This window comes from Emydura macquarii, unplaced genomic scaffold, assembly GCF_026122565.2.
Source record: "Emydura macquarii macquarii isolate MOO-44397 ecotype Brisbane River unplaced genomic scaffold, CSIRO-AGI_Emac_v2 contig_2636, whole genome shotgun sequence".
Taxonomy (NCBI): Eukaryota; Metazoa; Chordata; order Testudines; family Chelidae; genus Emydura; species Emydura macquarii.
The window spans coordinates 46,594,756-46,738,588 of NW_027132773.1; the positions used below are offsets into that span (position 1 = coordinate 46,594,756).

Consider the following 143,833-nt stretch of genomic DNA (forward strand, 5'->3'; position numbering starts at 1 on the left):
CAGATAAGCCTAACTCCAGTACCATGCAAATTGGTTGAAACTATAGTAAGAACAGAATTACTAGACACATAGATGAACACGTTTGGAAAGTGTTAACATAGCTTTTGTAAAAGGAAATCATGCCTCATCAATCTATTTGAATTATTTGAGGGAGTCATGAAACGTGGACAAGTATGAACCAGTCCATATAGTTGTGACCCTTCCATGCCTCGGATAGCCACCTGAAAATGCCAAGGTCAGGGCAGGCTGTAAAAGGAGAGCAGATTCTCCTAGCACTGGTGGGTGGCACTGAAGCCAGACTTCCCAACCAGCCACAAACTGTGCCTTTGATTCCCCACACTGATTATCAAGAAGCTAGTATACAAATACATACAGCCCCCTTTACTGCATTCCAGTCTCCGGCTCCCAATCAGCCACTAGGTCCAGTAAAGAGACCAGTTATTTAAACTCTATGCTCTTTACTAAAAAGGTTCCCCCTGACCCCAAAGGGTCAGCCACAGAACCAGATCAATATAAGTTTGGATCTTACCCAAAATACCACGCTGCCAGCCAATCCTTTAGTAACTAAAACTAAAGATTTATTATAAAAAGAAACAAACAAACCATAAGAGAAATGTTAAAGGATTAAAGCAATCAGATACATACAAGTGATTTGAAAGTTCATATACATCAGGTATCTAGAAGAATTGTGGAGTTTGCAGGCTTGTATAGTCCCTCTGGTATACATCCAGTACCTGGATGGGCCTCAGTCCTTTGTTTCACAGCTTCAGTTGCAGATGACTTGATCCAGAGGTAGGTTGGTAGCTGAAGCTGAATCTTGACTGAAGAACAAAATGGATTCCCAGGCCTCTGCCTTATATACCCTCTGGCCTTCCCATGCTGTTTGTGAAATTTTACAGGAACAAAATGGAGTTTAGAGTCACATGAGCAAGTCCTGGTGACCCATCAGATATACCTCTGGCTTTTCCCCCTGGGCCCCTTGCATCTGTGGATGTCTCAATGGGCCATTAAGCAAGTATTGTTCTGCCACCACCCTGTCTACGGTGTGTTTTATACAGCACGATTTGAAATACAGCTATATCAAATATATTCATAACTGCCATTACACATATAACACATGAAAAGAAGTATTATCATCTTACTTAGCATATTATAACCTTTTTAATAGTACTAGACATGGCATATCTTACGTGAATTATTATGATTTTGACATACTGATGTCAAACAATATACTAAATGCCTCCCCCCCCCAATCCAGCCAGCGTGACACCCCCAACGCGAGACTAGTGTAGAAGGGAGTAATTAGAGCTCCTGAATACACCTCAAGGGCCCCCCTGATCCAGCCAGCGTGACAATAGTGTACTTGGACTTTCAGAAAGCCTTTGACAAGGTCCTTCACCAAAGACTCTTAAGCAAAGTAAACTGTCATGGGATAAGAGGGAAGGTCCTCTTATGGATCAATAACTGGTTAAAAAGACAGAAAACAAAGGGTAGCAATAAACAGTTTTCACAGTGAATAAACAGTTTTCACAGTGAAGAGAGGTAAATAGCAGGTCCTCCAAGGATCTGTACTGGGTCCAGTTCTGGTCAACATATTCATAAATGATCTGGAAAAAGGGGTAGAACAATGAGATGGCAAAGCCTGCAGATGATACAAAATTACTCAGGATAGCTAAGACTAAAGCTGACAGCGAAGAGTTACAAAGGCAACTCATAAAACTGGGTGACTGGGCAACAAAATGGCAGATGAAATTCAATCCTGATAACTGCAATGTAATGTACAATGGAAAACATAATCCCAATCATACACACAAATTGATAGGGTCTAAATTAGCTGTTCTGTTACCACTCAAAAGAGATCTTGGGGTCACTGTGGATAGTTCACTGGAAATACCTGCTCAATGTGCACTGGCAGTCAAAAAAGCTAAGAGCGTTAGGAACTGTAAAGACAGGGATAGATAATAATGCAGAAAATATCATGTCACTATATAAATTCATGGTATGCCCACACCTTGAAAAGTGTGTGCAGTTCTGGGCACCTCATCTGAAAATATATATATTAGAACTGGAAAAAGTACATAGAAGAGCCACAAAAATGATTAGGGGTATAGAACAGCTTCTATATGAGGGGAGATTAAAAAGAATGGGACTGTTCAACTGGGAAAAGAGAAACTGAAGGAGGATATGACTGAGATCCATAAAATCATGAATGTTTTGGAGAAAGTGATTAGGGAAATATTATTTACCCCTTCACGTAACAGATGAACTACGGGTCACACAATGAAATTAATAGGCAGCAGGTTTAAAATTAACATAAGGAAGTACTTCTACACACAACGCAGAGTCAACCTGTAGAACTCATTGCTAGGTGATGCTGTAAAGACCAAAAGTATAAATAGTTCACAAAAGAACTAGGTAAGTTCATGGAGGATAGGTCCATCAATGGCTATTCACCAAGATAGTCAGGGATGCAACCCCATGCCCTGGGTGTCCCTAAACGCCTGGATGATGGGATGGATTACTTGACAAATTGCCCTGTTCTGTTCATTCCCTCTGAAGCATCTGGCACCAGCCACTGTCAGAAGACAGCATATTGAGCTAGATGGATCATTGGTCTGACCCAGTATGACCATTTTTATGTTCTTAACTGTATTGTAATCAGAATTGGTCAATGGAATAATTTACTTCTCTCTCCCACCTTGTATTATTCCCCTCTCATGTTATGTTCTCATTCAACTGCTTAAAGCATAGCTACAGTAGTGCCAGCCTCTCAAAATTCAACAGAATAAAATCAATGGAAGCCAACAATATATTTTCCCATGCTACTCTTCAGCTCTATTTAGGGATTTCTGCCCAACACCATTTCTTTTTTTCCAAAAGAGTTTACAGCAAATTAAAGACTCCATGGGCCCAATCCTAACCTCGTTTACACCAATGTAACTCCAGGAGGACTCCAGTGAAATCACTAGATACACTGATGCAAATGAGACCAGAATTTAGCCCTATGAATTTTATGAACACATCATTACAGAAAACAAAGGAAGAATACACTAAATAAGAACAATTTTTATATGTGTAACTATAAAATCATAAATCCCCACCTTCATTTATTAAGAGTCTTTAGTTTTCACAAACAAAAACAATACTGTTCATTTTATACAGAAAACAAAATAGAGAAGAGGAAAATACATATAATGCACTAAAAAGGGGGGAAAGCATACATTGAAATCCATTAGAGTTTACAATTCATATATAGACTTGCGTTCCCTATATGTACTCCAAATCCAATATTCTTAACTTTTCTGACAACAAGACGCTGTACTTTCAATGGGGAACTCTGCGTAAAAACTGATGGCATTATATGGTCCCAAAACAAGTTTTTACTCCTTTTTACTCTTGGTAGTACTGCAGAGCCAACACAATTCTAGGGTTAGAAGCCAGACTCTGTTCTGGCTCTCACAATACCAGCAGAGTTAAGTGGGCAATAATTATAGAATCTTTACTTTTTGGTGGCCAGAGATGTAATAAATAATAATGCTTATCTGTCATACAGATAGGGAAATTGAGGCACAGGGAACTTAAGTGATTTGACCACACTGAGTCTATGGCAGAGCAGGGAATAGAAGTCCAGGGTGAAATCCTGGATCAATTAAGTCAATAGAAAACACCCTTTAACTTCAGTGGGGCCAGAATTTCATTCCAAGATTCCTGAATCACAGTTCTGTGCTCTATCTAATGGATCACAGCTTTACCTATAACACAGCTCACTTGAGTTAGGTAATAATGATGGAACCTGAAAGAACCCAGCCTGATTGCCAGATCCCAGGTTAAGCTTTCAGCCCATTGGGTTTTGGCAGTCTTTTGCTTTGCAAACGGAGTACATTTGATCTGGAGCAAATTTGAGATGGACCTTACAATGTCATTTTGACAGAAATTTTTGCAGGTAGAATCCGGAGGATTATATCAAAAGAACTTAGAGAAGATAAGGTGCTACAGTAAATAGTACTGAAGATTTGAGTGTTATTTAATTTACATCACTTAATGTAACATGTGCCAGAGTTTAACAGCTTTCATTGCACAGCAACCAAATGAAGAAAGACAACTGCAAAAAATAAAATGGATTATACTAAAGACCACTGCAGTTAGAATTTTGAGGTCTAACCACTATCACCAACAAGTTGAGCAACACTGGACTCTATAGTTCCATTAATTTATGTGATCTTCAAAAGGATACAGCATTGTCAAAAATGTTATTTAATCCCCTGAAATTTTCAGGGTATGGAATAGACACTTCTGCTCCTGTACTTCTAATATCACACCAGAAACACAAATCTCTCTCTTCTATTCAAAGCTGTGGTGTTTAGGTCTAGAAAAATATTAATCCATTGACTCTTTAAAAAAATCTCCTTTCTCATAGCTGTTACCAGCATAATCCCATCTCTCTCTGTCACTAAAACCAACATTATAATTGATGTACTTACCAGAGAGATATTCCAGATTTACTATAGTTATTTCCTTAGAATGACCAATTAGATGGGTTATCCTGATCAGAGTAAGTGCCTCGATCATCCTAATTGCTTGTTAGGAATACAAAATATCTCGTCTGTTTGAACAACTAAACTCAGATCCATTCATTTTAAAGAGAAACTATGACTTGAAAGTTTGAGAAAAATGTTATGGTGGGCAGCATTCTTTTCCATTGAAATAACTCATTTTACATACTATTCTATTCTATGCAGTTTTTTATACTGCCGTCATCATGGTGACATCCAAGTGCCTTCCAGTAGTGCATTAAATATCGTTTAGATTATTTTCCTGTCTATGAGCATTACCTTACTCTTCCCCAAATTACATTTCACATGACACCTTGCTGCCCAATATTTCTTTCATCCCACAATGTGTTTAACTTCTCCCAATCCTCTTCAGCTTTTGCTATCAAATGTCCTGTATCATTGGCTAATTGTACCAATTCACTAAATACTTCCTCCTTTAAGTCATTAATACTTTAAAAAAAAAACCACACACACACAGAGCCCTGGGATACCTCACTATTTACTCCTCTTTGCTAAGAGAGAAAGACATTTATTACGATTGTTTCCCATCACTTAACCAGTTTTTAAAACCACACCATGGCTTTGGCCTCTACTCGATGGTCATTCGATTTCCTTTAACAAATACTAATCCTGGGTCTGACCAACTCCCCCATGACCTTGTGGATGTCGCTTAACCTTCGTGCTTCAGTTTTCCCATCTGCAAACTGATAATAACAACATTTACCTATGTCCTAAGGCTGTGGTTAGGATTAGATAGCTACTGTCAGTAAAGCACATTAAAGATGTAATGCACTAAATAATGATCAGCACTTCTAATTATGTAGACCTCATCAAAAACTATGTGGAAAAACCAGTGCCGATACAACATTATTACTCCTACCCCAAAAAGTACAGCTATATTTAAAAACAGGACAAATTAGTTTAAAAATCTTATTTAATTCCTTTCATTTTATAAACATCAAATAGATTAAACCAACATAGTTACAACAAACAAAATAAAAGAGGGTAGTTGAGATATAGCAAAATTAATAAACATAAACTTTCACTTTATGGACTTCTTTGTCTTCACATTCTCTTTGCTTGTTGTAATAATAGAAAGTATTGTCCCTTCTCTGAAGTTTCTTCACAAATCCTGTTTCTGGCCAACGATCCACCTACAAACAGAATGAGAAGAATATATATCATCTTCTGAACATGCTGCCACTGAGAGAAAAGATTAACGCAGTACACATCATAGGAGATGAGATATCTTTATATGGATTGTATTTTGGTGAATTATTTGGTTTGCAGCTGACTGGTGCTTTATTAGAGTTAAGGATTTAATCATAAAGGTTAAAAAACATAAAACATCAGAAACCAATTTCTAGCCAAAGTGCTGTATGGTATAAAAACATACTAACAAAAAAACAGCAACACTTTACTTTGTCAGAAGAGGCTAGTAAGAATGATCTAAAGGGGATGTGATGGAAGCCCTAGCACTTGAGACATCTAAAACTGGACTGGACAAAACTGTTAGAAAATAGGGTGTAGAGAACAAGAACAACCATTCTCTGTTGCAATGGAGTGTCTTAGATGCGATCTAACAGGTCTCTTCCATTTCTTAGGTCTGTAATTCCTCTTGATTAGACAATGGATGCCAGAGCCTTCCTTTCGTTGTACATATAAGTCAGTCATTTAAAAATCTGGATGGCTGAAAGATTCCACTTGTTATAAAAGCATTATGTGCACATAAAAGGTTCTTCAGCACCTTTCTAACCATGATTAATAGACACGTCATTAGTTTCATCAGCATTTTCAAAGAAACAAACGAGCCATATGTAAAATCAGGAAAGGTAGTGTCAAGTTTCTTGACAGTTGAAAGTTGCAGCAATCCTGCAAGGTGCTGAGCACCATCAGCCATGGCCTTCAGTTCAGTACGTCACAAGATATTAATTACATTGTAAAAAGTGCAGACATTCAATCCTTTTAATTAAAGAGCTTTTGAAAGCTTCCATGGTCTTTGGTAGGCATCTGCAGCATGAACAGCAGGAGTATTTCCTATTGCTTTGAACCCTAAATATTAATGTCTCACTCCTGATGAGCAGTTAGGGATGACATTAGGGGGCCAAATCAGATCACATTCGAATTATGTCTCATAAATGGTAGTTTTATTACTCAGCCTAGTACTTACATGTACAGCTGTGCTGGCTGTTTGGGTTATTTCTCTAGAGGAAGTACTGTATAATATTCATTGTATCTTCACTCTTGGATCTTGTAGTTTCCATCATATAGCAAAAGGGAGCCATATTTCAAAATGTGATCAGTTACAATATAACTGATACTAATTCCAAGGAAGTTTGATATAAACGAAGCTCCACATAGTTTTTAAATTGGAAATTATTTTGTTGGACGCGTCCCTCTGCCAGTGAGATCATAGTTTAATTGTTTTGTGGCTTGTACCCTGTAGCAGTCTTGACTTTGATCTTATACAATTTATGAACTAGAGGGATCCCATTATTCTCATTAAAAGATCTACTTAGACTTCTGTGTATGTATCTAGGCACTTATACTACACTCTTCACCACAGTATCTGAGCTCAATACAAAAGATGAACTGCATCTTCCTTTACACCTCTATTTTCAGTAGGTTATAACTCAGCCAGGCATTTTTTAAATATGTAGTCCAGTAGTAATTTTTCAAAGAATACTTTGCATGTTTACAGTAATTTTTGTAGGTAAACAAATCAGTAGCTCACCAATTTCAAAGGCTTGAGTGTGCATAGCATACTGATTTAAAACATGAAATTTGGTGAGACTGTACACCAATATAGATTAATCTGTTTTTGGTATTTTGAAAATACTTCAAACAATTGATTTTTAAATAATGGAAGGTGCTTACAAGATATGTATAGTATCAATAATTTTCTTTAATGCAAACTGTATATTTCAAAATAATTACATAGTAGATCCGAATAAATTTTTAAAAGGCATTTTGAGGAACTGCATGATTTGGGAGATTAATAATGAAATACAGTGTCTATCACCTGTAGGTTTGTTGTTTTGAATTCAGAGTAGATTAGTAGCTGTTTGACATCTGGTGACTAATCAGTAGTTTATGTCATATGCATCAAAGTTTTCAATGATACAGGATTGAGCCTTTTATGGTCCCAGTAGAGAGGTGTCTGCATTACAACCATCTCTACCACACTTGGCATTAACTTTTTCCACAGTTGACACTTTCAGCAGAGAGGCCAATTACTGCATGTACCAGGAGTCTGAGCCAACTCCCACACAATTCAACAGTAAACCTGACACTGATTTCAGGGATGCTGGATTGAGCCCATGAAGATTGAACAATGTTCTCATCCTTAAAAAAGGGGCGTACCACATCAGGGGCTGTACCCATCGGCAGAGTAGCGTGAAGAAGCTGCCATGAGCTGACCAGGCCATACCTTTCACCAGCACTAAATTTTTTTTTTAAATGAAAATCTCCATTATGAAATCAAAGCTCTGAAATGTTTAAGTATGTAACTGATGAAGGGGCAGCACTATTTGAAAACCGGTTATTCTGCACTTCTAAAGTTACGCAAAGAATTAAAATTGAATTTGATTAAAAACAAAAGCAAATATATTCTGTGCCTCCATTTTTACTTCAATATTTAATAGGAAATAAATAATTAAATATTAAAATACATAACCTCTGCACAGTTATAAATCTTACCATATCAACTTGCTTCACTTGTTTATATTCAATTTCATCCCTGTATCCAGCTTGCTGAAATCTGTATAGATTCTCTACCTCATCTGACCATTTTTTGGCACGACTTATAGATTTTGGTTTGATGTCAGCATTAGCCATCGCTCCAGGAACTTCACCAGATATTTTGTTGAAACTAGGTTTTAAAAATGATACACATAAAAACTAGAACAAGCCATATTGTTGAAGTTCTACATAAAAATAGGTAGAACAAAATTGGTAAATAGAGTAAACAATTTACAGTTAGTCCAAAAAAAAAAAAAAAAAAAAAAACCACCCCAGAACCGTGTAGCACGTTAAAATGTCCTGTGACAGGGCCAGCCCTGACGGCTATAGAAGGGTGCTTTTTTTTTTTTTTTTAATGTTTATTTAGGACTTTAATATCATGATACTTGGTTCAGTAATTAGGGAAATATCTAAATACCATTAAATAGATTTTAAAAAACACTAATAGACTCCAGACCAAACAAGATAAATGTTAAACCAAAAAGTTAGAAGGGACACTGCTTACATTAACACTTAAAAAAAATAATAATAATAGTTAGCCCCAGGCTTAGCAAATACCTGTTCCCTGGGTAACATAGCCAGGGTTACTCCAGGTTAATTGGGGCACCTGAAGCCAATTAGGGAGCTGGCCACAGCAGGTAAAAGCCTCTGTTTCAGGCAGGCAGGGGCAGCTGAGAAGGAGTTGAGTGGAGCAGAGCTGCTACAAGGTGTGGAGCTAGGGGAAGAGCAAAGGGAAGCAGAGCTGCTACAAGGCTTTGAGCTAGTGGGGGTGTGGTGACAGCACCCAGCCATGGGAGTTAAGGAGAAGCTCGGCCAGGCCAGGCCAGGCCAGGCCAGGGGACACCGGCCCCAAAAGCCTGAAGGAGGACCACAAAGCAGGGGGGCTGCAGACAAGGGACCTAGGGAAGGTAGTAGCCTATGGACTAAGCTGTTTGAGGCTACTCCTCACAGGGTCCCTGGGTTGGGGCCTGGGGTAGAGGGTAGGACTGGACCCCCCCCGCTTCCACCCAGCCACACCACCTATGCCGTAGGGAGCACAGACCCACAGGGCCAAACAGGCCCACCTCGCCACAGTCCAGAATCACAAAATACATGATGTTCTCTGGACTAAACCTATATCACCTGTATTTAAACTATTAGCATGCCATTTTCCAGAGTATGCTCAAATTACTGATGACAGTGCTCCCTGGAATTCACCTGGGCAAACTGATCCCAGAGCTAACTCAATTGAAGTCAACAGAGCTGCATAAGTGATGAATTTGACCATGTTTCCAAATCTAGACCCAGTTCAATATGTAATAGGAACCAGTTTTCTCTTCTAGTTCATCTCTGTTTCATTGTATTATTTTTAAGTATATCTTATTTAGCTAATAGAGAGCACTTTTCATTTACTAAGGAAGAAAAATACTTCAGATGCTACAACACTTGGTGGATTTCATCGGTCAATGGGCCAAATTCTTCTCACAGTAACTTGGTGTCACCAAACTGCAGCTCCATAGTTAGGAAGAGTTTGCTGTATTTCCCAGAATCTAAGTCTTCATTTAAAAAAAATGAATGTTTCTAGATTTGGTGCTGTCAACAAGCATGCGGACAAGTGTGATCCAGTGCACATAGTGTATTTAGATTTTCAGAAAGGCTTTGACAAGGTCCCTCACCAAAGGCTCTTACACAAAATCCCCCAAGGATCTGTACTGGGTCCAGTTCAGTTCAACATATTCATAAATGATCTAGAAAAAGGGGTAAACAGTGAGGTGGCCAAATTTCCAAATGATAACTTAACTCAAGATAGTTAAGTCCAAAGCAGACTGCGAAGAATTACAAAGGGACTCACAAAACTGGGTGACTGAATAACAAAACAGAAAATGAAATTCAATGTTGATAAATGCAAAATAATGCACACTGGAAAACAATCCCAACTGTACATATAAAATGATGGGTCTAAATTAGCTGTTACCACTCAAGAAAGAGATCTTGACAGTCAATGTGGAAAGTTCTCCAAAAACATCCACTCAATGTGCAGTGGCAGTCAAAAAAGCTAACAGAATGTTTGGAATAATTAAGAAAGGGATAGGTAATAAGACAGAAAATATCATATTGCCTCTTCATAAATCCATGGTACTCCCACATCTTGAATACTGCATGCAGATCTGATCACCTCATCTCAAAAAAGATATTAGAATTGGAAAGGGTACAGAAGAGGGCAACAATAATGATTAGGGGGTATGGAACAGTTTCTGTATGAGGAGAGATTAATAAGACTGGGATTTTTCAGCTTGGAAAAGAGACGACTAAGGTGGATATGATAGAGGTCTATACAATCATGAATGGTATGAAGAAAGTAAATGAGGAAGAGTTATTTACTTCTTCTCATACAAAGACAAAACAAAAAGAAGTACTTCACCCAACACACAGTCAACCTGTGGATCTCCTTGCCAGAGAATGTTGTGAAGGCCAAGACTATAAAAGGGTTCAAAAAAGAACTTGATAAATTCATGTAGGATAGGTTCACCAATGGCTGTTAGCCAGATGGGCAGGGATTGCTGTTCACCAGAAGCTGGGAATGGGCAATGGTATGGAGCACTTGACCACCTGTTCTGTTCATTCCCTCTGAAGCACCTGGCATGGGCCACTGTCAGAAGACAGGATACTGGGCTAGATGGACCGTTGATCTGACCCAGTATAGCCGCTTCTTGTGATACCTTGGCCCTTTCCTAAAGCTGCTGCCATATATGTGGTAATTCAGCACTCCACACCTTCTCTAATCAGAACTCCTCAATTATTAGCTCTTTTTAAATGTTAATTTTCAATTATTACAAATAATTTTCCCCCTCTCACTATGGGATGACACAATGCATATTAACCTGCTTAACACATATTGGTAGCTGAATCTTGGAGATATTTCTCCTGATTGCACTTTTTTACTACAAAGGGAAACATGACCCAGTGTGAACTAGTAATCACTTTGGAATCCTTCTGGAAGAAAGATGTATACATTCAATTATAAGCTATAGTAAAGAACTGTTAAACTGCTGACCAACTGAGCCTGCAGACAGACAGACAGACTGAAGCAATGCTTCCAAATGAAGTACAAGATTGGATCTTAATGAGTTATTAACACCAAAGATATATTATGACCACGTAAGTGTCACTAGGGTTAATCGCTTCTCTGCTGAATGATATACCGGGCTAATCTAGCAAGTGTGCTTGTCCAATGCAACTGGACATACATGGCGCATTCTGACTATCCATTAATTCAAACAGATTTTCCATAAAAGCTCCTGTGAAAACACAGGCAAAACATACATCAAAGGCCCAGATCCTCAAAGGCATTTAGGCTCCTAACTTCTATTGAAATCAATGGAAGGTAGGAGCCTAAATGAAGATCTGGGCCAAAGTGCCAATCAGTGCATGCACGTGAAAAACAAACATCACCATTTTCAAGCTGGTAAGTCAAACCTTTTATCTAAGCTTAATAGGTAAATCACTTATACTGATGTGCAGTTGAGACAGCCCAGAATGATCAGTTAAAAAGCTTAATTTGCTAGGGTTACCATTCTTATTACTCTTCTAATTTAAGGGAAATTTCATATCCCACTTTGTGGTATTGGGAAATACTGTCTTTTTAATGGCAAACTCTGTACATCAATGAATAAATTCTATAAGTGGTAGAATCCTCTATCTTCTTGGGTCGCATATAGTAGTGGCTTTCATATTTCATATGGCCTGATCCAAGCCCATAAAAGTGAATGGGAATCTGTGAGTCAGGCCCATGACGAACACAAATATTCAGGAACAGATGCACAATCTGAAGCAGATTACTACTTCTGATTTCCTGAGTTTTTAAAATGTTATGATGGTTTCACCAAGTCTGTTACGTAACCATACATCTCCTCCTATTCCCGCTTCCCCCGTCCCACATATTTCCTTAAAGTTCAGAAAGGAAAAGAAAAGGGCATGTCTACCATGGCACAAATCTGTGCCTAAAGATCAGCACAGTTTGAAAACCAGCCTATCCTTTGAGCCTTGTAAGTTTGTCTTATGTTTGAACATATGTATGTTCAACACCCAAAATAGGAGTCAGGCAGTGATGAGTAAAAGCACCAGCAGACAGGTCAAACCATTTCAATTCAGTGAGGATCTACTGGCACAGGGGGTGTCAAGGGGTGAGAGAGACAAGACAGAATCTGCCTGGGATGGGACACCACACTATGTTTGACTTGCTGTTAAGTATAAGTATTCTGGTAGTGCCAAAGGTATCAACCAGGGTTGGAAATGGAGCCCTATTGTACTGGTCACTGTATACGGACAGAAGTTGCTGGCTATTAGCCAAGATGGTCAGGCTTACAGCCCATGCTCAGGGTGCCTTAGATCTGTGACTCCAGAAGACAAAATTGCCCTGTTCTGTACATTTCCCCTGCAGCTCTGGAACTGGCCACCGTCAGAAACAGGCAGGCAAGGGGGCTAGCTGGACCATTGGCCTGATCCACTATGGCAGTGCTTATGATCCCTGCCAACCCTCACCAGCCTTGCCAACCTCAAACATGCAAACCCCACAAGTCAGGCCCCACCAAAAATCATGACTTGCTTAAAAACCGTAAGACTTTAAAGGATGATAACGGTGCTCTTATCATTTGTCTCCTGCAGCCTGTGCTGTTAGGAGGGTCACTTGGATCATATTTTTAAGCTTTTCATAGCAACCACAGGGCCAAAAATTTCTTTTTTTTAAATGATCAGACTCTCCTGTAAACCCATAACCACAATGAAAATCTCCTCTCAATCCCAGGCCTCCAGGACCTGGGGCTTTAAGGAAAGTCTCCCTTGCGCCAGGCATCCAAGACCTGAGGCTTTGCTTCAATTCAATTTAATTTAATGTAAGGTAAGGCTCCCCTCCCCCAATCCCAGGACTCCAGGAGCCGGGGCTTTTTAACGGAACCCCAAAGCTCGCGAGAGCTGACTAGTGGCTACGCTGCGCCTGCGCCGTGGGGCGGGAAGGGAATCCGCCGGGCTCGAGGCAAGTCGGGCTCCAGACGTGTTCAAGCAGCACTCGGCCAACACGCGCTCCGTACTGAGGGCCTGGGCTGCTGCAGCCCCGGCGCCCGCTCCCCTCAGGGCACCCGGGAGCCGGCCTGGAGGATCAGGGAGGCTCCGCGCGGCCACTCACCAACGGCCTCGCCGGGTCCCTCCCTCGCGGGGGGCGCGGCCTCTTCCAGTCTCAGGGCGGCCGTTGGGCGGGTGCCTAGCAACCGCCGGCGCGCTCGAGCCAGGCAGGCCCAGAGACGCCTCCCCGGGGCCAACCGGCAGCGAACTCCGGGGCCGGGCCAGGGGCGCGGGCGGGCGGGATAGCGCATAGGTGCCGGGCCCAGGAGGGAGGGAGACTGCAACGGCTACGTGCTGCAGACCGGCGTCCTCTGCCTCACCCCGCTCCGGCGGCTGGGTTGGCTGGGTGCCGTAGGGCGACCCGCCCCGTCACGCGCTCCCCGCGGGCGGCGGGGGCTTCGCCACGAGCTGGAACGAGCAGATCAGGCCGCTGCAGAGGGCTCGCGCCTGTGCCTCCCCCCGCGCTGGATGCCCCGCGAAAGCAGGCGGCGTGGGGGGAGGGGGGTGTTCCTGTCTTTGCAGGGGCGGAGAAAACGAGATGATCGCCAAAGTTTTCAAAAGGGCCACCTCCGTTTTGCACGTGTCTCCTGGGGGACGTTTAGGTCTCGAAGGGGGTCGGCAGAAGCTGTGTCTCGGCAATGATCGGCCACCTTCGAAAATGGGAGTAAGTGACTTGACCAAGGCCAGACAGTGGCAGAGGTGGGAAAAGAAAGCAGGGTGTAGGAGTCCCCATCCCCTGCGTTAATCTCCCCCTACCTGATATACAGTTAGATCTACCAGGGTGATGATAGCAGCATAAATGGCTAAAACATTAGTGATTAATAATAATCATTACACTTTTTTTTCTCACTTTGAACATGGCACCCAACATGCTGTGAGCACAGAAAGAGCCAGATCCTCAAAGGTCTTTAGGAGCCTAACTCATAGGAGTTGGTCTGGGCTAAAGACACAGCATTGCACAGCACTTCTTGAGAATCCAGTCATTTGCCCCCACCCACAAAATAAATTAACATCCTCGTAATAGCAAATACTGACCGACCTTGGAGAAGTAAAGCAATTATTAATAGAACTTACAATTCATAATTACTGCATTAGTTATATCTACTCACAGCCAATTACTAACTATAATTTATTCGTGCTAGTGCAGCGCTTGGTGCTTTGTAAATGCCTCCCGCAGGGAATAAATGTGTGCTCCATGCTCAACATTATTCAATTCGCAAGAACCATTATTAAGGTTGTTGAGGCTAATGACATCAGTTATTCGTTACCTAAATTCCGTATTGGTAAATCACTGGACTCATCAGGAGTGAGCAGGCCTGGAGTTCACGGGCATGCCCTTTTCCGCAACCTGCCGGCTCAGTCAGTCCCCCTCAGTCCCCGGGTTCACACGGACTGAGCAGTAGCTACAAACGTCAGCGCAAGATCTGGAGTAGAAAAACTTGGGCGTCGTTTGTTACTGTCCCTTTAAGAAAAGGCCCCGCCCCCGACGTTTCTTCGTCGCGGACGGGTAACTTGCAAGTCTGCTCTGTGATTGGCCTGGGCCGCATCCAATGGGGGAGGTGGGGGTGGAGTCGCAGCCGGCCCGGGAGGCGGAAGGACCGGACGGAGTCGGCTCAGCGGAGCTGGGCTGCGCCATGAGCAGTTTCGGGGGCAGGATGCGGGAGTATCCGTGGCTCTCCATAGACCGCTTCGACCGAGACAACCTGCGGGCCCGAGCCTACTTCCTGTCCCACTGCCACAAGGGTGAGGGGCGCGCGAGAGATGCCCTGGCGCCTGTTGCTTCGCTTCGCTGGTGCGGCGCGGTCCCTGCCCCCCCCGGAGGCCCTCCCCTGCCCCGCTCTGCCCCCCCGGAGACCCTCCCTTCCGCTCTCAGCCTCAGCTCTCCCCCCTCCCCCGCTTCCCGCCGGAGCTGTTGACTATCACAGCCACTTCCCCGTGGTCTCTCTCTGGGCTGCGCCCTCCTCCCCGCTCCTCCAGTTCCCCCCGGGCCTCTCTGACTCTGTGGGGGGGGGGCTGTGCGGTGCCCTGCCGCTTTGCTGCAGCCCCCTTTCCCCAGCATGGCTTCGCCGGTGGCGGTACGCTGCCCGTCGTCCCGCTGGCCTGGTTTGAAGGGGGCTAATGATCGCCGAGGGGTGGAGCTAATGGGAACGTAGAGATGAACTGGCACTCTCCGCGTCAGGAATGGAGACGAGAACATCGGTGTCCTCTTAGGGCAGCGGTTGCCCAAACCTTTTTTTGTCTCACCCCCCCTCCCCCGCCACCTGGTCCGCAGCCCCTTGGGAGCCCCGGTCGGGGGCCGGAGCCAGGGCCAGGAGCAGGACCGGAGCAGGGAGCAGAGCTGCGGTTGGGCAGAGCAGGGCTGGATGATGCTCCCTCTCTGCCCGCATGGGGGCTGGCCTGGACCCGGGCCCCGCTTCCCCCCAAAAAACCCATTCCTCTGCATGCCCCACAGTGTGGGGACCATTGCTTTAGGACATAGCGCTGAGGTTTTATTAATTCTTTTAAGTAACAATCATACTTTTTTCCCCCTGCCATGCACGAGTGTAACAGCATTGTATCTAAGTGGACATTCAGACTGAAAATTGTAGCATAGCCATTGATTTCCTGCACCTGAAGGGGGAGTCACTCTTTTTTTGCTTTTTCATCTCTAGGCGGGTGGGAATTTCTCTTCTTCCTCTGTGTTGAACAAAATTCTGTACTGATCTATACTGCAAAACAGATTACTTTGTATAAATCCATCCCCCCCCCATCATTGCTTCTGTCTGTGTCATGTATGTTTTGGGGCTTTGTCATGCAAACTTCTACGGGACTACTAGGGAGAACAAGCATTTGTAGAATCATGCGATGAGCTCACAGCTGGCACGGGGGTCTACCTGCATGGAGCACATGGTAGGATCAGGGCCTGAAATTGTAAGCCCTTCCAGGGCAGGAATCACTCTTATTTTACTGTACAGCACTATGCTATAAATAATAAACTTCCCTGTATTTTTTCTCTTCCTCTTAAATATAAAAAACTGTGATGTATGGTAACTTCTTTAAAAAAATGAAATTATTATGAACTTCATATCTTACTCTTAGATCACATGAAAGGGCTGAGAGCACCTTCCTTGAAAAGAAGACTGGAGTGCAGGTAATGCTTTTCACTAAAGTAATATAATTAGAACCTGTCCCTTAAATGCTGGGAAATTCAAGTCTACACACTTTATTTTTCTCAATAGTTTTCTTGAAAGATACTAGAACTTGAGAACAACCCCACTGTAGTGATTTTTTTTCCCCAGCACTTGATCTTGCGATATGACTCTTTCCCTTTGTTTCTCTGCTAAAGCCTACTCCCACCCTGTCAATAATAGGTGGCAACTCCATGGGTATTCTGGAGCTCAAGCACCCATGAGTAGAGCTTTGGGTGGATACACAAATGTGGATCCGCATCCACCGCAAACAGCTTACCTCTGACTGCCATCCGCAGTGCAGTGATCTGCACCCGTAGCTCTGGGCCCCCAGTCAGCTGTTTGGAGGCCATACCTGCTGCAGCCTCCCCTGCTGATCAGCTGTTCGGGGGGCCAGCCCCTCTAGGCAGCTGCCCAAGAGCTGATGGATCGGGGCCAGCCCCCACCCCATCTCAAAATCTGGGAAGCAGCCTCAAAGGCTGAGCTGCAGACCGCTGCTTCCCTGCCTTTGAGATCCGCATCCGATCCACCATCCGCAAAAAAATGATTGGCAGATAGCCGCATCCACATCTGCGGATTTGCAGGGCTCTACCCTCGAGCCATTGGATAGACAATGGGATGTGGCGCATCTTCCTTTGGAGGCGCGCTGGCCCACTGCCTTTAGAGTGTCGCCACCAGCAGCTCCCGAGAAGTGGGGCAGCCACTGATGCCCAAACTGGCCCTGCCCACGCTTTTCCCCTGGACCCCACTCCTGCTTTGCCTTCTTCCCCCCCCCCCATGGCCCCACCAGTGCTCCGCCTCTTCCTGCCCCTGCTCTGTCTCTTCCCCCAAGGCCCTGCTCTCACTCCACCTCTTCCCCCTCCCTCCCCCCCCCCAGGTCGGTCTCTCCCCCCTGCTAGCACCCGCTGGCAAAAAGAAAGTCAGCGCCTGTGTTACAGCTCTGTGTTTCTATTTTTCTGATCAAAGTGCATAAAAGTTCAAATACTGCACATTCTGTGTTATAATTGGCTAGAAAAGCGAGTTTCATATTACAGTAGTGTCCAGAAGCTCTAGTCTGGATTGGGGGTCCCATTGTGTCATGTGCTGTGCAAACACACTAAGTATACAGTCTAATTTAAAACAAAACCCAAGTAGGTATAACAGACTGAGGGAGAAGATGGTAACAGGGATAAAGGTGGTTACATAGTCTACTTATGCTCACAACTTGCTGTTTTCAAAGATTTTTTTTTTTTAATGATCTGTGGAATATGTGAGGGCAATATAAAAGTTTTACCAACCTGTTTGGATTGGCTTCCACAGTAATCATCCCATATGAGTGCTTATTACAATCTTATCACATCATATATTCTGTATATGGCACCTAGTACAGTTCCTAGAATAGTTTTATTAGAGCTCTAAAACAATTTATTGGGTTTCTAGTTTGTATCTCTTTCTATATAAAGGTAGGTGTGTTTGCTTCCATAAGTCCCAAAGTATTGTACTCGGAGAGGGAAACTGTTCTTAAAATGTCCCTAAATAGCTTTTCTATACCTAAACATGTAATGATTTCCAGGGTTAGGTAAAAGTGAGTGCCGGATCCCATTTGGAATCTCTCTGTTACAGCTATATAAAGTTTCTAGTCCTACAGGGTTGTTAGATACCAGACTTTAAAGTTGTGAATAGAAAAGCTCTTGCTGGACCAGGATGGAATCTAGCTTAAATAACTTAAGCCATGACCCCACCTCTGGACTCTGGCAAATCTGGTTCCTCATCATACTAGTTCAGAGTATGTCAGTGCAGAGTTTTGATGGAGTCTAGATGACATTATAGTCTGTGAAAGTGGTCCGCTATGGGAAGGGGATTGAGATTCAAGTGCATCTTTTGGCTCCTGTTGGAGCTGCTGTTTCAGAGGAAGTCTAGTAGTTCGGGAAGGTTAGGAGGAGGTCACTGTAGACAATGGTATACAAAGTTAGTAGGTATGTATGATGTGGTGGTGTTTCCAGGGTCCAAAGGCTGTGAATATCCATTGCTTCCTGCTGCTGGGAGTTTCTGGAAATCTGGATCTACTCCCGTGAGACATAGCTATTTTTCCAGCCTACGTGGCTTGGGGAAAGAAGTGCGTGCAGCTTTGTGCCTGTGGGATGTCTGAGTGGATACCTCCACATTTAAGAGTGGAGGCATTGGCTGTACCTACCCCACGATTGGTGTTCTCTGTTGCTAGAAGTCTGGAGCCTGCTTGGATTGGGTGTAGTCTCACGCAGAAGCGAGTTCTTCATCTTTCAGTCCTTCTTTGTTCAGACTCTTGAGTTTATTTGTTGCCTCCTCACCAAAATGTGTGGAGCTACAGCAAATTTAACTAGTTATTAAATTATACCCCCATGGCAATCATGTACAAATTTCGCCTGATATTGATCACTGCAGTTATCTATTCATAACTTTTTTTTTTTTTTACTATTGACTAGATGTGGGCCACGATCCAAGCTCCAAATGTTACCTTCATATTTCTAAAATGGCAGAGCTAAACCTTGGATCCTAAACTCAAATTCAACAGTTCAAAATCCAGATCTGAATCCAAAGGTTGGGTTATTGTGTTTGGATTTGGCCTGTTAAGGAGAGGAGTGAGCTCTGATCTAGCCCCAGAGCATTTGGGTTCAGATCCATGCTTACTGTTGCCTCCTGTAATGTTCTTTGTGCCCTGTTAACAAGGCAAATTTTGGCCCTTCCCACTCTGTCATTGTTTCTTCCTCCATATTAAGTGTGAGTGGAATAGCAATAGATGCTTTCCTGAAGTGCAAATAAATAATGTGTAGTGTTTTGCCATTGCCTACCTTTGTAATGATGTATTTTAAATAGGCAAATGTCTCTCTCTAGTCCATGTCTAAACCGTGTTGTTCCCTAGAACTCAGGTTGGGTTTACAAGTTGCTAGCTTACTGGATCTCTTCTTAAAAGTTAACTGAGAAGCTCTTTGCCTACCAAAAAAGGAGTTTGAAATCTTATGGCTTTCTCTAAAGCCTATTAGAGTATAAGGACAATATTCCAATGCTCTAATTAGGTGTTTGTGATAGTTATCAACTATTCCAGGAAAGCATGGGGCCTTTAAACTCAGTCCTGGTCTACACTGCCATGCTGGGTTGATGTGAGATATGCTAGTTACGTAACGTAACTTGTGTATCTCATGTTGATGTACTTACGTCTATACAGCATGGTGTCTTCACAACCCATCGACGCTGCCTTCTGCCTTTCAGGGAGGTGGACTAGTTGAGTTGATGGGAGAACACTCTCCCATAAACTGAGCAGGTCTACACAGCTGCCACTGCAGCATTGTAGACGTGCCCTCAGATCTTGACAGGTAAGCAAAGGAGGAAAGGGTTTTTTAAAGCAAGTATTTGTAAGGTTTGATACATTTCTTAAGAAGACCCACTGGCCTGCTGAAATGGCTCTGCTCGATCCATGGTGTTCCTCGAAGCTGTGGCAGGACAGTTTAATGGACTCTACTGCTTCTACAGCCCTGTTACTCCCTCTCTAACTAGGAATATGCAGAGTGGCAGATGCCACTTCATTGTTCCCTGTTCTCTATTTTGAAAGCCTTATTGATCTGTTTTCTTTTCTCGGTTCAGCTTGAAAGTTCACTTGTACTGCTCACCGGTAACCAAGGAGTTGCTGCTGACTAGCCCGAAATACAAGTTTTGGGAGAATCGCATTGTAAGTTAATTTTTTCATGTTAAAGCAAGTGTTGTTAATTGTTAATCCGATCAGACTTTGTACCTTTAAATGTGGAGAATCTGGGGAAGAAGAATCTACTCCAGATTGCCCAAAATAACAGTCTTTAAGTGGTGATGCTGGTGTCCAGTTCTACAGTGTTCCGTGGGTTTAATTTCCATCCCATCCCTTCTCAGATTGTGTCTCAACTACAAATTACTTCAGTATAATATATGTCGCTCAGGGGTGTGAATAATCCACATCCCCTGAGCGATGTAAATTATACCAACCGAAGCACCGGCGGGAGAGCTGCTCCCTTTGACATAGCTACTGCCTCTCACGGAGGCAGGAGTTTTTAAGAAGATGGGAGAGCTCTCTCCCATTGGCTTAGTGTCTTCACCAGAAGTGCTACAGTGGTACAGCTACGCTGCTGTAAATGATATAAAGTAGGTAGTGTCTGTTGTATGCTCTTTGGAACAGCAGGTTTATTTCTCTTCAGCTAGTAGTCTTACCTTTTTTCTTCTCAAATGTAGCAATTCACTTGATTTCTCTTTTCTTTCTCTAAACATGATGCTGTCCTTGTGACCTGTCTGTGCCTAGGGTAGCCACCTGAAAATGCCAAGGTCAGGGCAGGCTGCAAAAGGAGAGCAGATTCTCCCAGCACTGGTGGGTGACACTGAAGTTAGACTTCCCAACCAGCCACAAACAATGCTTCTGATTCCCCACACTGGTTATCAAGAAGCTAAGCTGTGGGAGAGAGAGAGAGAAAATCTTGAAGGGAGTGTTATTTCCCTCCTGCTTTTCTAATGTCTTCCCTCCAGCCTCAAAAGCATCCTATCCCGATGAAAAATCCACTACTGAGCCTAACTGCGTCTCTATGAATTTTAGCTGTAAATGGAGTGAATATAAACACTATTCATTGAGCAAGCATTGGATTATATAAATGTGACCTACTTGCAGTTCATCTTTTCTACATAGTATTTAGCTACAATGGACATGCATCACACTGTCTAGATGGTACTAGTCTTATTTTATACTCACCTGAACCTGTAGTTTTATAAGCTCCTCAGACATGGCTCCTGTTCTTATTTGGCAAATGCTATCTTTTGTAAAGTGCTGTAAAGCTTACTGTATTGCTCTATATACCTAAAGCATTATAAGTACTTAATATGGTACTTTACATGTTTCAGAGCATTGCATGAACATCGAATTCCATTTAGCTTTCTGTAACACTTGTATAGAAAGTTCTGTTTCTGTTACTTTGCTTTGTGTATCTTCAATAATCTACAAAGAAAGGAATTTGGCATACTAATACGATGGGTGAGGTAAAGGTTTTATTTTGATTCTACAGTCTACCTAGTATTGTGGGTTTTCAAAGGATACTGTACCAAGTTCTTATTATTGAGGGAAGTAAGGTTACAATAGTCACTAAAAGAGTTTCAGTTTTTTTGTAGTTTGGTATATTTCTGTGTAATATCTGAGATTATATATGGAGGTTTCCTGCAGTGCTGCTTATTATCCTAATCCTCTGATTTCAAAACATCCATGTAATGCTAAGAGTTTTATAGTTGCACTTTCTAGATTTACATGTCTGAGTACACACATTTAAAAAGCAGATAGTTGCAGGTTTTGCTCCCAGTAATGACTTGCAATGATATAGTGAACCGTACAGCCACTAAATCAGAAAGTAGTTGAGTGGGTGTCTTGTTCATAAACTTTGTCTCATAACAAATGGTAAGCTTTCTATTTGCATTGCTGTTGTAAAGTTGATTAAAACTTGGTTGATATTTATTAGACTAGGAAAGGAGTTCATAATGTCAGCTTCTTGCTAAATGTTTTTTATGATTTGCAGTTAGAGCTTGATGAGAAGTCTGTGTGTGTGAATAAGATATATAGAGAGCATCTTTTGATCTCTTGATGGCTTAAAATTAAAATTGCCAAGAGTGATTAGAGGGTATGGTCAGAAATCTCTTATTGTGCCTATAAAACCAAATTTTCTTTTGCTGATAGTAAAAACATTCTTCAGCGAATTTAGACTCAACTTAGTAATAGACTACTGATAATTCCAGTGGTAAATAGGTTTATCTTTGGAATGAAACATTCCTAACCAATGTTTGAAACCCTACTACTGCATCATTATGCTAAGTATTGAGAGTAGCAAAGTGAAACTGACCAGCTTGTTTTAATTGTCCAGTGCACTGAATGAAGTGCAAAAAGTGTATCAGTATTAATCATAGTTTTTAAATCTTTTGATAGTCTGTGTTATGAATTTCCCTACTTATGTTGTTAATACTAATAAAATGACACACAGCTCGTGTTTCTTATATATCAGCTTCTTGCATTTTTGGCATGTGTAGCTATATTTTGTGGCTAGGTAATGTAGATGTTTGATACACTTCTATGTATTTTGTTTAAATCTTGGCTAGCTAGCTGGGAAGTTCAACACCACAGCTTTGAGATTGCCTCATCATAGTCCATACTATTGACATACACCAACCATTATATATTAAACTATAAGATATCTATGACTTATAGTGACTGAGCTCTTTGAATCTATCTGTTTAGCTTAACAAAGAAAAGGTAGAGGGATGACTTGATTGCAGTCCCTAAGTACCTACATGGGGAACAAATATTTAATAATGGGCTCTTCAATTTAGCAGAGAAAGGTATAACACGATCCAATGGCTGTTAAGTGTAAGCTAGACAAATTCAGACTGGAAATAAGATGTACATTTTTAATTGAGAATAATTAATCACTGGAACCGTTTACCAAGGGTTATGGAGGATCCTTCCTCATTGACGATTTTTAAATCAAGATTTTTTTTCCCCCTAAAAGATATACTCTAGGAATTATTTTGGGGAAGTTCTATGACCTGACCTGTGTAATCCAGGAAGTCAGACTAGAATTACGGTGATCTCTTCTTGTCTTGAAATCTTTGGATCTATCTGTTATCACAACAAACCTAGAGTGCTGTATATGCTGGTTGTTTAGCTAAGAAACTGGGGTATCAAGTGTTGCAGTTCTTGCTTGGAGGGATGATGACCCCCACTCTCCTGGTTTCCCCGCAGTGTTGGGTTTTTAAGTTGTAGAAACCAAATGATCCCCTCTTCTTTTTGGCAGGAGAGGGTGAAATGCATGGAAATACTGACCAGAACTCAACAGAAAACTCTGTTGAGGAGGATAGGAGAGGAGCCTAATTATTAGCAGTACCTTTCTCCCCATCAGCAGTCTCTTCCATACAGTATGTTAGTTTGAGGCTCCAAGGGTATTTGGAAGGAGGATGGGGCAGAATAGGAAGGATAACCACCTCTCCATGGCACCTTCATGCTAATACGCAGAAATTCCAACAGCTTGCTGATTTCTGAAAAGCTGCTTCGTGGCTTCTTCCTTCAGGGATGAGGGGATAGTCCAGGAATCAATGGGAAGCTAAAGGAAACTGTGCTGATGTTGGTGGTCATGATGTAGAGAGACATCTCTTCCATGGAAAAGGCTCAAAGATCTGGGGAATTTTCCTGGAAATGAATATTTTGAGATCACTGGGCTTTGAGGGCTGCACCCACTTTCTTCTCCACAGGAAGACATACCTGCCACACCCAACAACATGATGGTTTGGGAACCCTACAGCCTCTAAACCCCACAGAGTTTTCAGAGTAATTTGTTGGTGCCTCCTGGATTTTCCTTGTAGGGAATGATATGATCCTTAATGAAGAAAAACAATAAGCCACTCTCTGTTTCCAACTCTTGTGAGACTGATCAAATTGTGGTGGTTCATATTGAAGCTCCAGCACCTGGAGTCATATTACTTTGTGAGAAGCTTAGCTTTTATTGTCAAGTATGCTTCTAGTCCACAGGAATGAAGCTTGAATACATATCTCCATGTTGTACAAGTTCAAAAATCAGAGGAGAGAAAGTACTGAGCTGTTCTTGGAAAAAAATCACAAGCTTTTAGGCAAATGTCATGATTTTTTTGGGTGGAGGAGAAGGGGGAATCTGACTCTTGGTTGCTTGTTTGTGTGGGTATTTTTAAAACTCTTGGGACTGGCAGCACTGCAGTTTCAGCCAAAAATAAACCATATAATACAGACAAAGTCAACACAGTCTCTTAAAAATGTTGGCATGTCAGCTGTAATAGGTGTGCTCAGCTTAGTCAGCTTCCATCCCTTACCTATTTATAGTTTTAGAATGTATTTTTTACCATTGAAAGTGAAAATACGTGAGGTTTTTGGGCAGCTTTATTTGTTTTCCTTTTTCTGCAGACTTGGATTGCCTGCCCTGGGCGTGTAGAAGCTTAAAATGTCTGGAATATCAGCCAACACCTAGACATAAACATTCATCAAACACAATATGTGCTACATTTTATGATACTTTTTTTCTGTTTGTAGGTTACCCTTGAAGTTGAAACTCCAACTCAGATTTCTTTACTTGATGAAGCATCTGGTGAGGTAACCATTTAAAAACATGTACTTTTTAATAACCAATTTAAAGTTTTAAAGAATTTAAAGTTGGTACTTACATTTATTTTTTTAACTTTTTTGCTCCCTTTTACTGGATAGAAGTGAGAGATTCTCCATGCTCCAACCCATGTTTAGCCACTTAGACACCTTTCCGTGCTGCCCCCCACATCTGGATTACTTATTCTTCCATTTTTCCCCTCTCGGCTTAGTGGTCTGTCTTTCTCCCTGTTGTATCTGAGGTCTTCAACCTATTCTTTCTTCTTTCAAGACTTTTCTATTCATGAGTCTTCAGTGCTTCTTTCTTAGCTCATTTCAACACTAGTTGAAATATATGCGCATACACACAACACTTTGGCCAGCAAACCTTATCCAGGGACAGAACAAATTCTGAAGGCACAAGGGAGAAGGGGAGTATGATTTGTCTTTGAGCATCTGTGGGAGCTTTAATCAGCTACTTGAAGATGACAGAACAATCACTGCCGTACAGGGTCTGAGACCAGGATGCAGGGCAGAGGAGACACCCTGACTTTTCCAAGAGCATTGTGAAGTGGTTTCATAGATCAGTACATCGCTTTGGTCACTGTCACTTCAGCTGTCACCAGTATTGTCCCACAGCCTGAAACTAACACTAACCTGTTTGTCTCTTGATTTCTAGAAAGAAGATATAGTGGTGACACTTTTACCAGCTGGTCACTGCCCAGGATCAGTCATGTACGTGCTGTCAACAGACTCTGCATATTTTTAAATGTACAGAACAGTTTTGTAGACATAGATTCCATTTTTCTAGCTAGAATAAATTAGTGAAGATTAATTGCTAATACTTACATTTTTTAGTATTATTATGACTGCACCCAAACGCCCCATTCAGGATTGGAGCAACATTGTCCTATGTGAGATCTATAAACCTAAAGAACCTTGCTTTTTCTACTGGTTATATGATATGTATATTCCTAGGAGCACATTACTTTGCAGTTGCTATGTCCTGGAATCTACTTTTATGAACAGATTTTTTTCCTGTGTGCATTTTTGTCTTTTTGCAGATGCCTTTTTTGGGCTTTGGTTTGGAAAATGTGATCTTTAGGAAATCAGTTGGGAACTTGGATCAGTTGGTTTCAATTACCTAGTTTTTATTTAAAATTTCATATTCTGTTAGATAAAACTGTGAAAGCAGTTTCTGCACACTGCCCCTTTATTTTCCTTCCCCAAAAAAGCCTCTTTGTTTGCTGCGTCTTTAAACATTACTAAGTCCGGCTTTGAACAGTAGTATGAAGTCACAGCAGCTCTATCAACTTGGTCTGGAGGCAAGTGGTGTAGAACAATAGTTTGTTCTGTGTGGAGGAGTAAGAAAACAAGGCAAAACTAGGAATTGTCATACATCAGTTTGATTTGTCTTGAGTTGTAGGTGGTTCCCTGCAAACAGCCAACTCCTGCTTCTGTTGAGGTCAGTGGGTATTCTGCCATTGACTTCATGGGAGCAAAATTGGGTCCAAAGAACCCGGCCCTGAAAGGGGCCGAACATTTGAGCTTCCTGTGATTTCAATGAGAGTTTGGGAATTCAGCACATCTTTTTCAATCGAGGCCAAGATATTTCTAGATTTTTAAGGCAAAAAGGAAGAGGTCAAGTGATATAGAAGCTACCACATTCCTTGGTGAATTGTTCCAGTGGTTAATTCATTGTTAAAAATCTGTCTTACTTTCAGTTTGAATTTGTATAACTTCAGTTTACAGGCATAAGTAGGTTCAGTGGCTGGGTCTGCTAGATGAACTAGCCCTCTAGCATCAAATATATTCTCCCTATTTAGGTACTTATAGACTGATCCTTAAGTTTCTTAAATCTTACTGCAAGGCATTAATGAGGGGTGTTTGCTTGGGGAAGATGGGACATTCTGACTGCTCTTAAAAGAAAGAAATGCTACATTTAAACTGCTGTTTCATTTGTGTGCGTTCTCTAGTTTTTCCTTGTTTTAAGATTTTTTCATTTGTCCCAGTGAGAGAGACCACGCTTTTCCCCACTCTCACAAATAATACCTTTGATTGCTGCTGCATTTTAAAAAAGCAATGCAAGAACTTAGTAAAATAAAGCATCCTCTGCTCCATTGTGATATTAAAATTAAACCACAAGTTCATCATAAGTTTAGCTTCAATGGTAAATTTCTGCGACTGGTTGTTACAATATGCACTTGGTCCCAAATTCTACCCTTGCTAATACCCATGCAAACCCCATAGTCTGCATTAAGGTTGGACAGGTGTGAAAGCAGACTTTGATTCATTGGGCCAAATCTAGTATTCCTGTAGTTCAATGTCAGTGAAATTACTCCAAAGATAGATCTGGACCATTATCTTTACTGCATCATGGGCTTTCTCTGAAACTCTGCATTTATACAGATTTCTCCAAGTAAAGTAATGTTAGAGCCCAGTACTGCAGTACTTGGTGTTGTGAAATTAACTACTGTTTTTATTTCTAGGTTTTTATTTCAAGGTCAGAATGGCACTGTACTTTATACTGGAGACTTCAGACTAGCAAAAGGAGAGGCAGCCAGAATGGAGCTCTTGCATTCAGGGACCAGGTACAAAAATTCATAAAAATCTTAAATTAACTTCTGGTGAGACTTCATCTGGGTGTGAAATTTAGAAAGACCTAAAAGACTCTAGTAATGGACATTCAGGACTTACGACATCTTTTCCTTTCAACTCCCATGTAATTTGTGGTTTTAAAAATGTAGTCATTAGAGCAGTGTTTCTATGATGACTGACTCTTAAATCATTTCTAATGATTCTACATTGGTCTTGATAGGGAGATTGCTTTCACAAACCCCAAAACGGCTGCCACAGAAGCTATAGTAGAACCCCAGAGTTACAAACCCTTCTGGAATGGAAGTTGTTCATAATTCTGAAATGTTCACAACTCTGAACAAAATGTTATGGTTGTTCTTTCAAAAGTTTACAACTGAATATTGACTTAATACAGTTTTGAACCTACTGTTGAGAAAATAAATGCTGCATTTAGCCACCTTAATTTAAATGAAACAAGCACACAGTTTCTTTGTCACATCTTTTTTTAAACTTTTCCATTTTTTTTGTAATTTACGTTTAACACAGTACTGTGCTGTATTTGCTTTTTTTTGTATCTCTGCTGCTGCCTAATTGTGTACTTCGTTTCCAAATGAGGCATGTGGTTGATCCATCAGTTTGTAACTCTGAAGTTCTACTGTAGTTTAAAAAGCTCACTATATTAGTATTGTAAAAGTCTATAGAAGAATCTGAAATAAGACTCAAATTTAACTTTACTGTGCTGTAAAATGTTCTAATACAGTTACAAGTATTGCAGTTTGAGATGTAGCTTATTTAAAATTTCTTCCGTTGACTTAATGTATTGAACCTCTGAATCCGTGACTTTGATGACAGCAGTGTTAATGATAGTTTTGCATGTGTTAAAGAAAATGTTGGAAATCCCTGTTTCACAAATCAAAAAGAGTCCCATTCAGTTACGTCACATAATGTCAGACATCTAAAAAATGATAGTTATTGTAAGTGCATATTTACACATGCTAGAAATTTAAATACTACAATGGGTGAACTTGAGTGCCTCGTATTAAATGAGGATATTGATATAATAGGCATCACAGAAACTTGGTGGAATGGGACACAGTAATACCAGGGTACAAAATATATTGGAAGGACAGAATAGCTCGTACTGGTGGAGAGTGGTACAATATGTGAAAGAAAGCATAGGGTCAAATGAACTAAAAATCTTAAATGAACCGAACTGTACTATATAATCTCTAAGGATAGTAATTCCATGCTTGAATAATAAGAATATAGCAGTAGGGATATACTACCTGGCCAGGATGGTGATAGTGACTGTGAAATGCTCAGGGAGATTAGAGAGGCTATAAAAATGAAAAACTCATTAATAATGTGGGATTTCAACTATCCCCATATTGACTAGGTACATGTCACTTCAGGATGGGATGCAGAGATTAAAGTTTCTTGACCTTAAATGACTGCTTCTTGGAACAGGTAGTCCTGGAACCCACAAGAAGAGAGGCAATTCTTGATTTAGTCCTAAATGGAGCACAGGATCTGGTCCAAAAGGTGAATGTAACTGAACCGCTTGGTAATAGAGACCATAACATAATAAAATTTAACATCCCTATTAAGGGTTGGAATGCCAAAGTAGCCCACCATGGTAGCATTTAATTTCAGAAAGTGGAACTATACAAAAATGGGGACCTTAGTTCAACAGAAATTAAAAGTACAGTGCCAAAAGTGAAATCCCTGCAAGCTACATGAAAACTTTTTAAAGACACCACAATAGAGGCTCAATTTCAATGTATATCCCAAATTAAAAAACATAGTTAGAGCACCAAAAAAGTGCCACTGTGGATAAACAATGGAGTAAAAAAAGCAGTTAGAGGCAAAAAACGCATCTTTTTTAAAAAGTGGAAGTTAAATCCTGTTGAGGAAAATAGAAAGGTGCATAAACTCTGGCAAGTGAAGTGTAAAAATATAATTCAGGAAAGCCAAAAAAAAACCCTGGAAAAAAAGCTAGCCAAAAACTCAAAAAGTAATGGAAAATATTTTAATTACATCAGAAGCAGGAAGCTGGCTAAACAACCAGCGGGGCCACTGGATGATCAAAATGCTAAAGGAGCACTCAAGGAAGATAAGGCCATTGCAGAGAAACTAAATGAATTCTTTGCACCTGTCTTCAGGGCTGAGGTTGTGAGGGAGATTCCTAAACCTGAGTCATTCTTTTTAGGTGACAAATCTGAGGAGCTGTCCCAGATCGAGATGTCATTAGAGGAGGATTTGGAACAAATTGGAGACAAATTTGGAGATAAATTAAGCAGTAGTAACTCACCAGAACCAGATGGTATTCACTCAAGAGTTCTAAAGGGTCTCAAATGTGAATTTGCAGAACTACTAACTGTGGTGTATAGCCTATCATTTAAATCAGCTTCCGTACTAGATGACTGTAAGATAGCTAATGTGACGTCAATTTTTTAAAAAGGCTTCAGAGGCGATCCTGGCAATTACAGGCCTGTAAGCCTAACTTCAATACCAGGCAAATTGATTGAAACTATAGTAAAAAACAGACTTATCAGACACATAGATGAACACCATTTGTTGGGGACGAGTCAACATGTTTTTGTAAAGGGAAATCATGCCTCACCAATCTACTAGAATTCTTGAAGGGGGTCAACAAGCATGTGGACAAGGGTGATCCAGTGCATATAGTGTATTTGGACTTTCAGTAAGACTTTGACATGCCTCACTAAAGGCTCTTAAGCAAAGTAAACAGGCATGGGATAAGAGGGAAGGTCTTCTCCTGGATCAGTAACTGGTTAAAAGACAGAAAACAAAGGGTAGGAATAAATGGTCAGTTTTCAGAATGGAGAGACTTAAACAGTGGTGTCCTCCAGGGATCTGTAGTGGGACTAGTATGTTCAACATATTCACAAATGATCTGGAAAAAGGGGTAAACAGTGAGGTGGCAAAATTTGCATATGATATAAAATTACTCAACTCACAGTCAATCTGTGGAACTCCTTCCCAGAGGATGTTGTGAAGGCCAAGACTATAACAGGGTTCAAAAAGAACTAGATAAGTTCATGGAGGATAGGGCCATCAATGGCTATTAGCCAGGATGGGCAGGGATGCAAAACCATGCTCTGAAGTGTCCCTATCCTCTTTGCCAGAACCTGGGAATGGGTGACGGGATGAATCACTTAATGATTACCTGTTCTGTTCATTCCCTCTGGAGCACCTGGCATTGGTAACTGTAAGAAGACAGGACATTGGGCTAAATGGACCATTGATCTGACCCAGAATGTCTTTATCTTTAAAACCACCAATAAACTTGTCTCTAAACGTATAGTGTGTATATTCATATTGCATGTAAGGGCTGAGATTAGTAGTTTCCCCAATGACATAAATATTACTATAAGTAATAAATATTGTTCAGACTTTCTCGGACCCTATATATGCATGTTAGTCTATTCTCTAAAATAGAGAATCTCAGAATAATAGTATAACAATATAATATCAATGTATTGCATTGCTATTCTAACATCTATTTTATATGGCGTTTAGACTACAATGCTGAAGAATTGCTTGCACTCTTGCCCAGTCTGTGGGCAATCAACTTGTTACTGTAATCTGAGTTTAGAATCTGGTCTCTTGACTCACCTTTTTCCATAATGTGAATTTTTTTTCCCTTTATCAAATAGACAGAAATTTTTGACTATCAGTCGATGGGACACGTCTTGGTATCGCGATACAGTATTTGATCTGACTATATCGCAATTCTCTTTTTCAGAGTGAAAGACATTCAGAGTGTATATTTAGACACCACTTTCTGTGATCCCAGATTTTATCAGATACCAAGCAGAGTAAGTCCAATCAAAGCATTGGGTTGAGGCACATAGAGCCATTGATGTAATTAAGCAGTGTTTTGTCTTTATATAATCCTTAAAGGCAACAATTTTTTTGGTTAACTAAAATAGTGTTTTAGTTTCAGCCTTTTTGTGCGGGTGACCCCCTTTGGACTTAAAAAAAAAAAAAAAAAAAAAATCACGACTCTCCTACTAGAAAAATTACAACCCATCTCAAATTCAAGGCTTCAGCCCCTTGCTGCATGGGGCATGAGGCTTCAGCCATGCGGGGCTCAGGGCTGAAACATGTAAATTACCTTTGTGGGCCCCCCCTGTGGTGTGGGGCCCCAGGCAATTGCCTTGTTTCCTAACCTCTAACACTGGCCCTACATACAATCCCCCCTAAACCCAGCCCCACCCATGGGGGTCAGTGACCCCCCAGGTTGAGAAACACTGATCTGAAACATTTCTGAAGTCCAGTGACTTGGATGCATCTACAAAGCTAAACACAAACTTTTCTAACCTTTTTAGGAAGAATGTTTAAATGGGATATTAGAATTAGTGCGAAACTGGATCACTCTGAGTTGCTATCATGTTGTATGGCTAAATTGCAAAGCTGCCTATGGATATGAATATTTATTCACAAACCTCAGTGAAGAACTTGGAGTCAAGGTAACACTTTCATAATAACTGCTTTATAAACAGAACTTCAGTGCTGATTGTGACCAGTATACTGAACTAGAAAATGCCCATTCAGAGGACTATTGCAGTATGTGAAAGGTGTACACACTCTCATTCGCTATACTAATGGTAACCTGGTACATGAGTTTTTGTGGTGCATAGTAATAATGGCAACTAAACCACTTCAGTGGCTGCTATCTACTCAGACTTCTGGGTTCTACAGTCAGAAGTGAATCCTGATTCTCCAACAGACATGTTCTACCCTTTACCCCAGGCTCGACAAACCCCAGGCACCAGGTCACCATGGTGCCTAGAAATTTAATTTTGGTGCCTATTATTTCTCTGGGGGGAGTGGCCACTGCACTCTGGCCAGGGCGCCAGTGTGTCCATGTGGCAGGGCCTGGAGGGGGGAGCGCTGTGGCTGCCGCGCTCCAGCCAGGGCGCCCCACCGCTGGGCCCACGTTGTCTGGCTCCTCAATTTTTGGGCTGGCTCCTAGCTCCAAAGCAAACTTTTCGAGCCCTGCATTACCCTGTGGCAGCCATTGAATGCCCTGTAAGGAATTCTGTGGTGGGGACTTCCTAGACTACATATGACAAGTGAGATCCTGATATTGATGGGCAGTGGATGTCACTGAGCATGCTCAGGGAGTCCCTATCCTTCCTAGAATACAGCTACCTATTGTAGATGTTAGCCAACAATGTACCAAATCCTGTCCTTCCTTGCCCATTCTCCTTTCCTTGGTCTCCGTCAGTTCTTCTGGTGGCAAATTTACTCCTTAGGAGTGGCTATTGATGTAGTCTAACTCCAGATTGTTAAATGCATGGAGCTACTTACAAGACTAAATATTATTATATTTTCTTTAGGTCCATGTGAACAAGCTGGACATGTTCAAAAACATGCCGGAAATCCTGTACCATGTTACCACAGATCGGCACACTCAGATTCATGCATGTCGACATCCACGGGTGCGTACCATTTTGTAAATCAGTTGCTAACTTTCTTTTAAAAGAGAGTGATTGCAGACACTAATGTTTACAATATTAAGCTTCTCAAGCAGTGACAGTCCCCCGAATGAGGCAAAGAATCTGGGACAGAGTGGCAGTTCAGTACTGAGGGGAGTAAGAAGCTGAGCCAGTATTTAATGGACTAAAGTAAAGGAAATGCTAGTCAAACAACAACAAAATCTTAGTTTCATACTTAAACCTAGTTGTGTCACTTCATGGGGATACCTAGGGCTGTGAGGCACCTCAGAAATCCCCTGCCCTTAGCGTGAGGAAGCCTTGTCTGTGCCTGCCGGTGGTCAGCTCCACTGGCAGCACAAGCACTTCCCTCTCAGCTACACATGCTGCGTTGTCTCTCTACAGGTTAGCAATTGGCAAACTCCTACCCTTAAGCCCTCCAAGCATGTGCCTGGAGCGCCCAGCCCCTCATCCACTGGACACTCATAGCCCAGTATTCACAGATCCACTGCTTCCAAAGAAACAGTACACCCCAGCTAACCAGTTCCATCTCAGATCACCACTCTGCTTACCCACAATGCTTAGAGGTATTTATAGTGAAATCAAGTAGAAGTTTATTTAACAAGCCACAGAGATTCAAGTAATAGCAGGTAGAAGTATTGAAACAAATGGTTATATATAAAATAATTTAGGTTTTAGAACCTTGACTTAATTACTAGATAATGTCATGTTTTGTAGAGTAATGCTCGCTTAAAGTCCTTTCAGTGTTATTCAGCCAGTCTACTTTTGACCCTTCCTTCATAAGACAAACAGGCAATTAGCTTGTCTCCTTGGTGAAGGATCCAGGATGTCTTTTGGTACTACTAGACCTCTCAGAACAATCCTTTCTCCTTATTCCTAAACAGGACACCCCCTGATTGTTCTTCCTGTGGGTTGGCTTTCCTTGTTGATTTTGCAATCTCTTGATTAGCATCAGGTTCATTATACAAATAGACATGTGGAGAGACATAAAAATACGCATATGACCAGACAGGGAGATAAGCATCTGTTACCACCTGCCAAAAAGGCATGTTCCCGAGGTTGTCACCTCCTGATGATCTGTCTTAATCCCAAATCCTTAAGAACATAATGTTCTGTATAGATGGGTAACTCCTCAAATATTACCTGAACATACATTTTGCAATGATTATGATTATGACCAGTGGGCTACTAGCTCTCGGTAGAGACCTTACATGCCACCCTTTGGTGAACTAATATGCATATATCTGACATGGGATTCCTGTAAAACCCTCTGCACCCCCTGTGCCCTCTGCCAGTTGACACCAATGGGTTCTGGGTGTGTCTAGTATCCAGAGTAAAAATCTCATTTTAAATTTGTGGATGAGGAAGACCAAATTCTAATGAAATGGGGTGAGGGGGTTCAAACTATCTAGAGTCATAGTGTTTAATGCCAGAAGAGACCACCAGATCATCTAATCTGACCCCTGTATATCACAGGCCAGCAACGCCACCCACATGCTAATTCCAACAACGGAAATTAGACCAAAGTATACCACAGGAGATTAAACTATTGTAGGCCAATGCACACAAAACAGAATATATGACTACCTGCTCTGTGGCCAAGTGGTGTATGAGTGCACTTGGTCAAGAAGCCCATGACCCTCAGAGCCGAGTACAGCATCTTCAAGCTGAAGTTTTGAACTGGAGAAGGATAGATGGGATTAGACAGCATGCGGGGACATCGCAGGCAGGGCCCAGTACCACATCTGAGGAAGCCAGGCTGATAATGAGAAGCAACCAAGATGGGATGGAGGGGACACAGTCTTTCAAGACTCTCGTTCTAATAGAGGTGGAGGAGGTTTGTTGGCCGTTAAGAACTACTTAAATGACATAGGTATTGAAAAGACACGATTGCATTGCCTCTGTATTTCATTTGTCCCTGACAGGATGATGACTATCTTCGAGGGAACAGGTTGCCTTGTGGAATGACTTCCCAAAATGGAACCCCATTGCGCATAATTAGTCTCAAACCTTCCACAATGTGGTTCGGAGAGAGAACAAGAAAAACCAATATAATAGTAAGGTGAGCAGTGTGTTCTCAACGCGTTTGGGCTACAAATAAAACCATTACTTGGGTGCTCACTGATGCTTTGCCTGAGTTGTGCTCAGCTATTTAGTCATCTCTGTAATTTGAAATAATTCCCAAAATCTACTTAAACTGTAATTGAAATAAGTTTGGCAATTTTGAGTTTGCTTATTGTAATAGAATGTGCTTACAGAGCAGTTAACTGGTGAGTGATCAGAGGAGTGCAGTTGAGGGTGCATGTTCAACAGACCACTATGTTGTGCCTTAAAATGGATTTCCTCAGGGCACGCTTGTTTCAGTTTGATAGTGTTCACTTACTGATAAGTAGCTTGCAACTAACAGGAAAAGTAGCATTTATTTTGCCATGTCTGTTTGTAGGACCGGGGAGAGTTCGTACAGAGCTTGTTTCTCTTTTCACTCCTCTTACAGTGAGGTATGTACAATGGTGTTTGCTTCAGGAATGAATGTTAGAAGTCCATTTTGTTCACTTTAGAGTAGGGGATGTTGTGTTCTGATTGTCAAGGAAAAAACCCTTTGGTACAAGCTGCCTGGTGAGGAGAAGGACTGTGTGTTGAAAAGGTAGGGATCAAGGCACTGTAAAAGCAATCATTCTCCAACGTAGTTGTGGCAGGCCCATGTTTAATCCTGCCCAATACCAAGGCTAACATCATTTTCTCTAGCAGTTATCTGTGATTGGGCCACTACTATATATAAGCCTAGCTGTTTATTTTAATGTTACAGAATATAAGACAAAACTTGCATTTCTTATGGGAAACATCTAGTTACTGTATTTGGCTTGTTTGTTCTTTTCAGTTGTGCTGTGGAGAGAACAGGGCACACGACTTTTCCATATCCTGACTGCCACCGTTGATCTAAATCAGTGGTTTCCAAACTGTGGGGCATGCCTTCCCAGTAAGGGCGTGAAGGAATGTTTGGGGGGCACTGCAGGGCTGGAGCCAATCCCCAAGAGGGGGCGGGGAGGGAGTGCCACGCTTCTAGCCCACCCCACCACCAAACCAGTTCTGCCTGCGGTTGCAGTTCCACTCTACCTCTTGCTCTGCCCCCAATCTGGCTCTGCTCTCATCCCCAGCTGCAGCTTCACTCCACCCACAGCCTGGCTCTGCCCTCATTCCCTCTTGTCCCCAGACCAGCCTCACCTCTAACCCCAGCTCCTCCCCCATCCTCAGCTTCGTCTTCAGCCCAAGCTCTGCTGCTGAGGAAGCCTTGGCTGAGCCGTAATTGGCGGGTGGGGGGCCATGGACAGATCCCGTTACTGGGAAAGGGGGGCGGGGGATTATGCGACTAAAAAGGTTTGCGCACCATTGATTTCAGTTGTGCCATAGACCATTCCTACCTCTGTGTTATCACAGCATTTTGCACAGGATCATGAGGCTTAATTTAAAAGGATAATACAAATGTTTCTTCCACCATTTAAAAAAAATCAAGTTAATGCTGACAAATAACCATCCAATCATGAACCAGGACCTACGCAATAGAGGACAATTCACTTCCCTAGGGAAGTAAATGTCAGTTTAAAATACCGGTGTGACGTTGGCCTCCCAAGGGAGCCATGCTGAGATAGCTTAAACAGGCCAAACTGCAAAGAATGGAGCAGGCAAAGCCCAAAATACTGGTGGTTTTTCTTCCATAAAATAGACAAAGCCAGCAACAAACAACTTCTGATCACTTCACCGGTCATTCAGAAGACAAAACAGTTTCCTTAAAACTACCCAGCCCTTTGGCTAGCACCCAGACAGCCAAGTCAAATGTGATGGGGATTACTGAAAATCTTTATCCATCATATGTAAAAAAAGGTTCTACCAATCCCAAAGGATTGGATACATTACCGAACAGGTCAATGAATAATTCAGATCTTACCCATATGCACGCTTAAAGCCAATGCTTCTTAACTAAACTAATTTTTATTTAAAAAAGGAAAGAGTAATGGTTAAAAGGTCAGTATACATACACAGATGAAAATAAATAAAGCTATTAGGTCAGTTTCAAAGTAGAGATGATAACTGAGTTGCAAAGTTCTTAAATTGCAAAGTCTCTGATATTACCCAGACAGCTTGGGGGCCATCTGACCTTGTTTAGTCCAAATATAGTCCATGTTCAAATTCTCCTATGAGAATTAGCAGGGTGATTCCTGCCTGGTTTGGGATCCCAATCTTGTGATCCAAACTTTCCCTGACAAGCATGGACAGATTTGAGATAAAAAGGATCAGTCCACTAGAGTGTTTGTTTATAGATCCCTGCAGGCTGGCTGATATCTTCTTGACAGCAGGTACCTACTTGAACAATTAATAGATGATAACAGATGATTACTTGTGGCTCTGAAGTAATTGGCCATTTACAACCATTCTCAGGTATTTACTACTCAAACTTCAAAAAGAAATACAAATAATGGTATTGTTACATTCAAGTTCCATCTAAATGTTAATATGTTCCTTTTGAATTCTTAATCAATAGACCAGTGATAGACAGGAAAGCAGTTTATCTACATTGCTAACCTCTAATAAGATATATGTAAACAAAATCAAATAACTACCAACAGTACACTTGCATATCAAAGCTCTAGTCTACTTGTAAGGAATGACCCTCATTACCATTGTATTTTCCTATAATATGTCTTTAAAGGTCAGATTTGGACCATGCACTTGCAAAGCTGCTTAGTTTTTTCTGGCATAGTGTCACAACCAATGAGATGGTTTTAAAACAGTAAAGGAAGGGACAGGGAAAATTTAATTAAAAACAACCCTAAAAAAATATTCTGTGTCTTCTTTAAATAATATTCTAATTATCCACTTTTGGTCAATTCTGAGGCTGTTGGGGGCACACATCCTGTGGTGTGTATGTGCTTTGATCTGCATTGCCATGGTGTAGTTTTAAGAATATATATATATATATCAGTGTAAGTAATAAGCCATTCTTTTCCCCTTATTTAGATTAAGGATTTCTTGGGTTATATTTGCCCTGTGAATGTGTATCCCAACGTAATTCCAGTGGGTTCAACAGCAGATAAAGTTGTAGAAATGTAAGTGTGGTTCAGTTGTCATGTGTACATTCTGCTTTGTTACTATTCTTAAACTTGGGGCATGTGTAATTTACACCCACTTCTTATATATTTGCATTGGATATACTCATTTTTAGGCATCTCCTTTGACGCTTTTATGCTAGCTGTTTTAGGGACATTCCAGTCCCATGCATGTAACTCATTATTAGGGCCCTACAAATTTCACGGAAGTGAAATATTGTCACGGACCATGGAAATAAGCCCTTGCCCATAAAATCTGACTCCCCCTCTACCCCGTGCTACTTGGGCTGGGCTGGGGAGGTCAGGACTTGTCCTTCCCCTCCATCGCCGCTTTTGTGGTGCCTTCCCCTGCTTCAGGAAGCTCTGGGGCTGAGCAGCAGTCCCACAGCAGCCCCAGAATTTCCTGCCGCTGGAGGAGGCTTGCGGAGGTGGAGGTGGGTCTGATCTCCCCAGTTCTGTTGGGAGCGCCCCAGCCGGGGGCTCTTAGCTGCTAGTCCTGGCCAGGCTGGGGAGGGACAGGACTTCCTCTTTCCCTGCATGGCTGCTGTTGGGTACCTCTCCCAGCTGCAAATAGCTCCACTCCCTCTCCCCGCACTCGCTTCCTGTCCCCGTCATTTTGCAGATGCAGGGGGAGGTGTCGTACAGGGAACTGCCCTCCCTTCCAGATGCAATTATTAGCTTGTTTCAATAAAAATAAAAAGAGAGGTCAAGAACTTGACAGGATGAATTGATTGACACTTTACAGAAGTAAATCCCAGTCAGAGCTCCATTTACTGATTGGTAGATACGGCCATTGGGGCAGATTTGTAGCGTAGTCATCTCAATTGGCAGCCTACCGGAAGGCAGGTGAAATTACTTCAAAATGAGTGTCCAAAGTACTCAAAAACTTCTAAAACCATTATTGCAATGCATCGTGTGAAAGAATTTGGAAGCCATATTCTACATGCTGATGGTGACAAACTGTTTTGTGCAATCTGCAGTGTTTCGTTGGATCACACACGTAGGGGCAATGGTTCAGCGCCACTTACACTTGGAAACTCATCAAAGCTGAAAGAGGGCTGTGGGCAGTGCATTGCTGGTAAACGAAAAGTTAAAAAAACAAAAAACAATTGTATCTCTTTTTAAGAAGATGACAGAGAGCTCTGAGACCCGTTCTTTAGCTAGAATGGAGCTGGTGGATGCATTTGCAAGTGCTACTATACCGTTGGAAAAATTTGACCATCTAAAGCTGCAGAGGAGTTCATTCAACAAAATGTACAAAGTGTCATTCGCTTACCAAATGCAAGTAAGCTACACCAGAGCTAACTACCTTCCAAAGGTTTTTTCCTACACATTTTGAGGAGATGAAGTTTCAAATTAACTCATGTGAGTCTCTTGCAATTATTTCGGATGAATCCACAGATGAACAAGACAATTACGTACTGCATGTTTTGTGTGATTTTATTTCTGACAAGGCCAAAGATGTACAGACAGGAAAGCTAACAGAGCTCGCTGACTGCGTTTATTGGATGCTGTTAACTACGCTAGTTTCTCAAGCGATAATTAAAACCATTTCAAAAGATAGTGAGAACTCTGACAAAGTATCGGTTTTCATAAGCGACAAATGCAACTTACATGACAAAATCTTTTGGATCTGTTCTTCAAGGTCTAATACCAAATGCTGTCCATATTTCATGTAATGCACATATAATTTCTTTTGTCGGTGACAGGTGGAGATGTGAGCTTCATAAAGCTAATAAAATGGTCAGTTACATTTAAAAAGTTCTTTAAACACTGCCCTAGCCGCAAACTTAGATACAAGCAGCACCTTGCAAACATGACTGATATTGGGGAACAAAAAATTGCACCTCCCCCAGAGCCACTTATTACTCATTGGAATTCCTGATTTCAGGCTGTGAAATACCATACAGCTCACCTGAAGAACTACTCTGTGTTCGTCTCAGAAGAGCTGACCTGGCACTGAAAATGCAGATTTTAACACAACTTTCAACCCTTCTAAACAATGCTCAGCTGAATGAGGAAGTTAAGTTTCTTGCCAAGAGTGCCACAAGACTGAAGGACTTAATCACTTGGTTTGAATCTCGACATGTCACAATCCACCAAGCTTACAACAAAGTAATGGATGTACTGTTCTGGGCTGAAGCACAGTCGGGGAAAAAAATCACTCTGACAACACTGAGTTAAATGCCAGGGCTCAGCAGGTGTTTTCTTGCATGGCAAAGAAGCTCAGACAATACCACTGCTATGCCAAGCGATGTAGCAAAAATGGCTGAAAAGTTTCAACAACCTGCAGCAAGGTTGCTAAAAGCTGTGTCTTTTTGATCCTGCACAAATGCACTTGTTGGTGGATTTAACCTCGCTTTGTGCAATTCCTGGCTTTGACAAGCAGTGGTGTACCGAGGGTCTCGGGCACCCGGGGGCCAAGCCTACATTGCACCCCTGGCCTCACGTGCCCCCTCCCCCGTGCAGGGTGGGAGGGGTCCCAGTGCCGACCCCCAACTGCCCTGAGGAGATGGGGTCTGTACCTGCAGGGGAGGCGTGAAGCATGGGTGTGGGCGCAAATGTAGGTTTGTCTCTGCCACCTCCCTCCTCGCCGCACTTACCTACCACGCGGCACCCGTCTTCCCTGCTGCAGCGGCAGCCCCGCAGCCTGGTGCTGGTTGGATGGGGCAGCTTCACCCCCTTGGCCTGGTGAGGGGAGGTGGACTGGCCCTTCATGACATGCGTGGGGGGTGGTGCTAAGGGGCACCCCTCAGAGCCTCCTGTGCTCCCCACCTGTCATGAAGGGCCAGCCCGGTGCTCCCCTTCTCCCCCACATTTACTCACCGCTCCAGCCCCACAGTCTGGTGCCAGCTTACATGGGGGGAGAAGGCCCTCCACAACGCACGTGAGGAGGGGGCGCGCAGGAGCAGAAGTGGGAGCAGCCGCCCCTCACCTCAGCCTCCTCTGCCTGTTGTGAAAGGCCGGTCCAGTGCCCCACACTTACCCGCCACTCAAGCCCTGCAGCCCGGTGCTCTCTCAGATGGGGTGGCCTCACCCCCCCAGCCTGGGGGCACTGGGTCAGCCCTTCATGGAGGGTGGGGGGTGTAGGAGACTGAAGGGTGGCTGCTTCTGCTCCTGCACCTCTGCCCCATGTTGGATAGGGCCTGCCTTCTTCTCCCTCTCCTCCCCCTCCTCCCCGCCCCCCTCCCCAGGCTGGAGGATGAGGCCACCCCATCCAAGCCAGTGCCGGGCTGTGGGGCTGGAGCAGCAGGTAAGTGCGCTCCGGGCTGGCCCTTCACAACGGGTGGGGGGCGCAGGAGGCTCTGCGCCTCCTGTGTGTGGTGAAGGACTGGCTCGTGCACCTCCCCTCTCCCCACACACAACCCCCCCCGCCCCTCCCCTTGGTACATTACTGTTGACAAGAATTTTAGACTGGAGATTCCTGCTTACAAAAGTATCAGGAAAGAAGCGGAGTGTCGTTTCCCTGTACTGCAGTTTTGGAGCTTCGTGCAAGGCAGAATCCCCACCTCGCAGGGCTAGCTCGGCGCTGTCTGACAATTCCAACAAACTCCGTGAATGCAGAGAACCGTGTCTAAACATGGACTGGTGTTTTCAGTGCAGAGACAGAATGAAGAAAGACACAGTCATTGGATGCTCCGTGCTGACATTCAGTTAGTGACATTTGAAACCAAACTTTTTTTTTTTTCCACTTGCTTTTGTTAACCTAAGGCAGTGGTTCCAAGTTTGAAGCTACCAATTGAGATCACTACCCTACAAAACTGCCTCAGAAGCCCATAGCTACCAATCAGGGAGTTGAGCCCTTGAATGGTGTTTGCTGCTGTAAAGTGTCAATCAATAAATCCTGTCAAGTTCACATGACCTTTCTTTATTTTATTGAAACAAGCTAATAATTGCATGGGGGGAGGGGGTGCAATTTACAGAGTGACCCCTCCTCCCATGGCTGCGGAGCGATGGGGGCAGGAAGTGAGTGAAGGGGGGGGATGCAGAGCTTTCTGCAGCTGGGAGAGGTACCCAAGACCAGCCATGCAGAGCAAATCATGACATTGACCAATTTTCAAATCCTATGAACGTGAAAGTGACCAGAATGGACCTTAAATTTGGTAGGGCCCTACTCATTATACCTTGTCTCACCCTTCTTCGTAATCCTACTTTAGAGAACTCAATACACTTCCTCTTTTTTTATTTAAATCTCCATAGGGACTTGAACTCCCAGCCTGTCTGTACAAAGTGCCAGTGTTCCCTACTATCACCAGTGTCTCTTGTCTAGGCCCTCCAGCTGAGCAAATGCAGTTGTAGGAAGAGCTCTGCAATGCTAGCACAGAAAGCTAGTGTTAGAGGGGAAGGGGCCAGGGTGAGGAGCCTGATCTCTGTTACAGAGACCCTTTTACAAAGAGACATGTTTTTTATTCAGCAGTATTGAGTTTCTCCAAAGTCCGGCTTGAATCCCCATCTTCCTTTCCTCCTGCCCCGTTTGCTGAGTAGAGGAAGAAATGGCACCTTTGTGGCTGGTGCACGCTTAAATGCATTTCACTTGATAGCATCAGGAGTGCTGCTGTGATCCTGCTGAACCATATGCAGCCTATAAAGGAAACGACACATTTTTACCTCCGCTCCTAAAATCATTAGTGACTTTAGCACCTTTATTTTAGTAGCTAGCAGGAAATGAACAAAGCAGTGGTGTTGAAAGAGTTAACCAGTTTTTCTCCTAAACTTCTTGGCAAAGTATTATGCATGTCTGAAGAGTTCTAAAGATACGTTTTCCTTGTTCTTCTCAGCTTAAAGCCATTATGCAAGTCATACAGTATACATAGTGAGCCCAAATATAAACCACTTGGAACGCTGAAGAGATCCAGAACAATGGACATAACAGACACAGGTATGGAGAAAGAAGACCCTCTGAAGATGGATGGGTCTGGCAGAGGAGACACATTTGGAGTCAGTGAATCATGCATGTAACCATCCTGTTACTGTAATTGCGGTGTCAGGTGGAAGTGATATTTCTGGACACCTCCATCTGATCAAGCACAGGCAGCAAACAAGGACTGACAAACATATCAAATGATATTCTGCTGACTCTTTAGCATGTAGCTACTCCTGATAGGTGCCTTATAAATGCCCATGAAGAAGGAAAAATATAGATTCAAATGAAGTTGGGTTTCAGGTAATGCCAGATCAACAGAGGACTGAATCTTTGTAAATCAGAAAACCTGTGATTGAGGTTAAACCAGGTACTCAACTACTGTTACAGGTTCTAAAGCCTATTACCAAGTGTCTGGCCAGATGAGGTCACTTTTGTCTTGATGTATTAAAAATAATCCCAACATTATTTGAATTGCAGTGATTTACTGCACTTCCAGTTACAAAACTGCACTCTCCATTTAGCATGAATGCAGCTGTTATCTTTGACTCATAATAATTATCCTGGTACTTGTGAAATGGGAGTTACAATCAGGAACAGCAGCAGCTTTTAAAGACAAATACTGTATCTGAGCCACACCATAGTGTTTGAAAAGCTGTATTTAAAGGGCTGTCCCTGCTTTCACAATTTGTACTCTGTACAGCAGCTTGTTAAAGGCTAGTTCACAGTTGAAATACATAAGCCCTTTTCTTAATTAAAAATGGTATAAAAAGCCAGGTAAGCCTTTTATTTATCAAACTCCCCAACTGATTGACTTTTCCAAATAGATTTCAATTCTACCTGTGACTAAAAGACTCTGGTCACAAATTTGACCAAACTTGTGTCGCTCATTACAAGACATGCAGTCCTTTTAGGTATGTGAAAGGACTGGAGGAGGGAGGGCGGGACTTCTTTCCCCTCCTGTGCTCACAAGCAAAATAAGCTGTTAGCTAGTGGATGGAACCACCTCTTCTCTTGAAACTACTTTCTGAGACAGTGATTGCTTGTTCTGTTCCCATGACAGGCTGATCCTACAAATACTTATGGCAAACAACACCCAGGGCAATCCCACTAAAGTCAGTGCCGAGTCTTAACCATTAAAATACTTAAACCAATTGTGCCCATTGGCCAAAAAGTCCATGATGATGGTTGTGATAAAAGTTTGTTTACTACATCTTAGAAATAATACAAATCTGCACAGTCTTCCCCAAGCATGATAAATTGATTGACTTGGTGTCTGTCTATAGATAGAACTCTGTTTAAGTAATGGAATTTGATTGTGTATAAATATTCCACCGAGTTTTAGTCCCTATGAATCCCTTTGCTAAATTCTGAGACTGCTCATTGTAATTCTGGTTGTTCTTGTCTTGACAGATGAGGGCCGTGATGATCTCTTTGATACAGAATTGACTGCTGTAAGGCATAAGATTCCAAAACGGCAAGTGGAAACAGAGCTGCCTGAGATAAAAGCTTCATCTGAAAACTCTGAAGGAAACCACAGTGAGAACATGGGAAGTTACAAAGCAACCACTATGCCTATGTCTTTGCAGGTAGACTTCATAGACTGTGAGGAATCAAATGGTGAAGATGATGATGATGAAGAATCTGAAAAAAATACAGTTCTATCCCATAATCCAGACTCCACTTCATTACCGGTAAATCCAAGTGAAGACGCTCATTCGGGCTTGACCTGTGTGCTTACTAGTGGCCAGAAGGAGTCTAATGCAGATATGCCACAGTGGGATGTTTTCTTTAAGCGAGATATTAAAACTACAGAGGATAGTTCTGAAAACGAGGACCATCTCCCATCTTCCACAGATGCTGGTAGGTCCCAGTCACCAAACTTGTTCAGTGATTCAGATAGCTTAAGCGATTCTACCCACATCTCCTCACAGAATTCTTCTCAGTCAACCCACATATCGGAGCAGGGGAGCCAGGGCTGGGATAGCCAAACAGACACAGTACTCATCACCTCACAACAGACACATGGTGTGGATTTCAGCTCTTTGAACAAAGGTGGGAGCAGAGTTACAGTTTCTATGTCACATTTCATGGCCATGGATAATCAAACTGAATCCCGTAGGTGGAAGCCTTTGGACCAAAATGCACCTTGCCCAGGTAATATTGACTCTGATTTGAAAGGCAAAGACCAAGAGACGAATGCAGAAGCTGGTACTGCTCAAACACAAAATGCAGTAATTGAAGTAAATAATGAGAAATCGAAGATGCTTGATCCAGGTCTGGAAAGAGACTCTCAGAGCTCCTCTGACTTTGAAATCCCTTCAACCCCTGATGCTGAGTTACCTAAACCAGAAAAGCTGCGCTGTCTGTATAAGAAGCTAGCAGCAGGGGAAACAATATACTGAGTGAAGGGAATCTCTCCTGAATTTAGGAGCTTCTCTTTAAAATACAGACACACACACATGGCACATGATTCATCATACTTATCCCCAATGTTCTGTTCGGGGACAGACTCAGAGTAACTAGCAGTAACATGTTGCATATTGCATTTCCTTTGAAATCTCTCACCATGGCTGTAGAGACACTTCAGATATGCAGTACATTTTTCCTCCTCAATGAACACCTGTAAGAGAAATGAAACTGCTGTACGTGGTAGGAGGAAAACACTGAGCTGACCAACTGAAAAAGTTAACAAAGTGATCTTAGGTTGGTGAGACTTGCAGGAGTGCAGTAGCGAAAGGAAGGACAAATGGACCAAAGAAAGTGAAGACAGGAGCAGTGAGTGAAATTTAGTTGAGTGATGTCAAGCTGCCTTTAAGAGTTAGCAGGTAACTCACCAGATCTTTGAATTTGCCTTGGATGTGAACATATTTACAATCTTTATAAAGCTATTTTTAATAAACTTTTTATAAAACTCTTAACTCTGCATATATTTAACATAGGAAAGTACTTTGCTCTCTGAAATAATCAGTTACACTTGCTACTCCTTAGTCAACAGACTAGGAAAGTAGTCTTAGAAATATACTGGATTTTGCTTACTTTTAAAAGGCCTTTAAAATTAGTTGTATAGCAAATAGTTTGGACCAAATCAGCAACTGTTGTTAAGGTCAAAAGGTAGACTTTTGGCTGTAAAGTACCATTTAAGTGAGATGTTGCAAACTAATTGTAAACATCACCTCCTGCCCCCACCCCCTCGTCATTAGTCTTCCACAGCTCAGCTTTCAAGAAAAAAGTTCCGAAGTATCTATCTCGTGATTTAAACATCTCACTGAAAAATATTTCCTAATGTTTGTTTGTTTAAACCTTTTTCATACAAGATAGGTTTTTCTTATTCTTCCATTAGGTGCCTGGGACATGGCCACTTGTGTGTATGTTGTTTGGAAAAGATCAATTTGAACCTGTCCCTAAGTGAATTGCAATGTATAATCACCATAGTGCTGGGATCACCAGTTTTGTCATCCTTTGTAAAGTTAAAGACTAGAAGGGACCATTAATAGATCTAGTTTAACCTTCTGTATATCACAAGCCAGTAAACTTCAGTAACCCATGTATTTAGCCATACACAAATTATTAGGCTCAAGTATATCTTCCAGAAAGGTCTCCAGTCTTGAGCTGATGATTCCAAGACTGAGAATCCATCACTCCCCTTGGTAGTTTCCAGGGGTTAGTGACCCTTACACATTTTTAAGTGTATCCAATTTAAATGTCTGGCTTTGGTTTCCAGCCAGTGGTTATGCTTTTTTGGGGGGAAAGAGCCCTTAACTACCTAGTCTCCCTGTGAAGTTACTTAAAATATAATCACCACCTCTCATTCTTTTTGATAAGCTGAATGGCTTGAACTCTAATTCTCTCATTGCAACACATTTTCTTCAGCAATCAAATAACTTGTGGCTTTTTTCTACACCATCTCCAGGTTTTAGGTGTTTGACAAAATCTATTTTCTATAAAACCATGGCACTAATTGTATTCCTGTCCTTCAATGAAATGACTCCTGAATCAACTTTTCTGGTTTGCCCATGATTGATGTCATGCTAACTGGCTTGTACTTACTGGTGTCTTCCTGCTTGTCCTTTAAAAGTGGCACACTAGCAATCTTCCAAGGTGTATTTTTTAAATATGAAGCTCTGTTCAGCAAATGCTCTAAATAACAGACTTGAGAGACCTTTACTGTGAACCTTAAGTGGCTATGTAAGTAACCCTTGCAACTACCCCCCAAGTTTTTCACCCTTAAAAACAGATTACATGAACTAGTAGCCATGTACCCTCTGCTCTGAGGTAAGAAGCTGTTTTAGCACTTTTTTGATTCTACTAAATGCTGGTTTTAGACCTTTTTCTGAAGCCAAAGGTTGCCTGCTTAAATGGGTCTTAGCTCAAGAGACAGGTATTATTCTTCAATGGACAGGAGTTATTCAGGCCTTGGAATCTATGGTGTTAATGTTTTGAGGGGGAAGTGAAATAGAATCTATGAGCGTGTGTGCCACAGGCCTCTGCTATAGCATAGAGGGGTATAAAACTAAGACCCTGCCCCTTTCTGGAGTATCGGATAACTTTGAATATGAAGTGGGACTCACTACTCTGCAGCTGGGGAAACAGCAAGTACAACAGAGCACTTATGCACAGGAACATGGACTTTAAGAAAAAAAATGTTCTGGGGGTTGTAAGTTTTCAGGAAAAAGTTAACTAAAACTGGACTAGGAGTATGAAGTTGTCAGCAGGAACTGGTCAGCGAAGCTTTTTTTTAGGGGTGGGCATGGTTTAGCTATGGGATCAATTATGGTCAAATACACAGCCCTGGAGAGATTATCCCATTGTTGCTCTGAAGATAAGCCATTTGTTTCAGAACAATCTTCGTTGCCTCCTGAGGACCAAAGAACACTACAGTGATGAGGAAACAGGAAGGGAAATAGATGTAGGGGTTTTTTGGTCTTCTGTTTCTCATGCTTTTAAGAGCAAGGGTGGTTACACCTATCATGTCTCTGAAGAGGAAAACTGTAAATCTAGAGCCTTCACACAGTGATGTTTAAGTTATGGAGAAGTCTGAAGGGTCAGCACTGGTTCCATTATCAAGGCCATTGGAGGGTGGGTGGGGGGGGGGGTCTCAGGTCTCTCACAGGTGGTGCTAGACAGATGATCTGTATGCTGAGAACATACAGAGAGATCTTAAGCTAGGGACAGTGCCTACACCCCATTCAGCCTCTGGTAGCTTAAAGCACCTTATAGATTCACCCTTTAGCTACTCTCACCCCAGTCTAGTGTTTCCCCTTACGATGGGGAGTTCAAGTAAATCTGGGACTGGCAGACAAAACCATACAGTGGGACTGATACTGTATACTAGTAACCCACAACTGTAGACAAAATGGTTGGGCTATTAAATGATCATCTCATTAAGACCACTACTCTCCATAAACTTGCAGAAGTGTTATCACTTACTGCTGTCAGTCAGGTGCCTCTGCTTAAATCAGGTTGCATAGAGGGCTGTGGATACATTCACAGGTAATGCTTTAATACATGCTATATACTGGAAAGTGGTATCACTGACTTGCAAAAATGTAATTTATCAGCACTTTTTCTGAGCTGCTGGCTAACGCTGTATGAGAGAGAGTACACACACAAAATTTAATGTCACCATTCAGAAGGGAGGGTAGTTATTATACATTGCCAACAACAACAAAACTAAAATTTAATTTATTTTATCAAAAGAAACTATAGCAAACTTACTACACTTACAGAGAAAATGTCACTTATCTTACAACAAAGTAATGTTCCTGAGGTTACATAATGGAAATAACCAAAAAGTTGGTATAAGTGAGAGCTTAAATAAATACACAATAGCTTTTGCTAAGTGAGGATCTTGCAGCATTTGTAGTTTTGTTACCTCAAAACCAGTCAGCAGAGTTAACAGGTTACAGGTACCTCAGTGTTATTCACACAGCTGTAGTGGTAACCATGGTAATGCTTACAACAAAAAAGCAGAACAGGCCCAAAAGCAGGCTCAGCTGAGCCCCTTAAGGAACTGAAAATAGCTTTTCTGCTTTTCCAGTGAGTTTCTTTAAACATGAGTGTACCAATAAACTAATAACAGAAGGCAAACAAATGCACTGTAAATACATAAACACAAAACATGGTACCAGATACGTAGACTGAATAAATACCAAATAATTTTCTGTTACCTGCTAAAATTTGAATTCAAGGTCCTGTATTTAGCCGGTAGGAGACAGTAACAACCCCTAGAGAATAGCAGTGGCTTGTAAAAACAACAGGATGTAAATTCAGGTTGATTGGTAGAAAACCTTTATCTACTTGAAATGTAGATATCTGTAATTTTCTGTCTAGCCCTGTATTTTGTTCAGGATACCATGAGCAGGGCTAAAGAGGAAGGAGCAGAGTAACCAAAATCCATATCTGAGAGCTTTCGTGTCTTGGGCAGAGGGGGCATAGGGAACAGCTCGGGCAGGGGCACGTAGAGCCAGTGAGCAAGGGACTCAGAATCAAGGGTGCTGAAGGTCCACTGTTTCAATCCAAAGCCTGAAGCAGCAGCCACGGAGGGTTGTAGCAGAGTTGTTTCTGCAGTTCTACAACCTGGGTCCAGGTTGGAAGTCAAGATTTACATTGCCACACAACTCCCATTTACTCAGGCTGTGTGTAAAAGGAAGTGGAATGAATCTGGCACAAAACTTTTTTTTTTAAAAAAAAAGGCATTTAAGCATCCCTTGAGATTTATAAAAGAATTAGTCATGTGTGTTCTGCATAAGTATATCAGTTAACAATTATACTTTTAAATATTACTAGATCCAGCAGTTTCATCCACGTATGGATTCCAGCTAGCATGGCAATGCTAGGTATGTTTAAACCTAGGCAATTTAGTGTCACATCAAACAATATAAATCTACTTAAAAATATAAATTCTTTAGTTTACAAGCAGATACACTGTATTGCCAATGGCCTCAACGATGTATGCCCAGTGATAAGCATTGATGTACAAAATTTCACTATTCTACACAAATTCAGTTCTGCAGTTCAAGTACAATTGTGCTTTTAAATTAACAAATGAGCAGAGTGTTCATCAAAAACGCTTGTTGCAATGCCAAAAAACAACATGAAATTTAAGGCATATTAAACAAACCAAATAGAAAAATCATATACTGAATACCTGACCTCAATCAGCTGAACCAACAGCAGCATATCTTATAAAAGTAACTGACCTCATGATATACAGCAAATGTCTATTTGATGAGCAAGTCATGCCTGATTCCCTTAAAGATTCTGTACATCACTTCCAAGAAATATGCAATGTTTACAAACAATTAGAAACTAAGTATTGAACTTTCGTCCCTGGAGTACAGACAGTTTGTGGTTCCAACTGCTGCTGTTGGGTATTTCTCTGAAGTCAAGAAAAATTTAGCATACATCATATTTTCAATAAACATCTGATATCACTTGAAGATTAATGGGAAAAAATAAATATTCAAAAAGCTGAAGAACAGTAAGTTTTTCAGTCTTTTACATTCAAGATTCAAAGAACATCTTGCAACTGTCTATAGCAAATAGGCAAATTCACCCTTTCTGTAACTTCATTGAATTTATGTTGTTACAACAGGAAAAAATGGCCTAATGTGTTTAAAGTCTGCTACTAAGTGGAAAATATTCACAATATGTAAAAGTTTGTAACATAATGAGGCAGCCTTTGATACAATTACATTCCCAGGATACCCAGTTATATGGTATAGACATAAAAGTATCTCACAATGCACTAACTTCATGAAAAAAAAATTGATACTTTTTTTTTTTTTTAAACTCAATTCCTATCAACCTCCAAACTTTAACCAATAATTTGTTTCAGTGATGACTACCAAAATCTTGGATCCAGCATCTGCTAATAGTGATGTGAAGTACCTATGTGAAGTTCCATGGACACTTAAGAACTAGTCTTTTTCCATGAGTGTACTCTTATAAATTTCCATACCTTGCAGAGTTTAATGATAGTGGATCCCAAGAGAGGATCAGGGCCCTAATTTTTATAGCTATCTCTTGAAGCTTTTTAAGAAAAAAAAGGGGTAAGTCAACCATGATTTCTCGAACATCAATGGAAGTGGATTTCCATTTAATAAGAGCACAAGATGTGAAACATCCTCCTATTGAAATCAGCTCCTCACAGGCTTTGAGTCAAAAAGCATACTTAATATTCAACTTTGACTTCACATTAACATGCACCTCCATCAGCTTCTAAACCACAGTGTGCAAATAATTCCAGGGAGATCTATTTTTTAATCCATGTACCCATTTTTCATGTTTCAGAGCAGGTGTAATATCAGATCTCTTTCTTTGGCTAATGACGTTTTCAAAATACAAATGTAATGCTTTGTTTTCATTATATTGATTCATATGTAAAAATACTCCAATTTGTAAATTCACAAACTAGAACAGTCGTCTTAAAATACATTTAAAAAGACACAAAATGAAATAATGTATTTGCATCTTTGGCTATTGAGAATTCAGTTGAGAAACCCTCTGCAACACAAAGCTCCACACTTGCACACAGTTCTGATCCTCTTTCTGGCTGGGCTGACTGCATCAACAGAGTCTGAAGTCATATCTAGAGAACCTAAACACACAATATACAGAAACAGAGTTGAAAGTTGGTGGAAAATGGAATTTGCTAGGCATTGCTACTTTGCAAGAAAGAAAAAGGTAGTCCCTGCTCCCAAAAGCTTATTATTTAAGACCCCAATTCCACAAATACATAAATGAAGCTAAATGAATGCATAAGTAAGTCCCACTTCAGTGGGATTAACTTGTGTGTATAAAGTTAAGCATTAATACAAGTCTCTGAAGAATTGTTACCTAAAAATATTTTCTAGTAGCTGAAAGCCCATGCTCTTGCATGGGTGTAATTCATGAAGTCCAAATGACTGAGAATTTAAAAGTTGGACAGTAACAGATCCTGAATCCCAGTGATGATTGAACCTAGTGATATTCTAAATAAAAGAGTTCTCAACCATGCCTGTTGCTGTTTTCGTCGCTTCACACCGACTCCACAGACATTTTAGGCTTCAAAGTGACAATCCTGGAATGTTATTGTACAGATTATTGTGGATTGGCTATGAGCTCCAGTCATGGACCAGGGCCCCATTGCACTGGTGCTATACAAACACAGATTAAGAAGGCAGTCCCTGCCTCAATGAGTTTAAAATCTAAAGTACAAGACAAAAAGACAACAGGTTGGTCTACAGACAAGGGAGCACAAGAAGTAATGAGAGAATATTGTTCAGCATGATAAGCAAAGGTCTCAGCACACTAAATGCATAATGATTGTCAAGTTTTGTTTTAAGAGACATCAGAGCAAAGAGTTTTAAGAAGGGATTTGACAGCAAACAATGAGGTAGTTCAGTGGATTTATCAGGGAGCTTCTCCCAAGCATGAGGAGAAGCATAGGAAAAGCACAAGGGTCCTTGTTTGAAAATTAGACATCATTGACCAATCAGAGCGGGGTGTTGATATGTTGCCAGTGAATGACAGATTATAGTTAGGGTGGGTATAGGCCATGAAGGACCTGGAAAATAAAGGCAAATAGTTTATTTGATAAGGGAGCCAGTGGAGGGATATGCTAATTGGGGTGACAATCAAAGTGATGAGCTAGGAAAATAATCTTCGTAGAAGCATGAACAAACAAAAGATTTGCCAAAATCACAAAGTAAGCTTTAAAACTTCTTAGACTGAGAGGCTGACGGCCAGTACTGGAGTGGAAGATGGCAAAATGTAGAGGTGTGTGTTAACGGTGAGCAGTTTTTCTAATGTTCTAAGGTCCTTCTGTACAGATTCTCATGTTTTCATATTGAAGATGGAGAATAAGTTACATTTTTCTAGCTGTAATGTTTTTATTGCAATTCTTATTTCAAGTGTCTTATCTAATGAAAGTGTGTTTATTACTCTGAGCAGAACATCCTTTCTCCATGATTATGAAGAAAAGTCTTGTAAAGTACCTGTAATCTGCTTCATTTAATTCAGCAGAACCTTAGAGTTACGAACATCAGAGTTATGAACTGACCAGTCAATCACACCTCATTTGGAACCAGAAGTACACAATCAGGCAACAGCAAAGACACACAAAAAAAGCAAATACAGTACAGTACCGTGTTAAACGTAAACTACTAAAAAATTAAAAGGAAAGCAGCATTTTTCTTCTAAATAGTAAAGTTTCAAAGCTGTATTAAGTCAATGTTCAATCATCAACTTTTGAAAAAACAACCATAACATTTTGTTCAGTTATGAACATTTCAGAGTTACGAATAACCTCCATTCCCGACATGTTCATAACTCTGAGGTTCTACTGTATACTGTTTTGTGTATACGGGTTCTGTGCAACCTTCTTTAATAGCCTGTGCAGGACAGGTTTGACTGGATTAAGTTGGAACTTAGCTCTCTTAGCTGGAAGGAGGTGTTGGCAGAACAAAGTAGGAAAAAACAGAGAAGAGAGTGGTCTCTCCAAAAAAAGGAAGTTAAACACTTTGATTTCAGCAAACCTGTGCTGAAATTGATCAGGCTGTGATGAAATCAGCTAGTACCATCTGTCCTGCACACAAAGATTTACACTTTACATACCTTTCATCTGATAATCAAAGGTGAGCTCTTCTCCAGCCTTGATGGTTCTTGTAGAAAATAGCGCTATCCGAGGAAGACGTAGATCAAGGTTATCAATGAAAACATTGAAGACCTGAAGATTTGGATCACACTGTAAAGCAAAGTTATAGTTTTGTAATTCAGGTGTACATTTGGTATCAAAATAAAACTTTAGATTCAGTGTAGGGAATGCAATTAAAAGTTATTGTGTACTACTAGTGAGAAGAAAGTGAGGTTTTAAGAATTTAGGGGCTGAGTCTCTTCTTAATTACAATGGCAGAAATCACAAGTAACTCCACTGAAGTCAACAGAATTACACCTGTTGAAACATCACTATTAAATGAAAGTAAGCAACAGTTATTAACAAGCAACTGTATTAACAGCATGTCTGTGTGGGTCTAGATGGGTGAAATAATATCTTTTACTCAACCAACTTCTGTTTGTGAAAGAGAAACTTTTGAGCTACACAGAGCTCTTCTTCAGATATAGTACACTAAGACAATATAACAGCCTATTAACTTTTTTTTAAATTACAGTTTGAAAGTGATTGCAACTGAGTAGAGTGGAGGGGTGAAAACAATTTCAAACAAGGCTAGTAAATTCAGATAAAAAAAAAAGAATTACTAAAAGGTGAAAAAGTGGGAGAGAGTGACCTTAAACTTCAAGCCACACCTACTAACTGTAGGTAAGTCAGACCTCAACTTCGTTCTCAGGGACATAATCATTATCCTGATGTAGTGGGTGGGAGTTCTGATCTCTAGCTCATACCTGTTTGGCCTCTGTCGTTATCTAGCAGCCCATGAAAAAAGTCAGAGCATTAATTAGGGAAGTTTGCTGCTAACTATAGATACAATTTTCAAAAGTGAATGGGACTGAACTCCTAAGTCAGCCAAGCATTTCTGAAATTTCTTCCCATGGCATTTGCCTTTGGACAGAATGCTTAGTTCCATATTTTCAAAAATGGTGTGCCTGAAGTCAGCCTCTTAAGTTCATATTTAGACATCTAAGTACAGTGGCCCAATTTTCAAACGTCCTGAGCATCCAGCAACATTTAGAAACACATCCCTTCCCTCTCTCCAACTCACATACACAAATGTAGGTGAAGGCTCAAGAACACAAGCATAGAGAAAAGGAAACAAATCAATTGCTGTAAGTTACTTAGAGCAACAAACATCAAATCAGAAAGTAATAGGTAATTTTTTAGTTTAAGAAATTATTGTAACTCCCTGAACAGGGGGTCTGGGTTCAATTAAGTCTCCTGTGTTAGGTACTTTCAGTTTAAGAAAAACTATTTTTAAAAACCATTTTCAAGTTCCTCAGTGAGTTGAAAAATGGTGCTGAGGAAAGAAGGAAAACTGCTGGGGAAAGACATGCTGTGGAAAAGGCAGGAATTTTCCTTTTCTCTATTACTAATGACAGAAACTCTCCTCCCTGTATTTCACAGAGGTTGATAGCTCATATAACATTAATCAACAGCCAAGGATTAAGTTATGCAGTTATTTCCTATATCATTGGTATTTGATTATCTGAAGAGAAATAATTGTATTTTGGGTGTCTGGAACAAGTACTGAATACATTGGAAATACAGATTATGATCCCAACTCTGCTATCTGATCTACTTCGGCAAGTCATCATCCCCACGCTGAGTCCCAATGAAGTCAGTGCCTGAGCTCAGAGGTCCACCTCCACCCACAATGTCAGATTGCAGGATCAGGATCAAAGATCATGTTATTTACATTTCAACAAAGGAATTCAATAAAAAAAATTCAGAGAAAAGCTGCTGACACCTTCCTTTTAGGACAGTAATTCTGAACATGAAAGAGTAACGAACAGAAAACTCCTTTTAATTTTACTTCACCAGGTAAAATAAAATAGCTATTTAAAGTGAGTCTTGTGGAATGATCCCGTTGATTAAAAAACAACCTTGCACTCCCATTTTCTGTGAAAACGGAGGGATTATGTCTTTTCAAACATATGTCTAAAATCTAAGAACTTCATATTATTTCATATTTAATTTTGCTCCAGATAAGGTAAGGATCAGTATTTCTTCCATCCTATGTAATAATCATTATGTTTTATTATATGTCTAGAAAGATGCCTTTCTTGCAGCATCCAAGAAAAAAAGCATTATTGAAAATTAGTATTGGGGTGGGCTTGTGAAAATACTTGAGGCCTCTTTCACTTTCATGCACTCTGTCCCCTTGAGGATCCCTCAACCTCATTGTTTCATAAAAAATATTTTAATTTAGACTTTTAAAAACATAAGGAGACAAAGTGACTTCAATTTTTCCTCAAAAATCTCAAGTTCATGCGACTGTGCTGCCTGAACAGCATTCATCCACTCTCAAGATCTTTTCTTTGGAGGGGAAGAAGGGTTGGTATAAAATAAGAATTCCATGAAAGTTATATATTTGATATCAAGGTATTTACAAAAGGAGAAGACATTCTTGGTGCAACCAGGACAGTTCTCTAACACAAAAATAGCCCTTACACTGTGATTCACAAAATGGGACACATTTCCATATCGAGCTGCATCTACTGTAAATTCATCCGAGTCATAGTCCAGGTCGAACAAGTATGTATTTCCTTGGTTGTCATACAGCTGACCTCGTCTCTCTGCTTCCTCACTAGTGATCACCTAAAAGAAAGAAACCTGCATCATATTATTAACTATTACTGAACTAAAACAAAACCACAAAGTTAGAAAAATCTTTTACATTTTCTTGAACAGAAGTAGGTAGACTTGTCTTTAAAGAAAGTAAGAGTGCTGCTATGTGTCTGTAAGGAATAAGGAACACTTGAACAAAATTGTTTAAATTGACTAATTATGGTCTGTTCCTAATGCCCTATTAATAGATAGTGATGGTATTTTCTCCTCAATCAATATAATATTGGACAGTTTCCTTGGATCTGCATTTACAGATAAAGTGATGTCCCAATTGCTTTCTACACAATGCAGAATACAACTTTACTATAAAAGATCTGCTGTAAAAACAATTTATGACATGCAAACAACACCATCTTCACTTAAAGTCCTGCCCCTCTCCCTGCCCCAAAAAGTTTCCTCATTAACATCTCACAGATGTAATTCTATTTTGAGAAACTGATCTCCTGTATATTCCAAATGAGTTTTTTAGGAATGACCTGAACCTGAGTTGGATAGCTTGAGGAGGATAAGCATAGAAGCAGCACACAGAAGATAAAGAAATATTTGTGCAAGAGGACCCACGGATACTGAGACTGGCATTAGTGGCGGACCACAGATTGTGGGGGAATGTGAAGAGATACCAGGTCTGAGATGTAAGCAGAAACTGGATCACACAGGGCCCTAAAAGCAAGGACAAGTTTAACTTGATACACAGTGCAATGGTGAGCCAGTGAAGTGACTGACTCAAGAGCCATGTCTAGACTAAGAAAATACACCAGGTTACCTTAAAGCATGTTAGATAACGTATTTTAAGTAACAATTTTAAACAGGACTTTGCACCTACTGTAGAAAGGGCAAGTAATTTTAACAATATGTTAATTGGTGTTGACCAATATGTTTTAAAAGCACAACCTATTTTCCAAGTTTAGACATGGTGAAATACAGGGGCTGACATGATCGGCGTAAGTGATAAAAATAATTTTTGCAGTAATTTGGCCTGGGATGAGATCAGTATTAAAAGAGAACCTTAGAAGAGAAGGCCATTGTAGTCACAATGGGAGATGATCATGGTATTGACAAGGAATTTGGTTGACAAGACAGAAAAGGGCTGGATTTAAAAAAAAAAAAAAGTGAAAGAAGAAACGTCCTGGTTCTTAAGGTTACGATAACAAAACATACTGCCAGGTCTCCTTTGCACTTCAGTCCCTTTGCATTGCCATGGTGCAGAAAAGAATCTGGGTAATACAATATAAAGGTAATTTGACTTTCAAATTAGATGCCTCTTCAGTGTACTCCTTTAACAGCAAATGCATATTTATCTGTTATCTAAGAGAATCAAAAAACACTGAAAAAATAAATAATTTTTATTTTTAAAAAGTGTTCTCCTACGTTTAAATCTTTTATTCCAAATAACTCATCTCTGAGATAAATACATACCTCTCCAACATACTCCATCACAAAACTGTGTCTTTTAATTTTCTGGAGGGTTTTTACTCCCCAACCACGGCCATTGTTAGTTCTGAAGATGCAAAGAGAATATGGTGTGCCTTTCTGTACTATCCTGGTAGGGCATTCAGGGCCACATCTACAATATGAGTTGCATTCATAGATGGGCAAGCCTGGTTGGATTTTTAATTTCTTTCGTTTGTTGTAAGCCAAGAAAAACCCAGCCTCCTCTGGACAACACTTCTCATCAGGGCAATCAGAGCATTCACAGCCAGTTGCGATTCCATTTATTACATTTATTCCTGGAGCAGGTTTATACTCATTAATGTAGTAAAAGTCTAAAGGAGGGCCCTCAAGATCCACAGTGTTTTCCACAAGAATCATTCTTTTATGGTTCTTTTTCCTGTTGAGTTCTTCCTTCCATCTCTGCAGAGCTATTCTTTGTTTAGCCTTCTTTACAATGTATTGTGCTACTACAGGTTTCAAAGCTTTAATATGGTTTTTCACTGTTACTGCTTTGCCTCGCTTTAGCCGAGATAAATATTCATTCTTGTCGCTATGGAAGTATTCAAGCAGCAATGGGCATTTAAGATTTTTCAAAGGTACCCAGGTATTTGAGGATTCTGGCCATCCTTTCCATTTCACAAGGAAGTGCTCTGTGCCCTTCAAATAGAGAAATAGATAGAGATTTAGCCATTACATTTCCAACAACAGTAAATCAAAAATACCTTGAAAATTAAGTGTGGTTGCTCAGTGATACAACTGCTTTGGTGTCACATCTATAGTAAATAAAATTAAACAGAGGAGTGAGTGTCATTAAGGAGGTGGCATAAACTCAAACTGAGGGGCAGACACACTAACACCCTTAATACTGTCCTTATGATAGAGGCATAACACCACATATATAACAGACCATAAGGCTCTGAATTTAACTAACAGTAGAAAATCAAGCATTTCAAATGTGAGGTAACTGGGTATGTACTTTGTGCACCACTTGTAAGGAAATGGATAACTACACAGTTGGATCAAATGACCCAAAACACTTAAAGTATACCAGGAAGTGTTAGTTTGTTAGCACAGCCACAGTTAAGGTTGTACATGCTAACGTCTATAAGGAAAGAGAATAAATTAACACCCTCTACAGAACAGAAAGGAAAATCTAAACCTACCAAAAACCTCTGATAGTAGTAACAACAACAAGAGTCCTGTAGCACGTTAAAGACTAAAAAATTTCTGTGGGCATAAGCTTTCGAGGGCTGCAACCCACGAAAGCTTATGCCCGCAGACATTTGTTAGTCTTTAAGGTGCTACAGGACTCTCGTTGGTTTTGCTGTATACAGACTAACATGGCTACCCCTCTGGAACTTCTGATAGTAGTATTTGTAATAGTTACAAGTCAACCTAGAGGAATACAGTCAAAACAACTCTTAATACTATATTTACTACTGCTAAGAATATGTATCGTAAAATATAATTATTTTGAAGGGAGAGTTTGTTTTCAAAGGGAATAGTGCAATAAGGCCAAATCCTTAAGCCAGACACACACTGGTGGGCTTCAGCACATACATGGCACCCAACTGAGGTCAACAGGGGTCTGGATCCAGTTGTAGCACATGGCCTTAACCGTTCAAGGAACAGACTGCTGTACTGTAGAGGAAGAAGTGTTCTTTTAACTGCAAACACGGAAGAAGCATCATAATATATACTGAGCTATTTTTTAAGCACAGCAGAGCTTTGCTTTAGCACTGGATGTACAAGGCTCAGACATTTTGTGCTCTATTGTTAACATTTCCATTATTTCAGCAGAACCTTCCTTCCATACAGTGTCACAGCTAAAGAACACTTTATTTAGGCTTCAAAATTCTGAAGTATTTTGTTTAATGCCAGCAATAGCTTAACAAGAGCCCTGCACTAGACTACCACTTTAGACCTTAAGGAAGACTACTACCTCTCACTTCCAAATTTCAAACTGAAATATTGATCAAATTGTTCTCGAAGACTAGACATTTCTCTTACCTCTTCTACCTTGTAGTCACACAAATATTCCACCTCATAACTCTTTAGATTCCTGTTGGTGATTCCAAGGGATTTACATGTGAGATTTTCCTTCCTACATAATTCCTGGATGGTCTCAAGTGCAGCTAGACAAGGCACATACCAAGCTACAATAAGAAAATAGGATTCTTTACTAATGTAATGTCTCAGCTGAGTTGAAAAAATTAAGCACTTGATTCGCAGTCTGCTCCCGAGCCCCCAGATTGTAATTTGTAAGAACGGTCCACAATATATTTGTACAACTACAAATGTAGCATGCGGGCAGACAGACAGAACCACTGCCACTCCAATAAGTATAGAGTGAAGCCTGCCAAAGTTCTCTGTCTGAACCTCAGCTCTGCTTATGACAGTATGTGCATTCATGGAATAATAAAAAACTATCTAGGACATACTAATTCTTTGTGGGAAAAGATTCTCAGGATAGTTACCGGTTTTGAAACAAACCGGACATAAATAATTATCCTGTCCTTGAGGTACCCTAGCAGTAGACCTTCATGCTTTTGACTGCAGTTAGGTAGAGGCCCTTCACTCTTTTACAAGACTGCTAAATATTTGCAGTTAGTCAAGTGGAACCATGGTGACTGGGATGAGACAGAGAGGAAGCAAAGCAAATTAGAGGATCTCTGATTTCTTGTCAATTGGGCCAAATTTTGGGGGGTTACAATCTACAGACAATGTAACTATGTAAAAGATGTAAGGATGTCAACTATGGCAGTCATTGCAACAGTTCCGAAACCTGCTAGGAGGGATCCTCACAAGTTTGTCTGGAGCCAAAAGCAACAGGGTTTTTTTTTTCTGCTTTAGTAAGAATCAGAGCCTATTTAACAGCAGCTGAAATCCTTCCTCTGCGTTAGTAGAGGATTGTTCACGTGTGTCACAACCTGCACTGGAAATCTGGAATTAGCACAGGGCCACTGAAAAGGAAAGGGGTGGGAGAGGCACTGGAGGTTGCCCTGCCTACTGCCCAGGCTGGAGGAGGTCCTGACTCTTTATCTTCCTGCAGCAACCGAACCACTCCCAACAAAAGCCTCCCGCAGGGCCGGGACACTGCTCCTCCCCACTGCCCCTCCCCCCAGGCACCTCACGTTATCCCCTAGCTCCCCCACCGCCCCTCCCCCAGGCACCGCACACTGTCCCCCCAGGCACCGCACACTGTCCCCCTGCCCCTCCCCCCAGCGCCGCACACTGTACCACCGCCCCACCCCCAGGCACCGCACGTTATCCCCTAGCTCCCCCACTGCCCCTCCCCCAGGCACACTGTCCCCCCGTCCCGCTCCCCCACTGCTCCCAGGCACCGCACACCGTCTGTCCCCCGCCTGCCCGCCCCGCTCCCTGCCGTGGGTCTCCCCTCGGCCCGGGGTGTGCGGTGAGACCACAGCACGGGCCCTGTGAGGGGAGCGCGCGGGGAGGGGGAGCATCTCCCCACTCCCACCAGCCCAGGAGGAACGGACAATCCCCAACCCCCGCTCACCTCCTCGCCGGCCGGCCATCTTGTAGGGGGGAGGGGCGGGGCCGGGCTGCCTAACAAACCCCTCGTTGCTGCGAAGTTCAAACCCTGAGGTGGGCGGGGCCACGCGGGAGGGCGGGGCGCCTCCAACGCCGGGGTGGCCCCGCCCCTGCCGCGGTCCCTCCTCCCCGCGCGGCCAGATTTGCTGCTGCGGCTGCCAGTCACCCACCAGCCCCGCCCCGCCCCGCCCCAGCCGGCACCACCTCAGCGCGCGCCGCGCGGGGCTCTCCCGTCCGGGGGCGCGCGCCGGCTTGTCTCCACCGCTGGACGGCGGCGGCTCGCGGGCCTTGTTCCTCTGCAGCCGCCCCCCGGCCGGCAGCTCCCTTCTGCAGCCAGTGGGAGGAGAGCCATGGACCACTTTGAAAGACCCGCTGGGGCACAGATTGGGACACAGCTAGCCTGAGACATTCAGCATGTCATATACGGCATGGAAAAGGCACTAGAAAGTTGGTGTTAACATTATTTGGAATTATTAGTTTATGGAAGGCACTCTCTTCCCCAGCTGGTTGTTTCTCTCTGCTCCCATGGAGTCTCCTCACCACAGATTTATCTCCTGTTCAGTCCTTTTTTCTTTCTTCCCTCCTTGTTTTGTCCCTTCCTGGGTTCTCCCACTCCTTCCTGGCTCTGTCTTCCTGCATGTTGTTTGCCACTGGGCTCTCTTTCCACACCCAGAAAAGTATTTTTGCCCTATTATACAGCCTTAAGTCCAGGTAGTCAGTGGATAAGTTACAACTGTTCAACAGGAAAAAAAAATTGAAAAGGGGACCCCAATTTTTGTTCTGGCCTGGTGTCATTCTGGAATGTCACGTTCATTTCTAGAATAGCAACAGAGTGACTGACCTCCAGCTTGCTTGTGCATTTTTTGGGGGGTGAGGGAAGATGGGACTAAATCAGTGCAGTCTTTGCACACTGCTGTACACATCTATAAAGATCTTTATCAATAAATTCAGCTGCTATTGAATAGGCAAGGAAAGGGATCGGAAGCAGGCAATCTATTGCTGATACCTTCCGTGTTTGCTAACGAAGACAGTCTCAGAGGCTTCAGAAAGATGGTTTGGGAAAGAAGGTATCGGCATTAATTTATTCACTGTGCTTTGCCACAGCTGGAATGCTGAAGTAGTTACAGGAAAAAAAAGGCCAAGACTGCTTGGATTTTCCAGGACATCTGCATGTTACCCACATTGTTAAAGGCCTGCTGATCAATGGCGTGCTGTTGCTGAATTTCCCCAAGAGAACTTAAGTTGCCAGGCCAGACCACAACAGATATGTAACAATTCCATTATGTTTGAATACCCTTCAGAAGAGGATCTATTTTCACTTAGCTATATTGTGAGCTATGTCTAGCCACACTGACAAACAATAGGAGCGTAGTCACAGTTGTGTGCCTAGCATCCAGTCGGTCTCATTGCTACTAGAAATCTAAACTAAAATAGTTCTGTTTTCTCTGTTACAAAGCTGAATACATTCAGGAATCACATAACCACCTGTAGAGTAGGAGGACGGCAACTAGGTCACACCCAACATGCTGCAGTGGTGGGAAGGTGACCAAGGCCATTTCTTACCTTACCCTGCGATCTCGTGTGTGCAAAGCAAACAGGAGCTTGGTTTTTAAGGTCTCATCCTAAAATTCTGTACATCACAAATGGGTGGAGTGGTTTACCAACCCTCAAAAGGACCAAGACAAGCTCGCCAGGATTTCACCTGCAATTCATTCAGGGAGTCTAGGACTTTCAAATCTACTGTTTAGATTGCTAAATCATACAGTCTATCTATTTCTTATTCGGAAGGTAGGAAGAATTATTGGGAACACAGATCAAGTGCATTTATTTTGCTACTGAATCAAAGTTTTAGATTGTACTATGTGAATACCTCACACTCTTTAGTGATTTTATCTTCACAACAGCCTTATGAGATGGTACTCTCCCTATTTGTCACAGATCCACAGGATCAGTGCTGTGCCCCCAGCTTTGTCACAGTCTCTAAGAGGAACCCCGTCAGTAGGTTCTCACTCATCCTCTAAGCTAACCTCACCATCTCCTTGACTGAATCTCTGAGGTTGCAGCACTCCTGCATCACCCTGTGAGCTTTGTTCAGTGAGTCCAACTGAGACTGCTGGTAGAGATTTGTTCCAAGGATTTGCAGTGACACTCAAACAGCATTGTTAAAACAGTAGCATTTATTAGTCAACTGGAACAAAGCAAAGGAAGCCCTTAGGTTAGCATAGAGAACTGAAAGTTAAAGGACAGCTAAAGTCCCAAAACTATAGAGATATACAGCCAGATAGATGAGCTGACACACTGGACTCTCACAATTTAAAAAAGGTTCTACTGCTTAAGTTTGAATTAACACCTCAAGTTTATAGGAAAAGGTTTCGAGGTGTGCAAGATCCTCAAAGGTTCAGTCACAGAGGCAGTAAGGTAGCATGACCTCCCCTCAGGGGTCTGGCACACTGAAGGGGTTCCTCCTAGACTCTTCCATGCTGGGGGCATGGCACTGATCCTGTGGATCCATAACACTATTATCCCTATTTTACAGATGGGGAATGCATCAGAGAGTTCCAGTGACTTATCTATGGTCAGATGGGAAGCCTGGCAAAGCAAGGAATGGAGTGTGGGTCTCAAGTCTCATGCTAGCACATTAAGCACTAGATCATCCTTCCTCTCCGATCCTTATAGTTATGACCCTTTAATTTCAAGATAAAGTGCTACTGCATCAATCAGGATGACAATTCTAGCCATTAAACATTTGTCTTACTTGAATTCAAAGAGCTAGACCATGAATTGAATTGGTGCTGACCTGAAGTCAATGTGAACGGATATCATTGAGCATTGCAGGTGCTCAGCCTCTCAAACTCAGACCCCAAGTATTGTAAAAATTGCACTTGTCTGGTTAACCCAATTATTAAACCTATCGTACTCTTTAAGCAGTGAAACATGCCAAAGTTTCTATCAACCAGAAACCAAGAAGTGCTCTGCATTTACTGCATCAGATTTGAGAAATCTTGTCTGCATCCACGTCATTAAGTATGCTGTGCACCAACACGTATACAAAACCGTATTTATTACTATTCCATAAGTGATCAAATACACACACAAATGTCTTCCATCCTACAGTTTTTCACATAGTGATCACAAAGCCATTTGACATTAGCTTGAACAGCAAAACCTGCACTCAGGACCCCCTCTCCCATCTACAAAAGGGATCACACTTTGCCAGTCTTTTGAAGCACTTTTTAAAATTACCCAAGTTTTGATACAACTTGGTACAAACTTTAGAGACCCATTCACAAACAAGTGACTGATTTTTGATAGTTCACTGGTTGGCTTTTTATGACTGATGTATCAGCAGTTCCAAAAGGATGTCTCCATTAGGTTAATGAGACAGGGAACCAGGAATCCCTAACTTAAAATCATATCATTTTAGAAGTCTTCCTTCTGTAATAAGCCTGTTACTGAATAACAGCACTTTTGAGTGTTTCACTTTGGGAAACTTGACAAAAATATATATATGGATAATGATGCAAATCCCCATTACTTGAAAGTTTGGGGTAACCTTTTGCACTGTATTTTCTTTTGTAACTTAAAAAAATAAATAAGAGATTTGGTGCTGAAATGATGTTATCTTCGAATTTATTCCAAGCTGCAGTGGCTCATTAAAAGTATTTAAAACAAACTAATATCTGTCACTTGGAGAAACAAGTCAACAAAAAAAAGTCTCTTTTCAAATGAAACTATGATGCCACTTCAACAGTGATGACTTCACATTTTCCAGTATCTTGATCTGTGCAGGTAACATGTAAGGATCCGTCCCTAAGCAAGAGAGAAATAAATATTTACATATTGTACACTAGAAGTCTTGAAAATATATCTCAACATAGTGCATATGAGAATTTTACTTAGTGACATGAAGAATCAACATGAACATTGCTTTTGGGAAAGGTAGAAAGAGATGATTAAAACAACCTAGACACCCCATAAATTCATCCTCATGTTGCAAGAGCCCCAGGAATAATTAACTCTCGCTCTTTCTTAGAGAGAAAAATTAATATAATCAATTCTCAGATGAAGTTCAGCAGCAGAAACAAAGTCTATGTCTCTCAAATGTAGTTTACATAGGCACTCAATGAGTTAACTCACTGACAAGGAAACATTTTGGATTTTTGGTACCTTTTCATAGTGAGAACAGTTAATATGTCATGAAGACCGCCTTCCTTTTTATCTAAATCCTGGAGTACAATCTAAGGGAAAGGGGGGAAAAAAAAGACAGTTGATTATCTGCACTGATAAAAAGCAAGCTAAGCACATGAACAGATCTAGTGTCCAAATTCTAGAAATGCATTAGAAGTTAGGATTGAAATTTGGGGCACTGCACACTTGCCTATTCTTCTGCTCTCTCTCACAAGTCTAGGATTTTAAAACAAGAACAAACTCAGCCAACTTAGTTCACGGACTGGAGAAATGGTCTGAAGAAATAGGTTAAAATTCAGTAAAGACAAATGCAAAGTACTATATACTCAGGAAGGAATAATCAATTACCCACATACAAAATGGGAAACTACTGCCTAGGGAGAAAAGGCTCTGGGGGTTATAGTGGATCACAAACTAAAGAAGAATCAACAATGTAACACTGTTGCCAAAAAAGCAAACATCATTCTGGGATGTATTAGCAGGAGTGTTGGGTGTGCAAGAATGAGAGGAATTCTTCCACTCTACTCAGCACTGATTAGGCCTCAACTGGAGAACTGTGTCCGGTTCTAGGCAACACACTTCAGGAAAGATGTGGACAAAGTGGAGAAAGTGCAGAAGAAAGCAACAAAAATTAATAAAAAAGGTTTAGAAAATGTGACCTACGAGGAAAAAGACTGAAAAAATTGGGTTTATTTAGTCTGGAGAAGAGAAGACTGAGGGGCAAACACGATAAGTCTTCAAGTACGTAAAACGTTGTTATATAAAGAAGAGGGTGATAAATTGTTGTTCTTATCTACTGAGGACAGGACAAATAATAATGGACTTCATTCGCATCAAGGGAGATTTAGCTTACACATTAAAAAAAGTTTCCTAACTGTAAGCACAGTTAAGCACCGGAACATATTACCTAGGGAGGCTGTGGAATCCATCATTGGAGGTTTTAAAAACAGGTTAAATTAACACTTGTCAGGGATGGTCTAAATACTAGTCCTGCCTACAGTGTGGGGGACTGGACTAGATGACGTACTGAGGTCCCTTCCAGTCCTACATTTCTATGATTCTAACTCTCCAAAATGGAGAAGATGTGAGCTTTCTGGATTTTATCGTCTTTTCATAAGTACTGCATTTTCCAAAATAATCAAAATTGAACATGCTGTAATTAAGCTGCATGTCATTTATTTTGTTCAGAATTTATTACTGGTAATTTAAGATACAAGGTAGGTTGCAAAACAGTACTATGCTGTAAGTCCACGTGTGCGTGCAAGAGAGATCCATACAAGAAGGGCTCTACCCTTCTCTCAAGGTCACTTCACATAAGGTAGCTCCTTGAAATGGGAAAGGCTATAGAAGGTCTGATCCGGAGAGGAGTGGCACACCTTCAACTCTCATTAACTTCAGTGGCAGTCGAGCATGTTTACCACCTCTTATGGTCAGGTCCTAAATTACTCACTATGCAAACTTCAGAGTACTCCCATTCTCATAATCAAAAGCTCAAGTTATGGCAAACCTTTGTCTTTGGCTACTAAGGGGTATGAAAGTACCTCCAGCCAGAGTGGTCAGCACAGTGCAAAGTATGCTTTTTGGAAGAGGCATTTCCTCAAGGATTCTGTTGATTTGCAGCCAAATGCTCTCTCCACTCATCTATTGCCTCCTAGCCCCTTCTCATTCAGGGAGTGTTAGATGACTTGACTAATTCTTAACTTCTCTAGATCGGAAGGATTGAGCATCATGTAGCGTAGTGTATTTTTTAAATGCAGTACTTAAAACGAGTGTCCAATCTAGGTGGACTTGAACAGAACCTGTAGCACTTTGTGTGCTACTTACCCCACCATTTCTGGCCCAAGTTTCTTCTCCTAACTTACCATTGTGCAGTAGCTTGCTGGGCTGGCTGCTTGTTGCACTTCATCAGTGCTTATATATGAAGTCTGCAAAGCACTTGCAGATTCTTCAGCATGATAAAGGTGCTAAATAAAGGTAGAATTCCTTTTAAAAAAATACTGTGCTTGGAAACTCAGTATGATATGCTTATGGGAATGGATTTAGAGGTCATTTCTAGAGAGACTGATATAGGGCCTACCACTCCTTTCATCAAAATGTCTGTTCTTGTACATCCACTCAGTTTCCAAATAATTCACTCCAATAATTTTATATTAAACTCTTGTATGTCCTTACCTGTGCAAATTTGCCTTCCTCTTTTGCAGGACTTTTCCCTAGAGACTCATACAGTTCAAGACATATAGAGGAATTATTTCCTGGGGCCTGTAGCATGTGCTGCCTTCGTGCTGGCAAGGGGGTTCCCGATGGAAACAGCACTGTGAATCTGTCAGTCCCTGATTCATCTACACCCTAACAAAACAAGAAAAGTTGGCATGACATTAGATAATCTCTGAACTTTATAGAAGGGGTTCAAATTTGATGACATTATGACCTATAGTTTTATTCTGCTCTACTTAACAGGAATTAAGCTAGAGAAACTAAATTTTAATAATCAGGTAGCTACATACAGTGATCCCTGCTTAAAAGTATAAATCAGCATTAAAACTCACAATAAAGTCAAATACAGCAGCATGGTAGCATTTGCAGCATTTCCTACTGCAGTTATAGAAAATACTGCACATAGACTGGTAAATTCAGCTATTATGCCATAGCAAGGATTTGATCCAAAGCCTAATGAAATCAACAGGAGTATTTCCACTGATTTAGATAGACTATGGATCAGGCCCTACATGTTGATTTATTTAGTAGGAAGTTGCAATGTCATTGCTAGTGCTAAAATGGTTATTGAAGACTAACACCACTCTAATAATCAATAAATGACATTTCCAAGTGAGTCACTATCAATATTGATCCATTTTTATATTAGTGGAGTAAAAAAAAGTTTCAAAATTAAACTATTTGAGACTTACCTTAACTAGAATATCTTTGGCAGAACATTCAATAGACAGTGCTTCCTCCTCTAATGAGAGGTTCTCTTTTCCTATTAGGATCCCTGCTTCTGTGGCTGCCCCAATGGGAATGACCTCATCTGGTGTGATAGAATTCAGCAACTCCACAGTCGGGAAAAGATCTTTAATCAGCAGTTGTAGCTTTGGGATTCGAGCGGACCCGCCACATAGAACTACCTAGAAAACACTATTCCTTAGTGACTTCGGAACTTTTACAAAATGTAAGTGAACATGCAGCTACATTGTGGAAAGTTAAATTGCTCCGAATGTTTAATGCTCTTTGGCCCACTGTATAAAAACCACACAGAAATGCTATAATAATAAAAACAAATGTAAATACATTATTTTTGCCTGACCTCTGGACCCTAAACATTTGTCTCAAAAGAAAGGCAACTTGCAAGTATGAAATCATTTCTGAAGCAGGCATCCAATTAGATCAGTCAGCTAGCTAAACAATGGCATTCCAGAAAGGAAAAACATTGTTGAAGAACCCTTTAAAAAAACCCAACCCCCCCCCCCCCCCCCCCAGTGTCTTAGTTGAGGCCAACCTGACTTGGAAATGAAGCAAAACTCATGACAGCCAACTGTTTATATAAAAAATAGAGCTCAAGAGTTTTTACTGCAAACCAAGAGCAGAATATTTATCAAAAATGTTCATTTTTAAAAGACACTTCACTTAATGTGCCACTTTCATTTACTGAATTTAGTTTCCTTTTAAAAAATTTAATGTTACAATTTTCCATTTATGTTGTGTGTTGACTCCTCTACTCACCCGTTCCTTTTGTTAGAGATATCTTTTAAACACACTGCTGAGTTCAGACTTGTAGGCACTAATTTAAGTGAGCTAGTCACAGCTTTCAAACCCCTATAGGACAGCTTGATGTGCTCTTTTGCCTGCAGTTCCCATTCAATAATCAATTCTCCTTGTGCTAAGAGGATCTGTTAGTTATTAAAGAACTTTATATCTTAGATGCCTCTTCACTACCCCATCACTGAGAAACTAAATAGACATCACACGTGCGACACTGACTTTGGAGTTCCCAATGGCATGTAGTGTTATCATGTGTGCTGAATAACTGAAAGACTTATTGGCCTGTAGTATTCTGCAATATCACTGTAATTTATCTTGTGTTCTGCAAGCAGAAGCACAATACAAATGTGCAAATCTAAAATAACATTTACTACTACTAATACTTAGTACTTTACAAAGCACTCCATCTTAAACACACTTTTAAGTCTAGCTAAATAGCTCATACTTTCTGTGATTTGGGTAAATATCCAGTTTAAATAGGGACAGTGAGGCAAAGGTTAAGTGATTTACTCAATCAAAAAGCAAATTTCAGAGATGTACTATAACTCAGGAGTTCCTTTAAAGACATGCCAAAAGCCCCTCCCACACACAGAGTACAATCCAATTCCTAATGAAGACAAATGTAAAATTCTACAGTCCTCAGTTACATGATGTACATTGTATAAGTTTTAAGAACGTTTAAGAACAAAAATAAATGAAATGTTGTGAATAGGCCTCAACTACTCTAACTGAATGGACTTTGCTTACATCTACCTTCCCCATTGTTGTTCCTTACCCTGAGAGAGAGAGAGAGAGAGAGAGAGAGACACACACACACACACACACCCCCACCCATCCATCTGATTTCTGTTCCTTATATCTGATGAAGTGGGTTACAGCCCACGAAAGCTTATTCCTGCAGAAATTAAATTTGTTAGTCTTTAAAGTGCTACAGGACTCTCATTGTTTTTACTATTTATAATAAATCTTCAAGTGTAAAAGATTGTTGATAGACAACATTTTAGAAAAGGTAAGTACAGTCTAGGCATATAAAACTCAACATTAAAATCAATTATATGATTTTTAAATTTTCCTTGAATTGATCAAAGCTTTATCATCAATGTGCTACATAATTGAAAAGGGCAGTTCAGATAAACCATAAGGCTTTAGCTATAGTCTTGTGTGGGATATGTTCTTCCTTTTATGTGAACACAGCCCTCAGCAGTCAGAAGATCTACACACATGCAGAGGGAGTTATACCTTTAACTATCTTGACATTTAGTAGCCAGAAAATGCTTCTTATACACATTGGCATATTTTGAGCCCCAGAAATTAACAGCTAATGGCTAACTCCTTGTTAATATATTCCCCAGATGTTCTTCCAAATGAGTTAATAAGCATCCTGAGGATAAAGAAAGATTGTTACCTTATTAATGTCATTTGCTGTAAATCCAATTTGTTGCAAGAGTTTTTTAATTGCTTCTACACATTTATTAAAAAGTGGAGAACAAATCAGTTCAAATCTGGCCCTGTGTTACAAAACAGAGAGAAAACGCTAAGTAAATAACAAATACATCTCACCCTTTGGAAGAATCAGCAGTTAAAATGGAAAAGAAAGCTATTTTCCACATCATACTCGGTTTCCATAGCCATGACTGGTAGGATTAAGTAACAGCAGTAGCAGTGTACTGGTGTGAAAGCCTCAGAAATATTATGGTTTCACAAATATATCAAGAAAGCCGTGAATTTGACCTTGATTTTCTTTTCGTGAAGAACAGCTGGAAAAATGCAGCAGTTTGACATGCAAACAAATTGACGTCCCACCCAAAGTTACACATTAATCCAGTTGAGATAATGTGGTGAAAAAAATTCCTGCATGCTGCCTGCACTATAACTCCAACAGTGGGTATACCAATAGAGAATTACAGGGCCAGTTTTTCCTCCTGTAGAGACATATCCCAGATGGCCCACAGAAGACAGTCTCCATATGCAAGTTGAGGCTGTACCAAGGAGGTGAGACAAAGTGGGAAAACTGAATCTAATTTTGGTTTTTAATCTGAAGACACATTGAAACACTAAAATGCATTGTTTTTGCTCTGCAGATAAAAGTAAGAAGAGTTCTTAAGAGTTAACTGTGAATCTCTTGCTTTATGCTCACAAGCAAGTAGACTGTGGACCCAAACACATTTTACTACCTTTAAATCAGGATTTGAGAATACTAATCACCAAAGGTGACTGGGGAAGTATGTACAATCACTTTTGTTAAAATAAAATATTAGTCCATGAGGCTGAACTAGTGCAATCCAAACTGTGTTTTCTTAAGTCTGCAGACAGATTGCTCCAGTGTCTCAGCTACTACGTTGTTTTTATACCAGGAAGCACAGCAAAATGGAACTGCTGCTATTCAGTTAAGAAACAGCATCCTGTATTTATTCTGCTTCTACTGTCAACTGGGAAAGCAATGAGCAGTAGCAGAGTTCACAGGGGAGGACAATCCCCTCTCCCCCCCCCCCAAAAAATAAAAAAGCCTCCAGGAAGGGATAGAGAAGTTAGCTAGAGGTGAATACAAAAAGATACTCTGGGCAGGGTCTTGGGAACAATATACACTAGGTAAAAAATCCCAGCTCCCTACATCTGTCATTTATCAGGGTTCCCTATACACTTTTCTTTCATATCTAGCTCTGGCCAGTATGTCTCTGGTAAGGTTTTCAAGACATATCTTTAATAAAGTCAGATGCTATGTCATTATGCTGGATTAGAGCTAGTCATCCTTCAATTAAAAGTCTGGAAAATAGTACATATGGAATAAAGGTAAAATTCTGCTCCCAAATTATGCCTAACTTCTGGGAGACCTTTCAAAGTCAACATTCAGAAGCCTGCAATGCAATGCTAGAAGCCTTCATTAGTACTCAGAGCTCAATTCTTGCCGCCTTTACCTACCTGACACAAAACCCAAGAGAATTATTCACATAAGCAAGGACTGCTAGATGATGCAGGAATGCGAGATCAAAAAACTCAGTTTTCATCTTTAGTACTTCCTCTGTCCCCACCAAAACAAAATCAAAATACAATCCTAAGAAAAATACTAGAAATAATTTCAAAAGGATCACCCTTACCTGGACACATTACAATCAAAATCCAGACCATCATATAATGAGTCTACAAAACAGTTTGCACTTCCCAAGGTTGACAAAGAGTGCTTTGCAACATCAGCACTGTTCATTAACTTCATCATAGCTCTGGAATTTCCTCTTATATCGTGTTTATAAGATCTGTATTAAAAAGAAGTCATTACAATGACTAAGAAATTGTTTTCGACATAATACATTACATATTAAATGTTTTCAAGAAATTAGAAGTTGGAAAAAGAAGCCACTTTAATACTATTCTTCAGTAAGTTATTCTGGTAATGCCACACTGAATGACATTCAAAATTCAAAGAAAAACGTCTGCTTCAAATTCAAGCAAAGGACACGTTCTACACTGCTATTTTGGGATTGACAAGAATTAGTATTTTAACAATTAGAGATTTCATCAGTCTCTCCTCAAAACGATCTCCTAAATGAATGCAATATGGGAAGAAGATGTCTGCAGCTAATCAATTTAAAGTTCAATCATCAAGATTGCTTCAAGAAACAGAACATTAAATAGATGTTGTGACAACATGCTACTTTTCATCCAAAAAATCTCAAAGCATTCTATAAACTTGAAAAGTGATGATGACCAATATAAAGCAATAGCTTCACCAACTTCTTAAAAAAGTTTTTTATTTTTATTAAATAAGACACCCCGCCCGCCAACAGCCCAGAGTCAGAAAATGAATGTTATCCAACTGAAACTTACAGGGTACTTTTAGGTAAGCATAGTGAATTCACCCAACCCTAGTTTTGCTAAAGTGCATGGGATTATTCTTCATTATTTATATGTTGGTAGTGCCTAAAACCATCAATCAGGTGGAGGTTCCCATCGTGTAAAGCACCACACAAACATTGGGGGCAGGGACTGTCAGTTGCTAAGAGCTTAATTTACAACCTGGAAGACGATAAGTGGTAAGAACCTTCATTTTTACATCGTATATAGAACATGGCACATCCAGTAGCCTGGTGCCCACTAATATATTGGCCTACTGATAGAGTAAAGAGTAACATCCATTCAAACACTGCTTATTTTAATAGTGGGCTGTCCCTTTGAATTCTCCTAATTACTGAACAACCCCAAATCTGCTCAGCTTGTGAGATCTGACAGATCAAGGCACTATGGTTTCAGGCAGGAATGGCATGTGGGGTTCTGCACTGAACATCCAAACAATTAAAAAAAAAGTTACAGTCCTAACATTAATAGCAACTTATTTTTTCTGTAGCTGTAAAATATTCAGCACTTACCTCTGAAATTCAGAAGCTAAATGTTGTGCTAAGGCTTCTGTGAAACAGACACCACCTATACTATCATCTGTATTTGTGGCAAGAACACGATATATTCCACTGTTTACTTCTATAACTGTGACAGAGAGTGATGTTCCTCCGAGTTTAAAAACCAACACATTGCTGCCATGTAAAAAAACAAAGAAACCCTGAAAACCAGATCAGTAGAATATATACGTTTCCTGATACTCATTGTTTCAAACTATAATTTTAAACACACACAATGTAAATTAAGTTTTTTAAATTGTCTGTCAATAACATTTGACTTGAAGTATTGAAATACATACATCTATCATATCAATGGCTAATATTTTACAGCATTCCTCCAAGAAACAGAACAGTACTTGATAGCATGCTCACAAGAAGCAGCCTAGGACTAAACAGAGCATAACTGGGAACTAACATTTACTTGAAGTTACAAGCCCTAGTTATATTTACAACAGGACAGTAAACTGACTGACTCCTGGGCAGCCCTCAGTTTTTAAATTTTGCACAGCACTTGAAAACGTGGGTAACAGAAGTTACATCTATCTATTAACATAAAACTGGGATAGAACAGTACTATGTTTACTATGGCCGTGACTTCCATAACCAACTGACTAAACTTGAAAATAAAAAACCAAAATGTAAGTAGACGTGGTCTTTCATCAATCCAGTCACTACTGAGCAAGACTTAATTTTTGTACGTATTTATCTCCATGTCCAGTGTACTACAGTATGGTTATCAGTTCAAAGTCATTCAAATACTTTAAAACAAATCTGTATTGAAAATGAAGGCTATCGAACTTTTCAAATTTCCGATATGAAACTTTAATGTTAACTGTAATATTGTGTTCCCTGGGCATTTCCTAACAAAGTTAAGATTTTTGCATTTATTGTTATGACAATACAATGACTTCTCCCCATTTTTGTTGTCAGAATAAAGTTTTAAGAATTATACACCACTATTATTTATCTAACCTCTAGTTTTCAAGTAACCACAGTTTATCTTGTTTTTTGCGTTTAAAAAAAAAAATTAAGGCATTTTACCTTTTCCCAGTGGGTGAATCTTGTCCAATTCCATAAGCCAGGAGAGCTGCAGATGGCTCGTGAATTAATCTTAGAACATTAAATCCAGCTGCCTCAGCTGCTTCCCTGTGATAAGAGACACCACAGTTAGTTAAAGGCCTGCATTTTATTTACTGTCATGGCACATATTACTGAGACCTCATCAATGTACACATACCACAGAGCCCAGATACAATACATTTCTAAGGTTTTGGCCCACTTACGGAGCAGCATTAACTGTAACAGTCTACAATGTAAATTGCTACTGGATCCCCTGCCTTAGTTTTATTTGTTGTATACATTTTTCCTTGACACACTTTATATATTGTAATGCAATAGAATCTTAGACACAAACTATAACAAAGTAAAATTGGCTGTGTTTTATTTGACAGCAGAAGTTTTAACTTTAAGAACAAAATCTAACTGGTAACATATTGTAAAAATCCTCACAAGTTATTGTCATGTGTTCTCAGCACTGACATAGCAGGGAAGTTTGGTTTTAAATCTGATCCAAACTACCTTGATTGCTTCCAAAAAAATCTCCTGAAAATTCAGTGTCTCTGAAACTGCCTGCTGTTCACCTATTCCAAGTGAAAGTCTATTGCCTTTATGCTTGAAACAGAAGTACTAAGGCATTTTGACACACTCCAATATGCATCTAGTAATAGCCTTTTAACTAAATTAGCATTCTCAGACTAACTGGTGAGTATGAAATATTCTGAGTAAGATGAAAGCTGCAGAAGTGCTTTTGCTCAATGATTCTTAAATACCATTCATTGGTTTAAGACTCAATGCTTATTGTCCAAAGGGATTTTTAACAGACATCTGGCATCTAATTTTTTTAAATCTAAAAGCTGGTGCATTTTGACTTACTTCAGTAAAATACTTTTATGCTTCTGTAATATAAAAAAAGTGTTGGCAGTCCTGGAGAGAGAACTCCAACAAGAAAATACAGCCGTACAGCAAATGGCCCTATGTTGTCCTGCCAGCATGCCTCAACCTAGCATGGAAGGATGAGAGTTCTGTCTCCATGCTCACTCAGCATCTGCCGTCTCTGGTAAGATCACCCATAAAGGCGCTATTTAGTACCTATTGTGATGGTCAGATTTGTGATGTAAAAACCTAAAGAGGAACAGCATTTCAAGTGGAACACAACAACTGTCACCCGGTGATAAAACCTCTGGGATGAAATCTTGTCTATTGAAATCAGTAGCAAAACTCCCACTGTCTTCAACAGGGCCAGGATTCTACCCCTGGTTGTTACCATCATGGTTCAAATTCAAACTAGCAAACTAGGGTTCTGATCCCGTAACTGTTAGTGGACGGTCAGACTGCTACACCTACCTGTGAAGGCTCCATAGAGGCACAGCAATCTGCCCATGCACTATCACTTACAGGATGAGGCCTAGATATAGAAGTCTCCGTATCCATCAGCAATCCCTTGAGCCATTCTGTCTCCCTACATCTATATTAAATGAAAAGAAGAGAAATCATTCTTCTTACCCAAGGGCATTTTTCTGGTTCTCTCCAAAATCAAATGGTACAGTAATAACGACATCATTGACATCTGAACCCAAAGCAGACTGAGCAGTTTCTGTTTATAAACACAAGCAGAACATGTTGATTGAAATATTATTATTCTTAAAAGTGCCTTAATATAGCCAAGGTGTTGATTTCTTTTAAAGTTTTATTCCCTATTTACCTTTCATTTTACTCAATATGAGTTTTGCAACTTCTTCTGGGCAAACAAGTTTGTTATCTATTTCATACTGGAGTTTTCCATTCTTCTCAGTGACCTAGGAATAAAGTCAATATATGTGCATTTGACATGGTGAGACTCATTTTGTTGGTAATGAAAATGAATGTTTAAGTCTAATTTGATTTCTATTCCCAGAAAAGAAACTAGACCAGGCAAACAAACATTTTCATGTTTGTATTAGCTCAAATAGTATGAAGGCTTCACAACAGACTTGACTAAGAAGGGAGTCATAAAGATGTCTTACATTATCCATGCCTGAATCACGAAGCCCATGGCATAAAACAGTCAAACAAAAGGGCAAAAACTCCTAAGGGCTTGGACTTCAAACATCATTGAAATGTTGAGGAAGGTTTGCCTAAGATATAATTTCTCCCAAGTACACAGGAAAGCCTTTGAAAGACCTCATATTATCTAGCTTATGCTCCAATTTACATGAATTTATCAAGATGGGTGGCCAAGGATTAAACACAACATAGCTGTCATTCCTCTGGGAGGAAGGGGGTGAGGCAAGGGCTGGATACAGGGCAGTCAATCGTTGATCTGTCACTCACACACTCTCCCATGCCATCACTCCTGAGATAGAGATCAGGCCAATATCTTAATTAAAAATAAAACTTTACTAAATCTCTCTTTGCAACAAAGTATTCCAGTAGCAAGCATAATATTGTCCTAAGATTCAATAATGTGGTTGTTTATGAAATTAAAAATGTTTATTACACACTTCCTACGCTGAGTGTTTTCTGCATAGTTTATAATATTAATAAATGAAAATAAATGCTATTCTTTTGAAGGTCTCCTTCAGGCATATTACCCAAGGGAGAACCCACATATAATGGATGGCTCTAACTCCACAAGAGACACACAAATAGAGAATTTGAAACAGATTCTAGAATTTGGAAAAACCTCTCTCACAATAAAAGAAGCTTGTATCACACATGGTGCCCTAAAGTACTTCAGATTGTGCCATATGGGTCTGATCACTAAGACATTGTAATGAGGTGTTTGTGATACTGCAATAAAGGATGATGGAACCAATGCAAATATTTTCCAACTCTAGAGAGAAAAAAGAAACTGTACTTACTGAACATTTGCTTTCTGCAATATATTTCTCAACTTGTGGGTCACCAGAGCTGTCAAAACAAATTGAGAGTGATAGTTTTGCAGGTGGCATTGGATGTGTGGTTCCATCTATTTAATTGTTCACTTTTTCAGTTTACGAGACTCAGTCTATGAAGATCCACTTGTGTTTTATTTATTTTAGTCAAAACCCCTGTTGCCATGATTATTAAAAAACAGCAGTGCTGAGCCCTCTCACTTGGAAAAACCCAAAGGAGAGGGACAACTTTTCTAAGATATATTTAAAAAAGGAAAAGAAAGCACACCTTGGAAAAAGGTCATTTCTGATTTACTTAATGCTAGTTCCTTGTGGTTAAAAAAAAAAATCAAATCTGAACAATCAACAATATCTTCTGTATTCAACATGATTTTTATTTCAGGACCATATTTTAAGATAATTTTCATTATATCAGTTGTAAATAATCAAGCTGATTAAGTTAATTTAAAAGACGAGTGGAAGTTTAACTGTTATTTCTATACCACAAGGAAAATAAAATAAAAATGAGACTATACATCAATAGAGTCTCTCCTTCAACCGTACTTTTTTTTTTTTTTTTAATCTGTTACAAATCTTGTTGATTTGTCACCTCTGATTACAAGTTAAGCATTTCAGTAGGCAGGACTAAAATCAAATAAAGTAGAACCTTGCTAATTTGCAATGATGCATTATTCTTGTCATCACAAGATGTTCTTTGTTAATTCGTAGATTTACTTATAATTCACTTTAATTCAAGGTAGTACTTCGTAATCTATTAGTAAAATGTACTGCAGCATATTTTAATCTTTGTAAAGTTTTCTGCATACAAATAAAGAAATCCTGGTATTAAGAGTCCTCGCTACAGTTAATAAGTATGTCAAACCCACCATTATTTGGGACAAGTTCTTCGAGTGCTTGCTCATGTCCATTCTGAATTAGGTGCGTATGTACCACATGCACTGGTGCTGGCAATTTTTTCTTCGTGCTATCTGTAGGGCCACTCTAGCGCCCTCTACAGTGGCATACATATGTGCCACTATATAGGGTGCTGCTGGCCCCCCTCCCTCTTCGTTCCTTCTTACTGCCTGTGACAGTGCTGAAACGCTCTCTTGCTTTGCAAGCCTTTGTCAATGTAGTGGTTTGCTACTGCTTCAGTGTATATAGTTAGCTTAGCATTAGTTATACTATGTTTGACCTAGGGTCGGGGCATGCTCTGGTCTCCGGGGTTTAAACCTGCTCTTCTTGTAAGAAGTCAATGCCACTGAGTGAACTGCACCAGAGTTGCCTAAAGTGTTTAGAAGAAGCTCAGGAAAAATGTAAAATGTGTAAAAGTTTTTGCCCGCAAACCAAGAAAGACCGAGACATCAGGCTCAAGGCCATCCTGATGGAATTGGCACTTAGACTGGCATCAGAACCAAGGTCTGACTTGGTACCAAGCACTTCAGCGTCAGCAAAAAGCACACCCCTGGCGTTGTCATCTTCCCAGCATTGCTTGATCTCTGGTAGTGAAGAAGCGGCTAAAAAAGACTCACGCTGAGAGACGACGCTCACTGGCGCTGAAGTCAACTAAGCCTCCCTGGGATCAAGAATGCATTAGCAGATCACTTGACCCGATCCTTTTGCTCTCACCACGAGTAGTTGCTACACCCAGAGGTGGCTGAGCTCATCTTCTGAAGGTGGAGAACTCCCCAAGTGGACCACTTTGTGACCAGGGAGAATAGGAAATGCTATCAGTTCTGCTCCCTCTTGAGGCTCGGCAACAGTTCTGATCAATGCCTTTCTCCTGTCGTGGACAGGTAGTCTCATGTATGCTTTTCTCCAGACACCTCTAATACACAAATCCCTTGTGAAAAATCAAGAGAGACAGAGCACGGGTTATCCTGGTAGCCTCAGCGTGGCCTCACCAGTATTGGTTTGGAATGCTGTTAGAACTATCGGTGGGCCACCCTTGGACACTCCTGTTGTGGCCGGACCTTCTCTCCCAAGACCAGGGTCGACTGCTCCACGCAGACCTGGCCTCCCTGCACCTAACAGCATGGATGCTTCATGGTTAAGCAGGGAAGAGTGACACTGCTCGGCCCAGGTTCAGAGGATCTTATTGGAGAGCAGGAAATCTTCCACCAGGGCGTCCTACCTAGCCAAGTGGAAGTGCTTCATCTGCTGGGCAGCTCGCCAAAACATCTTGCCTATGAAATCACCTATACAGGTAATCTTGGACTATCTGCTACACTTGAAACAAGAAGGCTTGGCCTTCTCGTCTGTCAAAGTCCACCTAGCAGCAATATCAGCCTTTCATCCTCCAATATAAGGCAGAACATTTGTTTCCACATGAAATGGCAGCCAGATTTTTCAAAGATCTGGAGAGACTTCCCTCCCCACCCCACTTTGGGACCCGGTTTCCCAATGGGATCTGAACCTCATCCTCTCCTAGCTCACTAAGCTACCATTTGAGCCATTGGCTTCCTGCTCCCTCACGCACCTGTCCTGGAAGGTAGCATTCCTGGTGGCAATCACCTCTGCAAGGAGGGTCTCAGAGATTAAAGCACCAACCTCAGAGCCTCCACACACAGTCTTTTTACAAAGACAAGGTCTAGTTCGTCCTCACCACGCGTTCCTACCAAAGGTAGTTTCCCACTTTTGTGTTAATCAGGACATTTTTCTACCAATCTTCTGTCCAAAACCTCACAGCTCCAGTGAAGAGAGGCATCTCCATTCTCTCGCTGTAGAAAGCCAGAGCGCTCCTTACATCGACAGGAGGAGGTCTTTCCATTGTTCCACATAGATCTTCATCGCAATTACTGACCCAATGAAGGGGCATCTGGTGCCATACCAACGAATCTCAGCATGGATCACAGCCTGTATTTGTGCCTGCTACAGACAGGGGTCTTCAGCAGCCTTCCTGGCACATGTACCGATACAGGACATCTACAGAGCTACTACATGGCCTTCAGTACATACCTTCACATCCCACTATGCCTTAACGCAGCAATCACGGGATGACGCTGTGTTTGGCAGAGCGGTGTTACAATCATCACATCCATGAACTCCCGCCCACCTCTGGAGGTACTGCTGGTAAGTCACCTAATTCAGAATGGACATGAGCAAGCACTTGAAGAATGAATGGTTACTTACCTTGTAACTGTTGTTCTTCGATATGTGTTGTTCACGTCCATTACACGACCCACCCTCCTTCCCCAAAGTCAGAGTTCCAGCAAGAAGGAACTGAGATGCAGGGGCACCGGCAGCAACCTATATATGGTCACATTTGCACGCTGCTGCACAGCATGCGAGAGCCGGTCCTACAGATACTTCTAGGAGAAAAATTTCCAGCATGCACACACACCTACTTCAGAATGGCCATGAGCAATGCATCTCAAAGAACAAGAATTACAAGTAACCGTTTTTTATGAAGTGTGAGGAATACCTATTAGCAAATTCCTATTCCAGTTGGACTCTACAAATATAGGCAACAAAGTCTCTAACTTCTTATTCCACAGTTCATTAAAGAAAGAAAATACTACCAGAAACAATTTTTGGGATCTAGAGAACCCGCTTATCAAATGCAGACTACTGAATTGATTAACCTTTATATATTAAATTTAAGATCTCATTAGCAGACCAACTTTAGCGAAAAGACTGTGTACTGATACCAGTTATATAAGCATTTGTTATTTTCAGCCTCAATTTGTAATACACACACACTCCTCAAATGAAATATTTTCTTTTGTATCTATTCACTTACCTTCTCCCAAGAATCTGTTTTACTTTCACTACTGTGTTTGCAATATTTCTTACTCTATTTTGTTTTGCTGCCAAACCAACAACCTGCAAAATGGAAAAGAAATTATTAAATGAAAACAGGACATTCCTCTCTGCTGAAAACCGCTACAGTGAAAAGAAAAATTACCTCTTCATTTTTTGAATAAGCAACAACAGCCGGTGTGACTCTATCCCCTGCATCATTAGCAACCACATCTGCACGGCCATCCTGAAATCAAAATACACCACCCAAAGGTAGAAAATAGTGAAATATTAACACATCTCCCTACCTTAGCAATGAAATATGTAGCATCAACATTTACTACCAAAAAGCATGGCACCATTTATAAACCCTTGCTCTATGAGTAAGAATAGCATTTCATCATTCTACTCTGCAGCACGAGAGCCTCTATTGGGCAGTAATGCCTCCACCGAACAACCCCTCTGCTCATGTACACGGACAGACACCAGAACTGCTCTTTCACCCACTTTAAGGCCAGAAGAGACCATTAGATCACCCAGTCTGACCGCCACTACAGCATAGGCCAGAGACACCGTTACCCCTTGGTGGGCTGTCCAGTGGTTAGTCATAGAATCATAGAAGATCAGGGTTGGAAGAGACCTCAGGAGGTCATCTAGTCCAGTGTTTCTCAACCTTTTTGATAGCAGGGACCGGCTCCCTAAACTGTGTCAGGGAGATCTCAGGGACTGGTGCTGGGACCGGTCGTTCAGAAACACAGTCCAACCCCCTGCTCAAAGCAGGACCAACCCCAACTAAATCATCCCAGCCAGAGTTCTGTCAAGCCAGGCCTTAAAAACCTCTACAGATGGAGATTCCACCACCTCCCTAGGTAACCCATTCCAGTGCTTTACCACCCTCCTAGTGAAAAAGTATTTCCTAATGTCCAACCTAGACCTCCCGCCCTGCAACTTGAGACCATTGCTCCTTGTTCTGTCACCTGCCACCACCGAGAACAGCCTAGCTCCATCCTCCCGGGAACCCCCCTGCAGGTAGCTGAAGGCTGCTGCCAAATTCCTCGGCCCAGAACAACCTGTGCCTCTAGCAGCCTGGGGCCGGGGCCGGGGCCGGGCCCTACTGCTGCTGCTAGACACACACCCTGGACACAAGGGTCCTGTCAAGGGTGGCCCTGGCACCCCCGGCCCTGAGCCACCCCCACAGCAGCAGCACCAGAGACCCCAGCCCCCCACCACAGCGACCACCTCAGGGGTAGCCCCCCCGCTAACCCCTCACCCCACCCCAGCGCTGCGCGACCCACCTTATAGACGGCCACACAGGCGCAGGTGCAGCCCAAGTGGACCCCAATGGCCGCCATCAACGCCTTATCCCCGTGCCCACGCCGCCGCCGCCACACTGCGCACGCACCCGCGGCGCCGCCCTAGCCGCCAATCCCCGCGCGACGGCCGCCCCGGCGACCTCCCGGCTGGCCAATCAAACTCCGCATCTGGCCCCCGACGGAAGTTACCGAGTGGACCAATCCCAGAGCCAGGGTCAGATTTCTCCCACTCACTTCCGGGTACGGAATCGATGGGGGGGAGGGGGGACTAACAGCCAATGAAAAATCGCGCGGTATGCATCATCACCACGCATAGCAACCGAGGCAGTTTTTTGCAGCCCCGCCCGGCAGGAGAAAAGAGGGCGGGGTCGAGTGACTAAGGGGAGGGTCTTCGTTCCATCCAGGGGCTGGTGTGTGGTGGCGCGTGACTTAGGAGTGACGTGACGCTGCTTGCCTCGTGCCAGCCAACTCGCAGCATGTCGCAGCTGCAGCCCGCAGCCGCTGCGCGCAGCCCCTCTGTAGGTCTGGCCCTGGCCCTGGTCCTGTGCACGGGTCCCTGGGCAGCTGCAGCCCTGGCCCCGAGAGGACGTGACGCTGAGTGCGAAGGTGAGCGGGACGCGGGGAAGGGGGCCCGCTTGCATTGCTGCCTCGTGTGCTGCCACCCCGTGCATCGCCCCCGCCCCCTGTGCTATGAATAGCTGCATCTCTCCGCTGCTCCAAGCCAGTCTCTCTCCACGTGGCTGCACAGATGCTGCTGCAGGGTGCGCCTGCCTGGTTCCTAACGGCGTTTCATTAACACAAATCATCACCGGGGGGCGGCTTTAAAAGCGAGTGTGTGTGTATGGGGCGAGCGAGAGCCTCCTCCCTCCCCCCAATATCTGATCAATCTACCCAGTGCATGGCCCAGGCCTCGGCAGCCTCACCGAGAGATTCTCTTCTCTTTGCAAACATTGTTCCTCCCAGCTCCCCTGGTGCGGCCGGGTTTGCCTCCGCTGGGAAGTCAGGCTGGTGTGAAAGAGTTTATAGAGCGGGGCTGCTGCTGCTCGGCCTGGCTCCAGCTGACTTGATTTTCGGAAGTGCTGCGCGCCACATAGACCAAGAGGGCGCTCCGTGGGCTCCGCAGTTTTGGAAAGCCTGGCTAGGGTGACCAGCGGGTCTGCTATTAGAGGCTTGGTCTTATGTGTGCAATGATGCTGCCCTCCCTCCGATTTTTCACAGTCGCTATCTGGTCACCCCAGCCATGCTTTCTTGCATGTGGCTTGCACACAGGTCCCTTGTCTTTGCCCCTTACTCTAGAGTAGTGATTTTGAATGCTGCTTGCAAAGTTAATTATGCTTCAGTTTCACTGACAAATGGTGGAAACCCATGTTGGCATTCAGCTGTCAAAATTAAGGCAGCAGTTTCATGGAGCTGGGCCTCCATTTTTTAGAGGGCATTTTCCGTAAGCACTGGAGGCTCTGCCCCGGTATATTTTGCCATTGATGGAGAAATAGACAAAGTAAAACAAAATATTGGGCTCTTTTATGAGCCTCGGCCTGGATCCACGTAGCTCTATTCATAACTCCAGGTTGTATATTTGCTCGATTTAATAGGGTCACTGTGAAAGGCTGTAAAGAATGTTGCAAATACTTATAATGCAGTAAAACACCCTAAATATGGTAGCCACTGTGCAATCATACAAGAAGACATAGTTTCTGCTTCAAAGAACTCACACTATAGTGGTCAAGCAGCAGGTGAAGGGTAGGGGAGAGGAATAAAACATACAATGAAAGTTTTTCTTCCTGGCTCCTGCCTCCCAAATGCTCCTGTCCCTAGCCATTACGTATTAGTTAATGACTTGTAGAAGGGGGTCTCTTAAGGAGGGGTGGCGTTGGAGAAGTGGACAAGAAGAGCATCAAGACTGGTATGTGTACAAGGTGCAAAAGTTGGAATTGGTGCGCAAGGAGGAATGATTGTATTGCTGACAGTCGTGAAAAATAACCCCTCCTGCCCAGGTAAGCCAAACTCCTTGTGCAATGATGGCAAAAATTCGACTTAAGCCACACCATTTTGCCATCCTTTCTCCCCTTGTTTGCAATTTATGAAACTACGGCTCATCTCTGCCGCAGATGTACAATAAAATGTGCTAAGTAAAAATGTGTAAATAAAATTTTCTAACCTATCATCTGTGTGGTGTTATGCATTTTCTTTAAAAGCTCTTATCTCTTACTGTACAGTCCATTGTTTTCCCTAGGTCCTGTATGCTAAATATACGCACAATCACTACATAAAGAATGCATGAATATTGATACGATGTATGCAAAAGCTTTTTCTATCAGCTTTTCTTCTTGCTGTAAGAGGGTCATGGTTCCACATCAGTACTGTTAGGCAACAGAAAACAAACATCATTCCCCACAGCCTGTGTGTGTTTGTAATGTTTTAGAATATGCTTGGTTTAAAGGGAATGTGTCAACTAAAAATTTCAGGCCTCTTTGAATCTTTTTTTAAACAAAATCCAAATTGCAAAAATGAATAAAATTGTTTTCCACTCTAAAAACTTTTAAAATGAAAACATTTTCATTTAGAGCCAGAGAGTCCTCAAATGCAGCATCGTATTAATGCATGAGAATTGTGGTCCTGATCCTGCAAACCAGTCCCGTGCAAAGGCCCAAGCCAGTGGGGTGCCACAGAGGCCCAGGGTCTACCCATGTGGAGCAGATTTCAGGATCAAAATCTTAAGTGTTACACTGCAGAGTAATAACAGCATGTATCAGGGCATGCCAATGAGAAGATGAAACTGATCACTCTAATTTCACAGTCCAAACCGACTAAAAGGCTACAAGTAACATAACTGGTGAAAAGTAAATGAGATTTTTAAGAATTCTTTTGTCTTTAACCATCTGAGATGGTAACAGCACAGGTAAAAAAATAATTGCAAACATTTTACTTTCAACAAGGAATTGCAAAGAAAATATTTGGGGTTGGCAAAAGATAGGGTTGGGGTAAGGGTTCCCCACTTTTTAGGAAGGTCCTACATTTAACGTGAGTGTTGGACCTGCTTCTTTCTGAATGTCTTGTCTGGTGCCAGCAAACATAGGATCCGTGTTTCAACTGGCCAGCCGCAAGTGAAAACTCAGCCTTTGTTGGAGAATGCAAAGGCAGTATTAGCCATCCTGCCCACACGTGCAGCTAGGGGCAGAAGCTGTGCAACAATAACATGTATTGGTAAAACTCCCTCTGCCGGGGGGCCAAGGCTCTATGACATTCAAATATGGAATACAATAAAAAAGCATCTCTGATAACCACAGAAGACCCAGGGACAGTGGGAAAGAGGTAAAAACAAAACAAAAAACTAAAGATGGATTCAGCAGTGACTGAGTTTAAAACACTTTTTTGGGCAAAATGGTTTTAGGATGTTACATGGGGGTTGAGAGGGATTGTGGGCAGAGGGGAGCCCTAGGAACCAGCACAGAAAAGGTGTTAAGTGAGCAAGGATGCCTGTCAACAGCAGAAGGAGCAGGTCTTGGATACAGCCAGGACCTACATAGCATAAAAAATCCAAAACAACTCACAAGCTCCATGCACCAAATCTGCAGCTTTAGTGCTAGCCAATGTAAAGGGCACAGACACCACTGTGCTGATGCTCTATCTAAGACACCATAACCACAGAATCTGAATGTCTTACAATCATTAATGTATTTATCCTCATTACCCCCCCCCCTCCCCCCCCCCCCAAGCTAGGGAATAGCTGTAGTGTCATTTTACAGAGGGGGAACTGAAGCATAAAGAGATTAAATGACTTAACCAAGGTTTTGCATTCAGCGTGTCAAGAGTATGGAATCATCCAGGGTCTCCTGAATCTCAGGTTAGGTCCTCCAATGATTTGTGTTGATCTGTTCTCATCAAAGTGAAAGTGACAGACGTCCAGCAAGAATCCCAGCAGCTGAGCTTTAGGTCATGAGATGATCAAGTTTGTCAATAAAGGTAAAGGTTGGAAGAAGTTTTACAACTGAAAACACCACCTTGGAAATGTGTGGGAGGACTAGCTTCTTTCTGCCTGTTAGAGCAAATAGAAGAAAAGGGAAGGGGGAAAGGTGATCAATTATTATTTATATTATGGTAGCGTCTAGGAGCCATAGACTAGGGCCCATTGAGCTAGGTGCTCTACTACCACAGAACAAAAAGATAGATTGTAAGCCCCTTGGACACGGACTAAAGTATAAATTAAGAGACAACATGGGGGAGTATAAGGAAACAATACCGGTCAGCATGATAGGCAGTGATCTCAGTACACCAGCACCCTAACTGTTGTCAAGAGGAGGTGTAGAGGATGGAAATAAAAAGATACTTGAAGGGGAAAGGCACAATTCATGTAGTAGAAGGAGGGCATTTGTGGGGAGAAAGGAAAGACTGAAGGGATGTGAGAGGTCAGGTGACATTGAGGGTGATGTGAGAAGAAAGAAGAGCAGAGATTGACAGCATAAGGTCCCACCAAGAATAAATTTACTGGCGTTCTCCAACATCCTAAAGCCAGTTCCACCATTTAGTGAGAAGACCCTATAACCAAGTGCAGCTTGGGACAGACTTTGCGTGTCTGTAAAATGGGGCTTGTAAGTTGTGGTGGCAGGTTACCCAGGGCTGACACTAACCGGAGATTCTCTTCCTTGTCACATTTACTGGGCTTTTTGTTTAGGTTACATAAAAGCCACCTGTACGTTTCTCTGTGCTGTTGTCTTAAGACTTGAGTTGTTCCTTGCTTTCTTTTCTCTTGAAAGGACATTGATAGTCTGGCAAGTGGTAACCTCACCTACTTTATAATACACTGAGTCACAGGTTTGAGTCACTAAGCTGGAAAAATTCTATTGTTTGACAACCTGAGACAACCAAAATCCAGGCCTGTAACAAGCATCATTGAATTTCTGTTCACTAGAAGAGCTGCTTTCCTGCCCAGAACAATCCTGGGATAATTGACCAATGAGTCCAAGTGATTCCATTTGCTTGTAAACAGCACTGAACTGAAGAAAATAATCAATGGCAGTGCTTAATTTATAATGAAAGCGGTATCATCGCTCAAGCAATGTTTTTACTTTCATAACTGATGTCGCAAGCCCAGATGTGCCGGGGCTCAGCCCTGGCACAAATTAAGCACCGGTCAATGGCTTGCTAAATCCTTTCTCTAGCGCCTTTCAGTCAGCAGCTCCTTGCCTGATTCTTCACTTTGGAAAGAGCGCACATAACTTGGTGGCCTTGTGTAATTAGCTATCTTCCATATTTTCATACTTGATAGGTAGACTTGAGATCTTTGGGCAAGTTACCATTTGAAAAAAAAAAAAAGCGGGTTCATAGCCAATCATCATATTAATGCACACATTGGATTATCCATGGGGGTCGATACGGGGATGTTGCAAAGCAAATTACACCTGCACTTCACATTAATAAAATAAAGAACAAATAAGCAGTATGTTCCCCAGATTACCCTACTGGAAACTGCGGTAGACTCCATTGAAATCATTTGAGTAGTCACTGGTAGATTCTGCTGGTGTCTGGTAGTTCTTACTGGAGGATCAACTTCCCCAGGAACTAACGGACTGATTGCTCTGTTCCAAACCTATGCCCCAATTCAGCAGCGCACTTAAACATACACCAAATTTTAATCAAGTACTTTACTGAATAGGGATGCTTTGCTGAACTGGCTCCTTAGTTAACAACTGGAACAAGTAGGAAGCCACAGAACATTTTCAACTGGAATTTCTTCCAGGGTAGTAATTGGCAATACCAGGAATGCTTATTCCGCAAGTTCAAATATTTTTAACTCATAAAATGAGGGGGGAAATCAGCCCTTTTAAATTCATGTTCAGTTTACGTTGTCTGCATGCAGTATTAAAATCTGGAGTTAGGTGCCCAGCTTCAGATGCCAAGGTTTGAAAACGTTGGCCTTTCTCCTCTCTGGGCCGCAGTTTCCCCAGCTATTACATGATGCGAATAACATGTCAAAGCAGTGTTGAGAGACTAAATTAATTCATGTTTATGAAGCTCTTTGAGACCCTTGGCTGGAAGGAGCTGTATAAATGCAAAAGTATTGTGCTAATGACATAGCTCCAAGATATGAAATGGATGATGGGAGATTATAAGAGGGGACATTACCCTCTTGGGTGCTTTCTGCTGCTGCATGCTGTAAGGCAGGCCTTTTTCTGCCGCTGGAGTCCCCTGTAGATTGCCAGCTTTTTCTTGGTATATCTTCAGTGGTTTGGTCCTCCAGCTGGGTCACACAGTCAAAAGTGAACTCTTCTGGGTAACAAAGAGCCCAAAAAACTGTCTACCCGTACCAGGGTCTTCAGCCCAAGCAGGGTTCTGCACATGGGGGGGGGGGGTAAGCAGGGGCATGAGCCCTCCAATAATCATTGGGGGCACAGGACTACTCCGGCCCTGGGGCCACAGTGGCGGGGGAGGGAAAGCGAGCTCTCCCAGTCCCGGGGCTGCAGGGCAGACAGCTAGCTCCTGCCAGAGCCAGGGAGGGAGAGGTGGAGGAGAGAAGAGCGAGCTCCTTCTGGGGCCAGGGCACAGAACGTGCCCCTCCAAAGGGGTGAAAGTAAATTTCTGCACTTGCCCCTGAACCCCAGCTCTGGGGCCTTTAAATTCAGCCCTTTGCTTGGGCTTCTAAATGAGCCTCGTCTCTTTGGAGTTTAGGTCATTTCTCCAGTGGCTGGGTAAGGGTATCTCTGGCCAGGTTCAGCTCCCTCTCAAGGTTTCTGTACTGTTTTGCCCACTGCTTTTAGTATCTAGCTTAGCAACACCCACTTTTGTTCTTTCTGTATTCACACCACTGCATAGATGTGATCCAGTATATTAGGATCACTTTTTGGTTACTCCCAAGAACGGACTCAGGGATCCCAGAGTAACCCTCCTATTGCTTACTTCCAGGTTCCAAGATGGTGACCTATTAATCTGTTCCTGTAAGGTGAAAGGAGGGGGGCCTGTCCTAGTAGAATTGCCAGGGTTGACCCTGGATTTCCCTATGGCCTATAGGGAATTCCCTCCAGAACAAACTAGATCTGTTCACCCCTGGAAGAACACAGATACAGCCTTCTTCTCAAAGGATAGACACCCAGGCCGTATTTTTCCAAAACAAAGCGTTTTCTTTATTTAGCATTACTAATCTTTCCTAACACAATTAATCTAAACCTAAATTAAAACAAATATAAATCCCTTGGGACAGGTGTACAAGCTAAAGTACCCAATACTGTCATGTTATACAGCTGGAATGGCTTAAGTGATTATGTTCTGCACATGCAGGACACTCACAGCAATCTTAATAAACTCTAACCTTCACACATATTAACATAAACGTGCACACCACAGACACTCCTCTTTATTACCTCAAACACACATGCATTATCCCTATTTCTAATCTATACCCTATACTATAGCTAGCATGCTTACTTTCCATTGTCTTTTTTCCTTCTGCTTTGTCTAAGGAACCTTCTCTGCTCTGTCCTAGTAGCCTGCCGGTGGTATCACCCTACAGTTGCTTTTTCTGATTCCTTTGCTCTTTTAGGTTTCTGCTAATCTTCTCCTGGTTCTCCTTCTTTTCCTGCTTTTAACTGGATTGACTTTTGCCTGCTTCCTCTCTGCCTTATATACAGTTTTTGACCTGTCCTGCTTGGCTTATTTTTCAATCCTATCATTAGCATACTTATCCTCCAATCACTTTCAGATCCTCTCTGATTGGTCCATACTTATAGACCAGCCTTAACTGCTAAATCTGGCTGTCAATCAAAGCTGTTGCATAACAAGTTTTTAGTATTATGGGATGTTTACTATTATGGTATGGCGACCCTCACCTAATTTTGGACTGAGCATGCCTGACTGACCCCTCCCTTCAGTTCTGGAGTGACCTTTACCTAACTTCAGTCCATACTCGGCCAACACACTAGCCATAGGCTAACCTGCTTAAACTGCCAATTCACTGTCCTTGGCTGTGTGCCAACATTGTATGCCCACTTACATCACCAAACTTTTAAACTATAAATCATTGTTATTTCTTTAGTATATGCTTAATGGTTAACTTATGCACCTTCACGTTATGGGCTACTGCTGCCACCCCATTTCTTACCAATTTTGTTAATTTTATTTCAGTTCTTTCTCTATTTTCAGTTAATGGTGGCAGAGCAATGTTTTTCAGTGCTATGCCTAAGACACAACTCAAAACCCTTCGTGTCAGGGGTGCTGAGAGCCTTTGAACCAAACTGTAAATCTTGAATATGATGGAAACCAACTCAAGCCAAGGTGTGCTGCCGCACACCAAGCACCTCTAGTTCCAGCATCTTTGCTTGTTAGAATCATGCAGGGTGCAACCACAACACCTTTTTTCTAAGGATGACTACTTCAGCCTTCAGGCTCTCCAGCTCTTTACCTTTAGCTATGCTGGACTTCAGCCCCAGTTGGACCTTAAGCAAGTTCTGGAGCTTAGTTTGCTCCTTCTGTGTCATCAAACACTTGTTTCCCAGTCTCTTTTTCAATTCTGGCCTGGTCCTGTTCCCACTGTATAGCTTGAGCTAAGTTCCTGTCTCTTGAGGAGCTCATCTCTTCAAGTTCTTGCAAGTCCTTGACCCTTTAGGCCTGTAGGATGTTGAGTTGAGTCATGACTTCCTCTTTGACCCTATCTTTTTTACTTTTCTCCGTTCCAGTAGGGGTTGGGTTTGTTGGGTAACTGTCCAGGCTACTGCCATTACTGCAACCTCTATGGTTGACACAGTCTCTGTATTGGTGGGGTCGATATTAAATCTGTCACTGGATGGTGAATTCACACACTTATACCATCTTCCCAGGTGCTTGAATCCTTACCCCATTTGCCTGTGGGGATACAAGCTTCCTGGTCAGTGGTCACCTGGTGTGCTTATCACACTTCTCTGCCCTCTTCTGGAACATCAAACTCAGACCTCTCAGTTCCTCCATTTGCTCCAGGAGATGGTTGTTGGCTTGGATGTTGAGGTCATCCTGCTGTTCTGTGAGCATCTCCTTCTTGCTCCCTTATTGCTGCAGCTCCCACCTAAGCACTGCATTTTGCTCTTGCAAATTCATTGACTGGGTCTTCAACACCTGAATCTGGGCTTGGAGAGTTTGCAGAGCCTCCTCATGTTCCCTACGCTGGCTCTGTAGCTGGCCCTGCTCCTCAGAGATATTCTGCATAGCTCTCTGTAGATCCTATTGTAGTTTCATTTTACAAAGTTGCAGAGATTTCAGCTCATATGTCCTCTTCTGGATCACCACAGTCTTGGCCCTGCTGTCACTATGAAGAGTTTCCTTCTATATTTGTAATTGCCAGAAACACTCTGGCTTCTCCTTTAACTCTCTTGCTTTTCCTTTAACTTGTCTAGGTCTTCTTGGAGCCAGGAGTTCTCCGCTTGCTTTGTTACCTGCAGACTTTTCAGTTCCTCCTTTAGCCTCTTTTCCTTTTTCTCACGCTTCCATTTTAGCCACTCCTGTTTCAGCTCAGTCATCTGCTGCTCCAGGGCAAGGTTGAGCCTCTCTAGCTCCTTAGCTTCAGCTACTGCCTTTCCCCACTTCTTCTTGTAGTGGGAAGAGCCGTTCTTCTCCAGAACTAGCAGATTTTCCACCTCTTTTTGTCTGTTTTATAGGTGGGTGATTTATCTCCTTCTCAAGGACTCTGTTCAGTTTGGCTTCTTCACACACCTGCTCTTTGAAGTGGTCTTTCTCCACCTCCACCTTGGTCTTGAGACTTTGTGTCCAGCACAGCTCTTCTTGTAACAATTCTTGCACCCTCTGTGGATGGACCCTCAGGTCTGTCACCGTGTCTACAGGTGAAGAGATTTGATCTTCACCTGGCTTGGCCTTCCTGAGCTATTATTCAAACTGGGGGGTAGAAGGCATTACTTGTCCCGTTACTTGTCCCCATCTGTGCAAAATGTTTTCTTTGTGTAGTAGAAGCGACTTAACTTCATTGGCGAACATATGCCTGCCTTGCCCTTTCCAGATCTGCTTCTACCTGCTTTGTTCATGCTGTGCAGTTAGGTCTTCCAGGAGTGCCTGAGAATTTGTCTATAATTCTTGTGCTTCTTTGTGCTTCCTGCACTTTTAGCTGACTAGCCAATTCAGGGCAGAAATCCTTCATCTGGGCTTGCAGTTTCTGAAATTGTTTGCCAACACCAACCTTGTGGCCAGCAGCTAGAATCCTGGTGTCACTTCCTATCTGAGTGCCCTCAGCCCTACAACTCTGCTGTCCTTGAGGACAGTTGGACAGATCCTCCCTGTGTGAAGCCCCTTCCAGCTCCTGGTCTGACCTAGTTTTTGTAACAACGTAGTCAAGGTCCCCAAGTTCTTACCCACTGGTGCTGAACATGGAGTTGCGGTATCTCCTGTAAGCAGTGGGGAGTTTGCACCCTCAATCCAACTTCCCTCACTTGCATTTACACCCTGAAGTCTGTTTTCTTGACTTTTTTTTTAATATTGTTTCCCAATATGCACCTCTTCTGGTGGGCTCCAGCTCCCCATAGTTGCAGCTCCTCTGTCCAAACTTCCACATTTTAGCAGCACAAGATCCTATATGGACGCATCCTGTTTACATGCCCCACTTGCCTGTAGTCAGTGTACACAATTGGACAAGCCCCACGTCTCCTCCCTTTTTGGCATCTACAGCGACTGTCTCATCCCCATTGCTGGATGTCTCCAAAAAAACGGGAGCTGGTCTTCCTGCAGCCATCTCGGGGCCTTTCTCTCCCAGCTTAAGCAAATGCAGTCAGTTGAGCTCCTGTGGCCAGAGAGGAGCCACTTTTCTCACCCCTCTAGTCCCAACCAGGCACTGACCTACTAAAGCCCTGCAGTTTCTTTTATCTGAGCCTGCTGGGTTCTGATTGGCTGCTTCCATGCAGCCTCTCTAGTCCTGGAGGACCCACCTTCGCTGTTTCTTTCCTGGGGTGGAGTGTAGTATGACCACAGGGCCTCGTAGACTCCATCACAGAGATGCTATCATGTTGCCAAAGATCCTTTTTAAGTTAAAATAGGAAATACGTATAAAAAGCAACTTAATGCTCCACACAGTCGGTCTGGACCTTGCATGGACCCTCAGCACCAGGGTAAATTTAACTCCTTGTTCTCACTAGGAACTGTAATCATATTTAAACTAGCTGCTTACCAATCGAATCACTTGAAACAATGCTGACTGGTCCATCTAAACAAATACAAGGCAGGGGATGGTCTAAGCTTACTTGGTCCTGCTTTAGCATTGGGAGTGGGCTAGATGAGCTCTTGAAGTTCCTTCCAGCCCTACATTTCAGCATCATGTCAGCTAGTCATAGGTGAACGTTAATATGGTCAGATTTTTGTCCAGCGGTTACTATACTAGCTGGAAGGCCCAGGTGCAAATGCCTGTTCTGCTATATAGATTTCCTGTGTGACCTTACACAAGTCATTTAGTTTCTCTGTGCCTCAGTTCCCCATCCATAAAATGGAGATAACAGCACTTACATCCCTCAGAGGTGTTGGGAAAATAAATGCATTAAAGATTGAGACAATTAGATATTATGGTAGTGGGGGCCAGATGACTGCTTAAAAGGGACAGAACACAACTTTTCCTTGTCTTCCCCGATCAGTCAGTCATGGTCAGTATTGTCTCACCTAAGCTGATTTTTTTAAAATGGTGATTAAACACAATTACATTTTCTAATTGAGACAGTCCCTGAGATTATCTTAATTGAACCAAGATCAAAATGCTGATGTATTTTGGTCTCCTGTTATAAGAAAAGACCTAAGTGGAAACATCCAGAGCTGACAGGATGAATTCCATTCCTACATATAAAGCTGTTCTTGTCAATATTGGGAGCTACAAAACTGAAATAAAAGTTTCTTTGTTTTCTTAAATTCTTTATGTGTTAAAACCTGTCATTTTTGTTTTTATGAAGTGCTAATGGATCCCTGTCCTTAGCCAGGTTATTAAAATTCCTTAGGCTTTGCTAGATCCTACTCTGTGGCTTATATATTTTATTTTCTTATTACAGTGTGTAAAGGATTTTTGGACAGATTTTACAACTCATTAAAGGAAAAACATTCTGACTTCACTGTGGCCACCATAGAGAAAGAACTGATCAACAGCTGTATGGATACAAAAGGAAAAGAACATCGCCTGGTACTAGTCTCTTTTGTCTTTAAGTTCATGATGCTTTGAAAAAAAATACTGATTAGGTGGTTCTTTGATCAAATAATATTGGTTCCTCCGCACTGTCATTTAGTATTGAGCTGTGGGGCACTGGTTCAAATCCAGATACATCAACAGTGGCAGAAAATTATTACCAAGTGATGGCCTACATGAAATAAGTTTGGAGGTTTCAGTTTAATTTCAGGTGTATTATAAGGGTCCACATTAGTAAGGCCCTGATCCAACACTCTGAAACCAATGGGAATCTTTCCATTGATTCATTGGGCATTGGATGGAACCCCAATACACCACCACAATAGGCACTCGTTAACACCCTTTTTAGCTGTTCAGCCAAGAGGGCAAGGCCTGAATGGATAGGGAGACTGAACTACCCTTTCACTTGTAGAAGTGAGCCCACCAAATCAAAGCTGGTGGGACCATGCGGGAGAGGTTTGTACTGCCGCCACCCATGACGTACGTACCTGTTCTGTGGATGGATGGATAGTTCTGGTTCCTGGGCTCCGCGGTAGCACTAATCACAAGCCTACAGTTGGGTGGCTGGGGTAGTTCAGGTGCTCCACATTTTTTAAGCCTGTGTTAGGTGCTTCTCAGTGTTACTCTACTGTGTCCGGCACACGCTTGAGTAAGTAGAAGAGCTGTTGTGCAAGGATGTGGGCTAAGGCGGCAGAGACCAAAGGTCACCCTCCATTGTGGAAGGTGGGGCTCTGGACTGCAGGGAGCAGAACAGACTGGGGCTAGCTGGAAGCCTACAAAAGTATCTCACTGTTATGTCATGTTAGTTGTTAAAGCCAACTTCCCCTGTCATGCCTTAGTACCGAGGCCCTCATAATTCAGAGGCTTCTCAGCTGCTTCCCAGTGTTCATTGGAGAGAAAAAATGCCCTTCATTCTTCTTTCTGGTCTGCTGTCCAGCCAAGTTATGATGAGGAATGGGAGAGGAATCACTGAGCCCCATAGGGGAGAGCTTCTGGGCAGGGCACAATGCTGCAGTCCTATTCAGCACCTCACCAGCTTGGCTTCAGCCTTGAAATCTTTAAGGACCACTCTTTGCAAAGACTGGCAGCCATTTTGTTTTCAGTTCATTGAAGACTGTTAAATGACACACACAGTGCATGGTCACACACAATGACTTCACTATGCTCTCTCTTGTTTTGTTTGCCTCCTAGGGCCAGGTTCTGTTATTATTTGTATTACTGTAAGGCCTATGCTGCCTATGAGCCTGGTCATGGATCAGGAGCCCGTTGTGCTAGTTACTGTACAAACCCAGAACAAAGAAACTGTCCCTGCCCCAAATAGTCTACGATCTAAATATAAGACAAGAGACAACAGGTGGATACAGACATACAAACGGGGAGCAGAAGGAAGCAACGAAACAGTCTTGGTCAGCGTGATGGGCAGTGGGCTCAGCACATCAACCGCCTAATCATTCTCATTTGCCAAATAGTCCCATTTTCCTTAGGGAGACTATTCAACGTGAGTAAGGGTAGCAAAATTTGAGCCTTATTCTAAAACAAAAAAGTCCTTCTGATTGAAAGTACCTGTTTGCTGTCTGCACATTGAAAGACGTAACAAAGAATGGACTATTGTTTTCCATCAGATGCACTCCATTCTAGAAGATGTTATGTTATGAGGAGATGGAAATGCCCCCTTGGTAACTTATTGTGATCTATTGAGTTAACCAGCTGATATAATTCGTGTCCTGGAGACAGTATTTCATATTTTCAATGGTTTATTTAATAACAATTCTTTGTACAAAGTGGTAATAAGAGTATTTAAAACCACCCTTCAGCTAAAAGAGAAGTCTGTTATTTGCACAATAACAGCTTCCCAGTTGCCTCATATACATGGTGGATCTAACACAAACACACCTCCTCTCCTGTCAAGTGTGCCAGACCTGCAATATCCCAACATTCCACCAAACGTAACAACGCATCCATTTAACAAACCAACACGGAGGGGCCTTCTGTCCAAAGAGGAAGTGGTGGGAGTCAATACCTCTGAATCATAAGGTACAATCCTTCAAGGTGCTAAGCATCCTCAAATCCCATTAACTTCAATGGGAGTTGGAGGGATTCAGTACTTCACATGACCCCTTCAGCTCCTGGCAAGAGCAAGTCCCTGTTTTGTTTTAGGGCTGATGACATGTCCTGCTTGTTTCAGTGCTATTACATTGGGGCAACAAGCGATGCAGCCACGAAGATCATCAGCGAGGTCAGCCGCCCAATGAGTGCTCATATACCTGTGTCCAAGATATGCGAGAAACTGAAGAAGAACGACATTCAGATCTGTGAGCTCAAATATGGTAGGGCCAGAGTCTGGAGAAACTGGTGGGCCTAGAGATCTAGTTGCATTTTGTACCTAGTGTATCCGCATTGGCCCCTACCAATTCATTCTGAAATGTGTTGTAGAAAGGAAAATAAATAGGTTTGTACTCTTCAATGCTTCTCCTTTCTGTATAAATTTGGCCAGAAATACCATCCCAAATTAACCATTTTTGACTTGTTTTTTATATTAGAAATACCCAGAGCATTGAGTCTTGCGTTCACTATTTTTGCTGGAGAATTCTTTGGATGACGTAGATATGTGGGTGGGCACTCTCTTAGCCCTTACGTGAAGGGGCAGTCATATTTAACTCTTTAAAGAGAGAGCTTTTTTGCATGTATTTAAGTAGCTGTTAACAAAACAGAATCATTTTAAATATGTTGAATTAAAAACCAAAATCTCTTCTGTCTCTTCAGTTAGTCGAGCTTCACTTCCTTCGTATAACTGATGTTGAATGCTTACTTCTTTCCACTTGTCCATGTAGTTTTCTGTGGTAAAACTGCATGTACAATGTAAAAGACAAGCAAGGAAAAAAAATCCTTGTAATTTATGTATTAAAAACTCTTTCAGGCCTGTATGCACCAGGAAGAAGCAGAAACAAAGTACAGCCCCTTTTGTCCTTTCCTCTGCAAGTCACCTTCAATTTGCTGAACTGGCAGGGTGCTGACCGCATGCCAGTTATGCTTCATTTGTGTTTTAAGGTTTCTAACCGGAGGCAAAGGCATCCTGTTGCCCAGCTGAGCAGAACCAATCACATGGCACTCCTGGTATATTTGCAAGCAATTTTTTGTGCAGGAATTGAAGCAGATGCCAGTCAGAGCTTCAGAAGCTTAGGAAGTGAACTCTGCTAAGTCAGTTCCATGAGAAATCAACCTGCCCACACAAGCCATTTAAAATAGTCTCCACTGGATGCCAAGCCACAGAGAGTTGGTGAGGAATGGCCAAGGAAGCTGCTAACTCATGAAAAAGCCCCTTCTTCCATTCTCTATCCCCGATTCAGCCAGTATTTTCATCCTGCCTTTGGGACTCTGAAATGTCCTGTTCTGTCCCCCTCCCCCTGAGTTATTCTGACCCAGCTTCTGCAGCACCAATATATTGCTAAAGTTCAGAGTTCTTAGGGCGTGATGCAAAGCCCACTGAAAGCAATGTGAGTCCTGCTGTTGATGTCAGTGAGCAGGGTTGTCTAGCTTTGCCAATTCCAGCTGTGAAGGTTTCTGTACGGAATAAGGGATATTGTTGAGAAGCTGGCCACTTAACATTTTATTGGGCCAGATTTTTCCCTCGGTGCGGTTGTGAGAGCTGTTCCATAATTTCCAAGGGCACAATTTCTTTTTATTACAAAGTGTTGAAATGGTTTAAAATTCTAAAAAAGTAAAATGATCACCCATCTTTTTTTAAAGAGGGTTTTATTTTTAAAGGGATGTATCATGACTCATCTTCCTCCTCAGAGAGCTACAAATTGCTCACCGGAGGTCTCTCTCCCGATAGTTGTAAAATACTGAGCTGTTCAACATATGATCTGGGAAAGGGGGCGAAGAGTGAGTTGGCAAAATTTGCAGATGAAATAAACTTACTCAAGATAGAACTGACTGTGAAGCGTTACAAAGGGATCTGACTACACTGGTGATTGGGCAACAGAATGGCAAATGAAATTCAATGTTGAGAAGTGCATAATGAACATTGGACCACAATCCCAACTATACATACAGAGTGATGGGGTCTAAATTAGCTGTTACCACTCAAGAAAGAGATCTTGGAGGCATTGTGGATAGTTCTCTGAAAACATCTGTTTAGTGTGCAGTGGCAGTCAAAAAAGCTAACAGACTGTTAGGAACCACTAGGAAAGGGGTAGATAATAAGACAGAAAATATAATGCCACTATATAAATCCATGGAATATCCAGACCTTGAATATCGCATGCAGTTCTGGTCACCCAACCTCAAAAGAAGCTGGGACTGGATGGCAGGGCGTGGATCACTTGATAATTGCTCTGTTCTGGTCATTCCCTCTGAAGCATCTGGCACTGGACACTGTCAGAGACAGGATACTGGGCTAGATGGACCATTGGTCTGACCCAGCATTGTCATTCCTATATTCTTACTTGCCTTAAAAACAAAGCCAGGAGTTACATTACTATATGTAGCCAGTGTCCTGCTGGATATGCGTGTCAGGTGAATAAAGCACCAGAAAGGTTGCCAAATTTCATTACAAGAGGCCATGTTCTTTTATATGAGGGACATAAGGCTCTGCATTGTAGCTCCTTCAAAAATCTAACCTCCATCCTTTTTATACAGAGCTCGCTTTGAGCCACAGAAGGCAGGATAGTCAGTAGACAGAGGACTTTGATTTTGAAGATCTGTTCTTTTAATCGGGTTTGGTCAAAAAACAATTCCAAAATTTGTGGAAAAACTGTTGAAAAATAGAATTGAAATTTTGAAAAAAACAGTAAAAAGAAAACCAACAATCTACAAATATTTACTAGCTGTGCAACAGGTTGAAAAAAAATTGCTGAATTTTTGTTGTCAACTGTTTACTTCTTATACAAGTGGTCACTTTGAGAAGAAAAGTTGGGTCTCATCCTGTTTTCACACTGGTTTAAATCAGGAGTAAATCCACACTGGTTTAAATCAGGAGTAAATCCACTAAAGTCTGTGGAGTTTTCACTTTTACATCAGTGTGTTAATGAGACCAGAATCAGACTTTATAGGCCAGATGCTCAACTGGTGTAAATCAGTGTAATTCTATTGTTATTTAAGGGAGCTATGCAGATTTACAATAAGTGAGGATCTGGCCCCTTACGTTTAACTTTTTGTGCCTCAACTATCACCTCAGTTATATGAGACCCTTCTGGAGCATTTGTGGGAACTGGAATTTTTTCTTTGGCAGCACAGTGGAGTTGAGGACAAATCTGAAATCTCATGTGATCTCTAAAGTATGTCTCACATTCTTTGTTTTTGCAGAAAGGAAACTGGACTTAAACTCGGTGGATCTCTCCAAGATGAGAGTGGCTGAGCTGAGGAAGATCCTGGATAACTGGGGAGAAGTGTGCCGAGCATGCATAGAGAAAACAGACTTTGTGAACTTGATTAAGGAGCTGGCACCTAAGTATACACTTACAAACCCCAAATCAGACCTTTGATTGACCCTTGTACCAACCCAGTGCTTGCTATGGTAGGTCATCTCTCTAGAATGACTGACACTGGAATAGGTGGGCTAAAATATTCTCATTTGGCTACAACTCACAAGCGCCAAAAACCTTTGAGTTATTATTAATAATTGCTTATCTAGCACCACAGAAGTGCATGGCGCTTTACAGACAACACAAGATCATTGCACCAAGGTACATAATATATAATAATAATCGATTGTATTGCAATAGCAAATAGAGGCCTCAGTCTCACTGTGCTAGCACTGTACACACATATAACAAAATCATGGCCACCGCCCAGAGATTTTATACTCTAAAGTAGAAGAGGAGAGACAAAAAAACCCCACAAAACCCAACCCAAAACGGACCCTTAGCTAAACCAGTGTAATGTTGTGTGTAGACATTCTCAGAGCTTTTACTGCTTTAACATATTGATTTAGAAGCCATTAAATATTATTAATACAATTATTTATACTGTTTTCCATAACATAATATATACCATTATAAGCAATTTGATAATAGTATTACTGCATCCACAGCTGTGGGCTGCATCAGTTTAACTTGATTGGTTTCTAAACCAATGTGTTTCCATCAGTACACAACTTGTCTGGAGATTAGCCTTTCTGTCTATTCAAACCTGGCCTATATTAGCATAGCTTGTAATGTACAGGCACAACTTGTACATAAATAAGCCACCTTTAAGCCAATGCAATAAGAGTTTCCATGCAGGGTTTTGCACCAGTTGAACTGAATTGGTGCAATTTATGTAGAAAATCTTTCCAATCTCAGTCTCATTCATTACAAACCTTTCAACTCTGCAGTGAAAAAGGTAGGGGCCCTACAACCAACAGCCTCATTCACTACACAACGCTATCTTATCCATTGTCCATCTTCTGGATTCCCAGTCCTAGGTTGACACCTTAATCTACACGGAAGAGCAATATTTTTATTTAAGCATCTTTGGAAACACAGAGATCAGAGGCAGAAAAGACCTATTTGATTATTTAGTGCATTCCTCCTGCCGATTGAGGATTGTCAGATTGTTCCCTACAGCATAGACTTGTTTTAAGTGCCTTCTACAGTTTACTATTAAAGGCTTATAACTTTCACCAGAAGATTATTCCCTAGTCTAATAGCTCGTACCTGTTAGGAATTATCTCTTGATAATTAGCCTATGTTTTCCTTTGCTCATTGTCTTCCCAGAAGTTTGGCACACATGCTCTCTCTAGAACATTTTAGAAACTAGCAAACAAACAAACATCCCTTTTTGGTCCATTCTAACTAATTCTGTTCCCTCCTAGATATTTACCCCCTTCAAGTATTTGCAGCTGGCTAGCATATCCAATTTATTTGCTGGTTGATTGCGACAAGCATATTTTTTCTTTTAGGATGGGGTTTTCAAAGGATTTCAATGGAATTTTGATCCCTAATTCCCTTAGACTCCTTTTGAGAATTCCTCAATTCCTTCATCCTCTCACATATTTTGTTTGGCCTTCTTTGAATTCCCTGAAGTTAGTGAGTTGCACCACTAATGCTGACACAAAGTACCAGCAGATCAAGAAGTCTTGTCCAGCTTTGTTTGAAGTCATTAATTTACATGTATGCACATAGGCCCCAGACCAGCAAGGCACTTGAGCACATGCTCAGTTTTAAGCATGTGAAATGGGACTATTCACATGCTGAAAGTGAAGTAGGTTTTAGTTGTTCTTCTGGATTGGGGCTAACTGATTATGATCACAGCGTCCCAACTGATTTTGCAGTACAAAAGTTACTCAAATACTCAAAGATTTACACTTAGAAAAGAAGAGGTTTGGTGTACACTAGAGAAAGCTACTTCAGGGCTTATCTTGAAATATTTGAAATATGGAAGACAGAGGTTACTATGAATTCACTGCCAGAGCTGTGCACTGTGTATTCCAATGTGTATCTTTTCATCTTGATAGCATAAATCCCTTCATTTAATTGAAATCCAGTGGTGATTTGCCGTATTAACGTTTTATGTTTGCAAAAAATATTTAAGCCCAGATCCTCAAAGATATTTAGGTATTAGGTGCCTTTGAGGACCCACACATTAGTTTTGATCCTCCTTCCCACATCCTAAATTACGTGGACCCAAATTCTATTCTTAGATACAGAGACAACTCCCATTGAACTGAATCGGCATTGCCCCTTGTTTCTTAGAGAACAGCTTGATTTCCATCTCCTTTGCATGGGTATAAAATCAAAAGCAAATCCACTGAAGTCAGTGGAGTTACACCAGTGAAAACTGGTGTGAGAAAAGAATCAAGCCTGAGATGTCTGTTGTGTGTGTAGTAGGAAAGAACCAGGCATATACACAAATAATGAACAGACCTCAAAAGGGTTTGAGATCCAATTCAGATGTGCATCCAACAGTACAGGTGTGACCCTATCCAGCCATCTGTGATTTGGTAACCTTGCCATATGTGGTTTCTCATAAAGTTGATAGTATTTCCTGCTGTAGAATTGCCCTCTCATGAGTTATTTGTGTACTTCTGCTTCTAGCTGAAAGAAGGAACTGCAGTGATGTGTGAAAGTTTAATTAAAGAGAGTGAAGTAGAATCTTTTTTGAATGTCAGAAATGGTTCAAGTGCAGTTTGACTTATGGGTAAAGAGTCAGGTTGGTTCTTATTCCAACAAGCCCGTTGTCTATTTTTATTACAAACCAGCTGGCTGATCCTTAGCTTGCCTATGCTCTAAATTCATCTGTCAGGCCAGTTTTTGTACGAAAAAAGATAGAACGTAATAGTATCTACTTCAAAGAAACAACATTTGGATCCTATTCAAAGTAGTAAGATTCCACACATTTCAATAGAGTTACATTATTGTAAGCAGTAGCAAAACTGAGTCCTTGGGGTCAAATTCTCTGCTGATGTAACTCCATTGTCTTCACCCCAGCAGAGAATTTGGCCCTTGGTCTCTAGTAACTAACTTTTGGTTTAATATTTTAAAATTGATTACTATTTCCCTATCAAGTTAGTACCACCTAATGCTGTATGATCCTTTCATATCTCACAAGCTAAACTCGTCCAGGTGGTGTGGTTAGATCCTGAAAATCTAATTGATACTGGTGATTCAGCAGGTGGCATTGTTCCTTCTAAATCAGTAATGAACTAATGCCCTGGAATGGTTCTAATGTCACTCTTCTGCTGGAGGTGCTGTCTTTTTCATGAGACAAATCTGAGGTCCTGACCTCTCATGGTCGATTAAGATCTTCAAGTATTTTTTAATCAGAACATCAGTGGTTAACCTTGAGGGCCTAGACAAACTCCAAACTGGTTAATAACATTCTGCCAACCTACATGTCCCTCCCAGTTTGATCTGAATAAGTTATTCCACATTTCCTACCCAAAACTATTGTCTGGTCATGCTGTCTGGTGCTAAATTGTTCAACATTTTATCTCAGATGCATTTCAGTAGCATATGAAATTACCCCAAGTAAGTTTAAATTTTGTAAAGTGCCACGGGTCTCTTTGTAGCAACATACACATATATTTACTAGTGTGTAAATGTTTTGCTTTCTTTTTAAGATTTTTTTTTTTGGGCTACATTTTCATATGAAACTACCATGAAGCCAAGTGAGTACATATGGCCAGATTCTCACTATCTTTAAGTCAGATGATGTCAATGAACTAGGCCAGTTTGCACCAGCTAAGGATCTGATTCATAGGTTGCCTGGTATTCATGATCAAAATACATGGGTGGACACTTTAGCCTCATGCATACTTTAGCCGTGGTTTTTAAACCAGGGTAGAGATAAACACTATCGACAACATATGGGAACAGCACAATTTGTTGGCTACCGAGGATGGCTCTCACACCCTGTTAACCAACACAGGAATAGCTGCCATCAGCATACACCAACTTGGAATCACGTGGCTCTAAAAGAGACTGCATCTGCTGATGCCAACTATTTTTTCTCCATGCTGCTGAAACTGCTACTCCACATACTCTGGCAAAAGAGGTGCTGTGTCTCCCTGGGTCCCATGACAAGAAGAGAAAACCCTTTGTCCACCTATAGTAGAACTGGTGGTGAAGGAAGAAACACTAGCTACTGTTACCGGCAACTGAGCGCATAAAGGATGGTTCTGCCAAGAGAACACAAACTTGTTCAGCCTCCTGCCTTGTGCTAATAGCCTGGTCTACTGTAAGCTGAGCATGGAGAGGCTGGTACCAGTAACTCAGGCATCTCTGCCGTATGTGTGACTGTGCTTATCTGAGCCAATAATTCCTGTAAAATTAGGACTTGGTTATCGTACTGATTCAGAGACACAAGTTGGTCTCAGAAATAATAATGATACTTGGCCTTTCGTACTGTCCATCAAAGGAGCTCAAACATTACAAATTACTGCTAGTTTCACAACTATCCTATAAAGTAGGTAAATATAGAATCACAAAACTATAGGGTTGATGACCTCAAGAGATCGTCAAGTCCATCCCTCTGTACTGAGGCAGAACCAAATAAACCTAGACCATCCCTGACAGGTGTTTTTCCAACTTGTTCTTAAAAACCTCCAATGATGGGGATTCTACAACCTCCCTCAGAAGCCTGTTCCACAGCGTAACTATTCTTATAGTCAGAAAGTTTTCCCTAATATCTAACCTAAATTTTGCTTTCTGCAAACGAAGCCTATTACTTTTTGTCCCACTTTCAGTGGACATGGAGAAAAATTGATCACTGTCCGTGTTATAACAGCCCTTAACATTTTTGAAGACTATTATCTAGTCCGTCCCCGTCCCGTCCCCCGTCCCGTCCCATGTCGTCGTCCCCCTCCCGTCCGTCCGTCCCCCCCCCCCCCGTGCTCAGTCTTCTTTTCTCACGACTAAACATGCCAAGTTTTTAAAACCTTTCTTTATAAGTCAGGTTTCCTAAACCTTTCATCATTTTTGTTCCTGTCCTCTGGACTCTCTTCAGTTTGTCCACATCTTTCCTAAAATGTAGAACCCAGAACTGGACACAGCACTCCAGCTGAGGCCTCACCAATGCCAAGTAAAGCAGAACAATAACCTATGTCTTACATACAACACTTCTAATACACCCCCCAACTATATTCGCTTTTTTTGCAACTGCTTCACATTGTTGACTCATACTCAATTTGTGATCCACTGTTGCCCCATCCTTTTCAGCAGTACTACCGCCTAGCCAGTTAGTCCCCATTTTGTAGTTGTGCTTTTGATTTTTCCTCCCTAAGTGTAGTACTTTGTACTTGTTTTTATTGAATATCATCTTGTTGAATTAAGACCAATTCTCCAATTTTCAAGGTCATTTTGAATTCTAATCCTGTCCTCCAGAGTCCTTGCAACTCCTCCCAGTGTGGTGAAAGTTTTATAAGCATACTCTACTGCATTATCCAAGTCATTAATGAAAATATAAACTAGTACTGGACCCAGGAATAGTACAGGGACCTCTATGGGACCTCACTAGATATGCCCTTCCAGTTTGACAGCAAACTATTGATAACTACTCTGAGGATGGTCTTTCAACCATACAGTGCCCACCTCATAGTAATTTCATCTAGCCCACTTCTCCCTAGTTTACCTATGAGACTCTCAAGTAGGGCTGTGTCAAATGCCTTTCTAAAAATCAAGATATATCACAGCTACAGCATCCCCCCATCCACTAGGACAGTAATCATATCAAAGAAGGAAATTAGGTTGGTTTAACATGATTGGCTCTTGACAAATCCATGCTGGCTATTCTTTATAACCCTATGATCCCCTAAGTGCTTCCAGATATCCCTATTTTAATAATAGCCCAGTTTTACCAATGGGGAGGCAGGCTTGGATTAAGGTAGCCCAAGACTCCAGGCGTTTCCCCCCTCATAGTAGGCTCTCTCATCATAATCTGTCTCAGAGCATGGAGAGGTGACAGTGGTCCCCTCCCCTGTGGGAAGGGTGAGCTGCAGCAGGGTGGCGTCTCCAGAGAAAGGGCAGCAGTGGTGAGCCTGGAGGCAGGAATCTCCTTCCTCAGCAATAAGGGTTCTAAGGGATGCTGTTCCTCCAGGGGCTGCTGCTGCTCTAGGGGCTCCCCTGCTGGAGTCTGTCTGTGGAGGCACCGCATTGGTTTCATGGGGCATGTTTTCAAATTGTACTTTCCTTTGCTAGAAACATAATTCTTAAAAAGTGAATCGGAGACGCTACTATTATCACGTGCCTCTGGGACCCAGGGCCCTAATGATATGCTCAGACTTTAATCCAGCCCTGACAGAACCCAGAGCTCTTGCCCCTTAGTGTTATATTCTAGTCACTAGGCCACACTCCTCCTAGGAACCCGCTGACCCTTATCTTCAGGAGCAAATGTTTTGCTGGGTCAAGATTTTCAAAGCGGGTGCCTAAAATTAGGCTCTTAAATCCCTAGTTGAGGCACCTAAATCAGTGGCCTGGTTTTAAAGTATCTGAGCACCCAGCAACTGCCATTGATTTCATCAATGGAGGTAAACAATTGCTCTTGGAGCCGCTGTAAATTACTCATTGTTCTGTGGGTTAGTATGACGGGATTGCATTCCAAGTTAAAGGAGTGTGAGGTGGGGGAAATAACCATTTCAAAGAAATCAGGAATGCCTGTGTAAATGAGACAGCTGTTGGAAGCATTTTGGGCATTGACCCAGGAATTCCAGCCTGTGATCTGGCAGCCAGCAAAACCAATTGAGAAAATCTCATAAGTGGAAGCCTGCAGCTGCACATGGCATAATGCCTGTTTGGGCAGTTTTGAGACGGGAAGGAAATCTTAATAACGGAACTCAATCAAACGAGAGTGAAACCAACAATGTAGAAACTGGATGGAGGCTGTATTGTAAGAGATCACTTATTAATTGTCTTGCAAAGGCAAATAAAAAAGGGTTCAGTGTCTCTCACTAAGGCGCTATCAGTGTTTAGGAAAGTTTCAGGATCTCTCTAAGAGCTAATAGCCTCTTTACTATATAAATTGATGCAAATAGCAAGCAGGCTGCACAAACTGAAGTCAGAGTCATTTAGTTTTTGCTAATATAACACCACCTCTGGATGTGTCATCTGCAGGAACTGAAGTCGGGACCAATACTTTTTAAAAAAGCGTGGATTTGTTACCATGGAGGCAAGAGCAGACTCAGGGATCTTTACATGGTCCAGCCACTAGAGGGGAACAAAGACACATCTGGCTAGTGTGTTACACACACAAAAAGTTGAGTCTATAAATTTTTCACATTGAGTCCATTTACTCCATCAGGGTCAGACTCTGTCATCCTTATTTATGCCCGACAGCACCACACTTCACAAATTGCACTGATTTATAATCCAGCCCTCATGCTGATAGTTTGCTGTTAGAACCAAGGGACTGGGCATTCTGAGCGCATATCCTCACCTCTAGGATGCCCCCTCATGTCTGGACACCACATTGCAGGGGAGCCTCATCTCTGACACCCCTTACTGGGCTCTACCTCAGATCTGTATCTTCTCACAACTCCCCCCTCTGCGTGTTCTGTAGCGTGGCCCTCCAGCCAGGTCACAGAAATCTAAACCTATTCCAAGGCAGCACAAACAAGTCAAAATAGAAGTCCAAACAAATCTTCAAACTAATAGCTCCTCTGCCTCTCTCAGGCTTCAGTGTAGTTCCCTTGTAAGCTATACCTCAGGACTTCCTCTGCAGGACCCTAACGTGCTCATGGAGCATTCCACCTCTGTTGTTATCTGTCTGGTTAAACCCTATCCCAGGGCTTCTCTCCTCCAAGGAGACCTGTCTCTGCTGTGGTCTCTCTCCAATTGAGCTCCCTCAGCCTATGTATATGGCTACCTCTGCCTCATCTGTCCCAGAAGCAATTGGTTGATCACTCCCCAGGTCCAGAATATGTCTAACTGGGATTCTCCCCTTGCATTTCAGGTGATGGGAGTTAAGGCCCATCACAGTCACCTACCTCACATGATGTTTCTATTTGCTGATTAGATGGATGACGTTAACTTTATAAATTACTTTGCTTCTGCCTGAAATGAATTTGTATTTAGTCACAAGTTGAATTTTGTCTATTGATTAAAGTATTTTAGCCACAGGCACAACCACTGATTTCTACAAATGTAGAGTATGAATGTTTGCAAAAGACAAACAAGTGAGGTATGAACATAACTGAAATGAAATGGAAAGAACCAAAATGCTTGCAAATACTTTCTGTCACTACTCATCTTCCTACTCAAGACCATTAGAGTGGGAGGTTTATTTAACACTAGCTGAAAAACTTCCATCAATAAACTCTCTTACCTCTCTCCCTTTTTATAACCACTGGAAAAAAAAAGTTTTCCCCCCCCAACATACAATTTTAAAAAATCATTTTGATGGTTTCTTTTGGAAAATGAAAAGTTTTCATTGAAAATTATGGGGAAAAAATGGGGTTTTTTTAGATGCTCACAAAATATATTTACATTTTTTTGAGAAAAAAAATCCATTTTTATTACTTACAAATTGTTAACACATTGAGATGAAGCTTAAATTTTGCTCAATACAAGTATATGGAATCTCTATATACATAAACTATTGATTTCAGTCCTATATGATGATGTGTCTTCAAGGGTGTATGAAATCTAAGTAATATTACTTCCCATATCAGAAATTACTGGGTGAGTTTCTATGGATGGTATTATGCAGGCCATACTAGATGATCATCCTGGTCCCTGCTGGCCTTAAAATCTATGTATCCTTTTGTCAGCCAGTTAAACATAGTGGATAAGCTAAGCATTAGCAAAGTAAATGTCAATGGAGCTGTCATGCTGGGTAGATGCGGGGGAGAGCATTTGTTATATTGTTTGACATCAATATGTCAAAATCATATTAATTCATGTGAGATATGCCATGACAGGTACTGTTAGGAAGGTTATAATATGCTAAGTCAGATGACAATACTTATGTTCACGTGTAATATGTGAAATGGAAGTTATAGATATATTTGAGATATCTGTATTTCAAATTGTGCTATCTGGGTAACAACTCAGACAGGATGGATGCAGAACAATAGCCTGCTTAATGGCCCATTAAGACACTCATGGATGCAAGGGGCCCAGGAAGAAACTAAAGGCATACCTGAAGAGTTACCAGGAGTGGCCCATGTGACTCTGGACTCCATTTTAGCTCCTGTAAGGTTCCACAAGACCACATGGCCCAGGGCCAGAGGGTATATAAGGCAGAGGCCTTGGGAATCCATTTTGTTGTCAGTCACCAGTCTTCAGCCAGGACTCAGCTTCAGGTACCAACTTACCTCTGGATCAGCTCATCTACAACTGAACTGAAGCTGTGAAACAAAGGACTGAGACCTACTCAGAGATTGGGTGCACACCAGAGGAACTATACAAGCCTGCAACTCCACAGTTCTTCTAGAAACCTGATCTATATGGACTTTTAATCATTTGTATGTATCTGATTGCTCTAATCCTTTAACATTTCTCTTAAGGTTTATTTCTTTCTTTTTACAATAAACCTTTAGTTTTAGTTACTAAAGGATTGGCTGGCAGCATGGTATTTTAGGTAAGATCCAAACTTATATTGATCTGGTACTGTGGCTGACCCTTGGGGTCAGAGGGAACCTTTTTAGTAAAGAGCATAGAGTTTAAACAACTGGTCTCTTTACTGGACCTAGTGGCTGACTGGGAGCCAGGAGCTGAAATGCAGTAAAGGGGGCTGTGTGTATTTGTATACTGGCTTCTGTGGGGATTCAGAAGCGCAGTTTGTGGGTGGTTGGCAAGTCTGGCTTCAGTGTCATCCACCAGTGCTGGGAGAATCTGCTCTCCGTTTGCAGCCTGCCCTGCCCTTGGCATTTTCAGAGGGCTACCTTGAGCACGGGACGGGTCACAGGAGCTATGCCAATTTACATTGGCAAAGAATTTGCCCCAATATAAAACACCAAGATCTAGTATGCTGTACTGTCAACAGGAGGAGAAAAGCAGAATCCAATGGCTGAGGAAGACGAGCCACCTGCCCACCCAAGGCTGGGAGGCTCATGACCACTACGCCCAAGAGATGCAGGGTGGAGATGGTTAGGGACTCCCTTCAGAGAGAGATGCATCTGCCAACCTGATATTGACTTGATATTCCCAAGGGATGTGCTGCCTGTTGGGAGCCTGAATCTGAGACATCACTGGAAGGTTGCTGAGGTTCATCTGTCCCTTTGATCACTAGTCCATGCAGCTCATCCCTGGGGACACTATAATACTGTTGGGTATGACCCTAACTAGATCAGTAGTAACTACAGCACAGTTGGTCTTGTTCATCCTCTCCATAGAAGTGGGTAAAGGCCAGGGAGGGGGACACACATCCTGGAGATGAATGCATGGCTGCACAGATGGTATTGAAGGGAGGTTTTGACTTCCTTGACCATGGGATGCTGTTCCAGGAAGGAGGACTACTGGGGATAGATGTGGTCCACCTAACCAAGAAGGGGAAGAGCATCTTTGTGCACTGATTCATCAACCTAGTGAAGAGGGCTTTAAAAGTCTACAGGTAACTTAAAAAAAGGTGACCTTAACATAGGGCTAGATGTTGGGTGGAAAAATGGAAAATTACAATAAGGTCATAGGAGCAAAATAAGGGAAAATAGAGGGAATCTGCTCAACATCTTACATGTCTATACACAAGGCAGGGAGTGTGGTGGGGAATAAGCAGGAAGAACTGGAAGTACTAGTACACAAAACAAATTATGACTTTACTGGCCTCACAGAGACTTGGGAGGTATAAATCTCATGATTGGAATATTGGTATAGAGGGGTATAGTTTGTTCAGGAAGGGAAAAAAGGGATGAGATGTAGCATTATACATCAAGAATATATACACTTGTTTGGAGGTCCAGAAGGAGGAGAGAGGCAGACCAGATAAAAGTCTCTGGGTGAAAGTTAAAAGGTGAAAAACACTCAGGGGAAACATCATGGAAAGAAGGTGAATGAGGCCTTTCTAGAACAAATAACAGAAACTTCTAAAACACAAAACCTGGTAGTAATGGAGACTTTAAATACCCAGACATGGAAAAGTATCATGGTAAAACACAAAATGTCCAGTGGGTTCATGGAGTGTATATCATGGGGATAAGTTCTTGTTTCAGAAGGTGGAAGAAGTAACCAGGGGGCCACCCATTTCAGACTTGATTCTGATCAACAGGGAGGAATTGGTTGTGAATCTAAAGGTTGAAGGCAGTTCAGGTGAATGGGATCATGAAATGACAGATTTCATGATTCAAAGAAAGGAAGGAGTGCGAGCAGCAGAATAAAGACAATGAGCTTCAAAAAGCAAATTTTAACAAACCCACAGAAATGGTGGGTAAGGTCCCATGGGAAGAATAAGGGGGAAAGGCGCTCAGGAGAACTGGCAATTTCTCAAAGAGACAATATCGAAGGCACAACAGCAAAACTATCCAGATGGAAAGGAAAGATAGGAAGAATAATAAGAGGCCTGTATGGCTCCCTCAGGATCTTTTAATGACCTGAAAATCAAAAAGATATCCCACAAAAATGGAAACATGGACAAATTGCTAAGGATGAGTACAAAAGAATAGCACAAGCATGTATGGACAAAATCAGAAAGGCTAAGGCACAAAATGAGTTACACCTAGCAAGGGACATAAAAGGCAATAAGAGATTCTTTAAATACATTAGGAGCAAGAGAAAAATAAGAGAAAGTGTAGTCCACTACTTACCGGGGATGGAGAGCTAGTAACTGATGACATCAAGAAAGCTGAAGGTGTATAATGCCTATTTTGCTTTGGTCTTCACTAAAAAGGTTAATGAAGACCAGATACTTAACACAATTAATATTAACAACAAGGGAAAAGGAACACAAGCCAAAATAGGGAAAGAACAGATTAAAGAATATTTAGATCAATTAGATGTATTCAAGTTGGCAAGGCCTGATGAAGTTCATCCCAGGGTACTTAAGGAACTAGTTGAAGTAATCTTGGAATTGTTAGTGATTATCTTTGAGAACTTATGGAGGACGGGTGAAGTCCCAGAGGATGGGTGCGGAGAAGAGTCAATATAACATTTATCTTTAACAGGGGGAAGAGGACCCGGGCAATTATAGTCCAGTTAGCCTAACTTCAATACCTGGAACAAAACTGGAACAAATTATTAAACAATCAAAGTATAAGCTCCTACAAGATAATAGGGTTATAAGTAATAGCCAACATAGATTTTTCAAGAATCTATCGTGCAAAACCAACCTAATCTTCTTTGAATGCCTAGTGGATAGCGGGGAATCTGTAGATGTGATTTATTTTGATTTTAGTAAGGCATTTGACACGGTTCCACATTATGTTGTCATAAGCAAACTAGAGAATTTGGTCTAGATGAAATTACTGTAAGGTGGGTTCATAACTGAATGAAAGACCATACTCAAAGTGTAGTTATCCATGCTTTGCAGTCCAACTTGGATGGTATATCTAGTGGAGTTCCAGAGAGGCCTGTTGTGGGTCCAGTACCATTCAATATTTTCATTAATGATTTGAATAAAGGAGTGAAGAGTATTCTTATAAAATTTGCTGGGAGGGGTTGCAAGCACTTTGGAGGACAGGATTAAAATTCAAAATGACCCTGACAAATTGGAAAACTGGTGTAAAATTAACAAGATGAAATTCAATAAAGATAAGTGTGAAGTACAACATTTAAGAAGGAAAAAATCAAATGCATGACTACAAAATGGGGACTAACTGGCAAGCATCATGAAGTTGAAGCTGATTTATCACACTTCCCGGTATCATGAATAAACCTCTTCAGTACTGTCAGTGCTGCCTGATTCTTGGAGAAAGAATCCTTCGTGCTTTACAAGGCTAAGGGGTTCTCTACACAGGGAGCTATTCCTGTTTTACTCTCTGTGTGGATGCTCTCATTCTGGATTGAGAGTGCCTTATTCTGAATTAGTTTAATCCACTTTCAATTCACAATCTACCATATTCTGGATTAATTTTCATATGTAGACAAGCCCTCTACACGTATATAAGCATGTAACTGGTAACATCTTCCTGTGTTGACAAGGCCTAAGAGGTAGTGATGGCAGCTTGAAGTTAATGGTGGTAATGGCATTTGGGGGTGGGAGCACAGCAAGTCCTGGGGTTGAGGTCTGAGATGGAGAAAAGGGCTTGACAGAGAGAGGTCATGGAAAAGAGGCAGAGGCTATACAGCAAAGTCTAAAATTGAGACCTCTTGGGAGCAAAGGGGAGGCTTATGCAATAGGGAATCTGAAAGAGACAGGGATTGAGGGATGGCCCACTTGAAGAGCAAAATCAAAGAATATTGCCAAGGCATCTTCCTGGAGCCTAATGCCTTTCTGCAGTGATCTTTCCTAGACATTGTCACCTCTTACCATTTGCAACATTGCTCAGTGCATATTGTATCGCTGGTGCAGACTCCAAGTGCCTTAGGGCTGGGACTGTGACTAATATTTTTGTACAGTACTATGGACACCCTTGTCCCTGAGTGAAGCATAAGTAATGGTTCAAAATCTAGACTGGAGGGGAGGCTGCAAGTCCAGATTGTTTTAATTTGGTTACATTTGGTCACAGTAGAAAGTGAGGGAAAGGCTGAAACAATGGAAGTTACATAGATCTGGGGATCAGCTGCAGAACAGAGGGGCCTGTTCCAAGTGCGAAAGGCCACTGAATGGATTTCCTCGGTCCATGATCCTAATTAGCCATCTGCGATGGGGAACTGGAAGAGTGTTTTCGCTCATTTGCTGGAGGAGTCAAGGAGAAGACCAGAGTATGATTCCTCTTGATTCAATTAGATCAACATTTCTGTTTACATGGAAGCAGAATCTTTTTTTTTTTTCCTGACTATTAACACAGCTGAAGGCTAGATAAGGGAAGGATGGTGCATCCTTTCTGAGTATGTAGAAGCAGAAAAAAAATCAGAGCTGAGTATTCCCAGATGGGCTTTTGGCAAATACATTTCAAACATGTATGTGGCGTCTCAGCCATCTGCTGTATTTAGATGCCAGCCTATTGAACTGGCATTATTCCCACGTATACTGCTGAGGGGATGCCTGCCTTGAGCCAGTCTTACTGGAATTGCAATTTCCATTTTCTGTTATCATTCATTTATATTGGTCCTGATCCAACACCCATTGAAATTCTTGGTAAGACTCCCACTGACTTCAGTGGACACTGGATGAGGTCAATAATGTTCATAGGTGTGCTAGCTGCTTACCAGACATATAGGATGACAGATCCTTTCCCTGAAAAGCTTACAAACAAAATAAACTATTCCCTTCCCTTCATTGCTTTAAGGTAAATTGCCTCTGCCAGTGTTTACAAATCTCACCAAATAGCCGCATACTGAGATTTTATTTTAAAAAAGTGGAAGAGGATGTTTGGGGTTTTTTTATTTTACAAATTCAAATACAAACAAAAAAGTTTTCCTGACTTTTAAAATGATAAATCCATGAAAATGTGTTGTTTTGGACATACCCAATGCCCTGCAAGTGCAAACTCAGTCTAAGATTCTTCTTAAAGGGTGATAACTAGAAACTGAAGCTGATTATAAACAGAGAGTGAAGCTGACAAATCTAGTTTAATTGAGTGACATTCAGAGAGTAAAAAAAAAACAACAAACAATCTCCCCAAACTCTGTCAATGAAAAGTCAATTAAATTAAAATGTTATTTTAGTTCAGCAACGCAAGGTGTCAGTAGATTGCTTCAGTACATTTTAAAAACAATACATGGTTTTTAATCTTGGTATTATCTTGAATCTCTTAAACAATGGATAACCAGAATTCTGTTCTTGTCTCACGTAGAAGTGCTGTTCTTAGAAGCTGCAGTTTTCTTTGTACTGGTGTTAAGTAACCCGGGTTGGCACATACAGTTGTTACCAATAAGTTTCTAAATCTATCTGTTTTAATACTACTCATCACTATAGTCTCTTAGTGCCATGGGGAAAGTACCAAGTGCTTATTGTTGCTAATGCTAATTGAGAACACAGGAGGAAGCTCAAGGAAGGAGTCTGGGAAGAAAGGAAGAAAACTGAGAGAAGGCAATTACTTTGTGTGTTGTATTATATAAAGAATCCCATTTACTCCTTCAGACTGCTTCCGACCAGAGACTTGCAGGGAATATTTTGCTTTTTTAATTGGTGCTGGGAAAGTCTTGATCTATGAACACAGCTAACCATCCACAAACAAATTTCAGTGGTAAAAATGGGGAGTTTTGTGGCCAGAACTCGTGTTTCATTTTAGATGAAGAAGGGATGCTCTGCAGAACCCTTCTGCATGACTTTTGGGGGACAAGTAATGAACAAGTTTAATTCAGGATCTTTGTAAAATGGGAATTATGATACTTATCTGCATTGTAAAGAGCTTTGAGAGCTCCTGATGAAAAGTGCTATATAAGAACTAGGTAATATTATTATTTATTCGTTTAAAATCATCAGCTCACGTGTTGCCAACTCTAGGAATTGCAATATTTACTGTTTTTCTTAAAGCTCCAATGCCAGGGATCATGTGTTTATAGGAGAATCTCAGCTTGCATTAAACAAAACAAAACTTTTGGGCCCTCGTGGTTGCAGAGAAAAGCTTGAAAAAGCAAAACCTAAAGTTTTAAAACCCAGGAGGCAAGTAAAAAGAAACCAAGGCAATTTTTTGTTGTTGCAGGGTGGGGGTCTGCTTCATGATTTTTGCACGGCTGGGGTTGGTAATACTGAAATTCTGCCCTTGCTTGAATCTGTGCAACTCCATTGAAGCCAGTGGGGCTATACGGAAAAACCGGAGCAAAGTTTGGCCCATAGTTTTGTCCAAATGGAATCTGCTCGCTTGTTGAATTCCTTTAACCTTTTGGAAAATGTGGACAACTGTATTTATTTAAATGTACAGGATATTTCTATATGCATTCTCTAAACATTTACTTGTATGGCATTTTCTGGACTGAAAATGGGAGAAAGGTTAAACTTCATTTATGTTTCTTGGGCTACTCCTTCCTGCAATATGGCCAGAGCTGGTCATGGAAAAGCTATGTAATAGCATACTGTTTATCCAAAGAGTCATTTGCAATTAGACAAGAGAATGTCTTAAAAGTGTATCAACTGTGGCTTTATCCATAATAACAGTAGAGATACTACTTGGGAAACCAAAGTGTCTATGTCCTCGTATTCTTGGTTTCACATGGCCTGTAAATTAATAATATATTATTTCCAAAATATTAACTAAGGAATGCTAAATGTGCTGCTGGAAGTTAGGGAAGTAAGTACTATTACCAGTGGCATACCGAGGGGGTGGGAGTGGGCCATTCTCCCGGGCGTGGGCCTGGGGGGGGACAGCCAAGCCTTCCTCAGAGGAGCCGCCCCTTGCTGACATCCCCGGCGGCCATGCTGATTCAGCCCCTCCGCATCCTGTCCTCCTGGCTCCTCCACCCCCATGCTGGGCACAACGAGGGAGCTGCAGGGACCCCGGCCATGTAGGGGCCAGGCAGCCACTCCCACCACCACCGGGTGACCCAAAGGCATCTGCCTCTGTCACTCCTGCTCCTTGCCACCCCAACCGCCCCCAGAGCAGGGGAAAGCAAGAAATGGACCTGCAGACCTCCCCCCCGAGGGGTGCTGCTGCCACTAAGGGGGGGCACAAATACAAGTATTGGCCCCTGGGCGCCGGAGACCCACGGTATGCCACTGATTGTTATCCCTATTTTGCAGATTTCACTGGCAGAACCAAGATGAGAACTCTGCTGTTCCTGGCACCCAGTCCCATGCCCATGCCCCACGCATGGATTGCTATGACCATTATGTGCATGCTAGTCAATAGAATATGAACGAGGACCTCTGCTTCACTACTGAGAAGAGTTTATACATGCAACCATCAACTTCTCTGAAGCAGAGGAGAGATGCATCTTCTTTAAGCAGCCATCTTTTGTTCAGAACAAATACCAGAATTACATAATTTGTTGGAAAAAACAGAAATGAAGGGCAGAAACTCTCTTTACTCTCACTGGACAGCTTTATGTTTTAATCACTTTTCTTCCATGAAACTAATCTGAGACCAAAGTATCTTACAGGTCCATTTCACCATCTTAGCTATTTCTATAGCAAGAAAAATTGTAACACTTGGTAGACTCATATAATCGTAAAAGAGACTTATTTCGGGCAGATCATTTCATCCATTCCCTTTCACCCGTCTGTTTTTAACTGTCCCAAGCAATGCAACTTCCAGGGTTTTCCATGGAGCATGATCTACAATTTACTTGACCATGCTACTCAAATGTATCCAAATGTCAAGTCTTTGACAACTTCGAGAAAAACAAAACTAGCTTTTATTGAAGATTTGAGTTCCAGAACTGGTTGACATTTTGCAACGATCAAAAAAAATGTTGAAATGGCAATTTGTTTTGAAATTTCAGGTACCAGTAAAAAATTTCAAAAATATTTGTGGTATTTTTTTACTTTTTTTTTTTAAAGCCTGCTCATTGTCAATCAGGGTTTCCTGATATTCAGCCTACATTTTCCCCTCTCTTGATTTCAGTCCATTGTTCCTCATTAGGAATATAGGAATTACCATAACTGGATCAGAACAACAGTCTATATAGTTCAGTACTTGGTCTCTGATAGTGCCTAATACCACACACCGGCAATTTAGATGGGAAAACCTGACTAATCTATTTTATTATTATTATTTGCATCATTGTAGCACCTAGGAGCCCTAGTCATGAACTAGGACCCCATTGTGCTTGGTGCTGTACAAACGAAGAACAAAAAGACAGTCCCTGCCCCAAAGACCTTACAATCTAAGTATAAGACAAGACACACCATAGAAACAGACAGTGGAGTACAAGGAAACTGAGTCAATATTGGGCAGCATGGTTGGGTGTAGTATCAGCACCCCAGCAGTCCAACTGTTGTCAAGTTTTATGTAGACATCATGGAAAAAGGAGATATTACAGGAATATAAAGAGTTAGCTTTACAGATGTTTATGAAGAGTACCTCCCAACCATGATGGGCAGCATAGGAGAAAGCCCAGAGATCCAGGTTGAAGATGATGCCCAGGTTGTATGCCGGAGTGACAGGCAGGATGGTGATGTTGTCTACAATGATTGAGAGGAGGCATTGGGGCTCAAGGGAGGGGAGATTATGACCTGTGTTAGCTTGAGTTGATGGTGATGTCAGAGAGACAGGCTGTGATTTTCGTTTGGACAAAAGGAGACAGGTCTGGAGTAGAGACATAGACCTGTGAGTTGTCAGCATAGAGCTGGTAGTTGAATTTGTGTTTGTGGATGAGATTACTCAGAGATAGAAGGAGAATTCCTTTTCATCCTTGGTGCTTATGCCTTTCAATTGTATATAGTGTTATCTTGCTTTGTTGTTGCTTAGCCGGGCAAAGCTTTTTAAACCTTCCGTCATAAACCAGTTCATCCATCATGCGTCACTCTTCTCCAAACTCCCTCCAGTCAATCTCCACCTTTCTGATACCTAGAGGTCCCAAACTGAACTCAGTATTCAAGGTTTAATCTCACCAATCTCCTGACATTCCAAACTTCCTTTGTAAGGGAAGATACCATTGCTATATAAACACACAAAGTTGAACATCAATGGGCAATTTCCATATGCATTTGAGTAGCAATGGCAGATGTTTTTGTTATGCACAGTTGTATATTTTATTAATATATTAGTGGCTGTTTTTCTTACTAGTTTGCCACTTAGAGATTTCTCCAGAGATTGACAGGAAAAAGGTGTGTCATGAGGTACAGCAGAGAGTCTAGCGTCTAGTACATTTGTTTGTCATTTAAGTGTAGTTTAGCTGACAGACAGTCCCTTGAAGAGTATTTGGTAAAGTGAGTAGTGCTATATGTGTGCAACAGAAGAAAAGAGATGGCAATATGTTAACATACACCCAGGGTGATGCGCTTTTAAGCAGACCCTTCAAAATGAACGGAACAATTAAGAACCAAATTCAGCCCTTGTGTAGGTGGGCATCTGGGCTAAATTTGGCCCAATACGTCCTTCTGAGCCTTAGAAGAGCAAAAGGAAAACCATGTCAAGGAAAATGTAGTTTTGAACTAATGATACAGAGGACAGGTTATCCTGGTGGCTTGGCTGAAATTTGCCTTCTCCATTTACTCTCAATGTCCAACCTACTGAGGCGTTAAGCCAGTAAATTTTAGCTCATAATTAATTGATGAGCAAATTCACAGAACAATAAGCCAGTCTTGACACTTGTCCTAATAAGACCTGTCTCAAATGGAAATGTAGCTAACATGCCTGATTGCCTTGCGTGAGGAGATCTGTGCTAATGAAATAAACCTGGAGTTACACCTTTTAGATTAGCTATAGAGATGGTTCCAAAGATAAACACCCCCTGACTCAGCTCCATGTCACCTGAAGCGTCTTTTGAAAGTTCCACATGTCAAGTGGCTTCTCGGTCTCTTAAATTCACAGCCAGATCCTCAGCTAGTGTAAGTCATTACAGCTCTATTGACTCACACCCACTGAGGATCTGACCATCGGTTGATTGCAAATGTTTTTTTAAAGTGTTCACAAACAGCAGATGCATGACAGGACCCATGCAGCCAATGCATTTCCCAGTCAGAGGTAATGCAGGACTATGCATCGCTTACAGCACATGCCCTGTCTCAAACCAACATGCACATGTACAGTATTAGGCTGGCTTAGTGTGTATGGTCATGTCTCACACGAGTGACTGGCCCTCCAATGATATGTGTACAGAGCAGCTGGGAGGGTGTTTCCTAGCACAGGTACGCACTAATGCTGCTTGAGCTAGTGCACTAACGCTAGCAGTGTGGTGGTACCAGCAGTGGCTTGGGCTAGCCACCCTAGTACAATCCCACCCGACCCCCTGGGTATGTACCTGGGTGGTGTGATAAAGTCAGGCTAGAGGGCCTCAAAAGGGCATACCAGGGCCAGAGTATGAGCCCTAAAAGTCCAAAAACCCTGGTTCCTGCAAGCAGGGGAGAGATGATTGCAGGGCAATTAGAGACAGCTGGACCCAATGAAGGGCTAGTCCAGGTGTACTTAAACCCTGCCTTCCCTAAAGGGAGAGGGAGAAGTATTGGAGGAGGAAGTTGCTAGAAGACTAGTAACAGTGTTTCTCTGCAGCTACAGAAGGAGAAAACCCTTGGCCCCAGCCAGCAGAAGGAAGCTGGAGTAAGGTACCTCCAAGGGGAGACAGGTTTATTGGGGACTCCCTGACCCACTACAAGGGGTTGAAGCGTGAGACCCACTAGGGAGAAGCTAGCTGTTTGCCACAGTGGCTAGCCTGAGCTGCCCCCTATGGTGTTGTGGCCACACTGCTAGCTAGTAGAGCTAGCTCGTGTCTAGCTAGCACTCTCCCAGCTGCTGTGTACCCATACCCAGAGAGATCAAAATCTGCTCTATGCACAGGGTTTTTGGAAAGGGCTGAAGGTATACTTCCCTCACCGATGAAGGGATAGAAAGGATGTTCTGTATGTGGCTGGCTGAGTTGCTGCTGAAATGTTTACTTTAATTCTTCTGGGATGTTAGTGTGTGAGTGGTGGGCTAGAGCAGTGATTTGCAACCTTTCCAGACTACTGTACTCTTTCAGGAGGCTGATTTATCTTGCATACCCCCAGGTTTCACCTCACCTAAAAACTACTTGCTTCACAAAAGTCCCACAGCACACAATTGCTGGAAAATGGCTTGCTGTCTCATTTCTACCATATAACTACAAAATAAATTGACTGGAATATGAATATTGTGCTTATGTTTCAGTGTGTAATATATGGAGCAGTATAAACATTGTCTGTATGAAATCTTAGTTTGTACTGACTTCGCTAGTGCTTTTTATGTAGCCTGTTGTAAAACTAGGCAAATATATAGATGAGTTGATGAACCCTGGAAGACCTCCATATATGCTCAGGGGTTCACGTACCCCCTTTTTGAGAAACACTGGTAAAGCACCTACTGCCTTGGATAGGTGTCTTTTTGATTTATTATTTAAATCTAAAAAATACTGCTCCTTTTTGAAAGAAGTTACTCCTTTAGCTCCACTGGAAAGACTTTGCTTTTGATATGGAAGGTCTCAGGTTCAATCCACCCTATGGCCATGACGCCTATGTGTCTGTAATCAGCCTTTGTTTCACTTCCCGTTCTCCTTGGCTCAAAAGCATGCTGTAGTGTACAATATCCCATCTAGCTCATATATGCAGTCATATATACTAAGCACTCAAAGACATAGACAAGATACACAATTAAGGGTAGAAGGTGGCATAGAAAACTTTCTGAGGGAATAGAAAAAAAATCACTCCCCCAAACTAGCTTGATGCACTAAGATTAGTAGAGGGAGATATTTTTAAGGAAAGGGTAAATAGGTTTGGAGAAAATAAGAATCCCTCCAAACTTTTGCCCATGTTTAGAATAAAACTGAACCTCTTTGGAGGTTCTGGAATGTTTGGATAACTTCTTAAGAACGTTTTCCCTGTGCCCTTTGTACTTCTGAGGCCCAGGCTAAAACAGAGGAACTATAAATCTTGTCAGAAAGTTGGTTCTCATGACATTCCCAGCCCATTCTCACATATCCACCATGTGTGTAATTCAAATAAATACCCAGATTGTTGGGTACTTGTTTGAACTCTGAGCTTTTGGAGGTTCATTGGTATTTGAGGGATGGATATCGCTATAGGGGACTTAAATGGCTCCTATTACTGCAATATCTAAGCAGCTCACAATATTTAGTGGGTTTATCCTCACACCACTCCCGTGAGGTTGGGAAGTGCTATTGTCCCCATCGTATAGATGGGGAACTGAGGCACAGAGTGATTAAGTGTTTTGCCCAAGCTCAGAAAATCTGCAACAAAGCAGCAACCTGAACCCAGGTCTCCTGAGTCCTAGGCTCACACCCAAACCACTAGACCATTCTTCCTCACACAGACAACTGTAATCCAGTGTGCTCATCTTACTGCACCCTTTATTAAAGCCATTTCTTCTAGGGAGCCCACAAGAAGAGAGCTATAACAGTTAGACTAGAATTTTCAGAGGAACCTAAGGGAGTCGGGCACCATTTGCCTTGGCTTATATAAAAAAGGGGAAAAAACCACCTCTGGATGTTCTCCTTGCCTCCACATTCTTACATTTTAAGTGTCCTGACTCAACTTTTTTTTTTTTTTTAATAGCGTGGACCATATTTTAATAGAATGTACATTCTCATGTCACCTCCACCCCCATTCATGATGACACAGACCACTTCCTCTCCTTTTACCTGAGCAAGTTGTATCAGGAAAGGATCTAATACAATTTAGCTGCTGCAGTCAAGGAGGAGAACCAGTACCATGTGACGAGCCATCTCTATAGACAACCAGCAAATGCTGCATGGGTCACACTTTGAGTACAGCAGCTGTTGACCACATCTGCCTCTGTAAAGCATAAGGCCAAAGGCAGAATGAATGGAGCCACCTAAATAGAGCAAGAATTGCCTCACAATCCAAAATGGACACATCAGAATAATTGATTTCAGTGGGTGCCTAAATACCTTTGAGGATCTGGGCCTAAAATAAATTACTTGCTCAAGGTCATGCAGGAAGTCTGGGGTAGAGCAGGGAAGGGAACTCAGATTTCCTGAGGCCTAGGGAGGTGCCGTAACCACATGACCTTCTTTCCTCACTAAGCAAAGTGTCCCTGTTGTTAGTGGCCAGCATCAAGCTACTGCATGCTGAGAAAGAAAACAACACCCCTTACGCATTATTTCACCTGTCTTGGGTTCTTAGCCTGACTTTACGTGAAACCCTTCTCCTGTGTATTTCTGCAAGGGGTTGGAGGTCAGTAAGAGCAGCATGAACTGCCTGAGAGGAGTGGGAAGGTGTGGATAAATTAATAAAAAGAAATGAGCAGTGCATTATTCATTGCTTCCATCATATGAAGAAGGAACATTTCTAAGGGCCAGACTCCTATGTGCACATGCAGCAGTGGGCCTGAAAAGATGCATGATATAATTGATCACACGATGATGATGATATAGGACCTAATCTCTCTTCTGACAAAAGCATAAACCAGCCTCCCTCTTTAATAATGAATGATCCAGCCGGGCCCTGAAAGTACATTTTTGATTTTCATCAGTGATGCATAATTTCAATTTTTGCTTTGTTAATAAATACTTGAGCTGTGTAACTGGACCCGTTTATGCTATTGTTATGATGTCACTGATACACACGTTGGTATTATTATAGCTGGGAAGATCAGGCTACATTATCTTCTTGCTTCTTTGGCCAGGTAACTTGAGGCTGCAGCCCCATCGACTTAGCGCTGTCTAACGCTGAAGCATCTGCTCTGTAACTGTAGCCCGCTGTGGATATGGTGCTTTTGTGAGAGCTTTGTTTAACCGCTGACAGCTTTGGGAAAGAGCATGAAACTGTCTCAAATGATTTCACTGTACCTGCACCTCTCCTGCCCAAAGACTATAGTAGCTGGAGAATATTAGGCTGGCTGAGGATTGAGGGCTTTGGATAGTACCCAGCTCCTACTGTATTGCCAGAGAAGCCTCTGGAATGCTCTTGTCACTCCAGGCTTCCTAAAGAGAGGAACCCCTTCTCTGAAGTCATTATCCTTCCAGCCTTTATTTTTTGTGGTTCTCTTTAGGATGTGAATGCTGGCTGCTGACTATGCTTTGGTGGAAAGCAGGCTAGGCAGAGACAACGTTCTATAAGCCAAGATGCATCCGTTCCCTTGTTCGGCCCTGCTTACCTGTTTTGGAAGTGTGCGAGAAAACACGGCTTTTGATCAAACCGACGTAAACCCCTTAGCTGCTGAGGTGCAAAAGGCTGAGACGGACTCAATGGTATGCACTCAGCCATCTGCAAAAGGAGCCGGCAGTGTGAGTCACAGGGGAGAGAAAGCTGGGGAGGAGACGTTCAAAGCCAGCAGCTGCTCAGAAGAACACAACAGCGTAAATAGCAATTCAAGGAATCATGTTGTTGCTCAGACTGCACCTACTGTTACCGATTCGTCTAGGCTTCCTGCTAACGAGCCGGACCATGATACTGCTACAGTCCATACTCACATCCCCAGACCATCAATCATTGGCATGCCAAAGGTGAGTGCTCTAGATGCTAATATATGGAGTGATGGGAGAAGTGGCTCTTTAATAAACCAAAGCCTAAAAAGCAACAAAAAATAAATGCATCATTTATCTTGTATTGATCGGAACAAGACAAGGCTAATGGCAGCTTTTACTTAAATAACACAACATGACAGCTATTGCTTTTCTGAACTATTATAGGAAGGCTTGGGGGATGCTAGTAATACTGTGCACTTCTGCAGTGCTTTTCATTGACAGATATCCCCCTGTTCTTTGTGATCCTCACTTATTTTTGGACCTGATCCAAAGTCCATTGAAGTTTTTCCATTGACTTCACTGGGCTCTGGGTTGGGTCCTTTGTCACGTCTTCAGTTTTAGACTGTACACATTTTAGGGCAGGATTTTTCCATGTCTTCTGTGAATACAATCTCTCCTTGCTTTAATGAAAATCAACGCAGCACATTTATGGACACTATAAAATAATAATAGGCAAATGTGATCATTTAGATTGGGTACTTGGTGATCACATGACTTTCCCCGAGGCCAGACAGTGACTGAGTGAGGGATAGAACCCCGGTCTCTTGATTCAACCTTTTAATAGTGTGGGCTGTATTTTAATAAACATTCTTGTGTTACCTTCCTTCGGCCATTCACAATGACGCAGACCACGTCCTCTCTCATTGGTGGTTGCTTGGACCAACCTCCCCTCCTGTTCGCACTCAGGTAATATTTGGCAACTACAGCAATTGTTTACATGGAGAAGTATTACTAAAAAGGATAATGTAATTTAGCTCCTGCAGTCAAGGAGGAGAACCAGAATCATGTGATCAGACAGTCTACACATGATCAGCAAGTTCTCCAAGGCCCACAGTTTGTGCATGGCTGCCATAGACTATAAGTGCCTCTGGAAAGCATAAGACCAAAGGAGGGAGGATTGGAGCACCTAAATGGAGCAATAATTACCTCACAATCCAAAAGCTAGATGATAAATTCAGACTGGAAATAAGGTGTAAATTTATAACTGTGAGAACATTGGAACAATATACCAAGGGTCGTGGTGTATTCTCCATCCTGAAAACTTTTAAATCAAGACTGGATTTTTTTTCTAGGAACTATTTTGGGGCAGCTCTATGGCCTGTGTTAGACAGAAAGTCAGCTAGATGATCCTCAAAGTCCCTTCTGGCCTTGGAATCTATGAAAAGAAGGGAACAGTTTAGGCCCGGTACACTTAGTGGGCATCCCAGATACAGCTATGGAATAGGCCATGGCGCTTTTCTGAAGCTCATGTAACAATCTTTCCCCTCCTCTTTTCGTACGAACAGGTCTGCTCTGTCTGACGCACTTAGTGCTGCCTTTGTTTACAGCACTGTTCTCTTCTTTGTAGCCACAGGGACACCGTCAATATACACGCGAGTGGCCAGACTATAGCTGCTGGAGAGTGGGTTCCCTGCAGTTTAACAGAGAGAGCCCACTCTGCACTCCCTTCCCCCAGGGTGGCTGTTGGTGCAGCGAAACAGTGATCAGACAGCCAGTGGCTGCAGGCCTGTACTGAGGGATGTGTAGGCCACAATAATCTACAGGTCCTTCTGTGACATCAGGGAGAGGAAATAGTGGAGGAGCCTCTCTGCTGACTCTGCACTACCCTATGCTGGGGTGATTCTCTCACAGACTACTAGCCTCTTTTGTGCGATCAGAACAGCAAAATGTGGTCCCCGTGCACAGAAGGATCTGGCTTATTCAAATCTCCAAGTTCCTCTCCCAGATCCTGTCTCTTCAAGCCTCACTCAACCTATTCTCCCTACCTACAGGCCCTCTATACAACTTCCCTGATCCCTCACCCAGGGCTGGCTCCCTCTACCTGCTGTGCTATCTTCTTGTGAGGGGGGGCTGCCCTGGAAGGAACTCCAGGCCACAGCTAGGGTGTGGGCTACCTTAGCATCTCTCAAAGACGAGGCCCCCCCACCCCTGAGGCTGAGCAGGCCTTGTTGGCTAAGTTTGCGAGGCATCATCCTCAGCTCGATGGCATTTCTCTGTTTGTAACAGGTACGTTTTGACCACGCCTTCCAATCAGTTCCAAAATGTTGGGGAACTTCCTAGGCATCAATGAGCAGAGCATCCTATTGACTCTGGTGAAACTTGCCCTCTTCCAGTTTTCCAATGGGGCCTTTTGCATCTGGTTAGCAGAGCTTCAGCCACCTCTGTAACGATCTATAGCTGAAAGAACCGGTTGAGGGCAGTGACTAACACCTTCCAAAAGAGCAATACCCACCATCTCAGCTCTGCCAATCGCCCCAACACAGATTAAAATGCTGACACCCTGGAAGACTTTTCTTTCTGGCTGGAAGTTAAGACCCAAGAATGGTGAGAGGGAAGGAGAGAATGGGGGGCACACAGAGCCCCTGGCATGTGGGGAGGAGGAGGGATAACATTATGGGGAAGGGGAGAGAATTCCTACCATTGTGGGGAATGGGGACAACCCTATGGAGGGCAACATCAGGGATACACAAAGTCCCGGGTACGTGGACGAGAAGGGAATGGGAAGCACACAGAGCCACTGGCAGAGGGGGAAAGGAGGAGCATAGGGGAAACGGGCAGGTCACAGACCCCCTGTAGTGGAGGCAGGGAGAAATGGGGAAACCCTGGTGTGGGGGGGAGGGGGGAATGGGAGGATGGCATAAAGGGAGCTTGTGGGAGAAGCGAGGGATGCAGGGAGCCCCTGGTGTGAACTTGGCCTACAAAAACAACAAAGTGTGTGCCCTTCTAGCACATAGGCCCCTGAAAGAAAAGGGGAATGACTAGCAGGAAGTAGCAAGCTGCTGGCTTCTTCTAACAGGGCAATAATGTGGAAGATTAGGAGTCAGGGAGGTCACACAGGCCATGCTGTAGACCTTTAACGGGAGGATGTTTGTGAAGTTCCCTGAACATCAGAAAGTGTTATTCAGTTTGGCCTGCATTAATCACGGTAGGCTTGAAGGTTTAACTGAATTCACTCATCTCTTCTGTCAGTTTCTTAATATTCAAAACAGTTCCCTGTTGGCTTGGCTTTATACAGGGGCTAGGACATACATCTGTGGCCAAATCCTAGCCAACTCACTCACAGAAACATCTTATTGATTTCAGCAAGTAGGCGGGGGACTGAGATGAGCAAGATTTAACCCTCAATGTGTTTCCAAAAAGTATTTTCCACTTGTTGCAAAACACCTTCATTTTCCTCATCCCACAGAAAAATCCTGTTGGTAGCTAACTGATTAGAATGAAGAGACTGGAGAGTCTGTCAGTATTAAGTAGGGGGTTTTTTGGCTCTGAATTTTGCAAAATAAATAACCAAAAACAAACAGGCCAAAAAAAATAATAATCTCAGAAGCTTTAGCTTTATAACAATAAAAGTATTTGGGTCTTCAGCACAATTGATACATTTGTTCAAAATCTATGCATCAGAAAGAAAGGCAGTGAGGTCCAATGTACAAAGTCAAGAGACCCAGTTTCCCTTCCTTTCTGTGTGACTAGGGCAAGTCACTTAACCTCTCTTTGCCTCAGTTTCCCCATCAATAAAATGGAGACAATAGTTTTCCACCTTCCTTTGTAAAATACTTTGAAATCTATGGATTAAGAGACTAATATAGGTACTAAATATAATTAAAAGATAAATACACTATAATAAAAACAAGAGTGCCATTCCATACGATAAAAATAAATATCACTATATAGCAAAGTGACTTAAAATTCATGAGCTCACATCAACATTTAAAATTAAAGGAATATCAGGAATAATAGAGATGCTTTTTCTCCATCATTTTCATAGCCACATAACAAAAGAGCTTGCAACAAACATTATAGGATCTTCCAACACCCCTCTGTCTATCTGTCAACACATAATCCTTTTCAAACAGAGCCTTGCTAACTAATGGTGGAAAAAAATTCAAATTTGAGCAGATAATGAACTAATTAACTAGCTCTTCCAGCTGACCCACCCCACCGGGACACATACTCAAAGATTTTGAAGTACAATGGAGTTGCATGCATGTAATTGAATCCAGAATTTGATCAATTATTCCTTGTATCTAAAACTAACAGTGGATTCCATCTGCCCTATATGGAGCCAACTTTAAATCTGACATATTTTATCCTCCCCAAAAATTAGATCAAAGCATAATTGTAAAAGAGATTGATTTAGATTATTTTAGTCACAAATTAATTTTGTAGCAACAATTTGCTTATAAATAATTGACCACATTTCTAATATTTAAAGCTTGCCCAACTAATAAAGTGTGATTAAATGCCAATGTGATTCTTCGTATCTAGCTTTCCCTTTTGTTCCAGTTTTGGCATGTGGTGAATTCATTCTATTGTGTTTTGTAAATTAGTCTACGGGACGTCATCACATTTCATCAGGCTATAAATCAAAACTGTCAGAACTACACATCTAAGCATAGAGTCTTCAAAACTCCAGATACAAGATAAGAATTTCCCATCTTTTATTTCCAAATCCCTTTTCATCCACTAGTAAACCCTGCACTATTTTATTGCGATGGAAAAATCAGGAGAAATCTTTGCTGTTCTGAGCCAATAATCTTGGTATCCCTCCAGTAAATGTGCTACATTAATAATAGGAATGTAGAGATTCTCTCCAACAGGAGACATACTGTTCACCTAATTTGAACTTTAAGCTTTCAAGTGTTGTTTTTAAAAAAAATCAAATAAAACAAAACATGGAAATCAAGTTAACCTTCTTTCAGTGCACCACTGAATCATTCTGTATATAACCCAGACTCATGAGCCATTCAGGTTTTTTGGGGATTCCAAGCATCCAGCAGGGATGAACCTATATGAACAGAGCTTGTGAGTGATACTCAGGATGGGTCAAGCGCTGCTTTCTGTTACACAGGTGCAGTCTCATTGAAATAAAGTGTTCTTCCTTCTCTGTCACCAATGCTGGGCCAAGTGTCACAAAAGCTGCCCCAGAAATTAGGCTAGAAGGGCATTAGTTCATCATTCATGGCTATTCTGTGACCATAGGGGCATAAGCTCTTTCCCCTCTTCATCTTCTCAACATGAAGGCTAGCTATTTGGACAAGGACTGAGAGTGGATTTGAGCTAATGAGCCTGATCCAAAGCACACTGAAGTCAACAGACTTTACTGAGCCACTGATTTCATTGAGCTTTGCTTCAGGCCTGATTTGAATGGCAGGAAAATGAAGAAAAAAGGCTGAAACCTACATTTTAGTTGTTATTGAACATAGTACATTATTGAAGAGAAATTTAATGAAAATGTTCCAGAAACTTTTTCTATATTTTTGATCCATATTTTGTTTCCATTGACTTTTTTTGACCAGCTCTAATTGTTATGATTATTAGTGAGTTTAGATGGCACACTACAGAAAGGATACAACACAAGGCCTGGATTCTCCATTGCCTGCCACTTTGGGTAGCCATTTACACCTGTGCAAAGAGGATGTAAAATGCTCCCTAGTCAGAATTCTCCATTCATTTACAACAGTGGAAATGCACTGGAGGAAATGGCTGCAAAAAGTCCAGCCCCTGAGGCCCTGTCCCTACAATTTTAAATCTAAAGCCCAAATCCTACAGAGATTTATGCACATGCTTAACTTTAAGCATATGAACAGTGAGTGCATTGAAGTCAATGGGAAAACTCATGCTTAAAGTCATGTACATGCATGTCTTTGCAGGATCAGAACCAAAGGGCATAATCCTGCGAAGATTATGAGGCCAGATTCTCAGCGCTGCTAAATCTGTGTTGGAGAATGGGGTGAAGTGGGGATCCTCAAGTACTTGTTGCACACCAACAGAGAAACCAATTTGCTGATCATAGAATAGCCTTAAGGCCCATTGGCAGCTGAGGATTGGGCAAAAAGAAATCTGATGCGGTTCAACAAGGACAAGTGCAGAGTCCTGCACTTTGGACGGAAGAATCCCATACACAGCTACAGACTGGGGACCGATGAGCTAGACAGCAGTTCTGCAGAAAAGGACCTGGGGGTAACAGTGGATAAGAAACTGGATATGAGTCAGCAGTGTGCCCTGGTTGCCAAGAAGGCTAATAGCATATTGGGCTGCATTAGTAGGAGCATTGCCAGCAGATCGCGGGAAGTGATTATTCCCCTCTATTCAGCATTGGTGAGGCCGCATTTGGAGTATTGTGTCCAGTTTTGGGCCCCCCACTACAAAAAGGGTGTGGACAAGTTGGAGAGAGTCCAGCGGAGGGCAACAAAAATGATTAGGGGGCTGGAGCACAAGACTTATGAGGAGAGGCTGAAGGAACTGGGTTTGTTTAGTCTGCAGAAGGGAAGAATGAGGCGGGATTTGATAGCAGCCTTTAACTACCTGAAAGGGGGTTCCAGGGAGGATGGGGCTAGGCTGTTCTCGGTGGTGGCAGATGACAGAGCAAGGAGCAACAGTCTCAAGTTGCGGGGGGGAGGTCTAGGTTGGACATTAGGAAAAAGTTTTTCACTAAGAGGGTGGTGAAACACTGGAATGGGTTACCTAGAGAGGTGGTGGAATCTCCATCTTTAGAGATTTTTAAGCTGTGGCTTGACAAAACCCTGGCTGGGATGATTTAGCTGAGGTTAGTCCTGCTTTGAGCAGGGGGTTGGACTAGATGACCTCCTGAGGTCCCTTCCAACTCTATGATTCTATGACACAATTTAGAGCAGGCCACTGCCTGATGGCCCCTGGATCAATAAGCTACAAAATTTGTTTAAAAGCACTTTGCACCCTCACCCACCTCCAAACCTCTTGTCTGAACTGCATTGAATGCTGAAAGGCTGGTCCTTAGGGTCTGGTCCTATGTGACTGGATCTTCCTTGTGTTAATAGTAGTCCAATTGAAGCAAATGCAGCATACATTTTTGCAGGATCTGTCCCGCAGTTTGGATTGAATTCACTCCTGTGCAGAAGAGCCAGCAGAAGGTTTATGCACCACTTAAGTCTCACTTATGCCATATTTTGAGAACAGCTCCTACAGTTTCCCTGCTGCGAAGGGGATCAGACATACTTTAAGTATGGTTCCCAGCTCCTGACATAGCTAGCCAGCTCTATGGCGGAGAATAGACTCTTAAGTTTTTAACCACAGAACAAGGGCCTAACTCCTCCATTCTCAGTTACACCCCGATGCCCCAGTGAAACAAATGGAAATTTATGGGTTGTCTGAATCCAGGATTTTGATCTCTAACGCATCCCTGTAAAACACTTCAGGGTCTATTATCTTCTTAATAACAGCATTAAAATCTCAGTATCATTGGGAATTATGTGAGCAGATCATGGGAACACACATCTTTAGTGATAGGTGATTTGCATGAACAAGGATTGCAGGATTGGGTCCTATTGGTGGTAATTTATTCACGGAATGCAGAATTTTTAACTAATTTAACTAATTTAATTTAATTTAATCTGAGCTTGCAGCAAAGAACAACTAATGGTGTTCCTTAAATTATGGTTTTTTTATGTTCCTTAGATTATAAAAAAAAAAAAGAGAGGCTGCTTTCAAGAGCAACACTAGCTAAGATAATAGGTATGTGTTTTCAGTGATATTACTTAGATATTGTTAGACTTAAAAGTTTGAATGCATGAGCTTTTTTTCCTAATGCAAAAAAAGTAAGAGGAAAATTCACATTTAATGTTAAGACATAGAATATTACAGGAAAAGAAATATAATTTTATTCAGGAAGGCAAAACCTGAATTAGAAGTACATTAATTATATTCTAGTAATACTTTTTATGGTATAGCACCTTTCATTTGAGACTATCAAAGTTTTTGATAAACATTCATGAATCAAGCTTCACAAATAGAATGGTCAAATAGAAATTGGAAAAGATTCTCAAAGGCTTTATGAACCAGTTTTTAAAAAACTTAATTTTCAGATTTAATGAATATACTATGAATGCACTGATTACTCATAGGCATTTGCCAAGTATTTGGCAGCATACTTTTCAGCCCAAGATTCGTTCAATAATTTCTTTCTACAACTCTTCAATATTCATGGTGTGTCACTTTACTGATTCTGGCGCCTGAGTGGATGACTGACACTTCTGAAAGGGAAAAGAATGAATGCTGACTGGTGAATGATGCACTGTGGCTACATGTTCTCAAACCATTTAAGATTTATAAACATTTTGATGACTACCTGGCAGTCAGCTGAATATGAGCAAATAATGAATAACATGAGCCCCTGAACAGCAGCGAATTGAATTAAAGCTGTCTTCCATGAATATAGTCACAAATCATTTTTGTCAGTTATCAGCCGGTTCTCTTGCAATACTTCAGTGAAACAGATATTACACCTATTTCATAGAAGAGAAAACTGAGACACCGAGGGCCAAATTCTGCTCTCTGTTGCCCCAGTGTAGGTCTGGACTAACTCCTTTGAAATGGATTTACCCCCAAGTAATGGAGAGCAGAATTTGGCCAAGAGGTTAAGGCCAACATTTTCAAACTTGAGTGTCTAAAATTAAGCACCTAAATAAGTGGCCTGATTTTCAGAGATGCATAGTGCTGACTTCTCCCTTCCATGGGATTTGTGGGTGGTTGGCACCTTGGAAAATTAGACCATTTATTGTGGTGTCTAAATAGGGATTTAGATACTTACCTCTTGGCACACAAGTTGGAAAATGTTGGCCTTAGTGACTTGCCCAAGGTCACAGAGGAAGCCTGTGACAGTCCAGGAATAGAACATACTTGTGACTCCTATTCCTGATGCCTTAGCCACAAGATCATCCTTCCTCTCAAAACATGCGATTTAATATTTCTCCCATTCACCTCTCCCTCTTGATCTTTATGCTTGAGCTGAGAGCTGCCTGGGAAGGTTGTGTGTGGGCTGGAGGTTCCCGACTCTGAATATAAACTGGACCTAAATGAAACCAGATTTTCTCATTCCTGCTCCATCTTTCCTTAATATTCCCACATGCATATGAAAGCAACAACAACTTCCATGCACTGCATAGACCTTTTAACACATGCCAACCCTTAACTCATTTATCTCCATCCACATTCTTTTTATTGTGAACTGCACATAAATGAAATAGGATTTATTCTACAGCGTAGAAAGCCCTGATCAGTAAGACTTGGGTTCAGATCCTCAACTGGAGTACATCAGCATAGTTTCAGTGATGTAAATGGATCAACACCAGTTTACACCAGCTAAGGATCTTGCTCTAGATTTATAAATCTCTGGGTAGCATGAAGACAGCCTTTCTTTTCTACCTAGAGGATTCCTTGCCTAACCACCATTCTTCTTTCTCTTGCATCTTTCAAGTCAAATCTCCTTGGAAAATACACCTGAATGCCCGAGATATGATCTCAGTTCCTGGGTCAAAATTGCACAGTTCCCTCTGTTTTGAACAGGAGCCAGTTTTTGATACATAGGCATATTTCTCAACTCCCACTGAAACTGTGAGATTTTTGAAAACAGGATCACACGGCTTGCATCTAATATTCTCTGACAGCTTCCCCATGAGGCAGTAATGAGAGAGCCTTTCCAATAAACTGTAAGAGCTCTCTTCACTCTCTTTCCCTCACTCTCTCTTACAATACTAAAGTAATTCCTGGTGGTAATGAAACTCCCGCCTGCCCATAATATCAATAATACCTTCAGAGAGTTATTGGAAGTCTCACAGTTCTCACTTTAAGGGGATTAGAGGGAAGAGTTTGTAAAGAGTTTTATGAAAGGTGCATATGAAAGCATCTGAAAGCAAGGTATTGTAATCAGAGCACTTTAAAACCTTCATGAAGAAACTGGAGACAACAGGAAACTTGCCTGGTTTGGGGTTTCATGAGTGAAAACAAAAACGCAGAGAGTTTTAATGACAAGTTCATCACAGTGTTAGAGACACTCATAGCCCTCCTTCTCTTTCTCGGTCTGTGGATGAGGGGACTGGGATGCTGCTATATAAATCAAATGCTGCATCCCATTACCACTTAATCTAAGTATTGTGGGCTCCATGGAGAGATCACCTGCAAAAGCTGTACTCTTCAGTCTTTTCAGAGCACCAGACCCAGCATGATCCCAAACGTCCCTCTTGTATGTAACATATCGTAGAATCATAGAACTGTAGGAGTGGAAGGGACCTCGTGAGATCATCTAGTCCAGTCCCCTGCACGTATGGCAGGACCAAACGTTGTCTAGACCATCCCTAGCAAATTCTTGTTCTGCATACAGTATGGATTTGATGCTAATGTTATAACCTCTCCAGCTTCTCAGTAAAGCGTGTTAGCTGTACTCCGGGGGAGATGGGACAAAATCTGAATCAGTGGAATAAATACAGAAGAAAATGGTACAAATGGAACTGATCTGAATGTATACCTAAGGATGAATGCTACGGCTCCCTGCCCAGAGGATGCACATTTTCCTTATAAGGAGTTATTTGTGGTCTCATACATTGTGGCTTTGCTGTTTTGCACTCTGCAACTTTTGGGTCATTGATAAAGTAAACGGTATCAATTTTCCACATTCTTACTATAGTACAGGTCGGCCTGCTGAGACGTCCATTCATCTTATATGGCCACCCTTCCTGTAGTATTTGAGTGACTCACAACCTTTAATGTACTTCTCCTCCTCACATCTCAGCTGAGGTAAGGAAGTGCTATTTACAGATGGGAAACTGAGGCCCGGATCCTCAAAGGTATTTGGGTGTCTAACTTCCATTGAAATCACTGAATGCCTTTGAGGAGCTGAGTCTACGTGACTTGCCCAGGGTCAGACAGGAATTCTGAGGCAGAGCAGGGAATTGGACCTGCATCTCCCAGGCTCCCTCTTTCTAGCGCTCTCCAGCTCTAATAATACCTGCTTTTCTCATACCAATCAAGAAAAACAATGTCATCACAATCCTGATTCTTTTCTTGCTTCCTGCAACCATGGTTTTTACTGAAGTTCCTCTGCACTTCATTGCGTTTGTCTTGAAGTGGGAGTTAAGAACCAGGGGAGTTGAGAGAGGAGAGTTCTGTGCCTGGGGAGCCAGAGTCATGGAGGGATGTTGCACTGTATCACAAATGAAGAGATGTGGGAATTACTCTCCATGTCTCCAGGAGCTGGGGGAATCTACTTGGGAAGTTCCACGGAATCAAGACCATGTGCTGTATGCGTTTTGGTTTATTTGAGTAGCTGGCTTAGCAATACGGGAGGCAGAGAGTCTTTGAATCCAAATTCCTTTGTTTTGTTGATCTTCAGACTAATAAGTGAGTCCTCTCTGAGAAAAAGGGGTTGCTTTTGCTTTAGAGGAGTCTCTGGTGATTTGCGGTGGCGGAGCGGAACACAAGACCCTGCCCTGGCTCCTGGAGTTCAAACCAGGAGAGCCAGTTGCAAAATAGGGGGGAACTAAAGTGAGGGAGCAGCTGGATGGGAGTTTTCTGAGCAGCTGCACAACTGCATTGGTACAACTTGTCAGTTACGCAATCTAATACTATTAATCAGACTGGTGATATCACAACCCATCTGGGGCCGTCTGACCTCGGTGTCGGAGCCAGGGGCGGAGTTGAGGTCACAGCTGGAAGTCATGCCAGAGTTAAACCAGAGTCAGGAACCACGCCAAGGATCCATGCTCGGGTCAGAGTCAGTAACCAGGCCAAGGATTAAGCCAGAATCAGAATCAAACGTCTGACACCAAGGGTCAAGCTGGAGTCAGTCACTGGTATTAGGGAGAGGAAGCAGGAACCAGGAGCAAGGTGAGGTAACAGGAGCAAGGAGCTGGAATCAGGCCAGGAGGCAGGAACTTGGTCTTAGGGTGTGATTAGCAGCAGGCCCTAGAAATTATTGGTGAGGTCCTTTGGCCTGTGTTAGGCAGGAGGACAGACGAGATGATCATAATGGTCCTTTCTGGTCTTAAAAGTATGACTATATACCGTAGTTGGAGTCTTGCCTGAGTGAGGAGTACAGGATATGGTTCCAGGTATTACAAGGTAACATGTGGGGTATAACCCTAACTCAACAGAGGGCACAAATCTGGGCATCCCAGCTTTCTTTCTCCTTCATTCATAACCAGCTGTAGTCTAGTGACATGAGTCAAGAGACCTGTGCTCTGTTTTTAAGTCTGCCACTAACCTGGCCACAGGCAAGTCATTTCACCTCTCTGTACCAGCATTGCCAACTAGAGCCGGTCAAGAATTTTTTTGACAGAACAGGTTTTTGTTGAAAAATGCCGATTTGTCAAAACCAACAGTTTTCAGGGGGACTTACCAGTTTCGACAAAACTTTCCTTAAGTCCAGGATGGTATTTCTGCTCAAACCACAGAGGGAGACAACTCTCCTCACCCCCCACCAACACGTGGGAGCTGGGCCACTTTTTGTAAAATAACTAAATATTCATTGGAGCAGAGCAAGAGATGCTGACTATAGCCTAGGGACTAGGGCACCCACCAGGAATGTGGGAGACTGAGAATCAAGACCCTGCTCCTGTGAGCACAGGATCAGCTGCTTTCTTCCCTGTCAAAAACCTCCTCTTGGAGGAGAGGGGGAAAGCTTTTCCTGCAGCAGCTCTGATTGGCTGCTCTTTGTCAGAAAGGCAGCCAATCAGAGGGCATTTTCCCCTAGGCAGGGCTGAAATTCACAAGAGCGCTGGAGCTACTGCTATCACTATGAAACCAGCTCCAGCAAGGGCTAAAATTCCTTCACTGGCAAGAAAATCACTAGAGTTGGCTGCACTAAAGATAACACAGGGAAAGGCTCCCTGTTACAAGCTGCAATCCATGCCCTCCATCCTTATTCTCTGTCCTATGACAAAGAATGACTGGAAGGGCCACTTTCTTCCAGCACTGAACAAGAAACTTTATTAGAAGAGAGGGACAAAGTGTTCCTAAAGCTACTCTGTGGTGTGTGTGTGTGTGTGTGTGTGTGTGTGAGAGAGAGAGAAAGGGGGAGAGAGAGAGAGAGTGAATGCACGAATGCACGTCCGCTTCATTGTAGGGCCTCTTCCTGACTTACTGTAGAGAGCTTTGAAGAAACAGCATACACAGCTGCCAAGCAATTCCAGCCACAACTGCTTTCAATTAACATCTCTTAACTTCCTTAATTCTCCCACACAGAATGTTCCAGAGCACAAAAGGTGCGGCAACCACACACTAGTCATCACAGCTCTTAAAGCTCCATGCACCGCTAAGAGCATTCACTATCTACAGCTCACAGTCCTGTGTGGAGTGGAAGGTTGTTAGAAGGCGTGTTGCTCAGACAGGGGTGTGCAGGTAGATCCCACAGGGGCAGAAATGGCAAGATGTGGTGTCCTCTGCACAGCATTCCACATCGTGTGCACACACTGATCCAACACACTTCCTGCGGTAAAGGGGTCATTGAGGGGTTATTTGGGCTACACAATATTATGGGTTGAAACCATGCTCCGTCTCTTCCTCGCCTCATGTTTAGTTAGTTGGTGTTCCCCCACTCCCATTGTGATGCCATGAAATAAAGCAGCAAGTTCCCAGCCAGCAATCCTGTAAGCAGAGTGATTTCTGTTGCATTGAGCAGGTCCTTTTCCAAAACTTGCCACTCTGGTTTTGTACCATGTTGAATAAGGATGTGTGGTTTGAGTGAGCAGTGGATGTAGCAAATGGTAGGTCTTCTTATATCCGTTTGGGGTTCCACTCATTGCAGGTGCGCCTCCTTGTGGAGGAGTCTAGTCATTAGCTCTTGCCCCATCTGGCTCCCCCTTCGACTGGTTGCCTGCACTGTGGTCCCTCTCTCTCAATGACTCAGAGTATTTCCTCTTTGTGACTCAGCCCTCCAGCCATGTCACTATATAGTCTCTCCCTCCCAGGGTAACAAATTCCCACTGGACAAACTGTCCGTATGCAGTCTCAGGCAGTCTTTTGTTCCAACTCAAGGGCTCCTGCTATTTGCCAGTGGCTAGTAGAGGAACCCAGGCCCACCTGCTACTCTGGGTTCCAGTTTAGCGTCCCTATGACTAGCTACCTAGGTCAGCTTGGTTTCCAACCCTGTTGCTGTTTCCTTAGGCTCCTTCCTACCCTGTCTCTCTATGGCTGGGTTTGCCACTGCAGCTTCCTCTGTTCCCCATGGCTACCTCACCCTCTTGGTCTTTTGTTAAGACTCCCTAGTCTAGGGCATGACCCCAGGACTTACTCTCCCCCAGATAGCCTCCTTGTTCCTGGCCAACTCCCTTTTCCTTTCCCAGACCTCTGCCCTGCAGCAACTTCCTGGCTTTCTAGACCAGCTCCTCCTCCAGCTGGGCTTCATCTGCCGTTAGGCCCTATCCATCCCTGGTGCCTCTCCAGGTGCAACATAAAAGGTTAATTGGTCCCTTCTGGCCCACATTAACCCACTCAGGTAAACATCCCCACCCCACTGCTCTTGGTGCCCATGTGTGGGTGTGAAGAAGCCACTTCTTCAAAAAATAGTTATTGTTGCAAGTGTGCAGGAAAAAAAACTGGGGGTGCCCATGTGAAGTAGCTTACAGCAAACAGAGTGAGGAGCAGAGCAGCCACTTCCTCAGTTGCATCTCTTTGCCTTGTGGAATTCCTCTCCCATTCTGGACTAGGGTTGCTGGCTGTGGGGTACAAAACACCGGAGCTGTGAGCACGGGTGTGTACTTGGAGTGGTTCACCCCTCTCCCTGACACCTGCCCTTTCTGCGGCGTGAGGGAGACCCTGGCACACATTGACCTTGAGTGCGCCAGGCTGCAGCCCCTGTTCCGGCTCCTCCAGAACCTCTTGCTGAGGTTCTGGCTGCACTTTTCACCACACCTGTTCCCCTACGTGCTCCCCTACGTGCACCCACGGGACCTCCTCATCAACCTCCTCCTAGCTCTGGCCAAGGTGGCCATCTATAACACCAGGGTGAGGAGGTTGGCTGAGGGGGCGCTCTGTGACAGTGGGGCCTATTTCTGTTCTCTGTCCGTTCACGCATCCCAGCAGAGTTCCTCTGGGCAGCGTCCGCTGGCTCCCTAGACACCTTCAGGGAGCCATGGGCACTGTGCAGGGTTCTCTGCTCAGTGTCCCCTTCTGGTTCCCTCTGTTTGACCCTTTGACCCTCACACCCGTTCCTGTTTTTTCATCAGTTGTCCCACGCAATTAGTTGAGTCCTGGGCCCAGTGACTCCTCCCCTTAGGCTGGGGGAGGGGCCTTTACCAGTGGGTGGGCTTGAGCCTGTCCACCTCCCATGATTCAAATCGTAGGTACAAACCACCAGGGCATCCAAGATGATCCTGAGCCCTAAAACTGGGTAGCTGGCAAATAGCTCTTACTCCATCTGTTGGAATCACAGCAACATCCGATGCAGGTGGACAACGCATCCAGATCTACATTGCTTCTCCCTGATTGATACTGAATGTTGAACTGGTAGCCAGCCAAAGTGGCCACCCATTTCTGCCTTGTACCATCCAGCTTAGCACTTGTTAACACGTAAGTCAGCGGATTGTTGTCTGTCCACGCTTGAAACTGAGCACCATATGATTAGTCACGAAACTTCTCAGTGATGGCCCACTTCAAAGCCAAGAACTCCAGCTGGTGGATGGGGTAATGAGTCTCACTATCAGACAGTCCTCAGATGGCAAAGTCCACATTTGTTTGCTTGGATTCCTTGTTGCAATTTTTAAAGGTATTAAGAAATGGCAATATAAAATACTTCAATAACTGTAGACTCCTGTCGGCTTTTTGGATGCAATTAGCTATTTTGGGACTTCTGGGTTCTATTCCCAGTGATATCACTTACTTTGGGTGTGACCTTTGGTAAATCTGGTTACTTATCTGTGGCTCAGTTTATCCACCTGTAAAATGGGGGTCATAATATTTGCTTACCTGAAGCTTCTGAGACTACATGGTAACAAATGTATATTAGTCTTCATGAAAGGCAATGACTTGGCCTAGTTATGCAGAGGACAGCTGCAGCAATACAAATGCTCACCCACTTCCTTACCAGTTGTGACCTTTTGAATAGTCTGTGTCTGAAGTCCCAAGCGTAAGAGGGAAGTTCTTATTCCCTGCCTATTTAAACTGAGGTGCCTCTGCTGGGACTGCAAACATGGGTGCTAATAGCGAGGAAGGTTTTGTGATGTGGATGCTTGCCCAGTATCATCTGAATTTCAACCACCAATTCATTTTGTATATTAGTCCTCATACCATAACTGATAGCATCTGGGTGCTATCAGCACATGCTGCCTTTGAACCAGTAGGCTAGGTGAAAGGCTCTGTGGCCTGACCCTGCACCATTAAAGTTAATGGAAACTCTGTCATTGACTTCAGTGGCCATAGCATCAGGCTACTGAGTCTTACAGACCTCATGAATCATCGATACCCACAACAAATGTTAGACTGTGCATATGGTGATTTATTTTGGGTAAAGAGCAGCAGAGACTATGTCCCTCTTTCTGGGATTAGTAGCAGGGTCCTTTAACTTGGGTCTGACGATTGATTTGAAAAGCAGCCTTATGGTGTCAGCCACATTATAGAAACTACAGAGGATGCGGGCCTCCATCCTGTCTGTTTAGATACGTCCTTATTTGTAACCCTGTCATAATGGATGCAATGCAAGGACGAAAGGGGAACAGTGCCTTTGCTTGCTGTCCTGAAGTAAACCAAACTGAAGGCCTCCGTCTAACAACATTGTGACCTCCCATCATGATAGGATGGCTATTATAGCTGTACAATATATGCCACATCTGCATATATTTTTATACGCACACACACAGACACAAACTAAATAAAAGAGTGTTGCAGTAACACAAAACTCTTTGTTCTGCAAGCCACTAAACATTATTCAGCTCCAGATGAAATAAAACACATGTTCCTTGCTCGCAATTTCAGATCAGAATATAAACAATGCCTGAAAAGGGAAACAGTTCCCCACCTTTTGTGTGATCTGAGGTAAGTTATTAAGATCAATGTTTTCAAACTTGGATGCCTAAAGATAGGCACTTTTAATCCACATTTAGGCACATAAGTAAAATGGGGCCTGCTTTTCAGTGTCGCTGAGCACACATTGATCTCTGCTGGAATTGTGCGTACTTGGTACTTATGAAAATTGGGCACAGTGTATCTAAAGTGTGGCACCTGAAAATAGAAACACCAAAAAATAGAGGCCACTGTTGAAAATGGGGGCCTACATTTTGATTCTGAAGCCAGTTATGTATAAGAATAAAACCAATTAACTGATTTGCACCAGTTTTGGAAACCAAAAAAGAAAAGCAAAGGAACACCATGTGCCAGATTTCAGCTCAATGAGATTTCAAATGGCTATGATACAGAGCCCCACAAATTGGTATGAATAATGGAAATACTGAGTGCTGCAAATGAATCATAGAATAACAGAATCAGAGACAATAGATCAGGAAACGGCCTATGAGGTCATCCAGTCCATCTCGCAGACAGGACAAGATTGTTCCCAACAGTACATTTCCGAGTGCTTTCTCTAGCTAGCTGTAAATGCAATGCTATAATAACTAGGGGATGGGAGGGGGAGGCTGAGGTGGCTGGAGTACTGCATTGTACCTTCCAGTAGATGAACCCTTTGAACAGACGGGTGGGATTCAATCTCTTTTTTAATGCCTCCCTGCCTCCTTCTTCTCTTCCCGGATCAAATTCAAGCTTCTCATCTTCATAGATTCTAGGTCCAGAGGGGACGGTTCAGTCATCTAGTCTGATCTCCTGTATAAAACAGGCCATAGAACTGATTCTTCACCTTTAAGGCCCTGCACATCTTACCCCCTGACTACCTCTCCTCATTTCTATTTGCTCCCATTTGCCTTTTCTGCTTATGCTAACAGCAGCACCCTTCTTCCCCCTTCTCCCATTCTCACTGCTCTGCTTTATGTAAGTGCTGACAAAAGTAACCATAGGTACAAGCGACCAGGTTTCAGGCATCTTCCTTAGTTACACTCCATCCTCTCCTGGGCCTGGCTTAGTTTGTTTCTGAGTTTTTTATTCTACCTTATCTTCCTCACCTTCAGTAGGCTGGAATCATTAGACAGGTGACTAATATTGTGAAGATGGATCTTGCATTTAATCCTGAAGCTGGTGATACTTTTGGGTGTTTGCATCTTTTCTGGGGGGAGCTCTACAGCGGCAGACCTGCTGCCAAGAAGGTCCCTGGCTCACTTATTCAGTGGACTGCTCTCCAGGACTAGATGAATGAGTGTATGTTGTGTCACATTCTGGGGTACAATCAAGACCAGTGTGGGGTTGTGTCACCACCTGCCCTGCAGCCTTGGGTGCCTCACAATGCTTTGCTGCTGTACCTCCCCGCCTGGGCCTCTCACAAGCAGCCTGTGGGTCACACCCTGAGTGTCTGTGTACAGTCACAGCCCTGGTTCAGCTACTCTGACCCCTGCAGCCTGTCAGCAACACACCAGCAACATTTTGGCTTCCAGCAGCCTTGGTAACTACCTATAGGGTGACCCCAACACACGCCCAGTCCCAAATTTCCCCCCCAAAACATGTGTTCTGCATTGTCCAGCTCTCCCCCGGCAGTTCAGATGTTAGAGATCCATTGCTCCTGTAAGGGCTCAATATTCAACAGTTCCTTTGTCTTCTTAGTTGAAAGAGAGAGAGAGAGAGACAGTGAGCTACAGCTTGGGGTGTTTTTGCCCCTCACTTTTATAGTCCAGTCATCCTCTGAAATGCATTTTCCTGAGGTTTACCCCCAAAATAAAGTTCATTCCATCTGTGAGGAAGGAGAAATGGAGCCTTGTGGTGAAAGAGTTTCTACGCTGTTGCTTGCTAAAACGCAGATCAATCTGTTCCTGCCCCTTTTGTTGCAGAAGAATGGCCACGTGACAGGTGACTGCCAATCAATTTGATGGCACCTGGCTGGAGGCATCAACTTGTCCTTGTCTTTGAGAAACTGGTTTACCCACTCCTCAGGCTTGTCTGGTAGACACCGTGTAGTCATAATTTCAGCTTATGGTCATAACGCTCAATACACATTTTGTACATACCATTACACAAAAATATGATGATCTGTGTTATTCATTGTTAAATGATACCTCACAAGGCATATTTTGTACAAAGATTATTTTACAGTGCTGTGTAGGGTGTGAATACACAGGTGCTTTTGGTCACACCTCCCCCCTTACAAAGTTGCGGTAGGGTTGGCCACTGGTTGACTCAGAGGCAGCCGTCAGCGTCCTCTTTCCTGGATGGGGCATCTGCCACCACATTTTCTTTTCCCTTTAAATGCACAACTTCCACATAATATTCTTGGAGTACGATGCTTCATCGTAGTAGTTTGGAATTGGAGCCTTTAGTTTTGTGCAACTCGATTGCTGGAGAACCCTGAACTTTCTGTTAAAAAGATAGGGTCGTAACTGCTTGACTGCCCACACAATGGCATGACATTCTTTCTCTATGACAGAATAATTCTGTTCAGTGGGTAGGTGTCAGCCTCTTGTGGGGTGTTCCCCTGACTGGATTAGTACAGCCCCTCAACCAATGTCTGATACATCTGTACACAGCTCAAACATTTTGTCAAAGTCTGGAGTAGCTAGAACAGGCTTTTCAGATAAGATTTTCTTTACATTATCAACTCCCTCTTGACATGACTTTGACCATACAATCTTGCTAGGCTTTGCCTTTTTACATGGATCTGTGATTGCAGATACAGTGTCATTGAACACACACACCTTCAGCAATAGGTTACCAGACCTATGAAAGATTGGGCCTGCTTTTGGGTCTGTGGCACAGGCCAATTAACAATAGCTCCAACTTTTAAGGGATCAGGTGAGATCTGACCATCCCCTACCCTACGTCCCAAATAAAGAACTCTGGTTGCTCCAATTTTATACTTAAAGGCTTTTATAGTCAGGCCTGCCTCTTTGAGCTTTGACAACACAATTCCCAAGTGTTTCCTGTGGTCAGACCAAGTGTTGCTAAACACCGCTGTATCATCAACATAGGCCCTTAAAAGCGTTCTGTAATCCGTTTAACACTTGGCCTCTGAAAAATGGCTCCTGCATTCAGTAACCCAAATGGTAACATTGTGAACTCATACAATCCCGTATCAGTAATAAAAACAGATTTCTTCTGTG

General features: G+C 42.1%; 5 protein-coding genes and 1 long non-coding RNA gene across 12 annotated transcripts; 3 read left to right on the forward strand and 3 right to left on the reverse strand.

Moving 5' to 3' along the window:
* Window positions 1–5,469: 5,469 nt before the first annotated feature.
* On the reverse strand, window positions 5,470–14,817 carry MEIG1 (meiosis/spermiogenesis associated 1). Of its 2 annotated transcripts, none has more exons than XM_067564569.1 (3): window positions 14,660–14,817; window positions 8,253–8,424; window positions 5,470–5,707 (listed from the first exon to the last, which is right to left on the reverse strand). In XM_067564569.1, exons 2-3 carry the CDS (start codon window positions 8,388–8,390, stop codon window positions 5,579–5,581), a joined length of 267 nt encoding a protein of 88 aa, XP_067420670.1. In that variant the 5' UTR covers window positions 8,391–8,424; window positions 14,660–14,817; the 3' UTR covers window positions 5,470–5,578. The 2 variants fall into 2 exon arrangements, with proteins under 2 accessions (XP_067420670.1, XP_067420671.1); XM_067564570.1 differs by lacking the exon at window positions 14,660–14,817 and adding an exon at window positions 13,456–13,640.
* On the forward strand, window positions 14,039–46,202 carry DCLRE1C (DNA cross-link repair 1C). 4 transcript variants are annotated; one of them, XM_067564567.1, is made up of 14 exons: window positions 14,039–14,055; window positions 16,470–16,521; window positions 20,156–20,240; window positions 24,621–24,680; window positions 25,348–25,403; window positions 27,158–27,259; window positions 31,015–31,087; window positions 31,601–31,741; window positions 32,615–32,716; window positions 34,657–34,793; window positions 35,175–35,229; window positions 37,745–37,833; window positions 42,612–42,712; window positions 44,108–46,202. In XM_067564567.1, the coding sequence occupies exons 2-14, from the start codon at window positions 16,475–16,477 to the stop codon at window positions 45,097–45,099; spliced, it is 2,040 nt and encodes a 679-aa protein (XP_067420668.1). In that variant the 5' UTR covers window positions 14,039–14,055; window positions 16,470–16,474; the 3' UTR covers window positions 45,100–46,202. The 4 variants fall into 4 exon arrangements, with proteins under 4 accessions (XP_067420668.1, XP_067420665.1, XP_067420666.1 ...); XM_067564564.1 differs by lacking the exon at window positions 14,039–14,055 and adding an exon at window positions 14,974–15,134; XM_067564565.1 differs by lacking the exons at window positions 14,039–14,055; window positions 20,156–20,240 and adding an exon at window positions 14,974–15,134 and having other exon boundaries at window positions 24,621–24,675.
* A 2,163-nt stretch (window positions 46,203–48,365) lies between these two features.
* On the reverse strand, window positions 48,366–61,017 carry SUV39H2 (SUV39H2 histone lysine methyltransferase). 2 transcript variants are annotated; one of them, XM_067564571.1, is made up of 6 exons: window positions 60,931–61,017; window positions 59,421–59,566; window positions 57,396–58,067; window positions 55,803–55,949; window positions 53,294–53,423; window positions 48,366–51,296 (listed from the first exon to the last, which is right to left on the reverse strand). In XM_067564571.1, the coding sequence occupies exons 1-6, from the start codon at window positions 60,947–60,949 to the stop codon at window positions 51,187–51,189; spliced, it is 1,224 nt and encodes a 407-aa protein (XP_067420672.1). In that variant the 5' UTR covers window positions 60,950–61,017; the 3' UTR covers window positions 48,366–51,186. The 2 variants fall into 2 exon arrangements, with proteins under 2 accessions (XP_067420672.1, XP_067420673.1); XM_067564572.1 differs by lacking the exon at window positions 55,803–55,949.
* A 2,992-nt stretch (window positions 61,018–64,009) lies between these two features.
* Window positions 64,010–82,410, reverse strand: HSPA14 (heat shock protein family A (Hsp70) member 14). Its single transcript, XM_067564573.1, has 14 exons — window positions 82,245–82,410; window positions 81,116–81,196; window positions 80,951–81,033; window positions 77,197–77,245; window positions 76,059–76,152; window positions 75,860–75,950; window positions 74,339–74,443; window positions 73,271–73,432; window positions 72,005–72,160; window positions 70,315–70,417; window positions 68,060–68,275; window positions 67,326–67,499; window positions 65,133–65,203; window positions 64,010–64,775 (listed from the first exon to the last, which is right to left on the reverse strand). The coding sequence occupies exons 1-14, from the start codon at window positions 82,299–82,301 to the stop codon at window positions 64,697–64,699; spliced, it is 1,521 nt and encodes a 506-aa protein (XP_067420674.1). The 5' UTR covers window positions 82,302–82,410; the 3' UTR covers window positions 64,010–64,696.
* Window positions 82,411–82,657: 247 nt separating this feature from the next.
* On the forward strand, window positions 82,658–102,461 carry CDNF (cerebral dopamine neurotrophic factor). The gene is made up of 4 exons (XM_067564574.1): window positions 82,658–82,868; window positions 94,256–94,383; window positions 96,572–96,713; window positions 99,694–102,461. The coding sequence occupies exons 1-4, from the start codon at window positions 82,739–82,741 to the stop codon at window positions 99,870–99,872; spliced, it is 579 nt and encodes a 192-aa protein (XP_067420675.1). The 5' UTR covers window positions 82,658–82,738; the 3' UTR covers window positions 99,873–102,461.
* Window positions 102,462–119,888: 17,427 nt separating this feature from the next.
* LOC137163992 (uncharacterized) lies at window positions 119,889–125,737 on the forward strand. 2 transcript variants are annotated; one of them, XR_010922893.1, is made up of 3 exons: window positions 119,889–119,982; window positions 123,422–123,875; window positions 125,183–125,737. It is a non-coding gene; the product is annotated as an uncharacterized lncRNA (long non-coding RNA). The 2 variants fall into 2 exon arrangements; XR_010922894.1 differs by having other exon boundaries at window positions 125,245–125,737.
* The last annotated feature ends 18,096 nt before the right edge of the window (window positions 125,738–143,833 follow it).

Bases quoted from the DNA above. Each gene is read 5' to 3' on its own strand.
- MEIG1 (XM_067564569.1), bottom strand. From the start codon at position 8,390: ATGGCTAATGCTGACATCAAACCAAAATCTATAAGTCGTGCCAAAAAA. The intron at 5,708-8,252 runs GTAAGATTTATA...TTCTGTTTGTAG, and splicing joins AAGTGAAGCAAGTTGATATG to GTGGATCGTTGGCCAGAAAC.
- SUV39H2 (XM_067564571.1), bottom strand. The intron at 58,068-59,420 runs GTAAGAGAAATG...CTCTATTTGAAG, and splicing joins GTGACTACAAGGTAGAAGAG to GGCACAGAGCACTTCCTTGT. The intron at 51,297-53,293 runs GTATGTAAAGTG...TTGTGTGTTTAG, and splicing joins CTTTGATTATCAGATGAAAG to GTTCTCTAGATATGACTTCA.
- DCLRE1C (XM_067564564.1), top strand. From the start codon at position 15,026: ATGAGCAGTTTCGGGGGCAGGATGCGGGAGTATCCGTGGCTCTCCATA. The intron at 27,260-31,014 runs GTACAAAAATTC...TCTCTTTTTCAG, and splicing joins CTCTTGCATTCAGGGACCAG to AGTGAAAGACATTCAGAGTG. The intron at 31,742-32,614 runs GTAACACTTTCA...TATTTTCTTTAG, and splicing joins GTGAAGAACTTGGAGTCAAG to GTCCATGTGAACAAGCTGGA.
- HSPA14 (XM_067564573.1), bottom strand. From the start codon at position 82,301: ATGGCGGCCATTGGGGTCCACTTGGGCTGCACCTGCGCCTGTGTGGCC. The intron at 81,197-82,244 runs GTGGGTCGCGCA...TTTTGATTTCAG, and splicing joins CCTGTGTGGCCGTCTATAAG to GATGGCCGTGCAGATGTGGT. The intron at 65,204-67,325 runs GTAAGGACATAC...CCTTTCCCTTAG, and splicing joins AGGAAGGCAAATTTGCACAG to ATTGTACTCCAGGATTTAGA.
- CDNF (XM_067564574.1), top strand. From the start codon at position 82,739: ATGTCGCAGCTGCAGCCCGCAGCCGCTGCGCGCAGCCCCTCTGTAGGT. The intron at 82,869-94,255 runs GTGAGCGGGACG...TTCTTATTACAG, and splicing joins ACGTGACGCTGAGTGCGAAG to TGTGTAAAGGATTTTTGGAC. The intron at 96,714-99,693 runs GTAGGGCCAGAG...TTGTTTTTGCAG, and splicing joins GATCTGTGAGCTCAAATATG to AAAGGAAACTGGACTTAAAC.